The 130,000-nt window shown below is 42.0% G+C and overlaps 9 protein-coding genes across 10 annotated transcripts in view; 1 reads left to right on the forward strand and 8 right to left on the reverse strand.

Moving 5' to 3' along the window:
- Positions 1-20,763: 20,763 nt before the first annotated feature.
- Positions 20,764-23,772, reverse strand: slc25a6 (solute carrier family 25 member 6; the record flags this gene model as incomplete). The annotated part of the gene is made up of 4 exons (XM_080838822.1): positions 23,653-23,772; positions 22,350-22,836; positions 21,542-21,682; positions 20,764-20,921 (listed from the first exon to the last, which is right to left on the reverse strand). Exons 1-4 carry the CDS (start codon positions 23,761-23,763, stop codon positions 20,764-20,766), a joined length of 897 nt encoding a protein of 298 aa, XP_080694948.1. The 5' UTR covers positions 23,764-23,772.
- A 439-nt stretch (positions 23,773-24,211) lies between these two features.
- asmtl (acetylserotonin O-methyltransferase-like) lies at positions 24,212-33,472 on the reverse strand (the record flags this gene model as incomplete). Of its 2 annotated transcripts, none has more annotated exons than XM_080838819.1 (14): positions 33,438-33,472; positions 32,862-32,979; positions 32,633-32,764; positions 32,440-32,487; positions 32,272-32,336; positions 32,105-32,169; positions 31,748-31,856; positions 30,522-30,909; positions 29,599-29,776; positions 28,402-28,586; positions 27,966-28,098; positions 27,410-27,550; positions 26,380-26,502; positions 24,212-24,426 (listed from the first exon to the last, which is right to left on the reverse strand). In XM_080838819.1, exons 2-14 carry the CDS (start codon positions 32,952-32,954, stop codon positions 24,212-24,214), a joined length of 1,875 nt encoding a protein of 624 aa, XP_080694945.1. In that variant the 5' UTR covers positions 32,955-32,979; positions 33,438-33,472. The 2 variants fall into 2 exon arrangements, with proteins under 2 accessions (XP_080694945.1, XP_080694946.1); XM_080838820.1 differs by lacking the exon at positions 24,212-24,426 and adding an exon at positions 24,605-25,056.
- A 3,934-nt stretch (positions 33,473-37,406) lies between these two features.
- p2ry8 (P2Y receptor family member 8) lies at positions 37,407-38,441 on the reverse strand (the record flags this gene model as incomplete). The annotated part of the gene is made up of 1 exon (XM_080838821.1): positions 37,407-38,441. The coding sequence occupies one exon, from the start codon at positions 38,439-38,441 to the stop codon at positions 37,407-37,409; it is 1,035 nt and encodes a 344-aa protein (XP_080694947.1).
- A 9,240-nt stretch (positions 38,442-47,681) lies between these two features.
- On the reverse strand, positions 47,682-51,143 carry LOC308366055 (sacsin-like; the record flags this gene model as incomplete). The annotated part of the gene is made up of 1 exon (XM_080839690.1): positions 47,682-51,143. One exon carries the CDS (start codon positions 51,141-51,143, stop codon positions 47,682-47,684), a length of 3,462 nt encoding a protein of 1,153 aa, XP_080695816.1.
- Positions 51,144-51,291: 148 nt separating this feature from the next.
- Positions 51,292-57,554, reverse strand: LOC308366056 (sacsin-like; the record flags this gene model as incomplete). The annotated part of the gene is made up of 2 exons (XM_080839691.1): positions 51,292-51,306; positions 52,749-57,554. 2 exons carry the CDS (start codon positions 57,552-57,554, stop codon positions 51,292-51,294), a joined length of 4,821 nt encoding a protein of 1,606 aa, XP_080695817.1.
- A 1,413-nt stretch (positions 57,555-58,967) lies between these two features.
- Positions 58,968-66,577, reverse strand: LOC308366057 (sacsin-like; the record flags this gene model as incomplete). Its single annotated transcript, XM_080839692.1, has 5 exons — positions 58,968-60,409; positions 60,512-60,658; positions 65,224-65,335; positions 65,453-65,540; positions 66,570-66,577. The coding sequence occupies 5 exons, from the start codon at positions 66,575-66,577 to the stop codon at positions 58,968-58,970; spliced, it is 1,797 nt and encodes a 598-aa protein (XP_080695818.1).
- Positions 66,578-70,904: 4,327 nt separating this feature from the next.
- On the reverse strand, positions 70,905-75,011 carry upf3a (UPF3A regulator of nonsense mediated mRNA decay; the record flags this gene model as incomplete). Its single annotated transcript, XM_080838826.1, has 11 exons — positions 74,865-75,011; positions 74,202-74,308; positions 73,997-74,103; positions 73,730-73,828; positions 73,536-73,646; positions 73,338-73,393; positions 73,089-73,247; positions 72,852-72,985; positions 72,342-72,630; positions 71,628-71,705; positions 70,905-71,069 (listed from the first exon to the last, which is right to left on the reverse strand). The coding sequence occupies exons 1-11, from the start codon at positions 75,003-75,005 to the stop codon at positions 70,905-70,907; spliced, it is 1,446 nt and encodes a 481-aa protein (XP_080694952.1). The 5' UTR covers positions 75,006-75,011.
- Positions 75,012-76,496: 1,485 nt separating this feature from the next.
- On the reverse strand, positions 76,497-86,241 carry cdc16 (cell division cycle 16 homolog). Its single transcript, XM_080839451.1, has 18 exons — positions 86,060-86,241; positions 84,954-85,008; positions 84,679-84,776; positions 84,506-84,544; positions 84,192-84,332; positions 83,332-83,491; positions 82,998-83,092; positions 82,563-82,696; positions 82,341-82,420; positions 81,985-82,034; positions 81,747-81,820; positions 81,428-81,553; positions 80,815-80,967; positions 80,104-80,167; positions 79,928-79,989; positions 78,420-78,555; positions 77,628-77,718; positions 76,497-77,098 (listed from the first exon to the last, which is right to left on the reverse strand). Exons 1-18 carry the CDS (start codon positions 86,105-86,107, stop codon positions 76,845-76,847), a joined length of 1,860 nt encoding a protein of 619 aa, XP_080695577.1. The 5' UTR covers positions 86,108-86,241; the 3' UTR covers positions 76,497-76,844.
- A 25,441-nt stretch (positions 86,242-111,682) lies between these two features.
- The window catches only part of fgf14 (fibroblast growth factor 14), a gene marked incomplete at its 3' end in the record, with an annotated part of 128,188 nt that continues 109,870 nt past the window's right edge, over positions 111,683-130,000 (forward strand). The window contains exon 1 of the mRNA XM_080838653.1: positions 111,683-111,908. Coding sequence (XP_080694779.1) covers positions 111,701-111,908 — 208 coding nt within the window. The 5' untranslated portion in view covers positions 111,683-111,700. The remainder of the gene's footprint in view (positions 111,909-130,000) is intronic.

Below are 130,000 nucleotides of genomic sequence, written 5' to 3' on the forward strand. Positions count from 1 at the left end.
ACACACACACACACACACACACACACACACACACACACACACACACACACACTGATCCTAGGTACAACTAACGAAAAAAAGGGGAAGCCTGTGTTCTACAACCTCCCCTAAGTGCCCGCTTCAGGGACAGTTTACGTGGCGGAGACAAAGCCTCTTTGCCTGTCAGCTCCCCTCTCATCGGCAGAGCAGTGCTGAGGTACGAGTGAGCGTGTTGCAGCTGAAGACGCTTCTCCACCTGTGTGTTTCTGCAGGCACCTTGTAACGCACGCGAGTGTGACGTGTGACGTGCTCTTTGTACAGCATGTCTCCAGGCCTTTATGCTAATGTTATTCTTTTTTTTTTAAGACTCGGCATGGTCTTACCTGCCTCCCCTGTACGCTCAAACAGTTCCGATAAATAAAACATTCAACTCCGCAGAGGTTGAGCGACTCTGAAAGAGACTGGGAAGTGCGCACTGCCACTTTAATAGTAAAAAGAAGAGCTCTGACACAAGGCACACACACACACACACACACACACACACACACACACACACACACACACACACACACACACACACACACACACACACACACACATATGTTCACATACACACATACTGTATGTATGCACATGGATACACATGCACTCACAGGCACACACACTCATACACACACACACACACACACACACACACAAATATATGTGCAGGCGTACACACACACACACACACACAGGCACACACACACACAGGCACACACAGACACTCACAAAGTATCATAAATGCTTAAGAGAACAATTCACTAGGGACTGAAAAATCCTTCCCATTTGCTCTGCAAAAAAGTACAATGTATAATTAAAAGTGTAAAGTGTTGATTATCATTAAGTAGCGCTAAGGAAACATGACTGTAAGCCACATTTAGTGTACTTAATTTATTAATTGAGCAAGCTGTTGGTTGCTGCTTTGAGAAGAGCTCGAGGAGGTCTTACTGTGTGGGGGAACGGGACTACAATAAAGAAGCAGATGGAATTATGGGTAAGCACCTCACAACAATGGACACCCTTAAGAAATAATCACTGTTCTTCAAATTATTGCTATTCTGAGAATTGGAAGCCAACAAAATAAATACTGTCAGAACTAGATATCCTAGTAATATCTTTCTGTCTTTAAACAGGCCTGTTTCTATCGAGAGAAGAATAAACGGAAACTCAAAAACCCGGTAACTCCGTAGAAATTTCCATCCCGTCTCATAAGGATTACTATTCTCGGAATTTAGATTAATTAAAAAAAGAAATTCTAAGAAATATAAGTCACCTTGACACAAACTAGTTTCTATCAACAAAAAATAAAAAAACACATTGTAATTCGGGAAATAGACATGCCTGAGAAATAAGTCTTTTTATGACAACTATTCTGAAAATGAACAGCAAGCAAAGGTTATACAGTCAGCATGAAATGACTAGACAACTTCTATCATTCTCGAAACAGATTCGACGCTATCAACAGAAGACTGTGAAAACTACTCAACAAGTAGAGGGAAAGAAGATGGCATCAATGGGTAACGTTTTCAACACTTTCAGAGATAAGAGTTCTTCAATACCCGTAAGATGTGTGCATTTTTGTATGGTACACTCGCCTCTCCACCCCTGAACAAACCCACATAGACAAGCCTCATACAACCACAAACATTTACGCATGCACTTCACAAACATACAAACATACACACACAATCTACCTCTTCCTGTGTCTAACTCTCTCTCTCTCTCAAACTCACATACACACACACACACACACACACACACACACACACACACACACACACACACACACACACACACACACACACACACACACACACAAAAGCATGACTTTTCTCAATTTTGTACTGTTTTTCATTGTTGTGGTTAGGTTTTTTTTTAATGTGAGGTAGCTCCTGGTTTGCACTCAGGTGCTGGCGGTGTGGAAACACAGAGTTCTGCTGAAAGACCTCTCTCTGCTACCATTTCCGCCCCCAAGCTGTAGGTTTGTGCTTCAAAGGGAAAGATGGGGGAAAAAGATGAAGCATTGATTAAAAATATGGAGGGGGAGGAGGAAAGGAGGGGGTGACCCAGACGTTTATTTCCAGAAGCACAATAGAAATACTTTTTAAGAAGTTGCAAAACACAATTGCATTACACAGCTGGTAGACTGATAAAAAATAAAATAATAAGAGAAAGACGATAATATTCATATAGTGCTTAACACAAGAGAAAATGTCTCTGTTCACTACACTACTACTATTTATTTCAAGTCTACAGACAACCTCAGATATAGAACTGTTATTAATAGACCAGAGCCTCACTCATAGTAACATATATACATATCTAAAAGCTTTGTGTGGGTCAAAGACTTTTGAAGGTCAGGCAGTGACCACTTCCTTGAAAAGCACTGCCTTGATATCACGCCTGTCTGTGTCTTGGGGAAACGGGGCCCAGCGGGGTATGATGGTGGGGCTTCATTTAAGGTTAGCGATCGTGGGGAGAGAGCAGAGGCCTTTGGCCCTGGCTGCCACGACTCGGAGCGCTCTCCCAGCTGGACATCCAGGGCTTCAGTCAGCCCTGGCACCCTCATACAGGAGAGAGTGATTAGCTCAAATGAGCACCACGCTAATGACCTAGACACATGGGTGTGTGTGTGTGTGTATGTGTGTGTGCCTGTGTGAGTGTCTGTGTGTGTACGTGTGTGTGTGTGTGTAGCCTTAAGAGTCTGGCAGGTGATGGGTTGGCTGGAGTGTTTGACACAGGATTCTTTAGTTTATGTGAGCAGGGGTGTGTGTCCCTGTGTGTTCACAGGTGTGTGTGTGTATCTATGCATCTGTGTGCGTGTGTGTACCTGTGTTTACATCCGTCCACGTGCCAGTGGATCTTGTCCCATGCTGTGTGTGTGTGTGTGTGTGCGTGTGTGCACGTGTGTCTGTGTATACACAGTGCTCATAATGACTGTTTGAATATCCTTGCCAGGCCTTGTCTATTTTCCTTTAGTTGCCATTCATCAATCATGGAACGGAGAGAGAGAATGAGGGAGGGAGAGAGAGAATGAGGGAGGGAGAGAGAGAATGAGGGAGGGAGAGAGAGAATGAGGGAGGGAGAGAGACAGAGAAAACAAGCGAGGGAGAGAGAGCCAGGAATTCATCGCTGCCTTTGTGATGGCGTCACACTGAACCTTTGCATCTATTATGCACATGTGCATTAATCTTTCAAATCAGCCTTCAAATTAACCCCCATCCTCCTGTTTAAAGGACCAGTCCATGATGCTGAGAGAGTACAGCACGCGTCCCAGTCTAGCTTTGATGAGCCTCACCACTCCCACAGTCATCAGGGAAGCCAGAGTGCCCTCCTTTGTTCGTCAGTCGTACTGCAGTCGGTGCATTTGAACGGGTTGTTAAAAATGCTAAACTGCTAAACTGAGAGTTCTTGACGTTAGCCTTTAAAAGTTCTGATTTGTTAGATTTGTATGCTCTTTTGTTAGTTGTTCTGGCTATCAGTTCCTGGATGTTGTCAACTTGAAAGATTCTGAGTATGTTTTATTTGTGTGTAGGGGATTTAAAAGGATACATTTGGACACACATTAAGGTGTTTGTAACAGCAGGGAAATGGTTACCACCATCAGTAAGTATCCCCTCTGACGAGGGCTGCTTTTCAATTGCATGAGGGAGTATATACCTGATCAGTGTTTCATCAGCACTCTGTAGGGATGGCTTGACCAACACCAGTGTCAGAGGATTATGTTGAGGGTTTTTCCATTTCCACTCAGAATATCCAGAGCCCACAGTAACACTCTAGTCATCGAGTACAGAGAGAACATCTGCACAATTGTTTCCAACAGGTGTTTCTGACTGACAGACCTCTCCACAAGCAAAACAAGTGGGCGGCCAATGGCTTCAGCATTTACCACTGCTGCCAAAGCATGACTTTCTAATCTGATCATTTTTGGTAACCTTTACCCAAACCCTCCGTCATTACACTGACATTAGCTCCTCATGAATGTGTCACAGCAGAGTTACAGTCACTGCGTGGTCCTTGATCTCAAACTTTTATTGTGTATTTGCCAGGTGCTCACTCTCTTCTTTTGAACTCTGATTTCATTGCAGTCTTGTGTGTGGTTTACTACCTGGTTGCCATGTGCTCCCTTTGTTTACATAGCCATGTGCCTCTGTCGTTTCTCGGGTGTCGGTCTCCACCCCTCACCTGTTTCTGCCCTTGTTTATTAGCCCAGTTACCCCTTGTGTTCCCCCGGCCCCTCGCTGCGTTAACCCAACGTAGTTTCCTCTCGTTGGTGCCTCCCTGTGTATTTAAACCCTTGGTTTTCTTCAGCTATTATTCAGTGATTGTGTTTATATTTAGTTATTAAGTAAAGGTTCTTCTCAGTGTTTAATCTTGTCTAAGTGTCATGCATTTGATGTGCTCTGCATGGTGGTATAAAACCATGGTCCTCTTCATCTGAAACCATCCCTGACTGTCAATCCAATTCTGAGCCATTTTAGATAACTCATTATTGATTTATCAAAGATAATCATACTTAAGTTGGAGCAAACAAGCATACACAAATGCATTTTGTTCACTGTACAGTACACCACTTTGTTTATAATGAAAAGGCAGGATGAAAAAGAGACAAACAAAACAAAACACAGAAGTGACTAAATACAAAAGTCACAATAACGCATTTTAACCTTAAAAAAAAAAACTGAAACTTTTGAGTTTCTACTCTGTATACCTTTGATAAGTTGAAAAAAATGTTCTATGAAACCCACTCTATGTGTCTGCACTATGAAAATGAAACTGTATAGTATTTTCTTTTAGCCGTGAGTGAAAAAGCCATACGAATCTTTAACTTAAAGCAGCAGTATGCAGATAGTGTTTCTTTTTCAGGCATGTTTTGCTGTAAAGTTTTTGTGTTGACTTGTTGATTTTGATCGTATACGGTCATGTGAAGGAGAATTGAACACGATTGTCATACCCACTAGCCACCCAGGCCATTCCCTGTGCAGTTTAGTGATGCAGGTCTGCAGCATGGCAGCAAATGCACCAACAGTGCCATTAATGCTGTTTGCAAGGCAAGTCTTTGGCTTTTAGCTAGTAAGCTACTAGTCTTAGACAAAAACTCCAAACCGTTGCTTTCCAATTTAAAAAGGAGTTTGTTTTTCTACACTTGTGTGTGTCATCTCTCCTTATGTACGGTGAATCATCAGCCTCAACGGCCCTGCATGTTATTGAGGTGTTCAGGTCTGACTGGGCCATGCTTCGATTGCCGTGTGGATGTAGGCACCGCTGCAGCTGAAGCCAGGGTGAGCCTGTGGCAGCGCAGGGGAGCCCCCCTCCTCTCCGTGCATGTCCCCGTAATCCTCCTCAGTCATCATCTTCACCGTTTGCTCCGCCTCAACCTCTTTTTCTTCTTCCCTTTCCTCCTCTTCCTCTTCATTCTTTACTTCTCTGTTTATCTTGTCGTCGACCTCCTCCACCTCGATGGCCACACAGTCCCCTTTTAAGGAAGCCTGCCTGTCCCACCACTACAGCGGGATAAAGAAGGCAGAGAGACAAATAGAAAAGCTGAGTGACCGCTTAAGATCTGAGTGATGTTGGATCTTGATATTGATATTGGAATTAATATTGATTGATATGATGATTTCCTTACCGCAGAATGACTGACGTTCAACATATTCTGTTGCACATGCTTTGGGTCTGGAATGATTTGGAGAATATTATTCCTGATCCTGAAAAGACAAATTCTACGCATTGTTCCAATGCCTCAAAGCAGAGCACTACCATGGCATAATATTTGAATATCCTATTTTATAGCAATGAGTTATTATACTACTGCCACCCCACACCCCAACAAGAAGATGAAAAAGATACTTGCCATTTTTGTGTTAACAAGCAGAAAAGCAGGATGACTATCACAGAAGTTAAAGTCCATAAAACATGATAGAAGGCTGTACTCTGTGGCATGGGCACCGGGTGACAGGGGACTGGGGAGAACACAAGTCAGAGTGGATTTACCCTTCTGAATGGAAGCACACTGCAGAATCAGCCTTCTTCCTCCTGATCAAAGTTTCTCACAAACACTTTTAGATTTGTCATAAAGTGTCTTACAAACACTTTTAGATTTGTCGTAAAGTGTCTCACAAACACTTTTAGAATAGTCATAAAGTATCTCACAAACACTCTGCAATAATGCTGTGTAAGTATTAAAACTGATCAAAGCATAATCTCAGCTTCAAACGAGATCTCCGTAGAACAAGACAAAGGCAACTTAACCCTGCATGGAAATGAAGGTGTAGGCATTCACCTGGATTTGTTTCATTTTTCCACATCTCACGTGTCCAACCACTCCACTCTTTCCACTGGCACTCACATTTCATTCTCACTCTAAACCCGTAGCTTCTTGGCTTGGCATGGCTTGGAACACATAGAGTGAAGTCTTCTGTTTTTGTTTTAAAGGTATCCTATGTACAGAGGGCAGACACATAAATGCAGCTGAATTAAATCAGTCTTAGGTGCCTTACATTAAAGGTGAAAACAGACTGAAGGTGCATTACATTGAAGGGGAATGTTGGACATATTTGAATCTGTTGTGCTACGGTATGGAAAGTTTTAGCTTCTGTCTTCAGATAACTGAAACCTCAAAATGTAAACTTTACATCCAAAAATGTGTTTTAAGGAAATACTTTAATAAACACGACACTTACTGTCCAGTTTTCATGGCAACCGCCCCTGTGCTGTATGTGGGTGTCGTAGCATTGAGATGTAATTTTTTCATCTGGGTTACTCCACCTCAGAAGTGTACATTGGCCCGTCTCACTGATGTTGAGCTTGATCTTTCCTACATCAATATCTGGAGAAAAATGGAGGTACAGTTGGCCTCTGGAGAGATCCACTTTACAGGACAGGCAAGCACTTAACCAGTCGCACGCGCAAAGGTTTCAGCAGAGAAACTTCTGTGGTGATGGTGACTGAACTGGTTATTGAGAATATGAAGATCGCGACTAAGAGGTTTGCAGCAGCCGCATCTATGTTTTTTATCCACAAACTGATTTCTGAACATAAACACAAGCATTAAAATAATCTTGAATGGAGGGGTTAATGCAAATTGTTCTGATATTTTTTTCGACAAGGCATAGAGAGTGTCAATATAAAAAAAAAAAATCAATGTCTTAATTTTTAGTACACAGTCTTTTGTACAGGGTGGAACTGTTGTTTATTTAGACACGTGTTTTTGGGTGATGATCCATGGTTGGATCCATGGTTAGCTGTGTCCCCCCCGCTATCTGAGAGTTAAAGAGAGTTTCTAGTTGCTAATAGCTTCACAACATTGGTTTACCCAAATATGAAGATATATCTGAAAAGGGAAGCAACAGCCACACAACACCAAAATGCGAAATGCATCAGTGTGCGTTTGAGTTTGGGAACAGACTTGCCGTTATCCTCATAGAAACTAAATGTATGCTTATCCTGCTTGCATTTCCTCAGCTGTGGACTGTTTCTGAGAATCTACAGAGACCCTGTAACACTACTAGCTGCACAACTTTACTTAAAAATAAAGTTATATCTGAAAAAGAAGATAACACAAACACAAAAATGGCCAATTTAAAGTGCATCTGTCAGTGTTTGAGTTGAGACCAAAAAAAAGCCTCGGCATGGTGTTCAGTGTTCTCCTGGAGTGGTCACACTGACTGAATCTGCAGAAGCCAATCTATTCCTGATCACAGTATGTGACAGTTCCACTATTACCAGTGCCTCTGGACTGGTCACTAAGGGCAAAGCCACAGTCTGCCTCTCCCTTGTACCAGAGAGGTTAGTTATGCTATCATCTGCAGACTGTGGGATCAAAACCAGTGGATGAAAGGCTTTTCAAAAGTATGAGGGGACTGACTATAAAATGTTATATACAAAACCTTAAAAAGTGCATCATATTATTGCGTATTATAAATATATAGTTAATATAATGGACCTACAATAAGACCGGTTAACTTATGAATCTGAAAGCATAATGCTAAAATCCTTCAGTTTTGTATTTGCTGAGACTTCAACCAATTTAGAAATACCACACAACAATGGGCCTGATCATATCAAAGCAGCTGATGGTAACATTGGGTTTTTCAATGCAGTTCAACATGGCCTACCATAATACTGCCAAGCATCAAGCAGGTTTTCTGTAACATCCGTGCAGAGTTACTCCAACGAGGCTCAGGATGGCAGTGTGGTTTCCTCTTTCCTGCTCTCTTAACACCTGCCGCTTCACTCTGGTTTTGGATTATCTCACTCTCTCTTTCTCCCCGCTGCCCCCCTCTCTCTCTTTTTCTCTCTCTGATTCAACAAGCTGTGACCCCGCCAAGACGGTGGGTATTTTCTGCAATTTGGAAAACTTTTCAGTAGGTGTGTGAGTCAGTCATGCTGGATGGGGTGGTCTTGGTGGGGTGGGAGCGTATTGGTTTCAATAATGAGAGTCGACACTGTGTTGAGAATAAATAGGCAATGGCATAGCCCTTTTACTAAAGATCTCTTCTCAGCATTAAAGCAGGTTACATACAGCGCATCCAACCTAAGAGACGTTACAAACTAACTGACATAGAATGTTCTTTTAAATCAAACACATCAGTATTCTAACAGACTGATTGCCACACAGAATATATAACTGAAAATACACAGGCTTAATAATAACTCAGGGATTATTCATTCTACTTAAAGTGTCATGTTTTCCAACACTCCTTCTCACTAGCAGGTAGAATGTCCATTTAGACTAATGGTTTAAGTCCAGCCATTTCTCTCAACTTGGTGAACTTTGCCTGTGATAAGCCTTTGGTTAGCATATCAGCAATCATGTCTTCAGTTCTGCAGTACTTCAGTTCCACTGCTCCACTTGCAATTTGCTCTCGAACGAAATGATGCTTGATGTCAATGTGCTTTGCACGTCCATGAAACTGCGGATTCTTGGCCATGCAGATAGCTGACTGGTTGTCTTCAAAGATAACTGTTGCTCCAGCAGGACTGTTTTTCATATCTGACAGCAGTTGTCGCATCCAGACTGCCTCTTGTGCAGCACTGGCTAGTGCCATGTACTCAGACTCTGCTGTAGACAAAGCAACACATGGCTGCTTCTTACTCCTCCAGCTTACTGCTGCGCCACTCATCTTGAACATGTACCCAGACACGGATCTTCTGTCGTCGAGGTCTCCTGCCCAATCTGCATCAGAGTATCCAATGCACTCTTCCTCTCTTTCCTTACAATAGAGCAGACCAAGTGTTTGTGTTCCGTTCAGGTATCTCAAGATACGCTTCACAGCTGTCCAGTGTTGCTTAGTTGGATCAGAACAGAATCTTGCCACATTGCTGACAGCAAATGCAATATCTGGTCATGTTCTGGTCGATAGGTAGAGTAGGCTACCCACCGCACACTGATACAGCGCTTGCTCAACCTTCTCTGAGTCTTCAGATGCTTTGACAAGCTTTGTGCTCACATCAGCTGGGGTAGAGACAGCTTTGGCGGTCTCCATTCCAAACTTCTCCAGAACACTTTTTGTGTAAGACGTCTGGCCCATCCAGATGTTTCCGTTTGGACGCTGAATGATCTTCACTCCAAGGAAGTGTTTGAGCCCTCCCATGTCTTTCATGTCAAAGTATCTTGCAAGCTCCTTCTTAACCTCTGTTATACGGCTGTCACTCCTCCCTCCAAGAATTATGTCGTCCACATAAACAGCAACTAAAAACATCTCTCCATCAGCAGCTGTATATATGCAGGGGTCACTCTTTGTTTGCATGAATCCCATCTTCCTTAATTTCTCATCAAGAACGATGTTCCAGCATCTAGGAGACTGTTTCAGTCCATAAATGCTGCGTTTCAGTTTGCACACAAAGTTTTCCTTTCCTTTCACGACAAACCCTTCTGGCTGTTTCATGAAGACTTCTTCTTTAAGTTCTCCATTCAAGAAGGCCGTCTTTACATCCATTTGATGTAACTTCAGTCCATGTTGTGCTGCAAGTGCAACAACAGTGCGGACAGACTCAAATCTGACGACTGGACTGAATGTCTCATCATAGTCAAATCCAAATCTCTGAGAAAAACCTTGAGCCACCAGGCGAGCTTTGTGTCTTTCAACTGTCCCGTCGGCATCAACTTTGACCTTGAAGACCCACTTGCTTCCCACGGCTTTCTTGCTCTCAGGTAATTCTACTAGATCCCACACTTCATTCACATACAGAGACTGCATCTCCTTCTGCATTGCGTCTTTCCATTTTGACTTCTCAGGACTGGTCAGTGCATCACGCACGGTTTCAGGTTCATGCAGGTTACTGTTGGCAACAGTCACCCACTCTCCATAACAATCAGGTGGTCTTGTGGTTCTTCCTGATCTTCGGATCTCAGGCTCTGCTGTTTCAGTGACGACTTCACTGTCAAATTCTACCAGATTGTTCTCAATGTTCTCAATGTTCTGATTTCCTGAGTCTGACTTCTCAGCGCCACAGACAGCTTCATTGAACATCACATCTCTACTGTAGAACACTTTGCTTTGTTTTGTGTCATACAGTCTGTATCCTTTTGTTTCGGTTCCATATCCCAGCATAACACACTTTCTTGCCTTTGGGTCTAGCTTCTTTCTTTCATCCTTTGGTATGTGGGCAAAGGCATCACATCCAAACACACGCAGATGGTCCACTTTGGGTTTCTCTCCTGTCCAGGCTTCAAACGGTGTCATGCCAGCTACAGCTTTTGTTGGACTCCGATTTCTCAGGTAGACTGCTGTTGAGAGAGCTTCAGCCCAAAATCTCTGAGGCAGCTTTGCATCAGCGAGCATTGACCTCACTGTCTCAATCAGGGTTCTGTTCATCCTCTCTGCAACTCCATTCTGTTCGGGTGTCTTCGGAACAGTCAGTTCATGTCGCACTCCTGCTGTCTTCAGAAAGTCTTTGAACTCTGTTGAGGTGTATTCTCCTCCATTATCTGTGCGTAGAACTTTTAGTTTCCTTCCAGTAATTGTTTCCACTTCTGCTTTCCATTGAACAAACTTGTTGAAGACTTCATCTTTGCGTTTCAGGACATACATCCACACATAGTGAGTTTTGTCATCAATGAACGTGAGAAAATATTCTGCTCCACTCAGTGACTTCTCATTAATTTTTCCACATACATCACTGTGCACTAGACCAAGTGGTTCTTTGGCTCGTGTTCTGCCATCAGTTGGAAATTTACTACGATGATGTTTGCCTTCAGCACACGACTCACAGAATTCTGTGTCTTTAAGCACATCATAGTTTAATCCTTCCACTAACTGCTCTTTGGCTAGCATCTTTAGATTCTGCACTCCGAGGTGCCCGAAGCGACGATGCCAGACAGTTTCTTTCGTCTCCTTGTGCACGCTCTCAGTGGCAGCTGAATTTGCTTTCTCATGTTCTTTGCAACAAATGTAGTACAGACTCTCCACCTTTTTGCAACTGCAATCTGCTTTCCATTGTCTTCCATCAAACTACACTCATCTTCCTTGAACTTCACAATCTTCCCTGACTGTGTTGCCATGGATACACTCAACAAGTTGTATGATAAGCGTGGAACATACATGACATTGTTCAGCTTACACATTCGAGTTGTGTCAGCGAGAATCATCTCCAGCATTACAACACCTTGTCCTGTTGCTTGTACTGAGTATCCATCACCCAGTGTCACTTCTTGTGTTGACTGTAAGCTTCTAAATTCAACAAACATCTTCCTGTCATTGCACATGTGACAAGTAGCTCCAGAGTCCACTATCCAGCTCTTCAGTCTTTCACCAGACTTCACAGATAATGCTTGACTCACTACTAACCCAACACTTTCACTGTTTGAACTGTGATTTGTTTTTCTTTTCACTTCAGCTTTGTTCATTTTTTGCTTTGAGCCTTTTTGAACATGCCTGTCTCCATTTTGTTCATTTCTGACCAGATCTCTGCAATTTCGTTTAATGTGTCCAAACTTTCCACAATGATGACATTTCGGACCTGTCCCTTTAAATCTCTGCTTACTGGTCATGGCTTTGACATCACTGCTTGTATCAGCATCACGCTGCTTCATTTTGCGCTCTTCATGCAGCAATCGTTCTGTCACTACTTCCATTTTTGGAACATCAACACTTGCTTCTAATGCAGTAACTATCATATTAAATGACTCTGGCAGACTTGCTAGCAGATGAACTACGCGATCGTCGTCATCTATCGGATCTCCGATGATTGACAGCGCGTCAAATGTTTCTAACATAGTCTTAATATGATCTTGAACACACTCACCATCATTCAGACGAAGTGCATGAAGTTTGCGCCTTAGTGCCAGTCTGTTTGCCCATGTTCTTGCTTGAAACTGATTGGCCAGCTTTTGCCAAACAGCAGAGGGATCCGTAGGGTCTCCTATTAGGTAAAGCAAGGACGGTTCGATCGATAGCACAATTGTAGATAAAGCGCGATTCTTCCGTAACACATACTTCTCAAAATCCTCCGGCTTTGAGCGGCTAGGACTGCCCGTGGTGCCGTCAACAATTCCCCACAAGCCATCTCTCATTAACGCCATCCGACATTGCACTCTCCAGGTTGGATAGTTAGAGCCATTCAGTGGAACAATCGCAATCTTCAATTCCGACATCTTTCCTCTTCAAAGTTTTCCGAAAACTATCTCACGGCTCTATTCAGCTTAGTCTGGGCCCATAACCTATTGGTTTCAATAATGAGAGTCGACACTGTGTTGAGAATAAATAGGCAATGGCATAGCCCTTTTACTAAAGATCTCTTCTCAGCATTAAAGCAGGTTACATACAGCGCATCCAACCTAAGAGACGTTACAAACTAACTGACATAGAATGTTCTTTTAAATCAAACACATCAGTATTCTAACAGACTGATTGCCACACAGAATATATAACTGAAAATACACAGGCTTAATAATAACTCAGGGATTATTCATTCTACTTAAAGTGTCATGTTTTCCAACAGAGCGTTAATATGATAATCTGTTCTATGTACATAATCATTCAGTGTGTACAGACACAATACTATACACAGCTATTCAACACAGCCAACACATTAATTCAGTTTTGAGAAGAAAAGAAAACCTGAGGCCAAACTAGGACAACGGTTGTCACTGGATAGGATCCCAGTTTGGTGTGAGGAAGGTGCCTGGACTGGACCTGTCTGGGAAGCCTCAAAACACGGAATAATACACAAAAATTGGAGGCAAATATCCTGCTTAACCTGTCTCATCCTGTAAAGAAAGCCAAATAATGTATTTGTTTACATTTCTCATGTACTGCTACTGGTGTTCAGTTAGTTGAATTCAGACACTAATCTAATGTATTTATGAATTTAGACACTGATCTAATGTATTTATGAATTTTGTCATCACCTTTCAAAGTCCTTATTAAATATCCCCTGACCGGATGTTTACTGATAAGACCCTAATCCCACCTACCTGAGGTTTCATGTCCATTGCTCTTTATATTAACCTTCTGGACTAAATGTACATGGGCATCTTATGTAATGTCCATGTTAAGAAGAAGTCATGCAAACATTATTATCTTTATTATTATCATTACTATTATTATTGTTTTTTATTATTATTATAATTTTTAGTCGTAGTAGTTTTATATGTTTACGTTTTTGTTTGTCTGTCTGTCTGTCTGTTTGTCAGCAGGATAGCGCAAATACTACCAGGGCTGATTTTCATGAAACTTGGTGGTGGGTTGTAGCATAGGCCAAGGATGAACCCATCAAATTGAATGAAGCCGACGGGACAGATCAATTCATTATTTTTCGCTTTCGTGTGAGCGCTCTTTGAGTTATTACTGTTGTTGTTGTACAAATATAACTCGAAATGAATAATGATAAATTATGATTACTATGGAACTTATTTTAGTGTTTAGTTTGTTTTAATGTCTATTTTGTTCCCGCTAATGTAACACAATGTTTTTAAACCCTGTCTGTCTGTCTCTGTCAGAATATCTGTGTGTAAATGTGGACTTCTTACCTTGACAGCCAGCCCAGGCAGTGAGCCGGAGCAGCTGGAGTTGGAGCAGGAGGAGCAGGAGGAGGGAGCTGGTCTGGCCCATCTTGGCACCCTTGAGCAGAGACGGAGACAAACAGAGGCTTCCTTCCATGCAGGTAGGCGCCGAGGCACTGAGAGAGGAGCTGAGGTCTGCGGAGGACACCTTCACCACCTAGAGCCTTTCACTTCCTCTCTGAACGAAACACTTTCAGACTCAGGTTTTGGGGAGTGGGATGAAACACCTTTTATACGGTACCACGAACTATTGAAGTGAATGAGACTGGCACACTGACTAAAGTTTTTAAATATTTAAAATGTATTTTAAGTTTTATTTATTTTAAGTTTGACTGTAGTGGAGGTGTCATGCATAGACGTGTGTGCCATTGTCTGTGTTGTTATATTTTCTTCTACTCTTTTTGACAGAGTAGCCTGTTTGCCTTGCAAAGAAACTTCTGATTAAATATTTGACCGTTTGATGCCATTGTCTTTGCTAAGATAAGATGTGAAGAGTTGATCTTTACTGTTGCATTTACTGGTTTTGATGCACCTGTATAAACCCCAGTCATCTTCATATCAACATGAACTTAATAGACTAATACAAAAATATAATAGTATATAATATAATCAAAGAAATATAATAATAATAGTAATATAATAATAGGACTCTCCAGCTCTGGTAGGTGGAAAATATACCTTGTGGGGTAAAAACAATTACTCCCCTTCCCATTACTCATGCTGAAACCTCCCCCAGAGTTAATAAATTAGACACAGGAGCACATAGACACACACACACACACACACACACACACACACACACACACACACACACACACACACACACACACACACACACACAGCTGTATCAGGACCGGCCATCAGTGATTTCTCTGAATGTCAGATGAGACACGGTACTCAGAACTAACCACAAGCATCCAGAGGGGGGAACTCAAGAGTGAGCTGAAGACGTGAGAGGGCTTTGTGTGGGTGGTGTTGACAAAGTACAGGGGATTTATCAACAGGGTTGGTCCTTAAAGTTTATAGCTACTCCCTCTTTGCAATGGATTTGCATCCAATGTAGTATAGCTTACTTTTCTGGATCAACATGTTGACAGTCCCTTTACCCTTTCAAGTAGGACAAATGGCCTATAAAGAATGGCATTGTAACGGATTATGTACAAAGGATACAGAGTTTACATTTTTCTAAACACTAGACACTGAGAAACATGAATTGCAATCATCTTTCTCTCTTATTAGCATGGGATGGATATGCACACAGACACACACACATGGAGGGGGGAGGGAGAGAGAGAGAGAGAGAGAGAGAGAGAGAGAGAGAGAGAGAGAAATACAGTTATAATTGTATGATGCCATTTTCAGAGATCACGCTTAGTTTGCATCAGCAAAGAGCGAGCATGTCGGTGCCCACTTATAGCTCAGAGCAGAGGCAGGCGATCTGGGGGGAGAGGTCAAGAAGAATGGTAGAGACATGGAAGGCAGCGTCGAGGAGGTGGAAGAGAAGCCTTTGAATGCTGTTAAAAATCCTGTCTCCACCAGAGCGAGAGAGGAAGAGGAAGAGAGATAGAGAGAGAGGTGAGAGAGTGAGAGAAGGAGAGGGAGACAGTGAAGGAGAGATAGACAGTGAAGGAGCGGGAGACAGTGAAGGAGAGAGAGACAGTGAAGGAGAGGGAGACAGTGAAGGAGAGAGAGACAGTGAAGGAGAGAGAGGGGAGAGAAGGAGAGGGAGACAGTGAAGGAGAGAGAGACAGTGAAGGAGAGAGAGACAGTGAAGGAGAGAGAGACAGTGAAGGAGAGAGAGAGAGCGCTCCGTCCTCAGGGAGGAGCCTTGGAGTCTGTGGAGAAGTGAAGGTAAGACGAGGCCTGTCAGGAACAAAGACGGAAATTCCGATGATGTGTTTAGCTAAAAGGGCGAGAGAAAAGTGAATCAAAGCCGGCGCAGGATCAAAGAAACGCAACAATAAAGTCAACGCCGTTGCCATGGGACCAGCAGGAGATGCATATCATTTATAAGTTGCACCTCGGCTCCTCTCTGATGTTGGAGAATTGATTGCTATTGTTCCGCGTGCAGACGTGTGCCCAGGGCTGCGGGGTTAAGACGGAGAGGGAAGGTTTAACTTGACCTTCGAATGTTGGGTGACTTAGTGATGTGTGTCAGAAGGGCCCATTATGAAGTGGCATGTAGTCTGAAAACAGTTGACACACCACGATTGCACAGATTATAAAGGGGCACCTCAAAGGGTTTGTTATGAACATGACCCCCTCATTGTGTTTACGTGTTTGTTTGTGTGCATGAACTTACAAGCGGGTGAAAGGAAAAAAAGACAGGAAACAGAACAAAAGCATTAAAGATCATCTTTGTAGATTAATCAGGTAGAGAGAACACACCACATTAGGTCGCATTAGTGCTGACCTAATTACAGAGACCAAGGAAGTCTTTTAACACCTTAGAGCTGAATAGCAGCCGGTTTGACCACAAAGCCAGGCCTACCTGAGCAGGAAACACAGTGAATTATCATTGCCTGCCATCACAAAGAAACAAGACACTGAGCACGGCTTCACTCTGGCTTTTTTGTCTCATGGGAACATTTTTTCTTTCTGCTGGAGCCCACAAACTAACTGCAAGGTTTGATTTTTTATTTGGTGGCTAGGCTCTTCATCGTGGCCTAGGCTCCTACAGATGTCAACATTGGGCGTTTAAAACAAGTTGAGATCAAAGAAGCTGAGGCATTAGGATACCTGTTAAACCTCATTGTGTAACTGTCCAGAGAGTCCATCTGGATGAGGGTCTGCAGAACTTGTTTGTAATCAGTGAGGAGCATATAATAAAACATCTTAGACCAGGTGTGTAAAGGCACAATATCTGTGACTTCAAAGGTAAGAGACATGACGGATTGCAGGAGATGTGCAGCAGATATTTTTCTATTAAACTTCTTCAAGATTAGAAACGTTTTTGTTACTAAAGTTTTGGGACTGATGGAATAAGATTAGAGTTCAACTCAACTGTCAACTCATCACTCAACTCACACATTCCAATTTTCAAACACACACATTTTTTTTCAAAAAGTGAAAAACCCCCCAAAATAAATATTTGTTTACCATTTTGAGTGAAGACTAGATATCAAACAAGAAATGGCATCTACTTTACCCTCAACAGACAGTATTTCCCAATCAAGCCTTAAAAATCAAGCCTTAAACTTTGAAGACAACTAACATGAAAACAGATTGTTCCAAAATAAACCAAACGGGAGATTGACGGCACGCAGACGGACACGCCACATTCACAGCTTATTGTCTGATGAGAAGTACATGTGAGGCAATGACAAAACGTCTCTAGTCGGTGTAATTACTCCTCGAAGACGTCCCAAAATAACAGTAAAGGACAATCCATGGGCTATCTAAAGGAAGATCTATTTCAGCTTAAGGCCTGGAAAGACCACAGCTCTGTGACTCGCTCAAGGAGCGTCTGCATAGGGGAAAGATCTGTCCTACCACAGAAATCACACCTCAATTTGTAGGGTTTCACATGGTAATGTCTTTAGCAGATAGTTTTATGACACTTTAACATGAAGATAATCATTTTGTTTCGGGACCCAATCATGTAGAACTCCAGTTATTAGAGCAGTTCTTTAAGTAGAGTGCATAAACAAAACACACATTGGTGAAGTAACACATTAATCACTGAATCTGTCAATATTATTGTAAATTGATTGTTTTTGCTGTATATTACTATATTTGTTGCCAGTCTAGCTTGTATTATAATAATAATGATTATTATTATCATATTTATTTGTGTTGTTCTTGTGTTAAATCACCTAGTAAGTGCAGTGTATCATGTTCATGTTCCCTCAGTGTGATGAACGCTTTCTCTTTCATTTTCAAGTCATTAGCACCATCATGTGGTTAAAAAGATTCATGTCTTCATGCATTCAAAACATTCCTTTTCTCTCCTTAGTGCAGATACATTCTGCAAGGTACATTATTCACTCTACCTACTTTCATCAGCTCCATTTTATATAAATGATGTCTGACAAATATTCAGATAATATTAAGCATAATTTCAACAGGATTTTCCCCCTTAAAGATAGTGTCAGTATCTGTATGTACAGTAACAAGCCTGTTTTAACATCACAGAAATGTTGCTGAGTATTTGGATGTTTTGAAATATGAAAGTGATTTCTGATGTGTATTTGAGCATGAATCTTCCCTTTTGGTTATATATAGCCTAAACGTGGACTTTGTTCTTCTGTGTTCCATCCTAATTGATGCATTCCTGCTTAACATCTGGTACAGATGTGTCAAAATAAAACAATGTATGGGCTTGTCATATCATGTACCCTGTAATATACGGTAGGGAAAAAAAGAAGTTTTGGACACTCAGTGATGCCTTTATCTTGCTTCAAACCTCAGCTATGATTCATGCCACAGTATCAACACATGGAAGTGGTCATTGGTTTCCTGCCTAGAGCAGCAAATGGGTTTAAATCAGTCATTTTAATATCAAAGTACTTAACACTACTATTATAATTACTTACAGGTGGGGATTTAAAAATGCCTGTCAAAGCTGCATTTGAAGAAAAAGTACTTTCTATCTAACTGGCATGTACAGTACACTGGGAGTCTTTGAGAAGGGGATCACGTTACAGAAGAATGCTCCATATTATAGTAATTTCAGTAAATTACATTGGCCTTTGATCTCTGTTAACTTGATTGACTTGTCTGGGTTTCATTACAAAGACGTGCAGAGAGGCACTCTGTTGTTACTGGTAAACAAAACACCAGCGTGCACAGCTGTAATGACGCATGTGTGATCACTAGAACCCCTTCGTTCTGGCAAATTCCGTGTTTGACTCATCCATAAGTTTCGTTCTTGGGTCAAACTCAACTCATATACGCCCCTAAAGGTTTACCGCCATGAGAGGATTGAGTGGATTTATACATACCATGCCCCTGTGATATATGACTATATAAGCCCACGCCATTCATGGTTTTCTGGGTATATATAGGATCCAGAGGACTGACTACCCACATAGAAATAAGTACATGTGTGAGGGAGGATATTATTTTCTACTGTCAGATGTGTAGCATATGTAAGGTTTTTACAATCACAGTTTGCCAAGTAGGCCCACATACAAAAGTTATCGGAGTCAGACAACATGGGAAGGAAAACGAGTAGCTGTTGAAGAATGACTTCTGAATTATCTGCCTGATGAGATATTTGCTTTATTAAATAAATGCACACGGTCTTGATGTTTTGCCATAACACACACTATTTCACGAGCAGACTCACAAAGCTGAAATTACCCTTCCATGCAAAATGTGAATTACCATGACAAGCAGTCTAAAAATGTCCCCGGTTTGACTTGTGCGTTCTCCTCTCTGAGACTTGAGTCCACCTAATAAAAATCAGCTCGACGCCACCAAAGAGCCAGATTGACAAGAAAATAAGCGAGAAAACATGACTCCCCTCATTACGGCGAGAGGGAAAACACTTCAGAGCAGATCCACCCCACAAAAAATACTGGAAATATGGTGCTCATGTCACTAAGAATCTCCACACTAGTGCCGTTACCATGACTGCACATGAGTGCGTCCCCTGTTTAAGTCTATTTGCAATGCTGGTCTGGACAGACGTCAAGTTTTTGGGGGGCAGATGTTGGGCGAAGGGGGGTCTGTTGTGAATTAAAGAGTCATATTCAATACTTTTGTAAGCCTGCCTGACAGGCAGAACGCGCTCCCTAGCCAAACGCTCTTCACGTCACACTTTCTTCCAGATATATTTGCGATTGACTTAATGAGAATTTCCATCCCTTCTGTGACCACCGCATTCGCTTCTTGTCTAAGGGGTGATACTTTGTGCTCCTGTTATTGGAGCCCTTGTGAAAGAATAACTGCAGGAAAAACAGCCTGAGAACTATTAGTTTAAGATGGACGCTTTGTGCGCTCATGCGCCTCCACCTAGTGGACAAAAAGTGATACAACAGGAAGGAGGCATCTCAACGTAGGCCTACAGTTCTTCAGATCTGTGCCAGGAGCAGGTCACTAAGAGACATTCAAAATATGGTTTGACAGGAAAAACAAACAGTATAATGGTCAACTTAGGCAAACTTTTGGGATGCTTGGTGAAAAAGTAGCAAAAGTGTCAAAAATGTAAACCTGACTGACAGGATCAGATGTTTCAGACGATTTACGATTTTTCTAGTACTACAAATGTTTTTCAAAGACTCCTTGGTTCTACGCACCTCCAACTGAGAGCTACAATATGATTGTGACATGACAGTTAAAGAACCAACATGTCACGAGAAATAACAGGACAGAGACAATCTTTCACAACATTTTTTAATTATTATTTTGTCGGGTCATGTTCAGAAACAAAAATATATGCAATGCCTTTCCATTATCAGTGCAATAAGACAGATTAACAGACTAACAAATATTACAATAAAATGACACTGTGTTTAAAATGGTGAATACACAGGTAAATAACTGGAGGACCAGCTCAAACATCTGTCCTCTAGAACTACATAGAACTTGGACCCCACACATTCTTCATTGGGAGGATGGAGGTTTGGTCAAAGCTTTTAAACTTCCAACTTTTTAGTGGTTACAGCTACTCTACATACCGCTGTTGGTCATAGTGATTATTATTCATTTTCTCCCTCTCCTCCCGTCCTTACCAGGTGGGCTGGGATGGGTTGGAGTAGATTTGGGCGGGTCAGAGGGTCAGGTGAAGCTTAAGTATACTTCTTGATCTCGTCGTAGAGTACCAACACAAATGCGCCGCCCATGCCTCTCAGGACGTTGGACAGAGCACCCTTGAAGAAGGCCTTGCCGCCCTCATCGCGGGCGATCTTCTTCCAGCAGTCCATAGTTCCAGTGTACATAATGTCAGCTGTGTGGAGAGAGAACAAAGGCTTGAGCAGGGGCGGGGGGAAATAAAGACAGCCATTGTGAGGGACTTACTCAGAGAGAGGAAGGGTGTGTGTGTGTGTGTGTGTGTGTGTGAGAGTGTATGTGTGTGTGTGTGTGTGTGTGTGTGTGTGTGTGAGTGTGTGTGTTTGTTTTGTCTGTCTGTCTGTCTGTCTGTCTTTTGGGGTTGGCAAGACCAACAGGCCACAGCTTCAAAAGACACTCTCATTATGAAGAGGGCGACCTCAATGAGGATGTTTACAAAATGGACTGGAGTTGTGGATATCAGAGTGAAACACACATCCTTAGCATCTCTACTGAGCTCAATGACTATATGTTGTCTGTTTCTCTGAGTTTGTGTGTGTGTGTGTGTGTGTGAGTGTGTGAGTGTGTGTGTGTGTGTGTGTGTGTGTGTGTGTGTCCAAGTGTGCAAAGTTGGAGTGCAAGTTTTTTGTCAGTGCGTGCACGCATGCAGATTTTTGTGTGTTTGTGTGTGGTGGTTAAATGTGTATGGGTCTGTGTGTGTGAGTGTATGACAGGCAGACAAACAGAGTAAGTGTGTTAGAGAGGTGGGCAGTATAAATATGTGTGCAACAGCTTTACCTCCTTTACGTCCTGACTGCATCATCATACGACGCCTGACTGTGTCGAAGGGATAGGAGGTAAGACCAGCGACCGCAGTGACAGACTGGGCAATCATCCAACTTGTCAACATGCTGGCGTTCTTCGGGTCTGGAAGCATTCCTGAACACACAAAAAGGAACAGTTTCACTGAACAAGGAAAAACTGAGATAAACTTAAATTAGGGCAATATTTAGCTAGATGCCAAATTTGTAAGTATTAACTTTAAAAAAAAAAATGAATAAAAAAAGAACCTGATGACTATTAGAGACAGAAAGCTTTAGATGCACAACCAAAGGGATAATACATCTGGACACTCAATGAATTGGTTTCACATGTTATTGAGTCCTCATTCCCTGATGCCCATTAACTGATTTATTTTGAGGTTTAAGTTTGCTTAACAGATTATTGTTGCACTACGTCTGTCTATTTAGGGGCGGAAAAATGTTATTTCAAGCAGGCCCTTCACCATGGAGAGCAAAAAGTTCACTTTGTTTCAAAACCGATTGTGATTCTAACCACATTTTTATTTTGTATTTCTTAAAGAAAGCAAAACAGAAATACGCCAAAAAAACTATGCCACTGGGAACTGTTTCTTTTATCACAATATGTCAGAGGTACCACTAACTAAGTGTATTGCTTGTTTGTTTAGTCACTTTTGCTCGACAATAGAGTTGTAGAAGTCTTTTTCTACAATGTATTAGGTCCTTATTGGTGAAGGCCATTTCCTGTGTACATTTGAGATACAATGAAGACAATCTCTTGGGAGATACTCAATGTCCTATTTTACCTTTCGCTGTGTCATAGACGCCAAAGTAGGCCGCCCTGTAGATAATGATGCCCTGCACGGACACGCCGAATCCCTGGTACAGACCCTTTATGCCGTCTGACTTAGAGATCTTTACCAAGCAGTCACCCAAGCCTTTGAACTCCCTGGTGGCTCCGGCCTTGCCCACGTCGGCAGCCAAGCGTGTACGGGCAAAGTCAAGCGGGTAGACGAAGCAGAGGGAGGTCGCTCCGGCAGCTCCTCCGGACGCCAGGTTACCGGCGAAGTACCGCCAGAATTGTGTGTGTTTGTCTACGCCACCAAGGAAAACCATCTTGTACTTATCCTTGAAGGCGAAGTTGAGGGCCTGAGTAGGAAAGTAGCGTATGACATTGGCCATATTACCGCGCCAGAAAGATGCAAAGCCTTGCTCTTTGGGGATACGCACGATACAGTCCATAATTCCCTTGTATTGCATGTCAGCGGTGATTTGCTTGCTGGCATGTTGAACCTGCGAGAGAAGACAGCTGAGGTTAAAAATGCAAGGGCAAGAAGACCAACTGAGTCAACTCTGAAATGCACGAGTTCCATCTCCCACGGTTTCAGTAGGCCTAGGACTGGCGTATACTAATGTCAGACATTAACCTTAAATGTCCAGATACTTTTGCTTTTCACATTCTATCAACGGTAGGCCCTACTTGAACAAATGTGCGAAAACTGGCATCCACCACGACGTGTCCTCTAATTCTAACCTTGGGTCAAAAAAAAGTCAACGTCCGACGACCGTAGGCTATAGGAGACTTTTTGCCACGAATTGCATTGCAGATGATGACCGCAGAAAAGCAAGGTTGCAGATGTGCAAGCTAGATTAACATTAGCAGTCGCAGTTCATCTAGTGAATCACGCATTCGTTGTTGTTCAATCTACCAATTTAAAGTGATTGCAATTTTGTGTTTTGTCATACAAGCTATCGTGGGCTACGATACGTACTTTATCCATAAACCAATACACAACGCATTCTACATCAGGCTCGAGTAACTTAGTAGGCTAGGTATCACGCAGGGTGTGCAGGCAGACAGGCCTTGCAGCCAGCATCAGCAGCACACAGACGATGCTAAAGGGATGCAGGGATGATGCATGCAGAGGACTTCAATATGGTCTCCCAAGGAGAAATTCGGAACTTTAGTTACACCGACACACTCAATTAATCTGCACAAAATGAACCATGGAATAGGTCAAATCAGGTGATATTTAAATACATATGGCTAACAGAGTCATTAGACGTCAAAAATAAAACATATTGGTGTCGGGCACAGTATGTTCTCACCTGCAACAGCAATTTCACTCTCTCGATTGGTGCAACTGCAGTTTTAGAAACTGCAGCGGCGACTCCGCCGGCCAAAAAGTCCTTGGCAAAAGATATAGCTGCGTCCCCCATGGCGGCAGGTGTTCTACAATATAGTGAGCTTTAAGAATGCAGCAGCGTTGAAACTTAAACCGGCAAAGTGCAGGTGATGGGGCGCTGGGATGCAGATGTTGTTCTGCGCAGACTCAGCTCTCATCCGACAAAATGGGAGAAGTCGTGCTTGCGAAGCATCCCCCGATTATCGCGAGATGCGGAGAGATCAGGGGTTTCGCCCAGCCCATTGGTACATCTTATGATGAAAACTGCGTAGTCGTAGCATAGCATTTTCAATACCGAGGGTCACAAGAAATACCAGTTTGTGTAGTTATTTCTTTTTATGTTCCCATTCTTAATATTATTCATACATATTGTCAAATAGAACCTATGTTATCACATCTGAACTACCAATACATGCTCACCCACAAATGACATTGAAAGAAAAAAAGGAAATCATTAAAAAGTTTATGCTCCGCTGAAACCACTAAGTCTTTATACAAAACAAAGCATCTAGTAAGTTCCCTGTGAAATGGACTCTCAGCAGGTGGAATCCAGAGGAGCGCAGGATGTCTCTGTAGTGTTCTGAAGTCCTCTCTCTGCCTTCCGTCTGCACCAGCATGTTCAGACACTGCAGCTGGGCGCGGCTCACCTTGGGTTTGCCCTCATCCAGCAAGGTCTCAGCCAGGAGAACATGGCAGCCTGCCATTTAAAACACAGGGTGGTGTGGTCAAGGTCAAGTGCCGTAAGTTTGCACCCACACACACACACACACAGACACATGCAGACAATATGTAGGACGATCACACAAATACAAGATGGAAGGATGGGGGTTTCGTTCAACAGGACACAGTCACAAATGACTATGCGGACGCCAAAGTGGGATTAAAAATAAATGTTTTTAATTATTTGTTATAACAACAATCATTAAATTAGTGTGATTATTTACAATTCAATTACAAAAGCAAGAGAAATCTGCAGGTAGTGTTGTCACGCAGAGCTCAAAAACAACACGGATCAACTCATAACGAGATCATCGTTAGTCACTGGGCTCAGTAAAGGACGCTGAAGATAATCTGCTCTGAGTTTGTGAAAAAAGAGGGCCAGTTGATCATCGTCATTATCATCACTCCTTGAGGAAGAGCACGGCATCCAGGAGGTTGTTGGTGTGCTTGAGGTGGGTCTGGGTGAAGCCATGCTGGCCGAGGAGGAGGGTGTACTGGGAGGCGCTCCGCTGCGACCCCTCGGTCATGCTGAGGGCCTGCAGGAAGGCCCGGCTTGGACCCCTCTGCTCCTCGTCCAGGAGGATTTCACAAACCAGCACGCCGCTGCCTGGGGGGAGGGTGACAGGGGCCACCAGGTGGGTTAAGGGGCACATGTACGCCACACTCAATGCTTGGCCACCATTTTGTGTGTGTGTGTGTGTGTGTCTGTCGGAGTGTCTCAGAAAGCCATGAACAGAGAAAGTCAGACAGAGGGGAAAAGGTGTGTGTGTGTGTGTGTGTGTGTGTGTATTTGTGTCTGTGTGCGCTTTAGTTATTAAAAGATGTACAGTGGTAGTCAGTACCATTTTGTTATCTTTATCCATACTGAATACAACCATTTCATTTATTCCTTCCACTTTGAGGTTCAATATGATACAGCACAGTACCTGATAGAAATACCATTGCTTACGCTAAATAACGAGGAACAGTTCCACTCTCTACCCGTGGAAGATTTGTTTCTGGCAGGATGAGGAGACATGCAGGCTATGTAGCACCCCTGGGGCCCACAGAGAGAATCGTACTGTCGAGTTAAGCTAAGAGTTAAGCCACTAGTGCTTGACTATATGACTCAGATGCTTAAATGGATAAATAACCACACGTTCACCATGAGTCTCCACTCAAATGATAAACTGTATCAGCAGGTGGAAGAGTAAAACCGTTCATGTATTCAGTGAAACGTGCTTGTAATGCGTGATAACCCTGAGCGCTTCCAGCCCGGAGGAGTGGGACTGGGACACACACCAACCTCACAGTGCCTCTGACTTTCAGGGGATGAGCAGGCATTATGGAGTTGTAACTTATGATATGAAAAGCACAGTCTCACAATGGGCCTGTACCTTAAACCTTGGGCATGGAGGTAAGTGAGGCCTTAAAGCATTGGGTGCATAGGTTGACACACCGCATACCACTGCAGATTCTAGATTTCGATTGGCTCAACACTCACACTCAATTGACTTGTAATAGCATTCGGTCTGTGGGTGGTATCTTTACACTGTCCTTTTAGCGCAGTAGTTTCGAAAGTCCTTTTCGATCTACAGTAAAGCTTTGCTTTAAACAGTTCATTTTTTTCATTGGCTTGCATTATGAAAAAAAATGATGTTGTAGGTCTAGAGGTTCAGTTTGACAGAAATAAATGAAAATGACAGCTTTTAGCTGAAACTACGATGCCAAGGATGTTGAACACCTAAGGGAATTGCACACTTTTTATAATGGGAACATTTAAAAACATTTCTGTTTCATATTGTTAAATTACGTTATCGTAATATAGTTCTATATTGCAAGGCACATGCAGAAAACTTCTAGGAACATCCCTCTGTTGATATACCTGTAACCAAGTTTCATAAAAAGTCAAAAGGATAAGCAAAACATTGTTTTAAACTTGAAGTCTTACCTGGATTGCACTCTTTAGAAAGCTTGTCTAGTAGCTGGTGGACTTTATCAAGGGACCAGTCATGGAGAATTCTTGCTAGAATGTACAGCTCTGCCTTGGGCAGTGGGTCTTTAAAGAAATCCCCTGTTGAAGTAAAAGAAAGATAAAGTTTTCTATGGAAAAATAGTGTTTTTTGAGAAATTGCGTTCCTCTCCACTAGAGGGCAGTGTACACACAGATATGGATCATGTCTAAGGGGGGGGGCACTCATGTATGCCTTTTAAGATGATCAAAACATCCACAACGGCACTATCCATACCCAAAAGACTGTAAAATTCATGTTAACTTTCATGTACAGTAACCTAGAAACCCAATGTATGTTTTACATATGACCTGAACCTGCATGTTGAAAGGCATTTGCCATTTTAGGATGTAATGTTATTTATCATGCAAGGATTTTATACGAAAAGTGTGATTCCTATGTTTTTACAGGTCTGTGTACCTAATGATACTATTCTTAACTTGTTTTTGTAACGTGAGAATATGTTCCAAGCGGAATGCAAATGCTGACAGGTAAATCAGTACACGACTGGTATCTACTGCTATTATTATTATTTATGTACTACTACTAATATTATTATAATTGTTTGCAATGTATGCAAAGAAACTAGAAGCAAATTAAGGGCATAGAGGTCACACTACGTAGATGTTCCTCAATGTCCCAAGGGCAAAGTGCTACATTTGTTTTGAGGGTCCTCACCACCAGCAAAAACTGCTGAGATAAATGCTGAGAGCAGCCAAAAAAAACAGGCCACTTAGACCACAGTTCACCCTCTATGGGAGAGTGGGTAAACTGGCTAAAGGAAGTGAAGTAGAGTAAAAACGCAACATGCTACAAATTCACATTCGTCTTTCACACCTTTCTAGGGGTGCAATCATTTTAAGTCATCCATCTGAAGCCACATAGTTATTTCTAAGTCCAATTCTGGTAACACTCGGAAACAACAACATAAACGTTCACTTGCGATGTGAATAAAGAAAAGAAACTCACCAGCAACAAATGTCACTCTGTCAGTTTGGTCTTTTGGCTGGAAACGGCCACTCATGGCGATGACTTGTGGCAAGTCAAAGACAGTTACTGACATTTCTGGGTAGATCTGGGCAAACTCATACGCCATAGCCCCAGTGCATCCTGTGTAGTATTAAAAAAGGAGAATGATTTCTTTAATATGTGTGAGGGGGGGAATTAACAATACCAAATTAAAAAAAATGTAATGTGTTTACAAGCAACTCCAATGTCTTTTTACACAACGCATTCTTATTTTGTGACAGTGACATGAAATAGGGAAGGAATACTCTTGTAAAACCTACAACGAAAACATTTAATTGTCTTACGCTGGAAGACAAGTTCAAATCAAAATTAACTTATCTGCTAAGAACATTGGGGATTCAGAAGATACAGTATGGTGTTATGTACTGGGACTATTTTGGGCCAATTTGTCCCTTGAATGGATCTCTTTAAAAATCTTAATCTAGATTTCTTATTTTTCCCCCCAGTTATTTGTTAAATATCTATTATGTTTAATAAAAGCATTGGACAACAGTACCTCCAACATCACATACTGTTTTAAACATGGAGAGATCAAAAGCTGTGGCCAGGTCTTTAACAGTCACTTTAGCGATGCTGTGCATAGCGTTCATAAATCTCAACTTCACTTCCTCTTTCTTGTAGTATGCATCCTGCAGAAATATTAGCAAAAACAGAACAAACTTCAGCGTCGGAAAGCTAAAACTTGCAATCAAAGGGTGGGACAGAAATGAATACATTCACATTCTTAGTTATATTCATTTCCTCTTCAGAAATACTGCCAATACAACGGCAAAAACTAACCATGTTTTATACTAAATAAACAGATTTATTTTTTGTTCTTTAAACCTTTACATATATTGTATACATATATAATATGTATATATTGTGACTTTGCAGTGCCAAGACTTCTACAGTCACACATTTCGCTCATGCTAAGCTATGTGTAGGGCTACCTGAAACAGGTCCTCAGACTTCTTCCCAAAGGCTCTCTCATACTGATTGGTTCCCTCCCTGACAGCGGACTCCAGATGGGAGAAGAGGGGCCACACCAGGTCGTTGCAGTGGAGGATGTAGCCGTGGAGGGACAGCGGGCTATCCGCCACCAGGAACCGACTGGCCTCCTCTGTGTTACTGTACACTGGTGGAACCCACACAATGAGACATCAGAGACAACAGGGTCAACATGTGACAATACATTGAAAAAAAAAACACAGGCTTAGCAAAAGAAGCCAATCAGTTAAATGAGCTGAACAACTGATCTTATTCAGGCGCTATCTCCGTGAATTCTCCCTGAGACAAAAGGCAGCTGTCTGAGGTTTTTTTTAAGACCACTTAATTTAACTGGTTTCATGAAAATACATCCTCCGGAAAAACACAACTCTGTAACTCTGCTGGGCCTGATAAGCAAAAACTATACTATACTACAAGTGAACAACAACATAGGGGAGATGGGTATCCATTTATGGAGTTACCAAGTGATTTTACTTGACAGCTTCAACACAAGCTGATTCACTGATGCAACTTTCCATTCAATCTAATCAGCAAATGACTCATATTTCTGTTGGAGTAGTTGTTTTTAACTGTGACCTTTGGCCTGATGAAATCAGTTGCTGAAGTAAATCACACGCACAGACACAGGTCGGCACAGATTGAGGTTTTGAAAACGCTCTGCCAATGCCAAGAGATTGTGGACAAATTGATTTTAGACCACTGTTAAGGTCTTTCAGTGGCTCTGCACAAGCCAGTCCATAAAGGTGGGGGAAGGGGAAAGCTCTCTGGGGCTGTGAGTTGTGTGTGTGTGTGTGTGTGTGTGTGTGTATGTGTGTATGTGTGTATGTGTGTGTGTGTGTGTGTGTGTGTCTGTGTGTGTGTGTGTGTATGTGTGTGTGTATGTGTGTATGTGTGTGTGTCTGTGTGTGTGTGTGTGTGTGTGTGTGTGTGTTTGTGTGTGTGTGTGTGTACGCATGTGTGTGTGTGCGCATGTGCGCATGTGTGTGTGTGTGTGCGCGCATGTGTGTGTCATGTAGCCCCCTTCTCTTAGTGTCTCTCAGTCTACATGTTACATGAAGAGCAAGTGCGTGATATGAGTAAAGCAGAGTTGTGGAATACCAGCTCTTTCTTCACATGTCCGTGACGAGGGGGCTACTGACCGTGGTCTCCATCATCGCGCGTCCTCCTCTCCAGCAGACCCAGAGACACACAGGCGTCCAGTAGCCGGGCCGACCCTTCCTCAGAAGCCTTTATCCTCTCCGCCACCTCCTTCGGCGAGAGGTCCGCAGAGACACTCAAAACATCAAACACGTTCAGCTTGCATGCAGCAAACAGAGCCTGATTTAGAAAAAAAAAGAGAAAAAAGGAAATAGACCCACACCTCAGGTGAAGCTTATTTGCAACAAAAAGAAAAAGAGGAAAACCACAAAGGGGCCACTATCTAAGCGTGCAAAACAACACCGGCAGTGCTGTTAACTGGAGACTCTGCTAAAAGTTCATACAATGCGTGAGAACATCACGTATTTGCAAATCAAGAAACCAGAAAGAACACAGGTGGTTTCCGATTTCCTCCTACAAGTTCACTTCTGTTTACCAAGAGCTGTCAAGCCTTGCATTCTCATTCCTCTAAAAGTTCTCAAGAAACCCACAGCTGGGGAACTCCACCTGAATTTCGAGAACTACAGAAATACAGCTGTTTCTGCCCAGCACGAACAAGCACAATTTGATCATTTTGATCTCTGACTCCCATTGAGGTGAGATTAACATGCCCCACAGGGGAGAAATTACAACTAATAGCGATAACAACCAAAATGGAAATCTACCAGAGAAATGTTGCTTGTCAGTAGAGCACAAAAGTAGTAGGGTTGAGAACTTTTTGAGGGACCAGGGAGAACTGGTCAACTCATTCCAATAGAACAGAAAAGGAGTTGCGTTCAAGAATTAAACACATTTTGTTTCCTAACTCCTTTTGCGTTCCACTGAACAGGAAACTAGGGCTTTCCTGGCTGCTAATGAGAGTATTTTCATTTTTGGGCAAAAACTGAACAACTCTTTTAACCTAAGCCAGTTCTTCCAATGCTACCTTTGAGGCTTTGAACCCATCCATGAGGTCCACTATTTTGTGGGGGAATTCCTCCCAGTTGCAGCTGCATGTCGACTCAGGCCCAACCACGTTGGCGCTGGCTCCGCTGACAGAGGCCGCGTCGCTGGTGCCGCAGTTCCCCGAGTCCGACGGCTCCAGCTCGCCATTCTCGGCGCATTTGGACAGACTGTTGACCAGGGGCCAGATCTCGTCCAAGTCCTCCAATTGGCTCTTGTGGTCCGGGCTCGCGGGGGGGCTGTTGTAGATGGTGTCCAGCGTCTTGCAGAAGTGGTTGAGCGGGAACCCCACCACGTTGAGGAAGTCCCCATGGACATACTCCACCAGCATCCCTCCCAAGGCCTGGATGCCATAACCACCAGCCTTATCCCTGATGAGCAAAACATCCAAGCAGACCAGGAACAGTCACTTTTGCTGCAGGGTTATTCCAATGTTAATTCACCTAGTTATTCCGCAACTTCATATTAATTCCTCTATGGCGCTAATATTTGGGATTTCTCCATGACATTTTTTCACCAGAGAAAAAAAAATGGGAGGTGGGAACCCCTCGTTGATATGACCAGCATGAAAAACTTATTTTAAGAGGAGCATTAACACTCCCACAAAACATAGTCAAAGCAGCATTTGAATCCTTAAAGTAACATTATGTATGTCTTCAACATTTCTTGTGGTATGCTGTTGTGGGCAGCTAGTTTATACAACAAATTAATTTTGATGGTATATGGTCACGTTAAGAGAGATTAATACACCCCTTTTCAACTTGACCTAGACAATTCACTTAAAATATTGTGGCCGAATTTATTGCCAACATAAAATAGATACCAAGCAATCTAGCTTTTAAACAATGCCATTACCATTGTCGGTGTTGACAAGGCAACTCTGTTAGCGAGATGGCTCACTAGTTTAAGACTAAAACACCACACTTTAGAATTTTGATCCAATTTTCGATTCCTAAAAAAGTCTATGATTTCATACTCATTCGTACAGATTTAATGGCCTGAGTCCTTTATTCATTCTGTGTTCACCCCATTCCCAAACTCCGCTCATCAGAGTAAACATTGAAATGGATGATTATGCCAAAGTCCACGAGTCCAAAAAGTTCACATTCTGCTAAATGAGTGACTGACTGACAGATTGACAGATTACTACACAGGCTGAGACAGACATTACAGTATCCATGATGTGAACCAGTGACCAGTGACACTCACATGGGTTCTCCACTGTTGATGTACTCCCACAGCATGTCCTCTGACAAGTCGGCAAACTTCACCTTTGTCTCCTCATAAAAGTCAACCACCTTATAGTCAACCTCTTTGTCTTGAGAAAAGAGAGCACCAGAGCAACTTTACACAAACACAACCCAATAAACATGCACAAAGGCGATAAACACTGAAATGTTTCAAGAAATGATATTATAGCCACAGGTAAAAATCTAATTAACATCCATATAACCAAATTTTCACATTATATTACCTTGGATTGGGGTTCCAACAGAACATGTAAAATAATATGCACTTGTTTCAATATATTTCACTTATTAATGTACTTTCAACCTCTTTGCTGACCTTCTTGATCTTGACAGAGCACAATAGCCACTCCTGTGAACACACTGTGTTCTTTCCCACTCAGACTGTAAACAAAACACATACACAACCGTCAGTGGGGCCAAGAGTTTTATCACCCCATATACAATACACAGTGAATGTAGCATGGCGACTGGACATTACACAACCTGGACAACATCCTGTACGCATCCTGCTTATCAGACGGCTTCTCCAGAATTTGACCGTCCACCGCCTTGGGGGGCAGGAGGGGAGGGTGGAAGAGGACGCAGGATGAGAAGAATGAAGGATAAGCTAATCACTTATTTGAATCACTAATCACTGCTGGCTCAGCTTACCACAACAGTGTCTGCTCCGATGACAATGTCAGGTGTTTTCAGGTGTTTCTGAAGAGATGACACATGGCTTTAGTCTTTCTTGAAATGCTCTCAGAGACCAGTATTTTTAAAAGCACATGTGCACGAGGTGAAGTAGCCACCATAAAGTGCCAGACAAGAAAACAAAATAAATGTCCCTGAGGGATGCACTCACATATGGCATTCTTGTAGCCACCTCCATGGCTTTCTGTCTGGCTGTCTCCACAGCATAGTCCTGCGGGGTTTTAAATAAGGCTTTGTCCAGTGTCTCCTTAAACCATGATGGCACAACTTCAAAGCGTAGCCCCTGCAACAGCAATGTAGTGGAGAAGAAGAATACAATTCATTCAAATGAATGTGGTGTGCTTTGATCAATTATGCTGTATGCTAGAAAAAAGCCTTACCACATTAGTCAAAATCTCAAGCCTTCTTGGAGACGCACTGGCAAGAACCACAAGCTTCCCAGTCAACTTGCTGATGACTGGATTTAATACCATGGTTTATGACTTGCCTGTTGTCCTCCTGATTGACAATAAATGACAAGCAAATGTTACATTGAGTGGGAATCCTTTACCTACCATCATAAGTTCACTAATTATAAAAGTGTGACCCAGCAGAGTAATCGCCAGGTCACACCTGGCTGGCAGGGTCTGACCAACGCCTTTCAAAGATCTGCAGGAGGCTACTGTTACATGATGTAGCGTAACCAAATTTAGCAATAACAATCACTTAAGTAACATTCACGGAATGGTTATTTAATCTGCAAGTAAACCTCAATGCTTAATCCTGGAGAAATCTATGATTAGGCAACGTTCATTTAGCTAGATGAATCGCTTATTGCATTTCACTTTTGCTATCTAAACAGACTGTGCTCAGACGAGGCATTACTGTCAAAACATATGTTGTCTTGGAAGCTACTCAGACGGGTAATGCTTAAATCCCATAACTTTTAGCCGTTCTTACACATTTGTTTAACCTACCTTGAAGCAATATCGACCGGCTTGAACGGTTCCGAAGTTCCAACAATGTAGGCGGAGCACAGTAGCGCATGCGCACGCTTCTGAGGGGTGAATGAAATGGACGTGTTCGCGCGGCACTGCGTTCACGGCCAGCGCGGTCTCGAGCGCCGATTAGCGCGTGGTACTGCGCAGAACTAGGTTGCACATGCACAAACATTGTCTGAATTTCGAAAATGGTCCGTCTGACCTATCGTTGATATGTCTAGAAGAAGTCTACGGATTACACTCTTTGGCGACGAACGGAGTGAAGATTCTACCTACCGAAATCCTCTGCTTACAGCTGCTCCTTCCCACCAAACTATTATGCACAAATTCTACTTCGCTGACCGTAATATAAACACTGCCATCATCTGATTGCTCATCATTGCTCTGCCTATAAGCAGCCTTATGAGGACACTGTATACCAACTAAGCTGTTCTACAACCAATACTTTCTGGCTCTACCTTTATCGACTATTCATTCTGTATAGTTCATGTAGGTCTATACCTTCCTCTATGTTTCTTGGATTCATGTACGTATCAAGTTCAAATGCTGCATGCATGTGTTATATGTTATATACGTGTATGAATCCATCCTCTTGTCCTGACTCTCTCTTCTCATTCTCTCCTCCCATCCCTTCTGCCCCCCTCTCTTTTCATACTCTATCTCTGCCTGGTTGACCCCAATCAGATGGCTAAATGTGTTTCTTCATGTTAAAAGGGAGTTTCTCCAAGTAAGGAATTATCCATCTCACTCTGTGATTGGTCAGTAGCTGGAGTGGAGACTCATACTGGGCTCCCGGTAAGGTCGGGCAGACAATGCCCCGGTCAAAAATATCCTTGTCCTTGCCCACTAAACTCGGCTCCTTTGGCTACATGAGGCCTATTTCATTGGACCCCCCTAGTGCTGCACCTTTAGGTCACGTATATTTGCGCAGAGAACTGTAAATGCTCCACTAAACCCCACCAGTCGAATAAAACTGGTGGTGCACGACATTGTGATCACTTGATCATGAACAACAACATAGATCTCCCTAAAACCTAGCATTCATACTGGAATGACTGCAGAGAGAGAGAGAGAGAGCAGGAGGGAGAGAAAAGGGGTGGGGGTGGCTTTTAACGTTGGTCCGTTTGGGCCGGATATGTTGAATGATTGGCAAGTGACTATGGTTCACCTGTGCGTAGAGCAGTTTAGTCCCAGTCCAGCACTTTAACACAGTGCAGCAAAAAAATCAACCAGTCCAAAACAGCAATAGACAAAACATAGAGGCCACATTGGACTCTGGTTTGTACGTCAACGCACAGCTATACTGAACTTGAAATCGACGGTGGAAATGGAGGTCAATCACAAAACATTTATCAGTCGTACTGGTGTGAAAATGGCCTGCATGGGGGTGTGTAAATCGTAGCACTTTCCAGATGTATGGGAATTACCTTTTTTATGTAAAGCTGCACAGTTGTTTGCAGGTATAACTTAATGATGACATTAGAATGATGTTATTAAAGTAGGTGCTGTAGTATAAATGTCTAACATAGGCTGTATAATATTGAATTTACCTTGGTATTTATAATTATAACCTTTGACAACTTGATGTTGGTGTAGTAACAGTGTTTGCTCATTCGTCATTGGTCTGCTGAGTCGCTTGTGTCTCTTTTGGAGAGGCTAGCATAAAGGCCTACGTCGACAATAGGCCTACAATCTGAAAACGGTGTGCACCGTTCTGTTGCTGTTTTCTGGGTTCAGAGACATGCTTCCTCAAAAGGCACCGGCTACAGCTACGGAACCGGAACTTTATTTAGTGTACTATTGCTATGGAATTGGATTCTGTACCAATAGTTCAATATTCTCGATCTGGAAAGTTTTTTCCGTAGCATTAGGTAACATGGTGTTTGTTAATGGAGAGGGTCAAAAGAACGGTTGTCTCCCCCAGTGTGATTAATCCTACTGTGGCGCACAGCCGACACTGGGGCAATAGGGCACTGCTCGCCGCGGTCATTTCTGGTCGCTAGTGCGCCTCACGGGGGCCAATGGCCCCCTGGTGGCACACCTCCATGATGCAGCTCAGTCATTGTAGGCCGCATGTTTAGTCAGTAACTTTGTGACACTGTATTTGATTGATTGTCAAGAGGTGTCAGCAGTGATACGTATATACCTTGACGTATTTAAATGGATTCAGTTAAAGTCATTTACAAAGGCAAGATAAGAATACAAAGTAAAAAAAAAGAAGAATTTCCATAACAGGGGGTTCAATGCACACAATTTCTGCTTTGTCTTGACAGGGCTGGACACAGCCTAGGTTATTAAGGCCAGTTCACAGTTTATTTAATCTTTTATCTTGTGGAATGTGATTAAGTACTTGAATGTATAGATGGCTATCTTATCCCGTATTTGATAAGCATTTTAAAATGTTATGTTTTGGGCACAACCCCAGAGTTAAATAATATATATATGTATAACATAGCCCTGATAAATATTATTTAAAAGTACTCACTACTTGAGTAGTCATTTTATGAGATACATTTGTACTCTTACTCAAGTAATTATTTTTGATTACTTTTATTTCTACTTCAGTAATGATCGTATAGTTCAGCTTTGGCTCAACCCATCTCTGATTACTGACCAGTGGCAACACAAACTGTTTACATCCAGCGAAAGGGAACTCTTCTGAGAATATAGTTACATGGAAAAGGGTACAGACTATCTTCCTCTTTTGTAGAAGTAAACAATAATGAAAAAAAAAATTCCGCCTTATGTTACAAAAACCCATTCACATCAACAAACCAACAATACAATAATTTTCCCCAATATTATCTAACTCATACTGATCCTAGAACTCACAGAACTGATGGATTTTTTTTTTATTCACGGTTAAAAAATCTTGCTTCAAAAAGGAGCGCAATGCAGCTTACAATACAACCAAACACAATTGATACAAACAAAGCTTAAACAAATATATATATGTAGTATTGTGACAGACATATTAAAAAGTGACCCCTTGGGTTCCAACATTGTACTTGGGTATCATTGTTCTCAAAACACATTAGAATGAGAGTTCGGAGAATAGTCCATTCAATTCTTAGTTTGCTACTCCAAAAAAGTGTTGCCAAGTGCATAGCTTATTTGTTTGTTTGTAAACAGCAAATAAACAACCTTGTTGGCAAATACAGGTGTCTCCAATGAGTAATTAATTTATTCATTCATTCAGCTTCAATATTATGACAGAAAAAGTTCAGAACAGCAACACTGAATAAATAATTCTTCAAACAACCAAATGCAGAGACAAACAAATTATTTGGCCCTTCTGAATAGGCTATGTTGCCATGGAAATTACTCAGGAAATAACGTTTCTCTCGAGTCGTGGAAATAATTATTTCTTCACTGCTGGTTGGTTGCTAAAGCAATATGATGAAATTTTGATTTTGAAATCACACTGAACCTTTAATTCTACTGACGAAGATGTATGAATCCATATTTAACACTGTGGAATTGTAATGCCTATGCCACTGTTCTCCGTATTCCAACTGCTTAATTGCTAAATGACAGCTACGTACAAAATATTGCATTCTTACAGCAGAGTGTACACAGTAAAATTTACATTTTAAAATACACCTAATTCACATTTTAAATTGCTTTTCCATACCATGCTCTTTTTTCATCTTTGGTGTGGTCCTCCAATCCAAATCCAGAAACAAATCTTTTCTGACAAAAACTATATTTTTCAGGCCAATGACTGTAAAAAGCATGGACATCGTGAGCTCATTTCAGAAGTGGAGCAATAAGAAGAAACTACAGCACAGAGCAGACTTAACCCAGTATGGGTTGGTTCTGTATGAGCCAACCATGCTCTGGCTCCAAAAAGCACAATTTGAAGGCTCATTTGCCTGATTTTTGCCTCATTTCCACATAACAGAAATGGCCCGGCACCAGGTTTGTTTCAAACACTGCCATATGTTAAGTACCATTTTCAGAAAAGCTAAGGACCTCGTCCTCTGGCTGCGAGCGCATGGAGTACAGGTCCTCTTTGAGCGCCGCGTGAGTGTCCATGCTGCTCTGTGACGGCATATTAAGCATCCTCCTGAGCTTTCTGCGGAACTCTTTACATGCAAAATAGAAGATGAAAGGATCCAGGCAGCTGTTGATGCAGCTCAGTGAAAGTGAGAGTTTGTAGGCCATGTAGAAGGACTTCTTGTAAAAAAGCCTGCTGACTGCATGCACTATCAGCAAGATGTTGTTGGGGGCGAAGCACACCACAAACACAAACAGCACAATGATGGCGAGACGGATGATTCTCCCTTTTTGCTGGCTGCTGTAATCATTCTTGACCAGTTTGCAGATGATGCTGACGTAGCAGAAGATCGTGACGATGAGAGGGATGAGGAAGAGGAAGAGGAACATGACGGAAAAGAGCGCCGCCCAGTGGAATATGGACGGGAGCTGGTCCATGCGAATCACGTCGAAGCAGGTGTCAATGTCGAGCTCCTTCACCTTGAACAGGAGGTCAGCCGTCTCCAGTGGGTATAGAATACCCAAAACCACAGCCCACATGAGCGAGCACAAGACCACGGCGTACAAGGTTTTCTCCCTGATCTCCCTAAAGATCATGGGTTTCACAATGCCGAGGTAGCGGTCAATGCTGATGGCCGTCATGGTGAGGATGGAGCAGTACATGTTTGCGTAGAAGACGACAGTGAGGAGGGTACAGGACCACGAGCCCAATGTCCAGTGGTAGCCTGCCAACAGGTAGTGGATCTGGAAGGGTAAGACGGCGCTCAAGGCCAGGTCGGAGAGCGTGAGGTTGATCATGAATATGATTGTGGGTGTCTTGGGGGAGGTGCGAAACAGGAGCAGCCAAAGGGCCATGCCATTGCTAGTGAGGCTGACCACAGTGACAATGATGTATATGGAGGAAATCAAATAGATGGCTGTGGTGTTTTTGAAGAAAGCCAATGTGTCCTCATCCATTTCAATGGTTGAATTCCCAGGCATGGTGAGAGTAGGTTATCTGTAAGGAGAGGAGAGGAGAGGAGAGAGAGAGAGAGAGAGAGAGAGAGAGAGAGAGAGAGAGAGAGAGAGAGAGAGAGAGAGAGAGAGAGAGGGCAGAGAGAGGAAGAGAGGGGGATAAAGAGACAATGGGGGGTTTAATTCTTCCTACAACAAGACTGTTCACAACAAGGACATTGTTTGCTGTTGGTGTAATGTACAGTAAAAAGTTTCTTTATTGTGTAATATGGAATAATGATTTCCTGCAGCCAAGCCTTGTTTCAGTTGATAGACAGCTTTTTTCCAAATCTTCCAAAATGCGGCAGTAGATAGATGTCTAGATGATATTGTTGATCTTTGCATTATTTGCATGTATTGATTTACCAATGGCTAACACTGCAGTTCTTAAACTTCTTAAGCTTGTTGAAGATTGACTTTCTCAGTCACTTTCTCAGGCACTTTTTCCCCCTCTTTGTATTGTGAGTCTTACGCCACTGTGCTGTGTGACAAACAGGATGTTCTAGGGCGTGGGTACCAGTTGTCTCTCACATGTTTGGTAAGCCTCACCTTTAACACTCTAACACATGCAACCCTTGTTCTCAGAAACCCAAATCTCAGAGGATAGCAAACACATCGATTTGTCGGTTTGTTTTCACTTCCAGTCTGCGAAGGGGTTAATAACAAGGCTCTCAGATCTGGTGTTCCCGCCCACCTCCCCACAACTCACATTAGGTAGCACAAACCCACACACACACACACACACACACACACACACACACACACACACACACACACACACACACACACACACACACACACACACACACACACACACACACACACACACAACTACTTGTGTGTCGAAATGCTTCATGTTTGCAATGATAGAAGTAACACAAGTACATAAATGATGGCAGGGTTAAGGCAAATACAAGTCATTGTCAGGTCCTCCCTTGTGGTTTTGTTTTGAGCAAAACTACGTACGAATCGACGGAACACATCTGTGAAGAAATGAGCAGGCCAGATTCTCAGGCCAGTCAGGTTCAAAGTGTGCTAAGGATCAAGTGCAGTCTGTATGCACAACTCACAATTTCAGCATGACTAAACATGACTTGAGAACCAAGCCCATACTACTGTGTGTTGCGTAGTGCCTGATATGTTAAGACATCCCTGATGAGGGCAGATCTGACTTAGCTCACTGTTCCAGGGTCAGCCTTCATATTGTGGGCTGTCTATCTGCTCTCTGGTGCCTCTCTGTAGCCTTGAAGCATTAGCATGCGGTAGCAGAGAAAGAGAGAGAGAACAACACAGAAGAGGCTTGTTTCTCTCCCCCCACATGCTTCCATCATGCTGACCACACCAGAGCACGAGGCCCCCACTCAGAGAGATTTTATGAATTTCAGTTCAGTGAACAGTTCAGAGATCAGTCTTTGACGTAGTTTGATCTGAATTGTAGTTGTAGTTTGAAAGCCTCAATAGTTAAACATACAAATGCACACACATATACAGATAATGTGTTGTTATTGATTTGGCTTCTGTGGTCCGTAACCTGTAGGCATTTAAGGTGGAGATCTGGTGTCAAATAAAAACGAAAAGATCAAAGCTATGCTGCAGATTTCTGATTTCAGAGGTTGATTTATGGCTAGTTTGAAAAGACACTTCAGAGAAAAACAAAACATCCCCTGGGAGTTTCATGCTTTGTTCAGCTCAGACATGCAAAAGCCTACATTAAACAGGTGATACTTTGTTCATTTAAATGTAAACTGATAAAATGTAAACTCATCGGTCATTCAAAGTAACTAGTAACTAGTTACTAGCTGGTAACATGCACAAGTCACCCTAACAGTTTACGACACTTCTTCTGAATCAATTGCATTAAAAGGTTGAGGTGAAAACATAAATACAAGTGAATAAGTACGCATATATGTACAGGGTGGTTCAATTCTTAACAAAGGCAGCATTTCTGAGAAAACTGTGGAAATAAAAATGTATTTGTTTGGAGTCGAAAACATTGTGTACTTACCAGACTGGGCACATGTACCCTGACACGTGTAGTTTGGCAGTTGCGGTGTTCTGTGAGAGGTACAGTCAGGAAACTAGTTGCTTTATGCACTGGTCTGTTGGGTACGGGAAGTGCGTGTCTTCAGAGCGCGCTCATCTTCTGTGCATCAACACATAATTGAGAAACTTAAACAGAGCACTTTCATAGGTGGCGAAATCAGGGTCCTTTTTTATGTTGCATGCACCAGGCTAACATTACATCACCCGGAGGTGGCATACACTTGATCTTCTTTCCTCCTTGTTTCCTGTACGTTAAACGTTGGTGAACAGACTCGCAACATTTCTCAAATTGGCTTCCTGCTGTTCTTTCATACCTCAATGATGTGTTGTCATCCCAATAAGAATTTTCAGTCAGTTAGTGTTCATTTGCAAGTTAATAAAGACTTCCTCTTTTTAAACGTTTGAGGTACGACATACAATGACACAGCCTCACAACAAAAATATGCCAGAGATGAACCTAATATGGTGGTCAGGGGGAAATTGAAATTGATATGGTGTCTTCTCAAATTATTCCTGTCACAAAGTTGGAAATATAATGCTTGATGCTCGCTGTTATAATCACACACACTAGTTGATATTACACTGAAGGGGGCTACTCCCTCTAAGGTTCCCTAAAAAGTGTGTGCAGATGACAGGCACGTAACAGCATGTGTTGGGTGTACAGACAGAAATGCACGAGGCTGAAACTGTGATCTGTGGCTTGGAACCCGCCAATAACAAAACCAAAGGTGGTCGGTTGGTGGGTGGATATGTGGTGAAAAGGGCGTGTTCACACCCTCCAACACACACATGCACTCTTTATCGTTCTCTCTCTAACAAGCACACACACACACACACACACACACACACGTGCACGCACACACACACACACACACACACACTCACTATCTCACACACTCACGCACACAAACACTCACTCACTCTCTAACACACACACACATACACACTCTCTCTCTAACACACACACACAAACACACACACACAGACACACACAGACACACACCCACACCCACACCCACACCCACACCCACGCACACTTCCCACCCTTGCGTGAAGTTGTGTGAAGTTCTCAGGCAAGGTTTCCAACCAGCCTCCTTCCTCATGACGCCTCATGACGGCGTGGTCACTTCTTTAAGCCATCGTTTCTACATTCATTTTTGCTGAGCCATTTTTGCTGAGCCATTATTGCTAAGCGGGGAAGAGAAACACTCACAGAGGGGTCGTGTGAGGGGTTTATTTCAGGGACTCTTGGTAACACATGATCTGAAGTTGTTTTGTTCAACTTGCCTGTCACTTGTGCAAGTTCCTGTTAACCTCTATGTGATCAGCAACACAATGCAAAAACTGCTGTTAAAGTGCTTCCATTCCCCAGTAATCTGATGCAATATACAATGACCATGGAAATGGACAACTACTGACAGAAGAATATTTTTAAATATCAGGCAGCTCTGACACCCTTAGAAAAAACTTCTGTCCAAATGATATCAGGTTTATCTTTACAGAAAAAGGAATTTTACAGGAATTTTATAATGAACTACTATATAGGATTTTACTACTGTGCTCCACGGTGTTTCCTTACTGAACTAACAATTTCAGTACATTTAGGTTCTCGGGAGGAGAAGTACCGTACACTACACCATTTTTACCCCTTTGACTTGTGCCTGTGCATGAGATTCGCGTGATCTGCGCCAACAGCTTCCTGTTGATAGAATGGGTTCCTCTTTCGACTCTTAAAGGTAATAGGAAGTCGGATTAGGATATTGAGAGAACATATCTACATGACTTAGTTTCTTACAATATTTCAAAAGGATTTTAAATCAGTCACTCGTTCTGTGTCCTCCTGTGGACAGTCATTTGTAGCACTTTGGATTTGTAGATAGTATACTGAAGGGGGCTATAAGTTACACCCAACAGTTTCCTAATAAGGGCAGGCCCTTCTGAAAACAAAACAAATAAATAAATACGCATGGCAGAATGAGCTGAACAGACACAAATCAAAATGCACAAGGTCATTGCTGAAGATCTTTAATCTGTGGCTTCGAACCTGTCAGTAGCAAGACAAAGGGCAGTTGGTTTGTGGTGGGTGTGTGGTGAGCAGGGAAAGTACACACACACTTAATCTCTAACACACACACACACACACACACACACACTCTCCAACACATACACTCACTCTCTAACACACACACACACACTTAATCTCTAACACACACACACACACACACACACACACACACACACACACACACACACACACACACACACACACTTAATCTCTAACACACACACACACACACACACACACACACACACACACACACACACACACACACACTCTCCAACACACAAACACACTCACTCTCTATCACACACACTCACTCACTCTCTAACACAAATACTCACTCTCTAACACACACACTTAATCTCTAACACACACACACACACTTGCACTCTCCAACACAAACACACGCTCTCTCTCTCACACACACACACACACACACACACACACACACACACACCCTCTAACACATACACACACCCTCTAACACACACACACACACACACACACACACACACACACACACACACACACCCTCTAACACATACACACACCCTCTAACACACACACACACACACACACACACACACACACACACAGACACACAAACACACAAACACACACACACACACACACACACACACACCCTCTAACACATACACACACCCTCTAACACACACACTCACATTCACTCTCTAACACACACACACACACACTCACTCTCCAACACATACACACACACACACACTCACTCACTCTCTAACTAACACACACACATACTCTCTTACACAGTGGTCCCCAAACTTTTTAGGCCCAAGACCACCGACCTTTGCCTTGGTGAAGGCAAGATCTACCTATTGAGGCGTTGAGAGAAAAAGACTGTCCAGACACACACACACACACACACACACACACACACACACACACACACACACACACACACACACACACACACACACACACACACACTCACTCTAACACATACACACACCCCTTCCTGCCCTTTATCTGCCACCTCTTCATTGTACACGACCACATCATAGTTTCTTTCCACTGAACTAGTGCATGAGATTCACAAGGTCCGTCAAGGGGACTATGCATCTTTATATGGGCTATTTAAACACAGAAATCCAACATGAGGCTGTCACTAAGGCACTGTTGTTATGATAGAGTATTATGCTGTTGGAGTTGTATTATAACTCATGGAAAGGATGTATAAAATGGCCTAGTATCTTCCTGTGAACCTTTCACTTCACTCATAGCCTGCAATGTCAGATGTCAGTTTAAAAGCTTGGGCTTTAGAGCAGAATGTGGTTAGCTTACATAAGGTATACAAACCTAACTGAAAATCAGTCAGTTACTTATATTTGAATGCAGGCCTAAACATCTAAATGTTTTACATGTTTAACATCCAGTTAGCCAGATTATTTTCATTTTCATGTCCCAGCTGAGGCAAAGGCCTACAGACTACGATAGACAACCTGAAATCTGACTGGTTTAAAAAAAAAAAAGTTCCATTAGAACAAATTAGCAAAGTTCAGGGCATCAGGCTGTCCATCCCAGATCTGTTTTTGCTGCTCATATTTGTCGAGGACCTAGCATGGGAAATGCTCCTCAGTCTTGTCTCGGTACGATCTGTGAGAAAACATTCAAAGGTTTGCGCAACCTCCTTTTGACACATTTTTCTTTTTCTTTCTTACTTTTTGTCTTAATCTGCATAAGACGCAACATATATGCAACTGTTTTAAGCTGTTTACTTCACTTATTTATGTGCTTTTTTCACTAATTTTCAACTTAATTTAGCAAGTGCCTTGAGAACAGTTCTAACAATGGCCAAGAACAATTTAAAAATGCCAGTTTGAAGGGGTAAAGCAACATTTACAGCAACAGCCATGCATTATTCAAACCATCATAGCGGTGGATAAGGGTTTTTCTGTAAATTGTAGTCTTAACAGCGTCTGTTTCCAAAATGCCAGTGAGAAGGGTGTAAGGGTGTTTTCGCAGAAGTACTCTTGACACAACTAATTGTTATGCGTGTTACAATTGCCCCCAGCTGACCTCTCCTAGTTGATAAGATGATTGGAATATAACACATTGTATGCAGCTGATAATTATACTGGAAACCACTGATCACAAATCTGTTACTTATATTCCTGTCAAAACGCATCAGTTGCGCAGTCAAAATCTTGTGCAAACCTGAAATGTTTCACAATTACCCCTAAAACCAACTTCTTTTTAGGGGTTAGGCAGGAAAGGACCCAATCACAGACCAGATGCAAGGAGTTCAGGGTTTATTAAAAAAAAAAAAGTTTAACAAGCAAAACATCCGTACAAACTACAAATCCAAAAACACAGAAGACCCCAACTTAGGAATACAAAAACGGGCAGGGCAAAAAACACCAAAACATGGAAGCAAGGCAGAGAAGTAATACGGGCAAGAATACAGAAAAACAGGACACAGAATCCCTCACTTAGACTGACAAACACAAGACTGAACCTGGTTACAGAATTGGTGTAAACCATATTTAGAGAGGTATAACATGTCAGGAAAATAAAAGTGTACAGACCTGATTTTTCACAGTTTTACACAGTGTGTCACACGTATAGACACTTTAAGAAAAAAAATAGCATCTGGAATACATTTTATTTTTTTCACTTTAAAGGTATTTCAGAGTACTTCCAAACTAAAACGTTTGTGGAAATGTCATCTCAGAGTGTATTTGTTGAGCGAAACAATTATCAGCCAATTCTGAGATGGTGTAGTAGTGGATGCCCATAGTTCAGATGACATGGAATGACCCACTAGAGGGAGCCATACACACATGAAGATCTCCCTGAACTCAACTGTCTCAAATATACTGGGAAAGAGGCAGGCTTACCTGTGTTGGTATGTACTGGTATGCCCACACACGCACTATAAATACCTACTGAGTTGCCTATTTCAACCTATCCTGACATGGTCAAGACAGTGGCAACTGTAGCCGTTTCCTGTAGCATCTTGACCAACAATAACAGTAGAATCTCATGACGATCTTTGTGACTATTTTCTTTACTTGACTTTACAAATCTGTCCTCAATGAGAACGGATATAAATCAACTTGGTAGTGAACCTCACAAGAAATCAGTCAGTGAAACAATGCAGTGGGGTAATATTGTAATGCTATTTTATTTCATATATTTTCTAAAATATATCCTGCTTTGTCAATTTCCCCAAACCCCAAACTGGAAGGAGATAAACCAATACACAATAACAGACTTTCTGTCTGTTGAACCCTGTAATATATATTTAACAGTAATTGGTTTGATAATACCATGTGCAAAAATCATATCTAAGGCATGTTACATAAGGTACATTACATGTTTCACTGCAGAAAATTCCTCCACAAGTTAAGCCACTGATGTGGCACCTCATGAAATCTAAATCTACTATACCTCAGGCAACCTAATACCTAAGTCAGGCAACACAGTCTGACATCAACACTACAGCACCCCCAACAAACTACCTGTCCGGCCCCAGAATCTGTACACTCTTGGGTACACTGGGCGAGTTGATACCGCTACAGTAAGGCTAGAATAAGTAAAGTGGCATGATGATGGAATGAGTGCATGTGTGTGTGTGTGTGTGTGAGGAAGATGATGATGATGACCCACCATCATCGTCTGGAGATAACGGGCAAGGGCTGTTTACCTTGTGAGGTGAAGGCTCAACACTACATATACAACCAGGACACAGAAGCCAAAAGCTAGTCCTATTAAAACAAACGGTCATTAATAAAGTAAGTCAGACTTGTTCTGGCATGCTAAGTGTAGAATTCAGGATTATGCGTGACTGAGGTCAGTTAGTGTGATGGCATCACTTGATGGGTGAATTCATTGACCATTAATCTCTGTGTTCAGTATAGAAGTGGTCATGGCATCCCATGTTTTTTATGGGATGGATGACAAGCGGGAGATCCCACCGTCTCCGTTTCTGGGTGTACAGAAATGCTCAAGGATGTTACTGTGATCTGTGGCTTGGAACCTGCCACTAACAAAACCCAAGGTGGTCGGTTGGTTGGTGGATATGTGGTGAAAAGAGCGTGTTCACACACTCACTCTCTAACACACACACACACTCACTCTGGAACACACACATAAACAGACTCCCTCAACTACACAAGAAATGTTGGGGGTTTATTCTTTAACAGCCTGCCAGGATATGCATGACGGCTTCCTAATTGATCAGCTTGACCCTTTAACTAACATGTGGCCTTAGACAGGCAGGGACATCGTGGAGAGATGAGCAGTTTGCACACAATGGGATAAAGAAGAGACAGAAAGTGAATGGATCTTCATTGTGGCTCTCCCTCCTTTCGTTGACAGAGGAATTTTAATGGACTCAACCATTAATGCCATTAAGCACAGTGATGTTGGCCTACAAGAACTCCTAGTGATTTCCCCCACTGCCCTGGCTCACATGTCAACAGGAAGTGAGGTCTGAAGCACGGCACTTGAAGGATCATGAACAACAAACACATTTTAGCCGGATTTGGCTATTGTTTGAAATAGTTTTTTTCCTGATTTATGAATTGTGATTTATAAAATATGCCAATTAATAACGCTAATATCACTACCACCAAAATAGTATCTTTTGATTTTTTTTCTCCCTAAAAGTAGGTTCAGTTATTTCTAAATGGACAGGATCTGCTTTTAATCCATTCCTTGTCCATTTGTTTAAAAATCAGCCTTAATATCACTCAATGCACTCAGTTGCACATATTAACTGACAGACAAAAGTTTAATCTTCAATTAAACAATTTTTATTAAGAAGTTTAACTTCAGAATATGCATACACACATAAATCATATAACAAATTATATAGAACATCATACGAAATGACAATCATATCACCATTCCCTTAACTTTTCTTTGAGATTAACTATTTACTGACTCAGACCTTCTGAGCAACCATATTTTCAGAAAGAAATGCACACATACACAGATAATTCATGTCCGCAATAAATGATGAAGAAAGAAATTAATGAACATCAAAATAATATCACCATTAAGGTATTTCAAAGATGAAGAAAAAACATTAATGAATAATGCAAACATACAAGAGCTACAAACAGAACGCTACTTTTTAATCAGTTTGTTATAAATGTGTCCACTTTCTGCAGAAGTTCCGATGCAATATCTAGAACTTCTGTTTCGTTTTCAGGTTGGAATGTATTGTTAGGAATTTTAGGGGGAGTATGGTAACTGGGGTACTGAGTAGTTTTGGCGTTCACACCCAAATGTTTCAGTCGACTCACAAGGCCTGGCAAAGCACTCAGCTCTGGGCTGTAGCATGACACTTTCTGAGCAAGACTAGAGATGGAGCAGTTGGGAGAGCGTTTTCCACACCTTCTGTACTCTGCTGCCATCAGAGCCTTCTCCACAGCTTGGTGAACCTTGAACAAACACCACTCAGGGCTCCCTCCTCCTGTGTCATTGTGAGCAGCATCAAGGTCACACTGGGCTTGTGAATACCAGCGCTTAGCTTCCGCTCTGTCTGTTCTTGGCATGTCCTGGTGAAATGACGAAAAATTATAGTGGGGACCGCTGTTGTGTCTGTAGAACTTTTCTCGCCCTTGGCGGTGACGTGTCGCCTCAGAGTCCCACTCATCATAGAAGTCTTTAAAATTCCATGACCAACTGGACTGTCCACTCTTATTCTGCCCCCTGTAGTTCTTTGAAGATGATGATTGACCAGGTCCTCCATTTTGTTCAAACTCTTTAAATTTGTTTTTTAAGTACTTGAAGGCCTCATTAGCCAGCTCCTCTTGCTCTGGGTTTTTGTCTGGGTGCCACCTGAGATACAGGCGCCGGAGGGCTTTTTTCTGTTCATCTTTGGACAGGGTGCATATTTCTTTTAGGCAATCATCAATTTCCCTTTTGATTTCTTTAAAAGTCTTGGGGAAGTCTTTCTTAGGTGGTGGCACAGGTCCATCCACCAGCAGGATCTCTCTACCATGATTTTGCTTTGAAGCAGATGTTTTTTTACGTTTAAACTGGTAAAGATCAAGGGAGCTGACCTCAACAAACTCATTCGTGCCGATCTGAATTTTGTATTTACAACAATACTGGCCCTCACTTGATACATCTAAACGTTCAACAATCACTGCATAGTAATAAAGTTCATCCTCTGATATCTTTTTGAAGCCAACATATTCGCCTCCTTCATAATTGTTCATAAAGTTCATGTCAAGGGCATCATACCATTCCTCAGGTATGGGGCTGCCTGGGTCTAGATGATGATGCCCTTCCTCTTTGTTAGCACTGTAATGGATTCCATATTCTTCCAAAGTCTTCTCAATGTCTTCCTGTGTATCACACAACAGAAGCTGGCCCAAAGTGTTAAGATGATCTGGGCAGAGAATATTCCCCAGCAGGAAATTCATTTCTTTGGTTAATAATGTGGTCACTTTATGAATTACCTTTGAGGCGATATCATCGCTGTGTTTCAGGTAGAAAGTGAAGCCCTGTGTCTCTTTTTTCACATGCACTTGTGTTTCAGAAGCGGTGTTGGCCAGTGGCTCATCACCAAAGAAGAGTTCTGTCTCAAGGCTTTCACAGCAAGTGATCTTGAGTCTTCCAAAGGTGTTTTGGCACAATTCGACAGCATGATCGTGAGACATAGTGCCTTCACTTTGTTGTCGAATCAAACATGTAAGACCATGCAAAAATGGACCAAAGGACAATTTTTCCCTGAAAGAGCCACTGAACTCACAGCTTTCTCCGTATTCACAAGATTTCATACGAGATCTAGCAAGACGTTTAGTGGTCACATGGGACAACATTGTAGGACGAATAGGTTCAGGCAATAATTTTAGCAGCTTCTGATGTTTATACATGTCCCTCCCCAGATGACAATGACCCAGGTTCATAAGGAGACTGATTTTGTCTTTCAGAGAGTCTTCCAGTCTTTTTTTCTGGAAGACAGTGTCATTGAAGTAGAGGTCATTAGACTTGTACAGTTTGCCATCTGCTGATGGTAAATACAAGGTCTCCTGAAATTGTATTTGTTGTGGTTGGTCTTTCATCAGCTGGAACAGGTGCTGTACACTGCGTTTCATAGTTAACTGCTGATTTGCATTCAGAGTTTCTTTTCTTTTGGAGTCCATGAAAATATCCTTCAGGACTACGCTGTACTGCCTTATTGTGGGTCTCTCCTCCACACCTATCCTTTTGAAGAACTCAGCATATAGGGCATGCCGTGGACTGATTCTATACAGATAGGGCCTAAACTCTTTGTAATCATCAAGAATAAGAACTGCTTGACTTGCTTGCACAAGAGCAGCATCATTTTCAACAAGAACCACTGGCAGGTCTTGAAGCAGAGAGGCACTGAAATGCTTTGATTGTAAGTATGCATACGATTTGCAAAATGCAGTTTTTCGAATGTTTCTCAAATAATGGTTTGCGCATCCTGACTGACAAATGTTTTTCAGATTCTGGGCCACTAAATCACAGGGTGGCTGATGAAAGGCTCCTGCTTTTTTCAAATGTTCGAGATGAGATTGAGGAAGGCTGTCTGCGGGAAGTATTGGCATGGAAGACCAAATAAGATATTGATGATCAGAGTTTTCTTCAATCAAAGACCCTTTGATTCCAACCAGATCTCTTTCTCCAACAAGGGGTTGGTGGTAATCACACAAATCTTTCTGAATTCGCACTGGAAAAACAAACTTGATGGTTGCAATTCTGTTCAACAAGTTCGAATCAATATTAGTGACATTGTATTCCACAGCCTTCTTGAATAATGCTGAAGACTTCCTCCTGAGCTCCTCAACTGAGGTCTTGCCTTGTGCTTCTGACTGAATTGTAAGTGCAAACTCAATAATCTCTTCATCTGACACAGTGTGCTTCATTCCAAGGTCCTTCAGTAGCCGGCTCACAGCTGACTTTTTTTTTTGTTCAAATAGTTTCCAAAATGTTGGCGGTACAAATTTCACTAGCGGAAGCATGATCTTGTAAAGAGGTTCTTTTTCATCAAAAAAATAGGAGGTCAACTGAAGAGTACCACGGATGTCCCTAATGAACTTAACAGTTCTCAGTTTAGCTACAATCTTATCATGGTATTCCTTGTATGTTGGGTCTTTCCTTAAGACCAACAGCAGCCGAATAGAGTCAAGAACTTGTGCTTCTGTGAGTGTGTGCAATGAGGGCAACAGGAACTTCACATAGAAGCCCAGCTCAGTCAAAATGCTTATGTCCATGTTCTCTGACAGGTGTGTATTGACCAGGTTGTACTTAAGAAAAATATTCCCATCTGCATTAATGCTAAACAAGTCTGGGAATTTTCCAGAGCACTCTGTCTTCAGGATGAACACACTGTTGTGTCCTTCAATGCACTTTCTCTCACCCTGCACTGTTTGAAACAGAGGTAAGGACTTGAGCTGTCTCTGATATTGCTGGGGGTTTTCCTCAGTGCCAATTCCACTTTGGAGAAACTCCTGAAGCTTATCCAGGTCATCATTGGACAGGAGCTTGAATTTAGATGGGGGAATCTGGGAAACCTGGTCCAAAACAGCATTGCTGTTATCAGTCTTGAGGAGCTCAGGCATCAAATGATTAAAAAGCACTTCTCGTAAATTAACAAAAAAATTTGTGTTTAATGTCATGAATCCCATTTGGACTAAGATGGATGACATTGTCTCAGTTGGTTTCCAAACAACACTGGAAAGATCTCTCATTGTTTTCAGAAATTGTTTGTTATTTTGGCTTGGGCTGATGACGGGCAAAAGAGGAGAGTCAAAGAATGCTTTCTTGATTTCATTGAAATAATTTTTTGTTTCTCCATCTTTTATGACCTCTCGTTGGATTTGTTCGTCAAAGAATTCCCAAAGTTGCTTCAACCACGCAGGTGGGTTGCCTTCACTGTGAACAAGGTCTTTCAGCAAAGGTGTCAAGTATTTTGATGCAACTGGAATTGTCAATTCCTGAAGATAACCGCCTTTTTCAAGTGTTCCATAGTGATTGAAGTTGATGAGATAATCTGCAAAGACTACTTTCTGTCCCTGAAATAGTTCCCAAAATCTGGAATACTGCCTTGGAGAGTCCCTGTCAAAAACCCTTAGCATCCGATCTTGAGTTAGGAGAAGAGGAAGTCCATTGACAGAGGTAACATTGTTCTCATCAACATTCCTCATACAGAAGTTCAGTAGTAAGGAACATCGCTTTGTGTCTTTAATTAGGGTGTGATCCAATGGTAAGGGCAAGTCTGCTGAAGTTGTCATAGGATCATTCAGAGGTTTTTCCTTCAGAAAATCCCTTACTGTTTCAGGACATAGCATCATCACTTCCACACCTGCAGTCTTAAAACCTGTACATATCTTATCCATCTGGCAAGACCAAGGAACCACACTAATTCCAATGTCCTCTAAAATAGCAAAAAGGCTTTCAGGTAGCTCTTCACTAAAATTAGGAGAATCCATTGGTTTGTGTTTGCAAATATTTGACCAGCTGACTGTGTATTTTGTTGTTGCATATTCTTTGTTTTCCAGCTTCTGTTGTAAAACAGGTATTACAGAGAGGTCTCTTTCACTGATTGATTTGTACACATGATTGACCATTGTGTGCCATTCTTGCTTAACATCTTTTGAGATAGATGGGAAAAATTTCAGAAATGAGGAATCTAAATGTGATCCTAAAGTGGATACACTGAGGTGGTTTCCTGTTTTAATGGTCGCTTGTATGTGCTTTAAGAGATCAGCATACAGGGGTGAAATAACATCCAGTTTGAGTGACTCATTCCACATAGTCTTAAGACTTTCCCCATCCTCTTTCCATAGGTCCCTTCTAGAGGAGTCAACCTCAAAATTTCCATTGACATGAACAGGCAGTCCAGTTACCCCAGGCAAAGGGAGGGAGCAGAACAACCTTCCAATAAAGTCAGGCTCTTCAGGCTTTGCTCCCATACATGCTGCCACAGCTGCCTGTGGGGTCTTTGAAACATCTGACTGCCCTTTATCTCTGTCAGGAGTTGGTGCAAGAGAGCCAAACTGTTCTGCAACAACCCATTGACTTCGCCTTTTGTGTTTTGAATCTGATGAAGAGACATGCATATCATAGATGACCTGGCATGGAATCTGAGAAACATGAACTTCATTTTGAAAGTTTGCTCTACTAATGCTGCCTTTGTCAGAGAGTTCTTTTTCAATCAAATGCACAGTATGTAGTTTGTCTGAGTCAGGGCTGATTGTATGGAACTGTATTTTCTTGATATTTTTCAGGAAGAGGATCAAGCCATCAGGGTCTTCAGCAAGCACTTGCAAAAGTTCCTCCATATGATGGTCTCTGACATCTGCTTTGCAAATCTCAGATTGAGCCGTCATTTCCTCTGTTCTGAGAGGAAGCCTAAACATAGTTCCAGACTTGAGGCTGAAATCTGATGGCAGAAAGGTCTGATAGACATCCATGAATGAATCCTTAAATTGATCTCCCAATGAGTACTTGCATCCTGGTAACTGTCTTGTTGCCAACTCTGAATATTTCACGTGTGGGTCAGATATGCAAAGCCACTCGTCTCCTGTTAAAATGGCAGGGCAATCTGTGAGATGATAAACAGAATTGAATCCGAGACCATATTTTCCTGTCTTTCCACACTGTCCTTGTTTTCCACCTTCCCCCAGCTTTTGAATGCCTTTCAAGTCTGCATCAGTAAACACCTTGTTGTTGTAAACACATAGAGCTGGACCTTGAAGTGAATTCCAGTTCATCCCAAATGTTTTTTCAGTGCCATGTTTCCTTTTATCCCAGATGAAGTGTATTTCAGTTGCTTTTGCATCATCTGCATTCTGAATGAGCTCCTTAATGATGTCCTTCTTGGAAGGATATGCTTCTATGATGTTTTTGATTCGGACTGTTAGCTTCTCATGTTGTCCAAATTCTTGTGCATAAGGTGAAAAGCCATCAATGAAATGGTTTTGTAGTGTGTGGTGTCTTGTTGTTCTAACACCAAAGTGGCGTGCAGTTTCCCTTGCTATTAGTTGGTGACACAAAGTGACATCAGCTGACACTGGCATCCATGGGCTGTCGTTGTAATGAAGATCTGAGCTGGGTCTCAACACAGAGTTTTCATCAGGAACCAGACAGTTCTGTGAAATTTCGTCTTTAGTCTTTAAAAGTCCTTTTATAAGTATGTCCAGACAGATATTAAGATCAGTGTTGGAGAGAGGATTGGATCCATACTTACTTTCTATCTCATGCAGGACAGCAGCAAACTGCTGAGGTGTAAATTGATTTTGTATGCCAACACATTCCCAAAGTGTGCTGAACTTGGAGAGGACACTTGGAAGCACATAGAGATATGGTTTCACTTCAAACTCTTGACATTTTGCCACTGATTTCACATGTACAAAATTGTCTTCTACCAAGACAAAGGGAAATGACTTCACAAATTCAGCAATGAGAGTTGGGTCTTCTTGATCACTGAGCCACTTATTCAAGTATTCATAGCTCTCATTTGCTATTCTGGTTAATAGAGTCTGATCACGCACATCAAATTTGGAAGCTTCCTCCAATTGTCTTAGGACCGTCACAAGTGGTGGTGTTTGACGCACACCCAGTTTCTCAAGAAGGGCGTGATCAGCGTGTATCTTTAGGGTTCTATGATCAACTGTGAATTCTGTCATGTTAACCAAATAACGGCAACTGAAGTTGTAAACCTCATAGGGCTTTTTCAATGTAGGAATCACTTGATTGTCTGGTTGAGTGTTCACTGGTGAACAGGCAGGGATGAGTGGTGTGTTTTGAAGTGAGCACCAGAGATGAGATTTTTTGTCAACTGACGGCTCCTGCATCAAATCAAACAAGCATTCAAGACGCTTTGTTGCTTCAATTTTGTCTGTTTCCCAAACCTTTGATATGGTGCCTGCTCTCTCAATTATGTCCTCTAAGGGCAGATGATCACTTAGCATTCCTAATGCTGTGAGCCTTTGGATCCTTTTTGGGGAGCAGAAGTCATCTCTGGTACCATCAAGAAACCTGCCTTCCTCTTGATCATACAGACAGGCCACTTTGCCAGAAGGATTCACAACTGTTCTGATGTACTGCAGTTCCCCACTCCTCTGTGAAGGAATGCAGCGATGCCCTTTCAGTAGTTCATCAACTTCATCATCATTGAGGTCAATTGCACTGAGAATCATCGCATTTCTGTCTTGGGCTTCCAGGGAATCTAAATTTCTAAACACCACTTCCTGGAAAAAATCCGCCCAATTGAGTGTTCTCTCCTTAACAATATCTTTGAAGCCACTCTTCATCATGCTTTCCCTCACCCACGAAGGAAGTGGAACAGCACAAAATCCTGAGTTTTGCTGGCTCAGAAAAATCTTCTCTGCAAGTTGTCCAACATTCTTGTGCACTGCTATGTTTGGGTCCAGAAACCTCACATAATTAAGTGAGCACCACTTCTTCCCATCGCTGAAAAGCTTCAGATCTTCGTTACAAAATCCATGCACAATTTCTGAGTAGAAGGCATCAACCAGTGGTTGAAATGCTTTGCCTACTTTCTCTTTATCTGGCCAGAATGTGTAATAGGGATAATCTGAAAGGCTTCCATTTTCTGACAATTTCTTCAAGACGAGTAGTGTGGTAATGTAGGCATTTGCTACAGCGTCCTCCAGTAGTGCTTTGTTCCATTCTGCCTTCATCCCAGTCTCCCATAGACATTTTCGATTTGACATAACAGCAAATGAACCATTGATGTTCACCGGGAGGCCAGTTTGAATTGACAGAGGCAGGAAACTAAATGCTTGCCCAGTTATGCTGCTTTTATCGGCAGCCCATTTTCCTGTCTGAGATTCTTTTTGCAAAGGCACAGCTATTCCCCCAATTGGCAGAGAGACGTTCAGGTCATTGTCCTCTTGGACCATTCTCAGTGAACTGTGGGTGCCGAAACAAGAGTAAAGAAGCCAGTACTGAACATCACATCCATCAACATTGTTCTGAATTATTTCAGTAATACTTGCTGTAGAACTATCCATTACATCAGCACACTTGGTATAATGTTGCATCCAAGATGCAACAGAATCTTTTTGAGTGTCTTTACGAATTCCATCAGATATTTCAACAGTGTCCACAACTTTTCTTGTGATTTGAACAAGAGTCTTCATTTGTTCTTCTGTTGGAGGTGTGGAGGCATTCTCTGGCAAAGTCTGAAGTGAGAGATCCTCTATATTTTTCAGAAAAAGCAGATGAGTTTGAGCTTCATGAGTCAGGTGTTGTTGAAAAGCCGTAATACGATCTGTGTCATACACCTTTGTGCTGATTTCTGACATTGTTGATTCCTGTGGACTGCGAAAGGGCAACTTTATTAAGGTCCCCTCGTAAAATTTTCCAGTGTTTATCTCAGAGAGATTGCAATCAAAAATACCTTCATATGACCTGAATTGTCCTGGAAACCTTCGAAAAATTCGCTCATGGAATAAATTAAGTTTGATTCCAGGATTTCCCTTGCTTTGAATGAACTTTTTTAGATGTGTCACATTTGGATCGAAAATGAGGAGGCTCTTCCCACTCAACACAGAGGGAACATCAGTCACATGGTATACTGCATTAAATCCTATTCCGAATTTTCCAATTTTCTCCACTTTCTTTTCTTTTGAAGCAGATCCCACTCTGGTGATGTTCTTCCAGTCTTCATCTGAAAAGAGTTCATCATTGAATGCCCAAAGGCAAGGGCCGCTACACAGGGACATACCACTGTCAATGAGACTTTCAGGAGGGTCGCTGTGTTTCCTGAAATCCACCATAAATCTGCAAGTTCTTGCACCAGCATCTTCAGCATTTTGTAGGAGCTCTTTAAAAATGTCACTATCTTCGTCGTACTCCTTCAGAATGTTTTTAATTCTCAGAGTTATGGGTTCCGTCTGCCCACACTGCTCTGTGAACTCTGGGTTTAGAATGCGAGTGCTTAGCAGCGGGACTCTCAGCCACTCTGTCGTCACAGGAGGTACCTCTTCATGTATGACATGAAAAACTTCATGGTCTTCCTTCAAGTCTGCTAAACCCTCTTTGCTAATATCACAGACCACAGACTTTGAGGCAGGCTGCAAAGCAAATGTTTGGTTGTCTGCCATGACTGGTACTGGAGTATCATCCTTAGCAGATTTCTGCTCCTTACGCATCCAGTTCAGAATATTTAAGGACAATCTCAACTCAGAGGGCTCTCCAAAGGGTGGACTTCTTTTGTCAATTCTTTCTTTGACATCATGAAGTATTTCCTCAATCCCATCATCTGAAAGGTTTAATTTCACTCCAAACTCTGTCAGCAAGACTTCAAATGGTGAGTATTCTTCTGGCACCTTCTTAATGTAAGAACTCAGGTCTAATTCAGGGGGATAGGCTAAAACCACATCACAAGGTGAAACAAAGTGGTTGTCAATCCAGAGCCAAGGCACAGAGATCTTCCTCATTACTTCCCTAAAAAGCTCAATATGGTTCTGCATAAATCTGTATGTGTCATGCAACATTGTTTTAAATTGGATATCTTTGTCCAGGTCAGGTGTGGTTTGGGCCATTGAGTTTAGTACAGATAGATTCTCCATAACTTTCTCAGCTGGTGGTGGGAACAGCAGTCCCAGCTGTTTGCAAACTTTCTCATTTAGCTCAGCAACAAGTGGCATAACATGCCCAACAACAGTACAGTATTTCGAATGTCTGACCTCAGACGGCTTATAGAAACCTTTTTTTTCAGGTCTTTTGTTGAGGTCTTTGGTAACAGTGTGTGGATTCTGACAAGGAAACCATCGTATCTTCTGCAGTTGCTCTAGCTGGCTAGGAGAGAATTTCGAAATTATATCATTATCATTCAGCACTTTGAGAAGGACGTCTGCTTTCTTACAGGCTTCTTCCAGAGAATGTGTGTGAAGCTCTTCAAGATTTCTGACAACATCAAGCACGTTGTTAGGTGATATGTCCTCCTCCTTTGACTGCAGATCAAGTTGCTTTAAGCTCTGGAGCATTTGTGGAGTCATTACGTAGTCAGCAGAGGGAAATACATTTGGCTCAAAGAGGTTCTTGAAGGTGTCATTGCTGGGATCGAACACATCTGAAGCTTTGGTTTTTTGGCACTCTCCTTCTGTTTCAATGAAGGTCAGAGCTTTACATTTGTTGTGTAGCATCACATTTTGAGTGAAGAGAGAGCCGTGTTGTAATATCCAGATCATTGTTTTCTTTTCATTCTCTCGATTGAAAGATCCTGTTTCAATGCAATCTACCAGATGAAGGGCCAACTGTGCTGTGTCCAAAAGTTCAATCTTCATCATGGACAAAAGTCTGCGATCTGCTTCAGTAGCGCACTGGACCACAGAATTAGGAATGGGTAGGTCAGAGGGAATGGTTGGTGAGGAGTTCAAAACCACTGCACATTTTGATTCAGCACATACATAGTCGCCAGTCATCAACTGGAATAGAGGCATCTTAGAGACTATGCTTTGCTCTTCATTGGAAAGAGAATCCAAGGAGGAGAGGAAGAACTTAATTTCCTCTTTTTCAGTGCAAGATGCTGAGTGGATGCCCCTGATGACCTGATCCATGCTCAGGTTTAAGAAGATCTTTAGCAGGCTTTTTGGTGATGGTGGAAGTACAAAGGTTTCTATATCATGATGTTTGAGACACTCATCTCTTTTTATGACAGTTCCCCCAACCTTCTTCACCACATTCTGAATTTGTTCGGACAGGCTGCTATGTTTGCTTTGCTGAAACATCAGGATGGGCTTTTCCCGTAGCCTTGCCAACAACACAGATTTGGAATCACTTTCAGGATATTTCACAGGTATCAACGGCATGTTAATAAAGTGGCCTAACTCTTCCCAGTGGGAACTCAGATATTTCCAGAACTCTATCAACCAACCGCTTGGGGGATGCTCTGGATTACCTACGTCCCATATCACATGGTCATGTCCATTCTTCCATTCATGGGGAAAATGTTTCTTGGTTAAATCAGCCACATTTTGTACATCCAGGTTGATGATTTTGAATATTTCTACAATTTTTACAAAAGAAAAGATTTAGATGATTTTCTAAAAAAATACATGTTTTACACACTATGAAATCATTTACAATGATGCATCAAAGACTCCTTATGATTTTATTCTCATAAATGCACTGCATACCTTGACGGTATGCTGGTGGACTAGTACTGTTGTATGTGTTTATTTGTTTATGTTTGCTTATTAATAGTGAGAAATGAACAAACCTTCTGTGGCCAGAATCCTCAGGTGACAAAGCCTCTTGGGGCTCAATTCCTGAGATATAAACGCTTCTTTGCAAAATGGCAGCAATTCTCTGTAAAGTGGAAGCAAACAAAACTGAATTTTCTAGTACCTTTACAAAGAGAATATAAGGTTTATCTAAAGATAAATAATTCTAAAGTCAATGCTCCTTACTCACCTTGGAAATTCTTCGTTGTCAATCAAAGCAGTACATTCATCACTATCTGTGAACTCTTTGAAGATCCCGTTGTTAAGTGGAAGGAGCTGCAGACCCTCAAGCTCCTGGTAATTCCCATCACTGAGCACATACTCCAGAAGGGAAAGCTTGTCACTGTGTGAGACCTCCTCTAATCCACCTCTGTGGAGGACATCCCTGACCAAACGTGGTGTGATCCACTGTAGAGTGTCTGGCTCAGGAAAGACACATTTCACATCATTCACTACATGCTCAGGAATGTTGATAAGATTCTCATTCTCTGCCATCAAAACTCTGGCCACAGCAGATGTTAAGACTGGCTCCTCAATGTTATTGGCTGGAAATACAGCATCTAATGGGGTCACCCAGATTGTTTCATCTTTAGCAAGAGAGAACACAGCTTTTTCGTCCAGTAGACGTTCCAGAACATCCCTTGCTATTCCGTGCCATTTCTCCTTATGTTCAATTTGGACAATGTCTGGCCACAAGCGGTACACTGATGTTGCAGGAAGGATGGAGTTCCTGCAACACTGAATGGAATCAAAAATCATCTTCAAGTATGTGTGAGGAAGAACGTCAGTCATCAGAAGCTCGTTCCATTGTGCCGCTTCGTCGTTCTTCTGGTCCTCGTCTTGCCATTTTATATGCCGCCGGTTGTCAGTCAAGCCAAAAGATGCATTAATTTGAACTGGGAGCCCGGTCCTGTTTGACTCATTATTTGGAAGTGGAAGGAAACAACTCAGTCGTCCATCAGAAATTAAGTTCTCCGGATCACAAGGGAAAGCCAAGTCAACTTTAGGCTGGTAGCACAGCTTCTCAGCAAGTGTGTCAATCTTTGTCACTTCCCCCTCCTCCAAGCAGTATGATGTTACAAGCCACTGGGTATTTCTCTCTCCATCACTCAGTGAAGCAGAAGAAATGTTTTTAAACACGGTTGACCCCTCTGAGGGGTCTGTGTCTGTGTCACCTGAATCTGAACATGCTGGGGAGCTTGACAGGGACACTTTAAGTCTCACGACTACAGAGCCACAGGTATCAATGTGCATCAGGGAGACATTAGACACATGTCTCAAGAAAAGTAGGCTAATGTCTGCATCTGCAATGAAACTGTCAAAGAGCTGAACAACTTTGTCAGAGTCATATAAGTTGTCAGAAATCTCTGAGGAATCACAGCGCAAAGGAAACCTAAAAAGAGTCCCATTAAAATACTGATCCTCTTTTATGGTTTTCTCCCAGGTACTGTTACTGACTTGTTTAACAATGTCTCGAAGTGGTTGAAATTGATCCCTCAAGGTCAAAAGCTCTTTTCTCTCTTCATCATCCTCCAGAGACCATCTGAAACCTCCCTCTCCTTCTCCAAATATCTTCTCCTGTGGGTCCAGCAGCCCCAGGTATTTGGAACTGAATATGCATGGCACATCTATGGGTAATGATGATTCAATGGCATTAGATTTAACAGCTTTTTTAAACACATCATGATTATGTATGTATGTAGTAAGTGGAATTGCTATATAATTGTCACCTGTGATATGATAGACAGAATTGAATCCAATCCCAAACCTTCCCACTCTGTTTGGATCATCGCGCTTGACACTTCTTCCAGTGGCCTGAATGCCTTGCCAGTCTTCTTCAGTGAAGACAGCGTTGTTGAAAGCATAGAGGGCAGGACCTGCTCAAGGGTGAAATGTTCAGTTACATCTACTCAAAATGAGAGGTATTTTGCTTAAGGTGAGTTTGGTTACAAAAAGGTGAAAAAAAACCTGAATGTGAAAAAGCATGCAAGTGTCTTGATGGGGAAGTAAACATTGCACATTTCAAAATGAGGAAGGACCTATGAGCAGATTTTTTTTTTTCTGAACCTGCAAATGGAACCTGCATTTTACAGCATTGCAACAATTAAGATTAAAAAAGCCACCATGAATAAATGACTATCTGTGAGTTAAAGAGGCAAGGAAGAGAGAGCACTATAGCTTCTGTACTAGCTACGCTGCACTGGCTTCCTGTATCTTTTAACTTTAAAGTCATTGGGCCTCATTCTCGAATTCAGTTGAGAGGAATTTAAGAGGGAATACCTTCTGAACTCTTCCGGTGGTTTTAGGACAATATTTGCCATTCTCAACCATGTTCTCATCTGGGATTTCTTCTGAACTTCAGAAGACTTTTAGAACGCGAAATAGCAATAAATCGGGTAAATCGGGCCGTCTTGTGGTTTTTTGAGGTATTGCATTGAGGAAAGTGTTTTAGAAGTGTTAATACTGAATTTGTGAGAAATCGTTGGTGATTGCTTTCACATCAACTCTACAGTCATCCTCGGATTTAAATAATTTAAATAATAATAAATGAGACTATTTGTATCATTAACAATTACGGTCACATTTACAGTCATGATTCTACGAGGCATCTTGATGGCATAAAATAAATTAAAGGACTATACCAGGATGCTGCGCTAGTCTAGTGAGCGTAGTTTGGCACTGCCTTCAGTGCAAGGACAGCAATCCAGACTATTCTCATTTGCAGTGTTGAACACGTTCATTGAACGAAAGTTCATGAGCTCGTTCCAAATTTTGGTGAACGTGAACTGAACGTACTGTATTACTGCCTGATGAACGATACTGTGAAAGCCTTCATAATGGTGCCTGAGAACGGCACGTTCACTCTTTTAAATTTCGTTCAATAAGGTGCCAGATTTCTAGAGACTTCCAGGCGGAAAAAAACCCATTTACAGTCCTGTACCCAGTGTTGCATAACCAGTCAATCGCTACGTGTGCTTTTTTCTACTGTATGCCTGGCAAGATTGAGAGCACCGAATTGCGTAGGGGCCGAGAGCGGTATTGCAGACAGAAAGAGATTTTGAAAAAATTACTGAGCTGCTTTGCGTAGACTCGGTCGATTCCGACTAAACACGTTACTGCTGTTGTGTGCCCTTAGAAGGAGCTGGCGGGGCGTGTATGTATGCAAATCCAGGTGCACATGAACATGTGTTCAACTTAAAAAACCTCTCCCGGGGTAGCACAGCTCAGAAGACTTCTGCTGCTTATGAACACATTTTCAAGCGTGCATGAATGCGGCAGAGGTCTTTTCCTTACATTGTTTTTCCGAAGTCTGTAAGAAACATTTCAGAAGAAACTTCAGAAAATTATCGAGAATGAGGCCCCTTCTTCTAATATACAATGCGCATACATGACTGAGCCACTGGCATTTCATGTCCCTTCACAAACCCTTAGGTCCTCTACTACAAATTTGCTAAATATTTCAGACGTCCCCTAAATCAAAATCAATGAATCAGCCCTCTATGCTTCCAAATTGTGGGACATTGTACAAAAAAAAAAATATATTTTTTTTTTATGTAGCTTTTAATTTACAACATTGTATCCTTCTTTATATTTCTTTTATTCATTTATATGTATTTTTAGTTTGGATTGAGTGGTTTATCTTTGTTTTAATATTGTTTGGTTTACCCATTATTATTCTGTATTTTCTCTTTTTATTTCTCTTGTTGTTGTCTGCTGATACATTTTGAGCTGCAGTCCATGTATCAAAAGTGCCAAACAAATAAAGTATATTATTATTATATTATGATTCTAAACTAAGTGCCAACTTGGCTGGCTAAAGCCCTCTGAGTATCCAAAAGACCGTTTTGGTTAACAAGGGAAGGTGTGAGCTAGAAAGCCCACTGACCTTAGCAGATTGGCTACTCCAAATGCAGCTGAGGCGAACGGTTTATGATAGTTAGTATGTTAGACCTGTTTCAAATGTTGTCAACTTCCTTTTGTTATTATTTACAACGTGAGTAAGGGTTCCCTTTCGAATGTGATGCTGCACATTAAGAGCAATAGAGTACAAGCACTGTTAAATGATTCCTGACTACTAAAACAGATGATTGACCTGTAGGCTGGTCTGAACTTAAAGGGGCGTATTTTTCCATTTAACGCCTCCAGTTACACACATATCAGTTACAATGTAGCCAATTATAACATGCTACCCTATATAACATTGCAATGCAAATAAAACATAGGTTACATTTTTTTCAGTAATGTTGTTGCCAACTTCAAAAGCAATAAGGTGTTTCACCTTGTGGTGGCACTTGACTTACTCCAGCCTTCAGAAGTGTGTCTCTGAAAAGCGCATAAGGGTTTGCTCCCCCCGACAAGGGCGCACCCAAGGGGCCATCATGCTTAAACTACTGTCCCCCCAACTGACACGTTCCAGTCATTATAATGTCTTTGCAATGGCAAGCCCTTAAAAATCTACAACAACTGACGTCTGGCCATGGCATTTCAGAACACTTTTACAAGTGCACACCATTGTTTTTTGGGCCGGGAGACCCCAAAGATTTTATTCCCATTTAGTTTTTCGGCATGGGGTGAACAGACATTAAAATGAGCTCAACCTTAGAAAACATAGGAGACTATACTGTATATATGTGTTTGTTCACGAGAGAGAATTGGAGAATATGAGTACAGTATGTCTAATACAGGTTAGTATGGAAAATGACTGATAAATGCCTATTGTTCACTCTCTCATCTTAGACCTTTTTACCTCAAAGGCAGAGAGCCCAAAGCAGCAACACCTAGTTCTTCCCAGGACTCTCCAGGGGGGACACATATGGTACAACACCAACAAAGGGCTAGAATATTCACAAAGGAAGGACGCATTGTATTCTTTTGCCTGCCGACCTCCCTGCCTTTGGTGATTCACTATTTACATCTGATGAAGGCATCAAGAAGTGGGAAAAAGCCATTTAGTCAGTGATGGGGAGTTCGCCAGAAGGACAAATCATTGCAATGAATACATGGGCAGAATATGGAAAGGCCACGACAAAGAAGTCTTCACTTGCCTTTAATGAAGTGAAAGTAAATACCCAGTTTTAAAATAGTTGGTGAGGTGCTTCCTATCGCAGAAGGCAAACTTTAGCACAGATAGGCCACAGAGGGACACAGAGGATCGTGTGATTAACAGCCTTGGTTAGATTTTGGTTAGAGGTGGTGTTTGTAGAAGCCAATGGAAGTAGGTTATACAGTGGCTTACACATTTGAGTTGGATTTTTAAGAAAGCATTTTTTTTTTTACATGATTTTGAGATAGATCTTTGGAAATTGAAATGCATGTTTATTATTATTCAATTATAAAAATAATTAAAATTATAAAAGTAATAAAGAAATCAAGTAGGACATCTGTTTGTGGTGTTTGGTAATAGAATCAGGACAAGGCCAAACAATTCTGCATCCTTAATTTATTATTTTATTCTATACAAAGAAGAACATGATTTAATGAATTTAAGGTTCTTGTAAATAATATCAAATATGATCTGGTTTTACATTTGATTTTACCAGCTAATAAATAATATTGATGTTATTTATATGCAACCGACACCTTTGATTTAATGGTGATGATGCATTCAAATTGGAATTTGATGGGCTGATTAATGATTCCTTGGCTGATCTCATCTGAGTAACGTAAATCAAGGGCGGAGTTTGCGTAGCCTGAAAACTGCATAGCTGTACACTTATGTTTTCTACTTACATACATGACAGAATACAGCCCATTATGCACACTTCATCACTATACTATTGTCTTCTTTACTGAGAACAGCCTGGAGAAAGAATATTCTGCCCATGTATTCATTGCAATGATTTTATCTGATGGTATAATATCTGTGGTACGAACAGTCAAGTTTGCAATGGTAGGCTGAACATATAATTCTAGGCTGATAGTCCATTCAGAGTATATAGATAGACATTGATGTTACAGGGCCTTACTGAAAATGTTCCTTACAGCACATAAGACATAATTCTGCACTGCCATTCAGAGATTAATGCCAAACCAAAAAAACAGGTGTGTTTTTCTGCCTTTAACATATTTTAGAGACGTCGATTACAGAGACTACTCTGGATCAAGGACCTCTAAATAATAAGAGCACTCTAGCCCAAGATCAGTGACATCAGCTGGTTTCAGCAAACTGATATTGACATGAAACAAACTGTAACATGATTCCTAACGGAGACACCTTAATACCCCAGTCATACAGTCTTATGCACACTACAAAGCAACCTGAACTGCAGTACTGGGGGAAGGTGAAGTCATACTTGACAGTTACAGCTTGTTATATCAATAATGACTGGTGGTTTCAATGGCTCATATCAGACAAGGGAAAACTGATGGAGCTGCTGGTGTTCCATTATAATAATATTTGTAGTGTATATTTTCATGTGTGAACTGTGGCATGTATGGTTACCTTGGTACTTTCCAAGGTCTTCACTCCACAGGCTGTCTTTCTCATAGGCCCTCTCATCATGAATGAACACCACCTCTGAAGCTCCAGCATCATCTGCATTCTGTATCAGCTCCTGTTCAAAGACCAGGCAGACCAGTCAGAGAACACCGTTACAGATTACACTGCCATTCATCATCGATACTGCCATTCACCATCAATACTGCCTTATGCAAAACAATTCAGACCATACCTTTAATATTTGTCCTCCATCTGGATATCTCCTGAGGATATCTTTCAAGTAGTCTATAAAAGGTGGAGATGTTGCACCAAATGTGTTTCTGAAAACAAAATTAAAAACAAAAACAAAAAACAATTATGAGTGAATAAGAGCTCTGCATATCAACAACTTTGCACTCACTGCAGACATACTATACTTAATAATTAAAAACATCAACTACATATCTTATTATTGTACTTCTATCAGAAGTTGAAAAAATTGACCTCTTATTAAAATGTACTGTTAAATTAAAAAATGCTATTAAAAATTTGCATTGTAGATCAGACAGAGATGCTATGCACAAGGCCTGATTACTAAAAGGTTATCCTGGAACCTCATTGGCACTTACACTATAACACTAAGCTCAAAAGCATTATTACATTTATGATGCCTTCATCCAAAGACACATGCCATGTCGCCTAGGTATTGTGGAGGGAAAACATGTTTGGCATTTTTTACCAACTTTATGTTGATTAAATAGGTTTATTAAGACTTAAATAGATAGACCAGCACAAGAGCCTCACCTTTACAATATGAAAAACATTTTTCAAAGGCATGGAGTCAGCAGTTGGAGAAATTGCTGAACATTCCAGTAAAACTAAAGTCAGATAATCAACTGTCTTATGGCACGGTGAACAATAACAAAACATAACAAGATGCTGACAATAGCCCAGGGCCTTACAGGCTTAACCAGTCCACCTTCAAACGCTTGCCAAAAATAATGCGCTTAACACGATATGAAATATGAATGCTTCCTGCTCAGCTAGCTCTGTTGTATATTCTCTAACATATCAAATGTTTCCCAATCAGAAACCTGGCCATTTACATTTTACACTTTATTTTATAATTAGTTGAAGAAATGATCCACAACACATCCTATCAACTATGTTGATTTCCTGTTCAGCAGCAACAAAAATAATTCTAATTAGACATGTTACATTTGACAGCAGGAAATAAAATCAAGTGGAGGCTGATGAATTCCTGAGACTGCAAGAGTTTTCATGCCGTCATCTGAAACATTTGCAAAAGAACTGTGCGTTAGGCAAGGTCCTTTTTTATTGTAAGATGCATGATTTTTCTTTTAAGGTACTGTGCCATCTTGGGATCACTTAGAGGCAGAGGGCCTACTGGATTTCCAGCAGTTAGAGGTCTCCAAGACAGTGGAAGAACTGACAGCACAGAAAGTTATGGATTGGCTGTCATGTCACTTAGTCACTTAAAAATGTACACCAGAAGAATGTTTCCAGTTACATAATTGTATAATAATAATTGTCAGACTTTAACCGCACAAGCGCAGGGCACACACACACACAGGCTTGAGGTCGTTTGTGAATTTATCTCCTGCATTTATCCTATCCCCGTCCTTCCTCCAGTACCCTAGGAGCAGTGGGCAGCCTTTAGGCGCCTGGGGACCAGGTGAGGTGAATTGTCTGTCTTGGTCAGGGACCGACGAAGAGTGTTCTGTTGCATGTTTTTTCTGTTGGGGTTCTAAGTGGAGGAAACCCCTTGTGAACACAGGGAGAACATGCAAACTCCACACAGAAATGCCCGGGAGATAGCCCACTGAAGGTCCGGGGAGGACCTGCCCCTCAGAGCAAACAGCACCCCATGCGGGAATCGAACCCATGACCTTTTTGCTGTGAGGCGGCAGTGCAAGCACCAGAGCACTTGTGACATAACAAGATGCTGACAATTACCCAGGGCCTTACAGGCTTAACCAGTCCACCTTCAAACACTTGCCAAAAATGCCAATAATGAGCTTAAGACGATATCAAATGTGAATGAACACTTCCTGCTCAGCTAGCTCTGTTGTATATTCTTTCACATATCAAATGTGTTTCCAAATCAGGAACCTGGTCATTTGCATTTTACACTTCAAAGCAGACCTTTGTATGCAAAAATCTGTATCTACAGACATTTTGTGCTGTGTCCACATGATAAAATCATGGACATATTTTCATTTCAGTTGGAAGGGGTCACGTAGTTAGCACAAGTGTATACAGATTAGTAAGTGAATGCATTTTTATGTAGTTCAATAATGTGTAGTTCAACATGTAGTTCAACATGAAGATGATTCACTAATACGTTTTAGGTAAGCCACCTTTTTCTTGCCATCTACCACACCCAGGGTGCTATGTCATAACATGATACTGCATGGTCTACTCACCATATTACTTTACAGCACTCTGCACTCCCAACATGCTTTATGCAGAATACTGTACACTATTATATCCAAACTGGTCCTATAACTACATCCCTAAAACCAGAGATGATTACCTTGAAAAAGGTGTTTCTACTTACTTTTTCTTTTGCCTTCCTTTTCTGACAGGATCACTCATTTTTCAGCAGCTAATTGATTGGACCCTGCAACTGAAATGAATAGCTACATTTATACATAGTTGGACAATAGACCGACAAATGCAAACTTTCGTTAAACCTCCGCTACAGTGAATATAGTGAACACAGATGACATCTTACATACCATATAAGCAATCCATGGAGTTCAGTGCGTTCCACGCAAACAAATGGGACCGCATGTACTTGGCGATCTGGATTTATATCATTGATTTACACCCCGCCTACACCTGCAGTCTTCAGAGGCAAGGTGTTTCTATTTACTCAGAAAACATGCTGCATCACAGGAAGCGAAACTCAAAGTTAACTAATAGTTCGAGTACAGATAACCACAAACACATTAGCCTCATACATTTCGCCTCGGTTATTGGCATTGCGGGTTGAGGGCCTTAACTTGATTGGTTGCTTGAGTGCGAGACAAGATGATTGACATCAATTGACAAAAATACTGAAGCAACTGATTGACAAATCCGGAAAGTGGTTATTGAGTTTCGTTTTTCATGACAGTGGATGCTGTTGCATTTGAGAAACGAAACCACAGAAGTCCTCACTCCTAATAGCCCTCAGGTAGGCCTACAAAACACCCACACAAGCACATTAGCGTCATACATTCCACCTTGGTTATTGCAGGGCGAGATGAGAGGATTAACTCAACCAGACAGACAGCGCTTCTCTTCCCTTATTTTTCTCTCCATACACATTCACCAAAGCAGAGAGCAGGTAGATTTCCTGCCACCCTGAAATGCAATCATGTCGTATTTCAGGGTGGCACAAAATCCTCTCTGCAAAAAGAGGGGCAATGGGATGTATAGATGTTGGGGGCGTAGCAATAACTAGCTATGAGGCCACAGAGGTCTGGACCTCCGTAATTTTTCTGATTAAAAAAATAATGTAGAAGCTATACCGATGATTGAAAAATTCAGCGGGTGACCTTTGACACCCTGTGTCTGCATTTAGGCTTTTTTTTTTTAGTGGCGGTATTTAGTAGGCTACTCGTGAAGTAAGGAAGCATTTTTTCTGTCAGACATACCTCTGATCTTTGGAGCGTAATAACTTGGCCATAAATAAGACCAGATTTGGTTTGTTTCTGGATGGAATGGCTGAATAGAATAGAGGCTCAGACCTGGTAACAGAATTGGTATGAACCATATTTAGAGGTATAACATGTCAGGAAAATAAGTGTACAGACCTGATTTTTTTTTTTTTTTTAAGTTTTACACACATGTATAGACACTTAATGCTTACTTTAAAGTTCGTTTTCTAAATACTAAATAGTTTTCCAAACAGAAAAGTTTGGGGAAATATCATCTTGGATTTGTATTTATTGAGGGGAAAAAATTATCAGCCAATTATGAGATGGTGTGGTGGATGCCCATAGTCCAGATGACATGGAATGACCCATATACCAATATTTCTTTAAATAACATCTCTTCACGATTGCAGTCGAGGATATGGGATTCAAAACATATAACCTTTTGCTTGATTAAACATGACAGACGTCATGTAGTGTCAACACCCACTAGAGGGAGCCATACACATATGATGATCTCCCTGAACTCAACCGTCTCAAATATACAGGGAAAGAGGCAGGCTTACCTGTGTTGGTGTGTACTGGTATGCCCACACACTCACTATAAATACCTACTGAGTTGCCTATTTCAACCTATCCTGACCGGATCAAGACAGGGCCAACTGTAGCCGTTTCCTGTAGCATCTTGACAAACAATAACAGTGGCACCGCATGACGATCTTTGTGACTCCTTTTTACCTGACTTTACAAATCTGTCCTCAATGAGTCAACTTGGCAGTGAACCTCACAAGAAATCAGTCAGTGAAACAATGCAGTGGGGTAATATTGTAATTCTATTTTATTTCATGTTTTCTAAAAGATATCCTGCTTTGTCAATTTCCCCAAACCCCAAACTGGAAGGAGATAAACCAATACACAATAACAGACTTTCTGTCTGTTGAACCCTGTAATATATATTTAACAGTAATTGATTTGATAATACCATGTGCAAAAATCATATCTAAGGCATGTTACACAAGGTACATTACATGTTTCACTGCTTTGTAGAAATCGAAACAATTTTGATACCTAAAACATTATCATCTTCAATATATTTTGAAATCCAACATGTCTTCATGAATAAACAAAAAAAGTTTTGTTCTTCTTGGCTCGCAGAACAAATACTTTGGTCAAATCTCGCACTGCATACATACACCTGGAGTCACTATGTGTTTAGTCTTCTTTTAAATAAAGATACTTTTACAGCAGGCCACTTTAGAGCATCACAAATTATAATTAACAAAGGGTTACATGCGTCAAATTATAATCAAAGAGAATCCTATCATATTTACAGAGACATAATCTAGTGAATTTTACACACAGAGACGGAGGTCTTCCTTTTCATCCTCTCACATTCATTCTCTCAATCAGACAGGCACACACAAGTATGTGTGTGTCGAAAAAACAATATTATTAAACCCACTGGTACATATATTTCCATAAATTTGTCATTTTTAAATATATTTTTTTTTCCAAATATTACTTTCTCTCTGATAAAATCATCATTTTTTTTTACAAAGTCTACAATTTCATGGAATCCACTGCAGTTGACTACAAAAGGCCTATAAATAATTCCTCTGCTATATTTACGATGATGTATTCCATCTCAGGTGAAAGTAAATTGACATTTTAATATGTGCTACCTCAGAGAATTCCTCCACAAGTTTAGCCACTGATGTGGCACTTCATGGAATCTAAATCTACTATACCTCAAGTCAGGCAACACCGTCTGACATCAACACTACAGCACCCCCAACAAACTACCTATCCGGCCCCAGAATCTGTACACTCTTGGCTACACTGGGCGAGTTGATACAGCTACAGTAAGGGAGTTTCATTATTGTGCTATACACAAACAGTTACAGTGGAAAACCAGACAAACAAACAAACAAAAACAACAACATCGAAAATCAGGCAATAATGGACAAAGAGGTCTTTCACCGAGGGGGCTAAGACCGTCGTCGCTCTTCACTACTTAGGTCCGCTCCTCGCCCCAATTAACTACTCGTCTCCGCTCTTTTCGGAGCCTGTGCCCAGGGTGACGTCGTAGCAGTGATCGCCACAGTGCTCGGGCGACTGGGCGGGGCAGTCGAAGGCCTTGCCAGCGGAGCCCAGGCGCTTACGGTTCCGAGCGCCAGGCTGATAGAGCTGCATGGCCGGGCGGTCCTGTTCAAAGACAAGGGGCAGACCACAGGAGAGAAGAGCAACACACTCTGTCATAACAACACAGCCTCACTGGCCACACTGTAATAACTTAATCAGGTTCAGCGCTCTATATCTCTGCAAGAGGAGGTGGAAGTTTACCACAACCAAATCAACATGGGAAAAAAAACATTACATTTTTTAAGTAGCTGATTTTTGTTTGATTAAGTGAAATATTTTGACAACAAGATCGACATTACCATAACTTTAGGAAATGATAAACTATTTTGTACTGCATAACTTTTCAAAATCTCTTAGATGAAAGCATTTGAAAGTTCCTATAAGCTATTTACTGTGTGCATTACTCATTTTATTATCAAGGCACTGACTATCAGAAAAAGAAACCCCAAACACGCTCACAGTAACATTAACAATCTTTTTTAAAAGTCACCCACAGTGAGGCTTGGCGTGTTGTGGAGCCTCCCAGTGTATTGCAGGCTAGAGTAAGAAAAGTGGCACCCCCCCTCCCCCACCCTCTCCCCCTCTTCCCTGGATTAGGAAAGGCTCAAAGGCTAGCTGTACCTTCTCTGGCAGAGCCCCTCTTATCTGGTCCAGCCCCTCAGACTGGGAGGTCCTTTTCTCCTGAAGCGCTAACACAGACTGAGAGACACGTGACTTGCGTCAATAGGCAGCCCATCCACCACACGCCCGCCACAACAGCCAGAGCAACAGCTACACTGCCTCTACACACATCCACATCAGTGTGTGCGGGGTGGAGCGTAGCATGGCTCACAACACAAAGCAAATGGATTGCAATACAAGCACCCAGCCAAGCACCCGCCACCACCCCCATTCAGGGAAGGGACCTGGAGGGGATTTGTATTGCAATCTGTGACAGTGATGATGGAATGTGTATATGTATTTGTGTGTGTGCATGTATGTTTGTTTGTGCGGATGATGATGATGATGATGATGACCTACCAACATGGTCTGGAGATAATGGGCATGGACAGTTAATCAACACTACATACACAACCAAAACACGATAGCTGAAAGCTAGTCCTATCAAAACAAACTGTCATTAATAATGTATCAAAGACTTGTTCTGGCATGGTAAGTGTAAAATTCAGGATTATGTGTGAATGGGGTGAGTTAGTGTGATGGTATCACTTGATGAGTGAATTAATTGACCATAAACTTCTGTGTCCAGTATAGAGGTGATCATGGCAACCCATGATTTTTATGGGATCGATGACAAGCGGAAGATCCCACTGACACCGTCGGCATTTCGCTCACCTTGTTCCGGATCCGTTCCTTCCGGCTAGCCATGTCATCCCTGTCCTGGTTGCCCAGTTTGTCTGCGGTGTCGGGGCAGTAGGTGTACGCGTGGTGCCCGTGCCCATCTTTCTTGGCCCGCTCCTGGCAGTAGCCCTTTCCCCACTTCGTCTCGTCCTTGCGGCGCGTGAACTTGTCAAAGTCGTGGTGGCGCTGGCGCTTGCGCTCATCGTCCCGGGCCCGGTGCTCTCTGTCCCGCTGTCGCCTCCCGTGACCCTCGCGCTGTTCCTTATCGCTCTCTGCCTGACCTCTGCACCATCAAGAGAAGATACACACAATATGGACCATGGAAGAGGATGTACTGCAGTGTGACTGATGTGTATTGTACAGGCAGGTGTGAATATTCAAAGAATGGCACAAACTGACAGGGATGTTTTGATACATAACTGAACAAAATGTTCAGCTAGTCTCTTCTATTTCATTTCAGGGTGCATGAATTACTGTGGTGTACATTTGCCCAGGTGTTCTTACTTTTCCTTGTGCTCTTTGGGTTTCACGTGAGTGGCTGGCTTTTCCCATTTACTCCTGTCTATCTCTCCACTGTCTCCTTTCTCCTTGAGTCTGTCTGAGTCGAGATCTTCCTCTCTGTCACACTTCTTCAGAAGCTATATATGTATATAAGGAATATTATTTATATTGCTATAACTGCTCATAACAAGTGTGTGTAGGGTGTTTCAAATCACAGATTTCTGGAATATTTGTATTCACCTTGATCTTGATTTCTTTCTCAGAAAGTTTCTTTTGCTTCTCAACCTCCTTGCGTTTTCGCCTCTCCTCCTCCCTGCGTTTCCTCTTTTCCTCCTCCCTCTGTCGCTTCTTCTCCAGCTCTCTGCGCCTCCTCTCCTCTCGCTTCTCCTCCCTGATTCTCTGTGCATTGGTGATCAACCTGTTGGTTAACTCTGCTAGGCTATATAACAGTAAAGGTATATATTCTGGATGTAGAAATGTAATTCTTACCTGTTTTTCCAGTTTCTTATTTTTGATGTACTCTAACAGAGGTGTCGTTCTTTTAGCTTCAATCACACGCATTCAAACACACACACACACACACACACAAATATTAAGGGCCTTTAAGTGCTACACAGCCAATTACATTTGAAACAAGCACAGAAGGTAGGTTTTGATCAAATGTGTGAAAAGCATAGCCTCAAATACCTATGAGTTCTCTGGTCTTTGCCTCGATTTCTCCCAGCAATGTTTCTGGATTGGCCATAGATTTCTCCTCATCACAAGAGTAGGTCTCCAAAAATCGCTTGTACTCTGGGTCTGAGTATATGACAAAAGAGGTTGGTTTTCCCATGTACAGACAAGCTGACTAGATAAAACCAGAGCTCTGAACACTGGTATACCTTCTTCAATGCTCCCAGTTTTGGCATCCTTCTTCTTCAGCTTCTTTTTGGATATTTTTTGAAAAGGTGCAAATTCTACCACTGCTGGATATTCCTGGCCTGCATTAATAATGGCATTAATGTAATCAATAATGGCTCACAGACAAAATTATGTAAAGAACTAAGACTGATACTTTTACAAATCTCTTTTGGGACAACAGATGAATGGTTCATCTCGTGAGTTGCCCACTCAGAGTGCAAAGAATAGCAAATAATACAAATTGTTACCTTTGTTGTCTATGAAAACATAACCGTCGAAACGGTCCCTGAAGTTAACTATGTCCTCGAGGTTTTTGAAGTTTATGTACGCTCTGGAGAAAAGATGTGGATAAAGGCTGCAAAGGAAATGTACGACAACGCAGTCTGTTGTTGTTTTTTGTATTAATAAAGGTTAATTAAGATTTGTATTAACTTAGCCCCAACTACATCTTACCTATGATCAGCCGGAAAGAACTCAAAATAGTCATATGACGGCAACGGACTAAGTTGTTCCTCCAACTGGTCTTTGGACAGACTCGGTGGCAATCGGCGTATGACAACCTGTTACGGGAAATATGGCATATGAAATGCATTGTCAAGCACCATTACGCATTCATTTAAAGAGGAAATAACCTGTGCAGCCGCATATTCGGTCGAAAGGTAGCCTCATACAAATCAAGGTCGCGCGTGGGCAAACTGTCTTTACAAAGCAACAAGGCATTATTGTATCTGTCACACTATTGTAAATGGTTACGTAATGCCTTCACTGCAGTGTATGATATTAACATGTTCTCGGTTCTGCATTCATCGGTGATTTAGCCGCTACACTAGCCAACGTGGGTTATCGCACTTTAGCTTGAGAAGTGCAGAGGCTAGCATGTAATGAAACTGCAAGAAAAGGAAGCATACAGAGTATTGCATGTATTCTTTGCAAAGACATCAATAGCTAGGTTGAATGACAACTAAATATGTTTCTATAAAACGCTAACAGTTATTGCGCATGTGAAATGTCTCGGCCACTATTTCGCTGTCTATGGTGCTGATCGGCGCCACCATATCCGTCAACACTTGGTTCGATGCATTCTAAGGATGAAGAATAGCATTGTTTTCGCCATACCTTCGTAAATACTTCTTTTTTTTCTTCCTTGACTTTTGGACTTGCAGTAACGTTCTCTTGGTCCCGCTGTATATCTCTGAACTGTATCTCTACGATACTTCTCTCCCTGCTCTCTGTCATTTGCTCCTTTTCAGACTTCATCTCTCCATTTCTCTCCTCCGCTGTCGGGGTCTTTCAGTCTCGCGAGAACTTCAAGCCAAAACACCGCGAGTTTGGATAAGATCATTTTGACGTTCTAATGGACTGCTGTTACTGTTCCGTTTTATTTGGATTTTCATATATGAATATTACATGGAATATTTTCACACCTTTATGGCTTAGCCTAAGGAAAACAAAGAAAGTCCCATTTATACAGGCATAATAGAGTTTAACAAAGGCTTAAGATAGACTGGGCTTAGTGTATACAACTGATTATGTCAAAGACATGCTTAGGCTACAGCCTAACCTTACGCCAAAGGAAAAAGTTTTAAAAAAAAGTCTAAATAACAATGTAATTGCTGGGGCCAGCCAGGAAGAGAGGATAGCATATGCAAAGGTTAAATCCAGAAATCTAAGTATAAGATAAGTAACAAATATCCTCGGCTAAATGAGAATATACAGAAATTGCCATTATTTAGCCCAACAACTCAGATCCACTCAAGTCCACACTCACATTAGAATAAAGACGTATTCCTTTTTCTGAGAAAAAAAGGTCCTGCGTGAGCGCTTGTAGAAGGAATCATCGTTTGTACGACGGGTTCTCCAATTCCTCGTTGTCACTGTCACTGGCAGAGGGATGGACTCTTCCTCTGGGTTGGTGTAGAGGGGTAACCGTACTGGCGGTGCTGAAAGTGCTCCATGCGTCTGGGCTGCTCGGTTGGCTCAGCGACCGACCGAAGCTGTCACGTCCAGGGACTAAGCACACGTTATTGACACATTGAATTACGGAAAGATTAAGCATAAAAGCGTTTTCGTGGTCCCTGTACCAATCACTTCATTTTTGAAGCACTTACCACTGAGAAAAGTTTGCTTTCCACTGCTAGTCTCCACGCAAAGTCTGGGCGACGGTCTTTCGGGAGTGGACACTGAGCTCTTCAGACTGGGTACGAAAGTGGAGCAGGTATCAAAATCCTTACATACCCGTTCGTGTGTGTACGAAACTGTAGACTTAGATGGAGTGCAGCCCATGGCTCTCCATAGGTGGGAGAAATATCCGAGTGCTAGCTGAATGCTGATGAGTAAAACGCTCGTGTCACCGTCCCCGATACCCGTTCCCCATGCCACCCACCTCTGGCTCACCTCGCCAGTTGGCAAACATTTAGAGCGTGACGTTGGTTAGACCACGCACCCACAGACCCCAAGGGACCACTGAAAATACACATCTCTCGCGCCCATTACTAAGAGAGCGTGAAGAGGAAATGCCATAAACAAAAAAGAGCGAATCACCGCCTCGTCGCCACTGAGGGGCTTGGAAAAATACTAGTACCTTTCTATCGGCAGGGTTAATTACATTCACGAAGTTTTTTTGTGGATTCACTTAATTTAATAGCAACAAAACCTACACAGTTCATACACACTTATTTGAAATTGTGTACCAATAAGAACACAAGGAAGAGAAGAGATACAATGTAAAAATATGGATGCAGGGTTTATTGTATGAATCATTCTTTTCATTAAACCCCTCTGGCATTCAGCCTCACATTTATTCAATGTAAAAATCCACAGGTGAGCAACACACAAGTGCCCGTTAGGGGCGAGGAGTTGGAGAGGGAAGGGAGTGTGTGTGTGTGTGTCTGGGGATGAGTGAGGGAAAGGGAAGGGGGAAGAGGGATGGTTGGTTGCTCAGAGTAATTCGCAGCATAGCTTTCTCCTTTTTCAGTCAAGTCACTTATTTCACTAGGACGTGCTTAGTTTCCACCTTTCTTGTGTCCCTCTCCTCATCCACCCACTACTCTCAGAGTGTGTGTCCATCTGTCCGATAAGCTCCATCTGTCCACTCAGTCACGTGCTGGTGTCGGACATGGACGTCTCTAACATCATGTCGCTCTCGTACAGGTCACACTCGAGCGGGAGCGAGCGTAGGAAAGCGGACTCTCCCAACTTGTCCGAGTTTGGCGGGGGCGTTTCCAAGGCCATAATGCCACTTTCCTCCAGCGGCTGCACCCGGCTGTCGCTGGCGTCTGCTGACGTGTTCAGCATCTTCATCAGCGCCGGCGTGCTGAGCGTGGTTCGGACCTTGTCCTTGATGTCTGTCCCTGCGATGGGGGGGGGGGGGGGGGGGGGGGTCACACGTGTCAGGTCTCACATTCTTAGCCCACAAGTGTTCAGTATAAAAGTGCAGAAATCCCAACCACTTCATAGCTTCTAACTCAGTCTAACTCGCTAAAAAACATGTATCCCCACTGACAACCCCAGGCAACAGTACATCAGAGATCACATCACTAGTTATGCCCTGGGTTAAAAGGTCAACATCTCCATCCCTATGATTAAGAAAAGGGTCTAGGCATAGGACCACAAATCAATGGAAGTAGGTCTACAGACACGGCAATCTTTCTTTATTCAGTAATGCCAGACCAGAAGGTATATTCAAAGTATCTTCCACTGTGAAGGCCTATTTATTTTTGCGTAATTAATGAAATAAATAAATAAATTACAGAACTGGAACTAAATCACCCTGTCATACATTTTAACAGAGCAACATGATACAAACAACTCAGCCTTACACAATATACACATCCTTGAACGAAACAAGCCAGAAGATCGATAGGAGTAAGTGTACTGTACCTATGTATGCTTCTGTATCACCGATGTACATCTCTATGCAGTGGCCGAGCATGGTGACTGAAAATGTGTCATCTCTCTTCAAACCAAGTGCCTGTCAGAAGAGAGAAAAATAAAAAACAGTTTAGATTCCGGCATGTCGTATTAATACATTTTTCAAGTTCAAACTTGAGGTACTGAATCTAAAAACATTAGTCTCAATTTAGTTGATTGGCTTTTTTTTGCCGATAAGCTATGTGTTCAGACACTTTTTACAGTGAAGAACACAAATAGGCTTAAGTTCAATGTTTAGTCAGGTTAGAGCACAGATTTGTGTAAGGTGAGGGTTAGAATCAGGACATCGTCAGGACGATTAGCTAGGTAATGTCATAGGGCCAGACATACTGTAAAGTCTCTTGTTACCTCAAGGTAAATTTGGCTGAAATGTGGGTGAAGATGATTAGTGGTTTAGTTCACTTTGCACTGATGCTCAGGAAAACGGTACTTGCAGTAGTTGGTTTTGATTCAAACAGAAAACCCTAAACAATCTTTCTGTTCTGAACTGTGGGCTGGATTTTAGATACTAAGTTTCTAACCAAGGGTTGATCACAACCTTCTGGCCCCATGAGACTAAATGACTGGCAATGGAGAATTAGATCTACTTGTCTTTTGATTTCCTCTAAATGATGTACTGACTTTGTTGTAGAGTGTCTGAAATGGGCTACCCTTATAAATTGTTACTTGAACATGCATCTTAAAGACCCCAAAATATGACCGATTTGATAAAAATGGTGTAAGATCACTCAACGGACTTACAGTGTGAAAGTAGTCAATGGCACTTTCAAAATCTCCCATGAGACTGTGCACATAACCAATGGCCGAGTAGGTAGATGCATTCTGGGGGATGAGCACTAGAGCTTGTCGATGGTACTCTAATGCCTGGTCATACTTCCTGTTAAAGAGGGATGATGAAAGGTCATGTAACTGAGAACAGACCAGATTACAAAGGATGCCACAATCAATGATGAATGCATTCTAGTCTAATTTGTAGGGGTGAGCGATTTTTTGGTATTACATAAGGCCACTGCATGAATTTGGCAATACCGGGATATTTTTTAAAGGCATGAAATAAAGCACCTGAATATCACATCAGTTACTGTTAGTCTGCCTTAAATCACTTGCCTACAATTACCCAATCAGATAGCTAAGTAACCAGGAAGTTGAAATGTTTTAAAAATCTGAAAAACAATCTCCAATTTTGAAATGCAACAGATGTAGTATATTTTTGGCCACTGGTGGAAATTTTGGCGCTGTTCCGAGTTTGCTATTGTAAATGATGGAAAGCTCAATAAAATACCTAGCGCCAGGTGACACACACCTAAACAGTAGCCTAACTATGCTTGTTTCTCAGTCAGGAAAGGATCGTTGACGGCTGCGTTTCAAGGACGCTACGTCCTTATATAAAATAATAGAACGTGTATGAACTTTAGATGATGCATACTGTGATATAATACTGTTACGGTCCATACAGTTGAAAAAAGAAAACTGAAAACATTTTGTCCATATCGCCCATGCCTACTTATAGTCAAGAACATACAGAGGTAATAATAATAATAAACACTGTGAACTAAAGTGAACAAAAAAACAACCTTTAGAGAGGCAATGATAAAGAGGTCAGCACAGAATACAACACACACCATCGTGCTTGACTGCATCTATGGATACCCAATTCAACTTTGCACACAAAATGTAATCTAAGGTCTACCTACACATACCACATCAGACCACCTTCAGTATGAAACACACACACACACACACTCACGCACGCACGCACGCACGCACGCACAATACAAAGAAAAACAACCACTTGAAGGGGTAAATAAAGACCAATAGCATCTTGAACTTCTCTTTGATATATGCTGAGTGGGCATGAATAATTAATGGAGGAACATAATGCGAGCACTGAACACTGAACACAAAGGTAATGGTCACTGGCCTGCACTCTGCAAGGCAAGTAGAGCACCAAGCTCAGTCCTCTAATGCTGGCTCTTAATGTAAAATAAGCACACTTGGGAGGTGAACTCAGACGTGAGTCCGATCCCAGCTGCTAATGAATGAGGGCAGCAATACATTGCAAATCAATGCGTGAGTGAAGGACTCAAAGAAAAAACAGAAATGCAGAGGATTTGTAAAGCATTTCAATTTGGTTTGAACAACCGTCTCCCTTGCTGATTGTTGACTGGTGTCAATCAAGACTATCCTTAATAAGAAGATCGAAAACACAAAAAATCTTTTTTAATTTAACATAAAAGGAACCCACTTACTTTAGTTTTCGACAGACATGTCCCAAGTTGTTCAGTAATGGCTCCCACTTATCCACGGTTACCTGGAATGTCAAACACACGAGTAAGAAAATCAACAAGTGGCCTTGACTTTAATCCATTTACAAACATATTTACCACATTGACATGAGGACTCTTTATTGGAAAAACACACATACCTCATTCCCAATTGCCTTGATCTTATCCATGGCATCCAGAAACAATTTCTCTGCCGTCTTAAAACTGAAACACCACATGACCATTTAATGTCATTTTTGAGACACACACACAATCCAACTATTAAGATAGACACAGAAAACAGTCTTAATCTCTGAGTTTCAGATCTTAAGTCTCAAATGTAGACCAGGAAATACAATGAAGTGCATGTACTTGATCTAGTAACTACAGATTGTATCTCTTAGTGCATTGGAAACATAACCTACCACTTGCCCTTTTAAAGGCTATTCCCATCTCCTCGCCTTGGTTTCAAACCTTAACCTTTACCTTAGCCTTACAACACTGCTGCTACTGCAGTACACTTTAACCAGCCTTTCAGCTATTTTCATCTCTTGTTTCTGTCTTGTAATCTCCACCGCAGTACATCCCAATCTTTCACCCTCATCCCGTCTCTTTTCTCCTCCTACTGAGCTCAGCCTTGAGACCCCAACACTAGTTTGGTATTGTGCAATTAACAAAAAGTTATTTAATCTCTTCTCTCTGAGGAAACGTTACTGAAGTCTTTTCAAAAAAACATATTTTAATCGTGTCAAATAAATGCTGTACTATTTGTAGGGATGGGTACCGGAACCCGGTAATATTTGACGTGGAGTATCTATACTTTGACTCAAGCAATGAAGTTGTGTACTCTGTCCACCTCATACACAACTCACTCTCCATTCTGGAAGGCTACCACAGCCACCTCATGGATGACGAAAGGGTCCTCCGGTGCTATGCTGAGGGCTTGGCTGAAGAAGCGCTCGGCCAGCTTGGAGTTGTTGGTGAGGCCGTACTCCAGGCCGATGTAGAGCATGGGGAGATGACACCTGATGGAGAGAGGAGACTTCATCAGTCAGTCAGAGGGCTGCAGAAGATCTACCTGCCACGTGCATTAACTTTGTTATTCTGAGCGTTTAAGGTCCTCTATGCCTGAGGCCATGTCCATCAATGTTTAAGGCATTACGTTTTCAAAGCATAATGTAATGCTCTTGGCCATCCATTCTTCCGAAATTGGCTAAGGAATATGTGACGGTACTAGCACTTTGTGAATCATTCCAGTTGATGAAGATTCAGATTTGTTAATTCAATGTTCCTCAACAATTTGGCAAACACATGAAGCTCAGCCAGAGTGAAATGTTTCAAAAGTGTTTTCACATGGCTGACCTGGACCACTTTGGGCATTTACAATTCAAAGTGAACTCCATCTGTGCAGTACTGTATAGTCTAAGGTCTAACACACCCTTTCATCAGCTGTATAGGACAGTACAGTACTAGGGTCTTACACACCCTTTCATCAGCTGTGCAGCGGTGAAGTAAGCAGCCATGGCCTGGTCGTGCTCACTCTCCACAGCAAACGAGTGTCCGTACGCAATCCAGGCCGGCCCATAAGTCCTCTCCAATGTTGTGGCTTTACTGAAAAGAGGAGGAAAGGAATAATAGTGGAAGATACAAAAGATGAAAAAACAAAAGATGACAATAAAAAAAAAGAAGATCAAAAATCACCATTTCCATTCAACATAATGAGTTATTATAAGTATTCATGATTCTGATGTGGACGAAAAATGATATCTGGAAATCTTTCTAACCCTATTGTCCAGGGTCTTACCTTAGATATCTACGGGCATGCTCATTTTTGTGGCCAACCATTAGATAGTAACAACCAACAGCAAACCAGGACACCTGTTGATTTAAAGCAGGCATATGGTTTAATGCTTCAAGAAAGAAAACAGGACATTAATAACAAATGTGATCTGTACTGAAGTTTACTGTTAAAAAACACTCTCAGAACTGACACTATTAATGAGATTCGGAAAAACCTCATCTCAAAAGAACACTGTATTTACCGGGTTATTGGGATACAAATCCACCAACTTGTGTGAGAGATAAAACAGTTCTGAAATGATAGAACAAAACATGCAATTAACCATAGAGGATTGGCAACAAAAGACAACCGTCTTTGACAGAACATCTGATAATGCCTTATTCAAATCCATCTATTTGGCTATGGTAAAGTCACAAGAATAACCAGCGCATATGTACATCACGCAAGGGAGCATTATTAAATGGCTATAAAACAAATACACCTAGTACATCAGCATCAAAGTGGCTCAATCTGACGCAGACCAAATTACTTAAATAACAAGACCTAGAAAACGAGAATGTGCATTCCACACGCTTGTGTTCCAAGCTCCTCTCTTACCATTTGCTTTGCTGAGTTCTACTAAAGTTCCTATGTGCACGGGTAAACAGTTGGCATGGAATGGGTCTTTCACCATTACCCTGTAAAAACAAATGCACTCATCAGAAGAGTCGATCTGCTTAATGGATCAATACAAAAAGCAATAAATAATTGTTTGAGTTAATTAATAAACGCTTTTTTACACTACTTTACAATGTGTGTATTAGGACTCATTAAACGTACATGGAAGTGAGCTTGTAGCACATTTTGAAGTCACAGTTGTAGTAGTGTCGCTCTGCTAAAGAGACGACTACATCCAAGTTGTCCTGGAGACCATTGGCCAAATCAGGAATAACCATTTCACTGGGTTTGTTGTACTGCAAAAATAAACAGAGGAGGTGAAGAGCCTTCGGTGAGTATGTGGGCCAACTAACAATGTCATTAGCATCTCAACTAGCCCTGAGATGCTAATGATTTACGTCAAACCCGTGAAGGACCATGTCCTTCAACACATAGAAATGTCAACGGACTTAATGCAGTTGTTTGTAACTGAAAATGGTCGCCTACCCCATCCACCCACCTACCCACCCACATAAACACGCACACACAAACACCCTGATATAGACACAGAGATTCCTAATTGGACAGAGTGGTGATCTGCTGCACCGTTTCACCCACCTTTTTCAACTTATTCTCAAACAAAAACTGGAGCAGTTCCTCCTCCTCCTCTGTGCACTGTTGGCTTAGGGGAAGGGAATCCAAAAATTCTTTCTCTACAAAAACGCCGCAAACAAACCATAGCCATCAGTGAGACACAATCCTTGTGTAACCGTGCTACAGCCACTGGTTAATTTCTCAACGAGCAACCATATACAACTTATACTGTTCATTTATTCCAGTAAAGCTATATAAAAGGTGTAAACCAAATTTAAGTAAATGTTAAATAAGCTAAAATAAAGATGTATGTCCAACAATCAATTCTGTTTCCATGCAGTCAATGTCCCAGCCTTACCTTCTTGGGCGGTCAACATGTGATGGGACGTTAAAAGGTCAAAGGCTTCAAAGCAGTAGACGTCAAGTTTCAAGGCCTCTTTGTAGCTGGACGTGGCCAGTGGTCTGTTGTCCATGGCATCATAGATCTTTCCCCGCAGGAGACAAATGGAGCTGCTGATCTGAGAGAGCAGCAAAGCGGTTTCACACACACAGACCCATCCACACTGGCCTTCAAAACCGAAGAGTCACAAAACTGCTGCTGCCAAAAGGCAAGGGCACACCAGTGTCACGGCACTTCAAAGACAAATCAAACAACAATCCTGACCAGCCTGCTGCAGGTCTTACTGTTGTAGCCTCAATGACCTCTGGGCAATGCCTCTGGTCAGTTTTTTTAGTTGCCAAAGTTTTATTGATATAATTTACAATTTATTAAGTTATTTAAAGTAGACTTGGGGGGGGGGGGGGGGGAACTGAAATGCACTTGATATGATTCTCTGACCCTTCGTTGTCAAGATAAACCGATTTAGTCAGGAGCAAACAATGAACCTCTGTAGACTGTTACAGCAAGACGGATAGAAGATGGACATGACCAAAAAAGTGACATGTCCGGCCCCATTATTTATAAGGGCTTACTCTTTCTTTATTACACTACTGAATCAAGAACACTGCTGCAATGCCACCTTGAGCAAAGCAATAGCAAGATACATCAGATGCTGTTTCACGTCCCTGTTTCATTTGGAAGTATTGACGTTATTTATTTGCCACTTTGAAGGCTCCATAATGGCCTTTACAAAGTGTTGTGCTGAGTCTCCTGGCTGGCAACATGGAATCACCTCACAGGGTATTAAGCCAATACAAGGCAGACTGGGTGTGACTTACTGAAGCTGGGGACATTTCCCATTCCTTTGCGCTGTCCTTTATCCCATTGTCCTCCTTTATAGGCTTGTCAAGTAATTTCTTACTGGCAGGTTCCTCCATGTCCAGAATGTCCAGGGCCTGCTGGTACTCTTTGGCAGCATACTGGGGAAAACAGAACACCACAAATAAAAATAAATGTTTCTGACAGCAATACAGTTGTGATTGAGCAATTCTGATACAAACTGATGAATAATACATTACACATACATTTTCAGCATTGTTTACAGGTCAGATATATAATAATAACAAATGTAATGATCATGTTTAATACTCACATGGCATCTAGCAGCGAGGTATTGACAAGCTCCATACAACTATATGGAAAAACAAGAATGCATAAGTATTACACAGAATAACCAGTGTGCCACTGGAAATGATATGGAGATGCATATAGACGTGGAAGCCTGACGTGGAAGTATGTCCTGCACTGGATGAGTTTGAACCATACCTTATCAAGTTTCCGTGATCTGAGGGCATGAGAGGCTCGGTGATATTGATTTGTAAGATAAAGGCACTGTGCTAACCAGTAGATGTCTTGAGGGTCCTCTGTGAATAGAAGAAATGGTACATCATAAATGGTACATTTATTTGAAAACAAAATAAGTTGGGCCTCACCTCTGCGATGTGTTTAATACATCTGTGTGATACCTGATTATTCATTTGATCTATGCCCTTTAGTGGACTGGAAAAAAGTGAACACTGAAAGTATAAGGTGGCTCTTACCATGTGAAAGAGATGCTATTTTGTCTGCCCAAAAGAGGGCACTTTGATACTGTTGCTGTAAAAAAAAGATAAGAAAGTCAGGCGAAATGTGTGAAAACAGTTATAACCACTTATTAGACGTGCTTGTCAAATGGTCACTGGTACTGCATGTACAAAGAGACAGAGCTCAGCGTGCAAATTAGCAAGCTACATATTTCACCACCATATAATTCATAAGTAATCATTTGTAAATCTACCAGATGAAGAAGTTAACATCCTTGCACATAATCACGGTGCAACAGCTGACGGTGTCGTAAGAACATCTAACCCAGTGGTTCTTAACCTTTTTGGAGGTACTGAACCCTGCAAGCTTCATCAGTGCATTCGCTGAACCCTTCGTAATTTGAAAAATAAAATATGATTTCTTCAAAACGACATTGCTAGTGTGAACCGGGCTATACTGTGTGCGTCTTGACCCCTGCCGAACCCCTGAGAGTGGCTCAACGAACCCCTGGGGTTCGATCGAACACAGGTTAAGAACCACTGATCTAACCTATCGCTAACACAATTCACTTTAATGTACGTAAATTCAGTTGACAGTGTGTATGAAGACATTAAAAGCGCATTCGGCTTGCCTCATAAACGCGGATTCTAAACTGAACGTGAGATGACCTCACTTGCCAGGTGACTATTGACTTTAAGGGAATATGTCTAGTCTGCCTGTTAGTATCGGAAAAATAATCCAGACAGGACCCCAATGTGCAGCGGAGGTTTGCCAAGTTTCGTGCTGTTGGGTTTCACTGCCACCAACTGTGCTAGCTAGCTACCCAGTTGGCTAAGGTTAACTATAATTCCCCACATAGAATAACTAGCTTGCCTAGATGAATACACAGGACCTGAGACACGGCCTGCAAACGGTTCATTTGGGATTCATCAAACTTGCTGGATTGACAAAACAAGTCGTATGACAATAATAAGATATTAAGCCAACTATCTAGATGACGTGGTGCCAAGCTAGCGAGGATAGCTAGCGTAGCATTAGCTATATAAAGGCTGATCAGCTATATTGCGAATATCATGGCTAGATTGGCTAACAGCAGCAACTCAAGAGCACACTGATTTCTTACCTGATCTATATAGTGTCGAACACGCTTTCGAAGTCTGTCAAGATTCATCGTGATTGTCCAAAATTATTCTACAAGATTGGCTAGAATACCATACTAAGACAATGCAAAGGAAATTGTGTCTAGACGATCAAAGTTGGCTCCTCAAATGCAGAACGCAGTTCAATTCCGCGGTTACTTCTGCACCGGTAGTGTAACTGTGATTACGGACCGTGTGGGAAACCTCCAGCTACGGGTTCTTTCAACAGAGGTAGGTTAATGCCCTTTGCCGCTTTACAAATAATAAACTTCAAGGCTTGAAGGAAGTGTGAAAAGTATTCAACTCGAATTTGTAAAAGGAATTAAAAGTATTTAGTGTTTAGTATTAGTTTAGTAGTTATTTATTACACATCATTTACATTCATAAAACTTCTTTAGATAATATAGATCTTGCTTTGGCTCACACTTTCTTAAAAAATTTTAATATTACATTTTATACATTCTTACCATTGTGTTAATAATTTTATTTTAGTATGCTGCCCCATGTTAAAGTTAGGCTGTTAACTTTAACTTGAATACCAAACAGTTTATCTACTAGCATGTGAAATAGAACGTGTAGCCATACAGGTAAGATTGTGTCATAGGTTACAAGTTAAAAGAATATATTCTAAACATTGCCCCAGATTTAGACAAGCGCCAAAAACTCAAGGGGGTACTTTTTTTCTTAGAAAGCATTTGATATGTCAAGCTGAAATTTTTATAACTTCGACGGTCACTCAATGTGGTGGAACTTTCAAGACAATCTGAGATGCTCGAGCAGTTCGCCATTTGTTGATTTGAGGTGGAACCACAATACATATCGCTGTGAAAATTATACCTGGTTTATTTGAGTTAGTGTTGAATTGCAGTATTTATTTGTTAATAACACACACCCCCCCCCCCCCCCCCCCTGGTTTATTTGAGTTAGTGTTGAATTGCAGTATTTATTTGTTAATAACACCCCCCCCCCCCCCAAAAAAAAACACACACACATTTCTTTGCATCAGTATGTACCATGCACTTTTCTTTTTTTTTTACCGCAGCTCACACATAGGTAGTAGAGCAACATGTCAAGTGAAAGTATTTATGTTTTTGTTTTTATTGCTCAGTTCTGATTCCCTGCTCAGGAATACCAGCATTCCCCTGGTCCTGGTGGTCGGTTTCCTTTTCTTCTAGTGAACCGCTGTCATCATCTACAACACAGAGTTCTGTATGGTCATAATTCTTCACTGCAGTATTGTCACTGTTTCGTTCTGGTCCAGGTTGAGTGTGTTTGGGGCCTCTGATCCCTCTCTTGGCAGACCATGCATCACCCTTCAGAGACTGGAATGAAAAATAGCTGATTAAGAACAAATTAAAGTACCAAATTAGGGCAGGTTTCTTGGCATGAGGAAAATAGGCCTGTGTTGTATAAGCCACACATTGTGCACCTGTACTGAATTTCCACAAGGATATCTTCTGATGCTGTCCAATAGTGTGGTAGTCTTGAGCCAGTCATCGTGCCACAGTTGAACACTGTAGTTGGGCCCACACTGGGACAAGCGGTGAAGTATTCTCAGATTCTCCTCAGTGATTCGCAGGAGGTTCTGTTGCCTTTGCCCACTACAGAGTCTGACAAATTACAGGCAAAAAGTAAGGAATCGAAGAAAATTCAAGGGCTTTTATTTTGATTGCTAAAGTGTTTTTTTTTTTTTTTTTTGTATAAAGGGAAACTTCTGGATTTTTTAACCTGGGTCCTATTTTCCCAGAAAAAGTATTTTTTCTACAGTTATATAGTTATTGGGGTAAACAGACCCATGCCTATATCTGAAGGTATCCTTTTCATGTTGTCAGACACTTATAATTACATTATGAACTTGTCAGTGGCGGAAAAAGACTGTTTACTTTGACGTGGATGCATGTCCCATATGTAGCTTCTTTGCGGGTGCATGTTATAGCGTTCTAACTCAATATTGGACCGATTTTGATCGTTTTTGTCCCTAGTGAAAATTTGGACCCATAAAGATAGGAAAATGGGAGCCAGGTTAAAAATCCCAAAGGTTCTCTTAAATAGGCTACTACCTTCTACTTATGTAGTCATTTTTATTGTCAACTCTTCCAGTCGTCCTCATGATGTTGGAGATTTTTTCAAGGAGCAAGTGGTTATCTCTCTCAATTATGGACATGCGGTCTTCCTCAAGCTGGAGGGAAACAAAGATTTGTATTAGTGCTTAGGCATCCATGTATTCCTGATGGAAACGTTGGCTTGGATTACCTGCTGAATAAGTATACTACTGCCATCTTGTGGTAAAATACCAGAATAGCCTAGCCCAGAATATACCTCCTATCTTTCTCTCTGCCTACCTTCTTTTTCTTCGTTTTGTTGATCAGGTGGTCATATGTTTTAGGTGGAGTTCCATTGATCGTTGCTTTTGCAGAAGACACCTGAAAAGGAAAAAAAATTATTCATACCAATCCGTCATACCAATTTTGCGTTGTCATAGTTATGCCTAACAGCCAAGTCAGCTTGATCTTGTGTTTTAGTAACTGTATGCCATCATAGAAAAACAATATTTAATATACCTAAAATGTTCTCAAAGTAAATTTGTATTAATGACAAGTGCATATTTGCTGATACTATAACATGCTGCAGAAGCTTTGTATCTCAATACCATATTCAATCTTGCCATTAGGAATATTTCAGTCATACCTTTTTCCTGTGCATGTCATAGTTGCTCTGATCCCATTTGTATTGCAGGTACCTGCTTACACAAGGAAGCACTGGTTGGTAAGCTTGGTGTGCCATAGGCTCAAAGGAAAGCAAAACAAGCCGATGAAAATCACTTCTAAAATCCCTCAGCACAATGATCAGCCCTGCACAACTTCTCCAGGAGTCACTGACAAGAGGACCTACAGCAGCAGCAGTACGTTTGCCTCCTGTCATGTGATGGTTGCTATGACAACCAGTTGCGCAAGGAATGAATGAACGATTCTGTATAGTCCCAGGTTTTATTTGTTTGTTTAAGATATAAATGTCTCTTTGAGTACTATTTGAAGTATGCTACATTTTAAAGTGTGAGAGTGAGAACTCATGATTTTACAGCAAACTCGGACATGGCTTGGACATGATGACAGCAGAATTTGTATTACTAACCACCTTATTTTACGTTTCTCTTCAGATTGTGGAAGGTGTTTTGTTGTCACCAATTTGCTGTCTGGGGGGACCTGTGGTGTTTATGGTTTTAAATCTGCAGTTTGCAGTGATTTATCTTAGCACAAGAGCTGCTCTTACTGGAACAGGTGGCACCTTAGACAACTTTTGAAAAAGCGTGTCCTCCCTCAGCCACAGGGAAATTGTCCTACTTGGAGTGTTCTTGGCCAATTACAGGTTTGAGTCCTGTTGAGAAACTGCCAGTAAATGGGAGTAGGGGCCAAACTGAGAGTGATCTGAAACTCTGTATGCTGGTTTGCTTTTGTGACCTGGTTATACTAGTATGAAAGCTACGTCACTCAGTCAGGAACCATACCAGTTCTGCTCTGTTTCTAGGCACAATAATGAAGCCCATCTGCATGCACACAGTCCCTGGCTGAAAATGGCACCAAACAACACCATTATCTTTTCAGTTTAAGGACAGAGAGACAAATGCAGAATTCACCAGTCCTGCTCACCTCATTGATAGACTGACCTGTCAATCTGGATGGCACATGAGGAAGAGGATGTAGCTCATGGTAAGACAAATATTCTTCTGTTTTATTCATTCATTTATGGAAAGAACTGCTGTGGGCATAATGCTGTTTAATGTAAAATACATTGCGTTCTTAGATACAATTTGAACTGCAATTAACAAAATATTGTGAAACTTATTATGAAGAAAATATGGATGAATGTGTTTTTTTCTATGTTAATGTTCAATGACAGTCAGTGCATTGAAATGACTGACCTACATTTAGAACATTAAAATAGGTCTGTAACATGCAACTGTAAACGTGACCTCTTACCAGTCCCTTATCTTGTGTCAATAGACAGTGTCTTGATTTGATTGAACTGTGCAGAAGTCATTAGTAAAGGCTTCACCGCTTAATGCTTGATCTGTTGCACCTCATTGTGCTCCTGTCAAAAAGGAACTTTGAGTTGTTCTTAGTTTTGTGCTGGCTGCACTGCTGTCAGCACCCATAGGAACTGTTACCTGGAAACAGAGTGTGGCACCAACATGCTGTTCAGGAACAGAGCCATTGAATAAACAAAGGGTTGTGACCTTGGACACAAGAAATCTGGATTTTGTAAACAGGAGTCTAATATTTCACTAGAAGGTAAAAGTGATAGTGCCCTGCTAGCTCAGATTTATGTTGGTAAATATTATAATTTTTCCCTGTGATATTAAAATGGGGACATGCTGAAAGACATTTTCTGAATTTGAAAAGTGATTAGTGGTCCAGTACTTGACAGACTAGATAAAACCTTTAAAAGGAAAACCGTCTGAGAACAGAAGTAACATTACAAGGTGCAAGGCTGCCACCTCAAGGCTGGGACTGGGTATAACATGTCAGACTAAAAAGACATACTGCAGTTGTTTTTGTGAAAGAAACAGACTTGATGGATAGACATTGAGCCTGAGTGCTGATTGCTTGAAAGGGATGACTTTACGAATGTACCTGCTTGTTGGCATAACATGGGTGTTGCATTTCAGTCAGTGTAAGAACAGATTTAACATTATAGTTTTACAATGTAGTTTCTCACCGCCTTGCATTGAGCACATAACACTGACAACATATTATCTGAGACATATTCTATCCTTTTCGGTTTTGTTAGTGCAAGACTATTTACTGTGTTGGATAGCCATTTGTACTCGATGGATGATTCATAACGTGTAACGGTGCTTGGTATGTGTGTGTTTAAGTGGGTCCGCATATGTATTTGAACGTGTGTGTTTGTGTGTGTGTATGTGTCTGTGTGTGTGTATGAGTGTGTGTGCGTGCGTGCGTGCGTGCACTTTCATGTGCTAATGAGTCAAGTCTCCAACAACAATCTGCAAGAATGGCAGCCCTCTCAGGGAGCCTTCCTGACTCCTCCCCATGGACCCCCTGAGCACCAATTAATTATTCTCCTCCGTAGTCAGGTTTTATTGCACGGCTTAAAAAAAAAGACTTAGTGAATGAATTATAGGCCGTAAAATGTTTCCAGACTTAATTTGTTGCCTGGTTGTAAGGGGAATGGCATTCACAGATGGCAGTTACTGCAGTGATGAGACAGCACTATGGTGCTTGCTGTCGTTTCTTGTTTCTTTTTCTGTTCCTTTTTTTTTTAAATGTCTGCCACTTTCAAAGCCTTTCAACTCTGTAAAAGAACACAAAAAATAACCCAGGGAAGAAAAAAAGGAGGTAGAAACAGTCGAGAGCTCCTCTGTGTCTCTCTTTGCAGTTTGGCTATTCTAGAGCTCATGATTAATTTTGAGCAACCTTCAAACCCTTCCTCAATCTAATCCTTCAAACTATGCTGAGAAGAATTATAAGGGGGGGAAAGAAAATGAAACGCACGCTGAAAGGTGTTGAAGCATGTTTATAAAGAGAAGCAATTTGTTGGATAAGCTTTAACAATAAATCAGACACCATGGTCTTTGTTGGAGTTTTAGTCTTTTTTCATGTTCAGAGAGCAGAGGTGCCCAGACCTTTTCTTTGGAGGGCCAGCTCACTCTGCCCCGGCTCTTTGGGAGGTCTGGAGTAATAGTACTGTTGGCAACAAAGGGTCTACCTTAGTTTAATGTCAGCACATTACACCTAATTATATGTTTCAGTCTGTTTATATAGCATTGTTAGCTGGGTTTACTTTACATTGCCATGACACATCGTGAGAGTTGTGTATAAATCATAATAGGGAAGTAAAACAATATATAAAACTAATTATTAAGCATTCCAACCATTATTATCATTTTATTCAACCATTTAAGTGCAAGTAGTCTGATGCATAAGGTTTGATAGAGTGATGAACATTCTGAAAAAGTAGGGAAAAAGCCAAATGTGCATATTTAACAGCTCGTATCTTAAACAGGTTACAAATCTGCTTAACTGGAAAATTTGGCATCATGAATGCATATAAAAAAAAATACATTTTTAAAAAGCACTCATAATTATTAATTATTATTGTTATTATTAAATCTAAAACAATCCAACAATTGAAATCATTGGATTACTGGTTTAGGTAAATATTCAGGAGTAAATAACAATAGTTCATATACCCACACATAGCAAGCTAGAAATGAGCGAAGTACTAAGGCTATCGAATATATATCATACTTAGACATATAGTAGTAGTATCTAACTAGCTAACGTTAACTTTTTTAGTTAATATAAGTTAACTAAGTGGTGTCCCCTCTCTGTTTGGTAAGTGCTTGTCTACCTTTTATTGGAAGGCAAATTCGGAACAATGCCAAAACTACCACCAGTGGGCAAAAAATATATTATATCTAGGCTGTTAAGAACTAGCCTGGTGACACCAGCCTACGTATTTCCGCCTGAATTGATTTCAAGCTCATACTCAGTCTGGCCCAACCCCATTGACAATCGTCTCCAGAACTCAAAATTTTGCAGGACCAATCAGCGAACAGTTCAGGGCCTCGTTTCCCGATAACGATGTATCTTAACGGCCTACGTGGATTTCCGCGACATCGTACACTAAGTAGCACTTTGTATTTACGTGCGTTTCCCAACCATCAACTTAAAGTCAGGTGCACGAGCGCAACGTGCACGAGTTCTTAAGTAGCTCTTAGGAGCTGTTTACGTCAGGTTAACCTGTTTACGTTAATTGCTGTGAAATTAGCTAGCCTATGCGTGCATCGAACGTGCAATGTGCACTAAATTCGGGGCGGGGATAGTAACGCCATCTCCAGCAGAGAAGCCTATTTAAACTGTGTTCCCATTGTAAGGACATTTATTACGATCTGTCTGAGAGTGGGCTGTCAAAGCTAGCATCATCAAAGTCATACAGTACAGTAGGCTACATACATTCAATAAAATTAACCTACATTTGAGTCCAACTGCATGACCATTCTTGCCCTACACTTACCCTTACAATAAAGAAGTGATCCTATTTCAACCATAACTTCATTTTAAATAATGTCTTTCTTTATGACATTTAGTTTATAGTTTAGACAGCAACGTTGACATCTACAGTATATTCAACTGCATCCACTACATAATCTCAAACTTTATTTGTTGGTAACTCTCCAAAAAGGCTACCATTAACACATTTCTTAATGAAAAGGAAACATGCATCACAATAATACTTCAGTGTAACTGTACCTATGTGGAGTGCAAATATGTCTTGCCATTACACTACCCAACAGCCCTACGTCTGCTAACACTACAGAATGCATAATTCCTACGGGCAATGCACTAGTTTTGTATAGCCTAATCTTTATTTTCAAATACTCAATATTCTTTATTTCTATTTTGATGGGAATAGGCAGGTGAAACAATGACATTCTCATGATGTGCTATACACAGAAACATCGTTTGGATTTCTTCTACATAATATACAACCATCTAGCTAGAAGCTACCATATAAGCCAATGGAGTGGTGGCATAAGCGCTAAATGTGCCATCAAACTACTGTTTGAAAGCTTCAGTCAAGACCTAAATACTCTGCATTGGTCGCGTAGCACATTTCCGATCAAACCGAGTCATTATAAACATATAAAAAGTTGTGTAGATAGCTTTATTCATGTAAAATATTCCTCGCTTCAAGTAGCCATGTTTTTTTTTTTTAATTCCCGTTTCTTCCGAACGACGGTCGAACGACGCCCCTGGTGGATTACATCGCTAAGTGTGAAGTTACTACTGGTCCTGACCACACGTAGAATTCCTCTCAATGAAAGATACACTTAAGCTAAGTGTGGCGTTGGGAAACCCGTCTGCAACGTAGGAATCCTCTTACGAGCGATTTCAAGTGCTTTTTAGGCTAAGTGCGCGTTCGGGAAACGAGGCCCAGAGCTGTGACGCAAAACTCGCCTTGGAGGAAAAGACACGAAAAGCTATCGGAAAAGTTGTCTCAACTCTCGAGAACATCAGAAAATTAAAAGGAGAACAAGAGTATTTTCTTGTAAGTTTTATGATTGGAAAGGACGTCGTAGCTCTTCTCCCAACTGGCTTTGGGAAGAGTTTAATCTACCGAATGCTTACTAAACGTTGCTGATTGGTTAAGGGAACTCCAATGATTTTAAACCTCAAGATAAGCACCCGCCCATCTCGGAAACCAAAATGCATTGGGTTGGCCCAGACTGAAAGACGGAATGAAATGGAGTCACAGGCTGGTAATGGCCAGGCTAGTTAAGAACTACCATAGACAATGAATGGAAAGTGGAAGTATTTCTGCAACACATCACATTAATTGTTAAGTTCTGTATTCGGCCCAGCCCAGGGGCCATAGATTGGGGATTACTATCATACAGGTTTCTTGAAACTCAACTGATTTAAACTCTCACTTTTCCACAGGGTTATATGTTGTTCCTTGTCAGTTCACTTTGACAGTGCTACATTTGCTACACATGTTTATTTAGTTGGTATGTGTTTAATTAGTTCATATATGCTTAATCCACTCAATGGGAATGTGTTCCATGTTAAATCCTTCAAGAAACACGCCTCCTTATCAGGCGTCATTTAATGATAACCTGTTTGACCTTTCAATTATATGTGCACAACCACAAAATGGAGGAAAAAAACCGCATCAGATTTGATCTTATCAACAGTTAAGTTCATAAAGAGTGTCTCTTTAACATAGCAGTACAGCCAAAGGTTATATTAAAATGTAGATTCTGCCCTTTGAGTGTTGGACCTGTATATGATACAGTATATGATGGTTTTGAAAGGTACTGAGCAATCTTCAGAACAAATCATGAGGCTAATGTTCATTTTCTTGGCCACGGAAGAGACGGTTGCCCGTGCCAAGTGACTTAACAATGCCCCCATTAAGATCTGATTACAAGCAAGGACCGCTGTATTGGATATTTGAGTTATGGCCTACAACAAAATGGCTGAGCAAGGTTATGATTTATTTATGCCGTACGAGGCACTGTACTCGACAAATAAGACACTCATGAGTTATTTTTTTTACTCCCACTGGCTTCCAGAAGAGAGACAGAAGTTAATGTTGGTTTGTCTGGGAGCAATCCAGCCATCTCTTTTCATGCCTAAAGTTAAAGTGCAACTTCACCCACTGCATGATTTTGAAAAAGAAACAAAGTGACTGTTGGCACGGAATTCTGTGGTGATAAGATTGACACTATCACCACGGATCAGAAGTGTCAGAAGTGGCTTAATAGTCCACGCCCCCCTGGTATTCAAGTGCATAGGTTGCCCAGTTGTTAACTTTGCTGCTTTCCCAGCAATTGACGCAGGTTCAGTTCTTGTAAAGTCCAATTTCAGACAATCGATTATGGCTCTGTTTATGGTCAAAAGCCTTAATCAATTCATGATAAAAAATCACAAAGTTACTGACTAAATGTACAGGCTACACTGACTATGATGCGTCACGCTGACAGGGGGCCATTGGGCCCTGGGAGCCACACCCGAAGGGTTATTTTGATCTGTACAGCACGTTATTCAGTAATGTCATCCACCTCCTTGATACAGTTTCTATTTTAAATTACAGCTAATTACAACTAATGGCTGTCTTGGTTGTCTGCGTCATAGATTGTTGTTGACATTTTGTTTTTTGGAAAAATGTTTTCCTCTTAACATTTCCAAATCCTCAATGGGGTGGGGTGGGGGGGTTGGGGGCTGTATTCCAGGAATCAGAATCGACTGGGGAGTGCATCTCTGATTCATCTTTGGAGGTTTAGAGCCATGGTCTCCTCACCCGTCTCCCTCAAGATGCCGCCTGTGCACTGAAAGCCCCTTTGTGCAATTTGACCTGTTGATGTCCAATTATCCAGCCGTGTGTTGTCTATTCCGGGCCCTGAGTGAATCAGCCCATGCCAAATGAGCATCAGCAACATGGCCAGTCACCAGTAATGATATCTGCTTTAGGTTTTGGTACAGTGCAGATATCTCTCGGTGTGTTCCAGTTTAACACTAAAATTCCCTCACAGATTTATGTGTGAATGCAACCGATTTCAATACACATTTAGGGCTGCCTAATGTTTTAAAGGAATTGTGCAATGAAAGCTCCTTATTTGTTACATGGGAAATCAATTCTTCGTTATACTGTAATTACCCTGCAGTTTCCTTTCCGTGAAAGTGCAAAGAGATGAGTCAGTTTCCAGCAAGGCAGGTCTCACACCGGCAAAGCTGCTCATCATCACTGACGAAACAAATACCCAGCACTCCCTCTTGTTTTGCTTGGGAGCGTCGGTCTCTACTGAGCGGGAAGGCCAGGGACGCTCCCACCAGGGCGGGATCTGTTTTGCAGCGCTGTGATGGAAAATGACCAAGGTAACAGCCCTCTGGGACTGGCGCTGAAATGTCTGGAGATCTGCAGCATGTTGAGGTGGCCACAGCAGAACATGTCTGCTGCTTAGCAGCATCCTTAGTTGAGGAAATGTCTCCTCCAATCTCATCAGACATTATTAACTGTTTGAATCAGTTTGGTTCATGATATAATGGCAGATTTCATCATCTTTCTGTTTCTGTTATCCTCTGGCCTTCTGTTAACCGTCGATCTGTTGTATCCGTTCTGGTTGATGTTGTTCCAAGTCCTTCCCTGCATCATCAGAACCTCTTTTCACGACGCCACACATCTGTTCGGTGTTGACTAGATTTATGGGCAGAGAATGGGGGCACGTGGCTTTGGAAAGTTCTGAAAGGGAATGGTAGCCAAAGATATCCTCCGGAAGATTCTGCCGCTGTCTTCCCATCTGTCTTCCTCCACGCGTTTTATACCAACACGACACACAAGTATGTTTACTTACAGATTGGAACAAAGTAATTTAGGAGAAGAAACATTAACATGTCAAACCAGATTCTTTATAGATGACTTTATGCAGCTGCTTACATGACTGGATGTACAACGTATCTGCAATGCCTTTTAAGCAAACCTATTGTCTTATGACTGATGCCCTTCTTCTGACAACCTATGATAATAAAGGTGGTCTCTGTCCATCCTTGAATAACATTAACGGACATATGGTGTCTTTTTGTTATTGAATAAATATTTATAAAATGCTAATTTATTCACTTGTGTAGATCAGAGTAAGGTACCCTGCCAACAAACTGACATAGACTTCAATTTTGTCATTGAGAAGGGAACATACACTGCAAGATGACTTTGTATGTCCAACAACATTAATGTGTTCTTGCAATGACGCCGTTCTTGACTGGTGCTTTGGCTAGTGACTCACTGTAAAGGGTAATGGTACACTGTGTAAACTAACAGTAAATGATAAAGACCAGAGGTAACTTTGCCATCACTACCACTTATGTGGAGTTTCATGTCTGTTCCTCCTTTGCTTCTGGCTCTACATAAGGCTTATCACCCTGGGAGATCTCAGCCGAGAGCAGACACAAATAACACCAGGTCTGACTCCACACACACACACACGCACACGCAAACACACACTGACACACGCACATGCACACGCAAATGCACACACACACGCACACGTGCACACACACACACACACACACACACACACACACACACACACGCACACACACACATGCACACACAAATGCACACACACACGCGCATGTACACACACACACACACACACACACACAGAGAGAGTCCAGCTGTAGGGTGCCAGGCCACAACTCACCTTTTTAAGCTTGTGTTTCTCGAAACTGGAAAAAAAATGTATAAACTGCATGTGAATGAATCACCACCGCTTGGCTGCAGTTTTCTCCTCGCTCGCACCTGACTCCCCTTCCCCAAGGCTTGACTTGCAGCAGCTACCCACGGCGTCCTTGAGAAAAAGATCCGTGAGACAGATACATTTTAACCCTTTGAGGTGCAACCACAATTAGGACCATGCTCTAACTGAGAGGCATGCTTCAGAAGAGTGTCTTCCTCTTGATTGTTGTACAGAAGAGGGTCTGTCTTTGGATTGCAGCACCACAGGATTTAATTAATATCACAGTGGTTTTGTTATTATTACATCTTAATTAAGAAAACAACAATGCTGTATAGTGTGATTTGTTCAGGGGGGAATATAATTCCGGGTGTATAACCTTGTAATATACTTAGGCATTGTGTATGAGGATGTCCCCTCCCAGGCGTGGTCTGTATGAAGACCTAACAGAAATCTTATTGCCTTCATAACAGAACCAGGCTATTAAGATGGAACCACCCATGCCCGTTGGCAATGGCCATTTGTCATCAACATCCTGTTTCACTGAGGCTTGCCTGAAACAGTAAATAGATTTGGATAACATTGATAACATTACCATAATGATTTGATTTGGAATAACAGATACTAGTTGAATTGTCTTTGTAGGGAATCAAGATGTTTCAAAGGTCATATTAACTGAGTAACAGAATTGTTGTTTCCCTTGTTTGATTGCAACAGGGGTGCTGCTGTTTGCTTACACAAAATATTTTCCAGCTTCATATTACACAATGGATGAACATCTACATGTATACCTACATGAAGAAATTTAAACTGAGATGTTTATGTGACAAAATATTTAGTGTTTATGATTAATTAAGAGTTTTATCTTTATTCGTTTTTCTTCACATCCTTGCTGCCAGTGTGTTGACTGCAGAGATGCTGAGCTTCAGGTTGCTGTACAGACTAATAGTATGTACTCCTTCTCTTTCACACACACAAACACACACACACACACACACACACACACACACACACACACACACACACACACACACAAACACACACACACACTCATTCTCTCTCTCTCTGCATTGTGTGCAAAATTAGAATAGCTTTGACTCTGGATAGTGAGCAGTGCAGTACGGCTATTGAAGTGTGGAGGTCATTAGTCACAGTTCTGTAAATCTGGAGTTTGTATGGTTCAACAAACCTGTCCAACCAGTCTTAAACCCCACCATTGTGCAGAACTGCCTTGGAGACGGCCATCCTAAACATTTAGCTGACACTTTTTTTGTGTTTTCACATTTGCTGCTTAACTTACACAATAAGCATAGATATCACATTTGTAATTTTTCAATTAAATATTTTGGTACATGGTATATCTCATGTTTTGGCTATATGCATTCTGTCCAATGCATTTGAGATTGGCACTGGAGTACATGTAACTTCAGGAAACAAAAACATTTCCTGTTACATCATTTGTCAAAATCAGTTTTATGATCTGTGATAGGCCTGTAGTACTATTATGAAGGGAATTACTTTAAATCACAATTGCACTTGGCAAAAATGTAACTTACTCAGTGGGAATGTTGAGGATATGCACCAATAATGAACCCTGTCAAAGGGTAACCGTGTTGAGAAGTGAAAGTTTTGTCTGGCACTTCACAAGTCTACCGAATGAATAAAAAAAAAAATGCTATCCAACTATTTTCTTTTGTTAACATCTTGAGTGTGAAGGCTTGTTTTTTTTTTTGTATTTCAATTCATGAGAAGATATTCGATAACACTCAACACGACATTCTATAGCAGGTAGCCCTGCAACAGGTAGGGTAGTTGATTAAGCAGCGTGCTAGCAGCACTGAAGTTATGGGTTTGATTGCTGAGACGCATAATGATAAGGACTGTATGCTGTTTGTACTTTCACTTTGTTAAATGAAATAGACGGCTAAAAATGGAAATGTGAACACTGTAACTTCCTTGGTGGGTAAATTCAAAACACACCAGCACCTGACCTCCTTTATCTTTTCATGTACTGTGCCTAAATATATAAGCCAATTTAAGTATATGTGGCATTCGCAAACACCTATACTTCACCATAGACAGACATACAGCTTAATATGCATTGTGCATCCGTTTATTTTGTCACCCTTTTCAGTGCTATGCCGCTAACACCTTTCTACATGGGTCATGGGGTACCTGATTCATTAACTGAAATAGCTTAATTGTATTTTTAGCCCTATCCTGCTTTTCAATTTCAAATCAGTTGCAATTGTTTATATAGTGCCATTCAAAATTGACACTGTCTAATGCACTTTATAGAGGCCTGAACCCCTAGACTCTAGCCTAGAGCAAGCTTTTCACAGTTGAAGGTTGTGTTTTTCCACAGTGCAATTATGCAAGATATCAGTTGTTCAGTAAGATACTGTTTTATTTATCTACAATTTCACACAATGCATTTGTGAATTACTGTAGGGCACTGCAAAGCAGTTCTGCAATAATATACTTTAGTTGTTATTTCAGTGACACATCAGTGTGTCCATATAGTTTAATTAGTCATGAATGACTAAAATAGTAAAAATAACCATGTCATTACACGTAAGCCTCCTTAAACGTTGCCTCATCCTAACAGATAACAATACTCAAATAATAAAATGCATTCTATAGTAGTAAAGAACATTCAGAGAGCTCCAATATATCCCATCACAAGTGCCCATAATAAAAAAAAAAAAAAAAATGGCCAATGTGTTCATGGGGTGTTCATATACATCAGTTGTTTGAAGGAAATGTAAGGTCAAGTCAAACTATCTACAGAGAGTTTTGAGAGCCCTGGACAGACACGACTGACAGCACTGACAGTGTGACATACTGTAGCTGCAGTATTGATTATTTTTTGGCACGGCAGAGGACCAATCAATTTCATCACTCCATGTTTACTGGGCCCTGTTCACTGATGGCATTGAGACCGTTACCGCTAGCATTAGCGCAGACAAACATGAGAGTGTGTGTGACTGTGTGTGCTGTGTAAGCCTGGCTGAACCTCTCCCCATATCGTCTCTACCTCCTACACCATCTGCTTTATCCAGCAGGGTGGGGGGTTACCATATTGTCAGAAAGAACAGTGTTTTTCAGTATCTTACTAACTGATGGAGGAGAATAACCTGCTAGCCTCTGTAGAAAAGAATACAGCATTATCTTGTGTGGAAACTCTGTGACACCAATTGAGAGACAATGGGCTTGGAGAATTTGAGATTATGTGGTTTAGTGTAAATCAGTTACAACATTTAGGATCCCAGACGTCCTTTTCTTTGTTAACATGTATTAATGGCAGTATCTGTGTCTGCAACCAGTGCATGACAACCATTTGACTGTTTGGGGGCTTAACCAATGCAAACTATTTCCTTTTGGTGACTTGCACTCCTTACATCACGGGACCTTGTTTTGTCACTATGACACCATTTATATCTTTAACACTGTTTTCAAGTTACTTTTTCTCTGTAGTCAGCCTTTCTATTTTTATACACTGGGTTGTCTTTTTGGCAAAGCAGGAATAAACAACTGTGGTGTCTTTGCCGCGTTCTTCTGTTGAATGGCCAAGACTCTTGTCCAACAGTGTGTGTCAGGGGGGAGCTGTTTTGCGAGACGGGGTTTATCTTTGTGTTAAATTAGAGATCAAGAGATTCATTAAAACGTGAAATCAATGCAAAGTTTGTTATGTCTCAGACTGCTCCTAACTTCATTTAGGTTCGATAGAATTTATTGACTGGTCACATAATTGATTCTGAAAGTTGGCAAGGAGGCGGACCCTGGGCCCTGGCTGATCCTGAAGAAGTGGGGAATGTCTGGAACTTTGTCTTTTTTGTCTCCTGTCATCCACACTCTCATACTGTTGGTTTGAATATTTTTCTTAGCAGTTGTCAGGGTGTCTTTCAGAGGCCAGACTAATTGATGCAAAATGACTCAGCACGTCATTCTATAGCAGGTAGCCCTGCAACAGGTAGGGCAGTTGATAAAGCAGCGTGCATTTTCATTAACTGAAATAGCCTAATTTTATTTAAACCCTATCCTGCTTTTCAATTTCAATTCAATTCAGTTGCATTTGTTTATATAGTGCCATTAAAAATGTACACTGTCTAATGCACTTTATAGAGGCCTGAACCCCTACACTCTAGGGCCTAGACTCTGAGCAAGCTTTTCACAGTTGAACATTGTGTTTTTCCACAGTGCAATTATGCAGTACTATCTTTTTTGTCTCCTGTCATCCACACTCTCATACTGTTGGTTTGAATATTTTTCTTAGCAGTTGTCAGGGTGTCTTTCAGAGGCCAGACTAATTCATGCAAAATGACATAACAATATGATGTCAGGAATGAAATAACCTCTAATACAACAGTACGTTGTTTTGGTCAGCCCCCATCTCCGTTCACAGTCTTTAATGACAACTTGTTAGCATGTAGCAGTGTAGTGACGGGAGACTCGAACCCGGGTCTACAGGGTGCCAATCCTGCGCTCTGACTGCCACACCAAAGAGCCGGCTCCATGGCATGGCAGCCAGAGAGCATATTCACCTGTAGGGATGACCACATCGTCACACTGCCCTCACCTTCGGGAAGTGCACCCATGCGCTTCACGCACACACTGTAAGCCTGAACAAGTTCAGAGTACTTAAAACTTTTTATGTAACCGATAACATAATACAATTTGAGTACATATACTGTTTTTTTTTAAGTAACCTTAACTTAAAAATTAAACATCGGCTGTACTGATTTATTTTGTTACCATTTTCATAATTTTAAAGTTCTCTGAACTCATATTATTCCAAGATTGTCTAGGATTTTGCCTCGTCCGATATTTGTGTTTCTCTGGGTCTTTCACAAACTAGTTATTATGCTCTTACAAGTTTTTGAAAGGGTACCCCCCTTATGTTCCAACTTCTTGCGCAAGCTCTTACTCTAGAGAGAACTGTCATTGGTCGACAGCCAGTGTTGCCAGATGTACATTTACATTTGTGATTTAGCAGACGCTTTTATCCAAAGTGATTTAAAAGGAATTTTGCATTTATAGATCAGGAGCAGTTTAGGTGTAGCCTGGCCATTACCAGCCTGTGACTCCATTTCTTTCCATCAGTCAGTCTGGCAAAACCCCATGCATTTTCGTTTCCGAGATGTGCGGGTGCTTAGCTTGAGGTTTAAAATCATTGGAGTTCCCTTAACCAATCAGCAACGTTTGGTAAGCATTCGGTCTCCCGTCTCTCCATTACTAACGGGGCCATCTGGTAGATTAAACCCTTCCCAAAGCCAGTTGGGAGAAGAGCTACGACGTCCTTTCCAATCATAAAACTTACAAGACAATCCTCTTGTTCTCCTTTTAATTTTCTGATGTTCTCGAGAGTTGAGACAATGCTGGTAAACTACAAACTCCGCTGTACTACATGCACCTCGGCAAGGCGAGTTTTGCGTCACAGCTCTGGGCCTCGTTTCCCGAACGCGCACTTAGCCTAAAAAGCACTTGAAATCGCTCGTAAGAGGATTCCTACGTTGCAGACGGGTTTCCCAACGCCACACTTAGCTTAAGTGTATCTTTCATTGAGAGGAATTCTACGTGTGGTCAGGACCAGTAGTAACTTCACACTTAGCGATGTAATCCACCAGGGGCGTCGTTCGACCGTCGTTCGGAAGAAACGGGAATTAAAAAAAAAAAAACATGGCTACTTGAAGCGAGGAATATTTTACATGAATAAAGCTATCTACACAACTTTTTATATGTTTATAATGACTCGGTTTGATCGGAAATGTGCTACGCGACCAATGCAGAGTATTTAGGTCTTGACTGAAGCTTTCAAACAGTAGTTTGATAGCACATTTAGCGCTTATGCCACCACTCCATTGGCTTATATGGTAGCTTCTAGCTAGATGGTTGTATATTATGTAGAAGAAATCCAAACGATGTTTCTGTGTATAGCACATCATGAAAATGTCATTGTTTCACCTGCCTATTCCCATCAAAATAGAAATAAAGAATATTGAGTATTTGAAAATAAAGATTAGGCTATACAAAACTAGTGCATTGCCCGTAGGAATTATGCATTCTGTAGTGTTAGCAGACGTAGGGCTGTTGGGTAGTGTAATGGCAAGACATATTTGCACTCCACATAGGTACAGGTTACACTGAAGTATTATTGTGATGCATGTTTCCTTTTCATTAAGAAATGTGTTAATGGTAGCCTTTTTGGAGAGTTACCAACAAATAAAGTTTGAGATTATGTAGTGGATGCAGTTGAATATACTGTAGATGTCAACGTTGCTGTCTAAACTATAAACTAAATGTCATAAAGAAAGACATTATTTAAAATGAAGTTATGGTTGAAATAGGATCACTTCTTTATTGTAAGGGTAAGTGTAGGGCAAGAATGGTCATGCAGTTGGACTCAAATGTAGGTTAATTTTATTGAATGTATGTAGCCTACTGTACTGTATGACTTTGATGATGCTAGCTTTGACAGCCCACTCTCAGACAGATCGTAATAAATGTCCTTACAATGGGAACACAGTTTAAATAGGCTTCTCTGCTGGAGATGGCGTTACTATCCCCGCCCCGAATTTAGTGCACATTGCACGTTCGATGCACGCATAGGCTAGCTAATTTCACAGCAATTAACGTAAACAGGTTAACCTGACGTAAACAGCTCCTAAGAGCTACTTAAGAACTCGTGCACGTTGCGCTCGTGCACCTGACTTTAAGTTGATGGTTGGGAAACGCACGTAAATACAAAGTGCTACTTAGTGTACGATGTCGCGAAAATCCACGTAGGCCGTTAAGATACATCGTTATCGGGAAACGAGGCTCTGAACTGTTCGCTGATTGGTGCGGTTGTAGGGTGAAATCTGGAAACGATGTTAGGTGGGGTTGGGCCAGACTGAGTATGTGCTTGAAATCAATTCAGGCGGAAATACGTAGGCTGGTGTCACCAGGCTAGTTTAGGGGTTCACACTTATACACTTAGTAAGGAGGAGTGGGGAATCGAAATGTGAGTTATCAGGCAATGTTTGCTCAAACAAATACATTCCAATACAATTAAAATGTCTTCACTTGCTCAGAAAACTTATACATTTAAAATTGGGTCAACTAAATACCAGGTTTTAAGTACTGAATACATAATGTTAATAAGTTAGTAGAACTGTTTGGGTTTACAGTGCACAGACATCCCTCACGCATTCACCAATCATGCTTCTTCCATTCAGAGCACCCCACACACAAGTGCTTCACCCAACCATGGGGTCCTTCACACATGGTCAACATTCCTGGGGGTTCCTCACACAACGTTCATGGGTGCGCCTCTGATGACCTGACAGCAGGGCATCCCACTTCTGACACCATTTGTAGCGAAGGGAGAGGGTGGTCACCCCACCCGAACTCGAACCCGGGTCTCGGGGTGCCAAACATGCACTCTGACCGCCACACCAAAGAGCTCGGCTCCATGGCATGACAGCCAGAGAGCATATTCACCTCGAGGAACGATCACGTCATCACAAGCAGTAACACTAAGGTTGTGGATTACCATCACTACGTTCATGATGCATCCTGTAGTTCACATCACCCTAAAGGTTTCATCTGAACGTTAAATCAAATTAATTTATGGTAGACCATTAACATCAACAGGTTCATATCTTAATCATACCCCCTTCTACCACACACACGCACGCATGCACACACGCACACTTGTCTCACACACACACACACACACACACACACAAAGGACTGCATCCCTATTCAATGTTCTCTTATTAAAGCATCCCCATGTTCATTTCGGATGTGCCAATGAAAGATGCACGCCGTGCTTACCATGTGTAACATGTGTTTGTGTCTGGCCCAGATGGAGGCTCCCCCTGTGGGGTGGTTTAACATGCACATTACTCTCTTTTACTCTCTCTCTCTCTCTCTCTCTCTCGCTCTCTCTCACACACACACACATACTCACTCTCTCGCTCATGGGCCACTCATCCCTGAGAGGTGAAGCCCCGTGAACGCTCGCTGAGCAGAAGCCTGTGCCCTCTGCCTGTGGAATAATGACCATTATGAACTGAAAAGGCACTGAGTAGAGCGTACGGGCCGCCAAGGCCCAATAGTCCCCTTTAATGCTGCATCTTGCACCGTTAGCGAAAGCAAAACTAATGGCAGGTCTTGCGACATTAATGAAAGCAACACTAGATTTCTGCAGCAGCCCCGTGAGTTGGATCTGCTCCGAAATGTAATGGGTTCTTCCTTGGCCCGTGCTAACCCTTTCCACCGGGTTTCATGGGAATCGGGCCTGTAGTGTTTGCGTAATCCTGCTAACAAACAAATTGACCAGCACACAAACGGATCAGGGTGAAAACAAACTCCTGGGCGGAGCTGATTTGTTCAGATTTCAAGAAAAGAAGCTTGATGTACGCAGATAGGGGAGTTATTCGTCACTGTCACTCTGTTTTCTTGCCAAATTACGTACTGTGTGCCCAGAGGCTGTTGTGTTTTGGGGGTTTGAATAACGGTGATGTTTGTTTTAAATGCCTGAGAGCTTAATGAGCAGTGTCAGCAATAAGAACTGTGTTAGGAAGCACAGTCATCCATTACAGGAAAGTGACACATTTTTGTTAACAGTGTGGTTATGGCTCCTTAACGCCATGTACTTCTTGTAATAATGCTCTAACAGAAGAAGTACACTGTACATATCAATAATTAACAACTATAATACTGAAATACATCTCTCCCCTAGTAGTGCATACATCTTACATATGAACACTCAATAGAAAGCATAACATTATTTTTTTTATACAATATCCATGAACTTCCTCAGATAAACACTGAAAAGCAAAATGCCAAGTCAAGGTTGTTAGTAATTTCCACAGAGGTCATTTATAGCCTCTGTGTGGGCATCAAGATGTAACTTCATCAGTGCTGTTTGGGGATGATGTGAGTCTTGCAGACTGGCCGCTGCTCTGTTTGTCCATCTAGGCAGCCCGTAGCAGAAGTGGTCAGGACAACCTGCAGGTTGGTGCAGGGCTGGCGCACTGCCTCCGGAACAGGGTGGGAGGATGTTGGCCACGGGGGCTCCGGACTCCATTACACATGAGTGACTCGCGTTAGCACTTCCGCAGGGCCACTCTCGGGGCAGTGCCAGCACTATTACCTCCTCCCATTGAACTACTGCACTTCCTGAGACTCGTCTCATTGGAGGATTAGAGTGGCTGAGATGGGTGCCATTGGAGGATTGCCTGGCCAGGGGGCATCGTTGGGTCACAGGGGTGAGATGGGGGGATGTGGGTGTCTCTCGTGTGGGGAGTCCTGAGGGACATGGTCCCAAGTGATCTCTGAGCTGCTATGTGGAGCGTAGGGGGCAGCACCTTGGGAACAACCATCATGCTTCAGTTAAGCTCCCGGCCCTCTCACACTTGAATATAACACAGTAATAACAGAGTTTGGACTTCAGCCCTAATTAGAGACACTAGAGTTTTACTGTGGGATATGCTGAAACCTTTCCGCATGACAACTTGTCATTGCAGTTATTTACCTAAGATAATCACAAGCTATAGCAGAGAGTAGATTTTATAATGCCAAATTATGAAGTAAACCACCACTCTTATTGCATTTATGATTGCATTAAAAATAGCTCTCCGATCAAACTTACACACAACTTAGGTAGTTACATTTTTCAGCGCTGATTTATTTGTAAAATCCATCATGAAATACCTAGCTGTTCGCTTGCACATTCAAAAAGAGGTATTTTAACAAGGTCGGACAATATTGTCAGCCGATACCCTCAAGGGTGCCATGATACTTTACATTACATGAAACAGATCAATACTGAGGCCTGACCTCCAGCTGCAGGGGATCTCTTCATCCTGCTTCTGCTTCACACCACACTGTCTCCAACAGAGGACATGTCAGGCCATTCAGCGGGTGCTTCTGTGCAAAGCACAACAGGAAAAGATTCTGCATAGATTCTGATAGTAGTTAAGAGCCTGTATCAAGCCCTGAAAGAACTCCAGTTTCCACTATTCGACCTTTAAAGGTGGAATAGTGGAAATTGGTGTTATTTCAGGCTTGATACAGGCTCTTAAAGGTGGAATAGTGGAAATTGGTGTTCTTTCAGGCTTGAAACAGGCCCTTCAGAATTGAGAGCGTATCTGAGAACTTCTACAGAGAAGAAACAAACACAAAAGGTTTCACAAAGAGTTATTTGTTGAATTCAGTTGAGTGTGCCAAACTTTACTCTATAGGCTTCTGCTTTTAGTAGCTTTATTTTTGTACATCGAGGAATATCAGAAAGGTGAAATCTTTTGAAATGATTGTAGTTCGCTCCATTATGCGTTTAAGAGGCTTTGGCCTTTTCGTTGAAGTGGGCCAATGTTGGGGAGATGGCCACTGATAGGTCACGAGGCATTAAGGCCTTTTGTTTCTCTCACTTTTCCTCATCACATGAAGCTGGTGCTGAATGCTGGTATCCATGCTTTAGAGAGGGATCACTTGAGTCTGTCTGAATGATCTTCGCTAATGGTATTGTAAAGTATATCAAGAGAGCATGATACCACTTCAGCAAAACTCAGTGTTTTTTTCCCCCCAGACTTCACATTTTCGTATTTCAAGTATGACAATAGTGATGATTAAAATGAGAGTATTACCCAATGTCTAAATCTTCATACGGTGCCACTTCTGCTTTTTAAGTTTATTTTGTTGCATTGCTCTTGGAGGACTAACTGTTAAAAATGTTAATCAGGAAACATTTTGTTCCAAACTGGCCCACCTCCCTGTGGACGCCGCTACCACAGACAGATGACGAGACCTGGGCTTGACAAAAGTAGGTCATTAAAGTAGATTAATGCTGTGATTCTAAGAGCAAAGCACAAGCCTTTAATCAAATCCCATGGCTTTTCCACCACAGTTGTTTAGATCTCTGTTATTTTTTACTTTTTTGGTTTTGACCCAGAGTGAACCAAACAATTCAAAGAGCAACGTAAGGGGGGTCGGGGGATGTAATCAACTAAATTGCATCTGGTTTGTTCCTGAAACAAAATCTGAACATTAAGGCAAGGATTACGGAATCGGATTATGGATCAGTAATGTACAGTCATCTTCATTTACTGAGAAAGGGATATCTTCCATTGTGCAATTTTATACATACTATAAATTGGAAATAATAAACTTTTATAGAGGCAATCCCTATTCGCAGTATACTGTATATACATTCAGAGAAAGGGGAATGCTGATGTGTTTGTGTAAAAAATAAACCTGTTAACCAGTTTACTGTCCTATGGCAGTGCCATATGTCTACACAGGCCAAAATGTTTGACACTTCATCATTTTGATTTTTATTCCACACTCCTAATATAACTCATTTGACTTTTTACAAAGTTAAAGCTGCTAGGCACTATAGTGTCTTTATATGCAAACCTCTCATGACTTATTACTCAAGATTACGCAGTCACCACAAAACTAATCACAGTGATACGGATTGATCATTGTACATCGAATCACTTCAAGGTGACTGAGGGTGGCGCGCAGGCCATTTGATTTGGATGATGCATGAGCTGAAGTCATTGACTTAGAGCCCTAATCTCTCACTGAGTACCGACTATGACAAACATTCATCTTCCTGTGGCCCAAGTTCAAGATGACTCACCAAATACATCTACGTGGCCATTCAGTTGATGGACTGATACATTATCTGTACTAACTTCACTGTAGAGTCTGCAGGTATATAAGGGCCTATTATTCTTTTCCGTTTTTTCCCCTCTTCTTTTGTGTGTTTAGTAGCTTTTCTGTGCGTGTAAAAGGTCTGCAAAGTTACAAAGCTCAAAGTACACACCAGAGGGAGTAACTCTCTCCCACAGAAACCACTTTTTTGCAGCTGCCTGAAAGGCCTTGTTGGAATACCTGCTCTTTTCCGACGTTATACGACGATGTATAATATCTCGTAACAGAATCCTCATTGCCCGTCAGAGCAATACACCTCAAGGGATATAGAGGTGTTATTGCTTGATTAAGCCATGGGGAGAAATAAGAATAGTATAGTTTCTGTTCACATCCTCTGCACTCCCCTCAAACGATCACTATGCCATTATGTGAAATTTTAGGTGTATAATATTTTGTTAGATGATTGGTTAAAGTGAATTGAAAGATTGTGTGTATTGATGAGTAACAGCTCACTAAAGCAGTGTGCATACATGAAGCCAGAGTTACAGACACTGGTAAGGCTTTGCACAGTGTAATGAGTTCTGAGTAGTATAAAGTTTTACCGTTAAGAGAATTTATGATGATGGACTGACGTAAGAAAATGAATACTGAACTCTAACACAAAGTTCTGTCATGTCTACATCAACATGCAGGAATCAGCATGAAGAGAAGAATCAATTTATGTAGCAATTTAGTGAAACGGTCCAGAATGCCTAAAACCTACTTAAAAGTTTTATTATTTTTTAGAAGATGAAAATCCTTTATACAGTTTTTATCACTAGGAGAATAAGGAGCGTTACTTATTGTGTAGTAGTTTCGTAAAGTTCACAAGAAAAAAATATTTAAACGTTACAATTGTGAGTCTTTCAAGTGAAATATGAGATATTACAATTGAGAAGGGTGTACCAATACACCTACATCACTTTAATCTAAGCCACTGTAATACATTCAAATTAAAAAATAAACTGAATAAAAGTAGAAACAAATAAAATAAAATAAACATGTATGCCTTAGAAGGTGTAAAACAATGTTGTAAACAACCAGGATCAGTTCTGGGCACTTGCACTGTCTCCTGCTGTCACTGGTAGGTAATGCCTACATCCTACTGAAACGCCCTTGAGCAAGTGATTTTCAGCAACTTAAACTGTATCACTGAAATATTAACGAGCAAAGACGGGGTTATAGCATCAAGGAAGGAAGAAACCGGCTCACATTAACTTGTTGAATATTTATTGTGAGAAAAGATACAGCAGCTGTCAACGCGGTTATGGAATAGGCCTACAGTATCACTTCCTACCTCTGATGGCTTGCTGTTATGAGTTCAGAGACGAGCGCAATGCGCTACGCTTTACACGTTCACACGCATGTCCAACATAGACAAAAAATAGTTTTTGAGTGAGCTCATAGTGTTTCTTCTGGTCTGTCTCCCCACTACACGCGCGTTAGTGACTATTAGACAATCACTCGGGTCATAAACCGAAATGCCACGAGCCCCCGTGATATGACGGTGCTCAAACCACGTGTTTACGTAATGGAAAGCCAATCTTTCAATTCAACCCCTCCTCCTCGTACATTTACAGCACTGAGATCTAAGGCGAAGTGGAATACGTGCAAATATTTTGCGGACGCACAATACTTTTTTTGGAGGAGCGGGATGTCAGTGATGCATTCGTAAAACACTTAAAGATAACAAATCTGACAAAAGAGGACACAAAATACATTTGGTTTGTCGATCAGGGCTTTCAAAAAAGAAAATGAAAACTGTGGTGATTGGAAACTGACCTCGGCAAACAGCTGGTTTCAAGAAGACCACCAAGTGAACTGAGTATTTGGCAATGTGTTGTTTTGTTGGGGCTATCATTGCAGTATTTGCATAGGATGCATCCTCTCCTGGCTTTGGATGCTGTGCAGATCCACCCTTCCTCTGAGTGCTGAACTAATAGGCAATGGTTTTGGGCTCGGAAATCCTCCGTGTTTGACTGTTTTCACGTTAGTGCTGTTTGTTTACGGACTGCAAGTCTTGTCCTGTACTACACATGCAATTTATAGAGTCTATTTTTATTACTGACTACTTGAGGTGGCATTCTTTGTACTTGCAAATAGTAACCTTTATTGCGAAGAACAAGAATTATTTTACCACGTTAATGAAAACGAAGAAGACTTGGATAACACGTATTTTTCTATGATACTATTGGTTGCCCTGTCCTGGAAAACCGATCCATTTGTGTTATTATGCAACCGCAAGGATCTCTTCTATATCAGGGTGTCTAAGCTGCTGGATTGCTCTTCGCCCAAATCAATGTGGTTTCTTTGGAACATTTTCAGCAAAGGAACGCATATGCTGCAGTGTCTTTGTGGCAAGAGTCTTAAGAAAAACAAGAACCCAAGTGGTAAGTCAATATCTGCTTGAGTATTTCTCAGTAACTGCGCTGTTTGGCATTGTTTGCGGTGATAGTGATAGATCTGCAATCATATTTGTGCAGCAAGTAAATGACGGAGTGCGGGGGAATAACTTATCCTATACTAGGCTACCGCTATCAGCAAGCCAGCCTGGGCAAAGCTTTGAACGTCAAAGCCGAAATATTCGGGCTTATGGTAACATAGGACCTACAACTTTTAAACTCATTTGTTGACCCTTATGTTTCAGGTTCTATTAATGGTTAATTCTAGCAACAGTGAGATACTGTTGCTTTTCAGCCCGTCACACGTTTCCCCTTACCTCTCTCTGTGTCATTTGAAGTGCTCCTCGTTTAACTGGTTTTATACCAGGGTTGCTGCTGCAGCAGCATTTTCCCCTGCAACACTTGTCGATTTAATAAGCGGGTCGGTATATGTTTCTGTGATATTTCTCCTGGACCAGTTCAGTCTCATGTAAAATATATTCACAGTTTGGTAAACCAACGTCTCGACGCTTTATTCTTTGCTAAGTGGGGTTACGCTTTTGGGGAAAAGGGACCGGCGATGCTGAAACGTAACGCCGTATTGTTGATTTGAAGCCCACTTTCAAAATATCTGCAGAGTATCAAATATGGAGCAATTGTGCACCATTGTCTCGCTTGCACTACAGTTGCAGACTCACGTTTCTTGCAATAATTCCCAGCTAGCAAGGAAGTGTCTGCGTAGTGAGAATGTAGGTTATTATTTTATAAAGATCCCGTACGAGTCCAATTGACACTGCTTCACGTTTTTTTTCAACAGGCTGTCAGTTGATAATTAAAGGAAGCATTGGGACCATGTTTTGATACATTTAATGAGTAGACGAACGCTTTGAGTGTCACAAGTTGATGTGGTCCTCGGCGACGCTTCTGTCTTCATTGGCACTGCAGTGTAGTAGATCATGGCACATTTGCCTTGCTGACACCCCACGAAACACAACGAAACATAATTTCGTTGTGACTCCCCTCATAACTCACGTTCCACTCTGTATCATCACCAAATGAAGACAGCGTGGGTAAGGTCGGCCTCGTCGTTGGTAGGGTGTCTCGCCAGGACGTGTTTGTTGTGTCAGCACTAATCTAGACAGGACCTCGTGGAAATAAATGAGCTGCAGCAGGAACCCAACTTCCAGAAGTAGCACTCCAGGGGCAATACAGTCAAATCCTGACTACACTAACAATCCGTTCAGATGCGTCTTTTCCTAATTGCCATGCTTTATCCTCATTCTCCTGTGTTCTAATGAATATACATCATAACTTCAGTTGGAAAGTTTTAAAGGACTGATGCAGAGATATATTTTGCTAGCTGCTACACATTCAAATTGAGCCAGATCACCATGGGGTCATTGTTGGAGTTCCAAGGGCTAAGAAATTACGATGTGTATACTTTTGACACACACACACACACACACACCAGCACACACACACACACACATCAGCACACACACACACACACACACACACACACACACACACACACACACACACACACACACACACACAGATGCCCTATATTTTAGTCGTTATGGCCATTAAAATGACTGGAAGAAGAAGGTGAAAAGTCCTGATCGTCTGTGACTTGCCCGCAGGGCTGGTGACTGCCACGTCAAAAGCAGCACTTTTTCACCCACTTTAAGGACACCATCATCTCCCCCATTCTTTGTGTGATTAGAGGTAGCAAAGCATGAGGTTCCTGATTACTTTCCCACCGCAATTACCGCCTTAGCTGCACGGCACTAATGAAGTCACAGGACTGTTACCTCCGCGGCCTTCTGGATGGAAGTCTTACCGTTCAGTTCCTGGGCCCGTATTTTTTGAAACATAACGGAAAGGCAGAGAGAGGGGGGTGCGGCGTGTCAGATACAGTAGTGCACAGGGAAAGTGTTAGTGTCTACCATTAGTGCTATTGAATAGTGTTCTCCAGTCAAATTCTTGTCTCAGTGTTCTGTAAATGTGCTGTTGATCCTATAGCTTACAGATCTAATCTTGTTTGCTGACTTGTCTCTGGAAACTGTTTCTATTTCAAATCTGCTTGCACCTTCTAATTGAATGATATCTGAATTTATTTCATGATTATATTCCACAATATTGTAAAAACAATATATGTTTACTTCCTTGTTGTCAAGTTGTCTTTAGGAACGGAATTTTTTGGCTTATTTGAAACAGTTGATTTTTTGCAGTGTAATGTGTCATATGAGATCCTTCGTACAATAAATACACTTATAACTTGATGGTAGCTAAATATTGACAGAATCTGTTAGATGGCTTAGCACGGATGACAACAGCGTGACATGACCCTTTCAGAGTTCAGACAAACACTGCCATTGGAGGTTTATTCTATTACCGTGATTGGTGTATATTGATCAGTCTCCTGCTTATGTTTCCCCCAAAGACTCCCCACCCAGATGTTGTCTACAGGAGAGTAAAGACAAGGCGTTACCCTTTGCGTAATGAGCAAATAAATGATGCCATGGATTCAGATTAAGTGATATTAAAGTGTTGAGATCCGGACTAGTCCGGAAATGATCCACCTGAGCCAGTTGCAAATGGTACATTGAATAGTTGCTGATAATGGTGTTGTTGTCTGTCTAGTTTTGAATTAGTCGTGGACAGGTAACAAAGCCTGATGCAGTCAGCTGAAAAACCATCTGCCACTGTGTCTGCCTGTTTATCTTCTTCATTGTCAGATACTGTCTTTTTTATGGAACATTATTTACAGAGGCTTTGTCAGAGAAGGACGCTGACATTCGTTCCAAATATTTGCTTCCCCTGCCATATCAACCGCAACTTACAGCTGAGAGGCTCAGGATGATTTTCAATCTTTCTCTCACATTTGTCGCACTTACTCTCGCAGTTCTCATTGCCTTGAAGGTTATCGTCTCGGTTGATTGATATCACCCCACCCAAGTGTAAGTTTGCCGCCCCCTCTGTGAGAAAGTTAGCCTCAGCTGTGTGCCAGTTCTTTCTCCTGCACCACTTTGCTACAACAGCCTCATCTACTGGACACCATTAGGGTTGTTGCTGTGACCCAGGGCCCAGCATGGGGCGCTTCCTTGCTGTGTTCCTTCAGATAAACCCCTGAACTCCACAGAGTAAGTAAGTAAGTAAGTGAAGCCGGAGTCTGAGCGAGCACATAATTAATTCAATTAGATAATTAAGGAGCGGGTTGGAATGAAACCAGGCAACCCCTTACAGCCGCGCTGAGGGTACAGCTTGATTGGGCATGACGGCAAACGCTCTGCAGAGTGGGGGCGTAGAGGCGGACAACAAGACGCTCGCTTAGAATCCTTAAAACACACAGTTCCCCATGACATATACTAATGACAAATAAACATGTGTACTGTGCACGTCCACACGTGCCACACAGACACACAACAATATATGAGCTCACAGACACACACACAGACACACACACACACACACATGCACACACACACAGGCTGACACACAAGTTCTGACTGTCACACACACAAAGGACGAAGAGAGAGGAAGAGTGTGTGTGTGTGTGTGTGTGTATGTGTATGAGGTCTCCTGCTGTCTGTGCTGACGAGACCCAGGTGGAGAGTTGCCGTGGCGTCCCGTTGCAGATGCAGAGGCTGCTGTGGCCTGTGAAGCTCTGGGGGGAACGAGCCTCTACAGAGGACTGAGGGTTGTGGCCTCCTCCTGCAGCGGCTCCCCACTGCAACACAGCAATTCAGTTCAATTCAATTTTATTTATACAGCGCCAATAACAATTGAAATTGTCTCTAGGCACTTTACAGAGCCCAGAGCCTGAACCCCCTAGAGCAAGCACTGAGGCAACTGGGGCTACGAAAAACTCCCTTTTAACAGGAAGGAATCTTGAGCAGACCCCATCTCTGCTGACCCACTGAGAGCAGGGGGGCATACAGAGAGCTATCCATGTGTGGTCCACTGGAATGGAAGGTAAAACAGAGTGCACACACACAGAGAATAGAGAATACTGGGTTGGATTAGAATATAGTAATTTAGTTCAGAAAATAATAGAACAGAATGGAACACACACACACACACACACACACACACACACCCAAACACCTACATTATCTATTAGAGTGTTATACATTCATGCAGCATCGTTATTCTGTGTAAGCATTCTTACCATGTTCGTAGTCAGGTTGCGGTACCCAGGGTTAACTCTACGCTGCTGCAGCACTTTGTGTGTTTGTGTGCATGTGTGTGTGTGTGTTTGCTTGCACTAGTGCCATTGTCAGCATTTTTATTATTCACTCAAATTGTTGATTAAGTGCAGGGACATACATTTTATGTATAAGCCATGCCTTACTCCTGCTCTGACGATGTTTATATGTTCCTCATAAATGCTTAATACGTGCTCTATCTACTCATGTTCTTACAACCCATGTGGGCCATGTGTGTGTGTGAGTGTATGTGTGTGTGTCTGTGTTTGTGTGTGTTTGTCGGCATGTCGATAGCTGTGTGAGCACATGTGTGTGAATGTGTGTGTGTGTACTCATATGAAGAGAATTGTGTAATTACAAGTGTGTTTATGTGTGTGTCTGTGTGTGTGTTTGTGTATGGGTCTTCATGTAATATCAGTGCATTGTACAGTGTACTATATGTATGTGTTTGTGTGTGTGCATTCATGTGGTGAGAGTGTATGTGTATGTCTGAGCATGTGTGTGTGTGTGAGCGTGTGTGTGTGTGTGTGTGTGTGTGTGTGTGTGTGTGTGTGTGTGTGTGTGTGTGTGTGTGTGTGTGTGTGTGTGTGTGTGTATGTCTGAGCATGTGTGTGTGTGTGTGTGTGTGTGTGTGTGTGTGTGTGTGTGTTTGTGTCTGTGTGTGTTTCTTTTCCAGAGCACTGATTTGAAGCCTCAGGCAATGTGTAGTAACCTGTGAAGGACCCCTGACAGGTCGAAATGAGGGGTTGGGTCAGCGCAGATCAGCCAATGGGTGCTGCATTCACACACACACACGCACACACACACACACACACACACACACACACACACATGTGCGTGCGCAGCTGAGGCTGGCTGTTCATTAGAATCCTCACAAGCTGTCTGGAGAGAGGGAGAGAGAGGAGGGGAGAGGGGGGGAGAGATTGGGCAGAGGAAGACAGAAGTGGAAGAAAGAAAGGAATAGAAGACAAAGAGTCCGACTTGGTAAGGAAGTGGATAAAGAGGTAAGAAGAGAGAGAGAGAGAGAGGAAATGAGAAAGAGTGAGGAGGAGAGAGAAAGAGGGAGGGCAAAAGACAGTGACAAGGAGAAAGAGAGAAAGAGAGAGAGAAAAAAGAGATATAAATATTGTGCCACAGAGAGAATGATGAACTCTCCCTCTCTCTCTCCCTCTCTCTCTCCCTCTCTCCCTCCCTCCCTCCCTCTCTCTCTCTCTCTCTCTCTCTCTCTCTCTCTGTCTCTCTGTGATGAGGGCCGTTGGCATGTGTGAGTTTGAAAACCATGAAATGTCTATCGGGCTGTGAGCACATCAGGCCTGATGTGGCAGTCCCCAGTCCCCCTCTTCCCACTTCCCACAATGCATTGGGCCAGAGGGCCATGGCCTCATCTGTGGAGTGGCCTCATTCCCCCCACACACTGGCAATGGACCGGGCTCTTTCTCTCTATCTCTGTTTCTCTCTTTCCTCTCTCTTTTAATGGAAACTTTCTTTTCCTCTCTGCAATGTTTGTCCACTTTAAGTGTTTTTTGTTGCTTGCTTGGTAGTTCTACATTGTGGCACTGCACCTCTCAAGAGAGATATTAAGACATATATAGTTGTGTATGTAATGTATGTATTCAGTGAAGTCAATTGACTCTCATAGCTCCTTCAAACAAAGGGTTTTCTGATGGCCACCTTATGCAGGTGTAGTCCCATCCAAGAGTACATGGACACACATTGTTTGGTGATTTGGGGCATCCTTCTTGTAAATTCTTCCATGATTCGGAGGCACAGCAGAAAGCGCATTTTCCCCGCCCTGTTGAGATAACACCGTGAGAAAAAGTAGAATTACATGTGCATTTTAATAACCGAGTCTTGCTGATGCGGGAGATTTTTCTCGCTGAATGTAATTCTCACCTTCGAGCAAGTGTCAGTGCGTTTGCCGGAGTTATATATATCCAAAACCCCCCTACTTTGCAAATCATACCCTGGTAGATAAAAGAGGAACTGAGAGTTATTATAATGTAGCAGTGCGTTTAATTCAGACAGAGCATGAGCTCGTTTCTGGAAGAATTGAATCTGACTCGGAGAGGCGAGGGGAGCAGACTACCACCAGGATAATGAAAGGGGTTTGTGGTGGGCCTAATGAGAACAACAGGACACAGTGTCTCTCCAGCAGACGAACTGCGCTGATGCAGGCCTGTCGAGTCACAAACATGCAATTACTGTCAATTTCATAAAAAAACCCTCCACTGATGGAGTTATGTACATTTGTGTGGCTGGGACTGGTTTTAACCTGAGAGTGAGCCTGTAGGCGCTCATATTAGAGCCCTGCATTGTGACCTCACTGAGCAGTGTGTGTGTGTGTGTATGTGTATATGTGTGTGTGTATGTGTATATGTGTGTGTATGTGGGGGGTGGGCGGGGCGTTCAGGTCAGGTGTAGGTTGGCAAGCTGTTGCCCACGACGGCCGATTGTATTTATACTGCGCTTTTCCTCTCAGGGTTAATTGAGTTATGACACCTTCCTGTTTACTGATCTCGCCCTTGAAAAGCCCCAACCCCTTTGGCAGTGACATGTGGGCAGAGGTGGTCACAGTGGTGGCAGTGGTGACGAGATGGGGAGGGTTTGAAAGTCATAGGGCCATCTCAAATTTCCCTTCTCCCGCTCCACGTCGGCATAAGGCAGCATTTAAGGCGGCATAATTAATACAGAGGGTAAGGGAGGTCCGTGACGCTTGGCCGCAGTGAATTTCCATAAAGATGCCATCAGGTGTGTGTGTGTTTGTGATGTGTGGTGCTGAGGCTGAGGGGCCGGGACGCCTGGAGGCTGAGCGGCGCTGGCAGGGTGCCCCGTGTTTGGCGGCCCTGGCCTTGACTCCACATGGAGGACGCGCCGGGGTCAGTTAACTCGATTAAGTCCCATGGATTTCAAGTACTTCAGACGTTGAGTTGTGTACGTGTGTGCGTGTGCATATGTTTTTTTTTGTGTTTTAAGTGTGTATGTGCAAGCTATACCTTTTGTGTATTTGACTAAATTGTGACTGAAATTGTGAATGGCTATAACCCCTCATGCTGTGTAGATCTGTGCATGTGTATTGATCTGTATTGTACATGTTGCAGTTGAGGTGTTATTCTTGGGGTTAGCGTGGCGATGGACGTAAAAAGACCCTGTTCCTCCTGTGTTTAGGCTTCTTTTAGGGCTGTTGTTATGACCATTATCTTTGTCTCTCACAACCAGTAATTTCACATCTAGTGATTCAGTGGCACAAGTATTTCTCATCTGCAACTGAAGAAAAATGCCATCAATACTTCATATAAATGCAAAGTAGACAACCATTTTCTTCTTTAGGCAGTTTCAATATTTAAAACCAAAAGCCAAAAATATTGTTCTAGAATATTTTATACTAGTTATTACTTCAGGACTCCTTCATATTAAAAACTAAATTACGTGAATATTTCAAACTGATCGCCGCTGTGAAGTGTTTCCATAGAAACTTTTCTTGACGTGCGTCTCGGTGAAATCCCGAGTACATGGCACACTATGAGCTGGCTTCAGCACTGTGCTGGGTGACTGACATTTTACTGCAGTATTGTGTATCCCAGAGTTTTGTGTGTCATACATGCATTCGACGCCTTTTTTGTTTGCGAGACAATGTGCTTCAATTAATACCCATCGCCCCATGTGCTGACTACACAGGGTCCTTTCTTGTTTTGACATTTCCCAAGCTGGCAGCATGATTAATTGGCCGCAGAGAGAGAATTGCTTCATCCTTTGTCTCGTAAGTGGTGGTGTGTCTCTGTGTCATCCGCCTGTGATGCTAGCCCGGGAAGCTTTTTAGCAGCACTGAGTTATGGCACGAGGAGGAATGTGCTGTCCTGCCTGATGTAGCACAGTGGAAAGGAGTCTTTTTTAACTCTACGCTGATTTTGTTTTCATCCAGAAAATCAAGGAGGAATAGATGATGTAACCATGTAACTGTGATGGAATATTTCACAATGGTAGTGCACTGTGGCCTTTTAGTGAGTAAACTTAACTTGTATGTATTTCACTTTGTTTTTGGCATATTTGTGGTATTTGGCAACACTGTGGACAGTAAGTACTCTCAGCCATTCTGTTGGGTGTTTTGTTGTCATACAAACCTCTTGATGACAGTAGCCAATATGAGTTCAGGTTCTAAAATCGAATTACCAGCAACCTCGTGATTCTGTGGGCTGGTGCTTAGTCCTTTTTAAGCCACTAAGGTTTGTGGAAGGTCAATCCTTAATGTAGTGCTGCAAGTTATTGTAGTGGAGCCCATTTTGAAGCGCACCATTATGGGGAGCAGTTTAAACTCAGACGCTTTAATAGAGAGGCTTTAAAGAGGTTAGGCTTTGCAGATTAAATATAAGTATCTATTACAAATGCCTTTTACAGACTCTCCACTGTCCAGAATCTTTTTTGACAGCACAAGATGATAATTTGATTAAAGTATAATACTAACACTTGCTGTATCCCCTATTATAGACAAAGTCTATCATTACCATGCAAGACACTAATTAATAGTGTGTAATAGTATTTTATACTCTGTCTTTGTATATCCCCAACCCTAAGCCTATCCCTTGTTTCGAATATCAATAGCTGCTAGTCTTTCTTGAGTATTTCTATTAAACTTTACTTAACGCTACTGAGTCCCTCTGGACCCTCTGTTGCAAAGGCTATGGACTACAACGTGTGCCCTAACTTTGCATTCAAAATGGCTCATCACTGCTGAAATTCATGCTTCTCAGCTGAAAAGTGATGTTTGCCAAACTGTGTCAAATGGGGTTTTAAATGGCAGTGTTATTCATCACAGACTTGGCCAGCGTAGATGTTCCTCATGAAGCCACCTTTAAAATGGGTATGTCCGTACTGCACAGCATGGCACAGATCACCTTTAAAATGGGCATGTCCGTACTGTATAGCATGGCACAGATGGATATGGACCGAGCCCTCCGTGGTGTCAACCTCTCTCTCACTCTTTCTCCTTATCTCTTTGGTCTCTCTTTCTGACTCACATGCTAATTTTCTCTCTTTCTTTCTCTGTTTTTCTCAATCATTCTCTCTTTCTCTCCTTCCCTCGGCGCTCTCTCTCTCTCTTTCTCTCTCCTCCCTGCAGAGCTCCACTCAGGCTCCAATAAATCATTGGGTGTTATGAAACATCCCGTGTTCCCAATAATAGCCCGTTGTGATGCCCCCAGTCCCCCTTCTGTTGTGGGACAGGGGTGTGTGATGTTGCCTAACGAGGCTCGTCTCCTCTCCTTTGACACACGGCTCCTCTCCTCTTCTCTCCTCTCTCCTTTCCTGTCAGTAGGCTCAGAAGTGCTGGTCACGTGACCACAGAGGGAGGCTGCAGCAGTCGTCTACTGAAGCGGCACAGGTGGAGCTGCCTTGATTTACCACCAAACAAGCCCCCGGGGCAATGGGGGGGTGGGTGGGTGGTGGTACTTGAGGGTATTACTGTGTTGTGCTCTTGTGTGTCCTCATGAACTGTCTTGTATGAATTAATCATTGCAATAAAAGCAAGTTCCATGACCCTCCTGCGCCGGAAGCCCCTTTGGATAGAAGCGTCTGCTAACTGCCACTTCGTTTCAGTTTGTCATCGTCAGACAAAACATTGTGTTTCAGAAAAACAAGAACTCAAACTGTTTAATTGAAAAACACACATAGTCAAACTGTTTTGGAAATGATGATTTAAAGAAGACAGACACTTGGCACTGTCACTCTAAGATAGGTAAGCCATCCCCAGATGAATCGTGAGCTTTTAAGACTTCAGCCTTTCAAAAGAGTGTTTGTGGACGCCAGGGCCCTTCTGAAGTTTGACTTTGATTTGAAGAGAATGGCACTCTGTTTGATTGCAAGGTCTGTCCATCCAGTGAAGTTTTTTACAAAGTCTTTTTAAGTCTTTCGTTTGACTTTAGAGCTTTCAGAAGTGGTCTTGTGAACAGTGGTATTAACCCTGGGTGACACACTCACTTTGCTGAGCTGATTTTGCGTGCGTTATTGGAGGCACTTTGAGTTGGTGAAGTCCTTGAGTGTCTTTGTTAGTATTGGATCTGTACTTTATACATTGGTATTCTTTACATGGCTTTTATTTGAAGTAATTGACTTTATTTTATAAACACACCTGTGATGTCTTTACTATGCTGTAAATACAGATAAAGGATATGTCTTTAAGCAAATGGAAAATTCAGTAGTCCTTGAGTGTGAAACTCTGGTAAGAATAACACAGCAGACAGGGCGCACAAGTGGTGTGTGTGAGTGTGTGTGTTTGTGTATGTGAAATGGTGGGTCGTGTGCCTTAGTTTAACCTCTCCTCTCCCCTCGCCGGTTCGCAACGTCGGCAGCACGCCGTGTGCATTGAGCGCGCTGGTTTCTGCCTTTCATCTGTCAGATGTGTTTATCTAGCTTCCTCCTCCTCTTCATCCTCCTCCTCCTCCTCCTCGACCTGCCTGAGTTTCCTGTGTGGAGTCAGCAACACACACACACACACACACACACAATGCCCCAAGGCAAGGAGCTGTGGATGGCAAACTACAGGCTCTCTCTCTCCCTCTCTCTCTCTCCCTCTCCCTGTCCACACAGTCTGAATCCATTCCCTTACTCTTCTCTGTTCGCTCTACAAAGATGCCTTGCGCGTGGATGCTGGAACGAGACCAGCTGTTCTGTTTGGCCTTTGTTTGTTTGTCTGTTTGTTTGTTTGTTTGTTTGAGAGTGTCTATCTTTCTGTTTGATAAACATGTTTTTCCCCACTGTGCAGCAGTTATTTTAGAGAGCTGTTTGTTATTTATCCAGGAGGTGTGTTTGCATTATAACTATGCCTCTACTGCATGAATGAGAGAGTATGGTTGCAAGCTGCTAATATAGTACCTCCTGTTTGCATACTACTAGACACAGAGGCTACCTCTAAACCATACTAAAAAAACAACCCACTGTGTTGAACATCCTAGAATGGTCTTCAGTAGTTCCAGAAAAGCAAAGGGAATTGTGTTGAATTACATTTTTCCTTTGTTAACGACAGGACCCAAAATCGTAACGACATATACATGTGAAGTCAAGTCAAAATAACTGCTACAAACATTGAAATATAGTGTTAGATGTCAAGCTTTCTCTGAAAGTACTGGTTCCTTCCACAAGTGGTTTGTTTTATGCAACAAAGGGTAAAAAAATGCCACTGCTTGAAGCATGTAGTCAGTGTAATGTATGTCAGCACAGACCTTTTAGATGGGTGGCAAAACCATGCTGTTTTGAGAAATAGGGGCACGTTTAGAACGCTGTTCAGCCAATCAGGCTGCATATAGTTGAGGACCAGATTTGTTCCAGAGTCTGCTGTTTTCTGGGTTGTTTATTGTCCAATCAGAACTCCTTTCACCAAAACCATAAATAGGCCATCTCCTATCTCCTGATCCCCTCTTGAAGACCAGCTTCTTTTACACACCAGCTTATGTGCCTGTCACTTTAACACTCAGATGTAAGTGTCCCCCCCGCCCCTATACACACACCCCTCCCTTCCCCAAAACAGCATCCATCCATCCATCCATCCATCCATCCGTCCTACACTGTGAGCTGAGCTGATACAATCTCATTAAGACAGTGCCCCTGTCCCTGCCATGTGGTTCTCAGTCATATCCCCGGCAGCTTAGTGAAGCCAGGAGAGGGAGAGGGCTTGCCGTGGCTATCATAAAAAAAGAAATAAAAACACGGTTGGGTTATGCTGGTGGACTTGTAAACCTGGAGGCAGTGGTCTGACTCTGAGGTGGCTGGAGGCGTCTTTTCCCTCTGGCTGCTGTTCAGTCCTGAACACTGATCTCACGTCAGTGAGTGAGCCTGAGCAGAGGCTGGCAGAAGTGATGTGATGGGGGGGGGGGGGGCTTTCAGAGCCGGGGATTTTTTTTGGAGCTCCCTGGCACGCCATAGAGGCTGCAGTAAGTGGAGACTATTTACAGTGTAAACGGTATGAATAACCCGCATGTGTGAATGGTTGTCTCTCAGCTTGCCTGCCTCAGTGTGAGTGTGTGTGTTTGGGGCGTGTGTGTGTGTGTGTGTGTGTGTGTGTGTGTGTGTGTTTGTGTGTACGCAGTAGTGGCAGCAACAGTGGCTGCCATCTCTCTCTTCCTCCCTCTCGCCATCTCTCTGCTTCCCGGTAGCTGAGGGATCTGAACAGGAGGTTGTGCGGTACACTGTGTAAATTTTTGGTGCAGTGCAGTAGGCAGTATAACATCACCTCTCTCTCTCTCTTTCCCCCTCTCTCTCTTTCTCTCTCCATCCCTCTCTCTTTCTCTCTCCATCTCTCTCTCTTTTTCCCTCTCCATCTCTCTCTCTCTCAGTGTGTGTTTGTTGTTTTTTCATCACTCTTATAGAGCCATGGAGCAATTCCAGACAGTTTTGCCCCCCCCCCCCAACAAAAAAAAAATGCATTAGTCCCAGAGTTTCCAATTCATCCATCATAGTTGGCACCCTCTGCTCTCTATCGCCTTCCATTTTTACCCCGCTACATAGATATCTTTGTCAACGCTTTGTGCTGACCCCTCTGGAGGCTCTCTGTTCTCTCCCAATTAAAATCAGTCCCCATCTCTTGCACCGTCCCCAGACTCTAACTCCTCACCTCCACTGGTAATGAGACTGCAGCTCGTGCTCCAGTCCAGTCCTGGTAGGGGTAATTGCGGGTACATTCTTAATTACTGTATTCATTCTCTTTTTCTATTGCTATTTACAGTGTATGCTCCGAACTAATGGTATGTGTTTGCCAGTGCGTTTATTTCTCCTAGTGCGCTAATGAAAAGGAACGAGAAGGATTTCTCTCTCTCCATGTCTCTCTCTTTCTTTCTTTCTCTCTCTCTCTCTCTCTACTATGAAAGCAGAGAGATAAATGTTGCGGGAACGATCTGACCTTGACTTTCTCTCATTCTTGTGGGTGAAAAGCAAACAAGGTGGATTTCTGAGGCACTGCTTGGATTCTAGAGATGCACAACATGACCAGCCCCGTTCACACACTGCAAGGCCTCAGACAGATGCACTGTTGGGAGATGCAGATGCACTCTTCTTCTTACCCACACACACACACACACACCTGGCTCTATTTAAAAGAGTCATAGGGAACAATCACCAGATGTCCCTTGAAAAAAAGAGAAAAGCTCTCCGATTTCCATGGAGACAATTGTTGCTATTTCTGTCGTAAGTCATGTTCACCAACAGTCCAGTTCCACCTCGCTGTGCAAACATCTTCTAAAGAAGAAGTGTTTGGCTTGTCCTTAGAGAAGAGTGTTTGAAGGTACTGCTTTGAACCACATCTCAGGTAGATGTCTATTGAAGTTCAGCTTGTTGGCATGCTTGTCAGCAAAAGTTTTTTCATCTAGAAACAATTGTAAAGCTTGTAGTGTTGGCACTTTTGTTTTGTAACGGTTTATCAGATAATTCACCCAGAAAGGTTCTGCATGTGTTATTTGATATAAAGAAGATATTGCTGGCTCAGACAGGGCTGAACTAACATTCCATCTGTTGGGTAGAATCCTTATACTGACTGATGTTTGCACAAACAGCTTTGGCAAGAGATAACTCTAGCTTTGTAACTGTTAGAGTTGTGTTTTTGTAAGAACAATTGCTTCAATGTAGGATTTAAGTCTTGTTTCCGAAACTGCCTCAGAATTTGCTCTAATCCAGCAAAGTAAACAGACACTGTTTTGAGATCAGTTTTGTGTCGTAGGTTATGCTACTCAACTATGATAAAGGCTTCTCACAGCTGATCCCTCATCATCTGTCCGTGTGACTTGAGTATGTTTACACATACTGGCCAGCAATTAGTCACATACTGTTTCACCGAAGCTTCAGTTGCATGTAAGCGACCCAGCAGCAGCAGTACTTAAGGTGCTTGACATTTTTCCAGAGGTAACCATCAGCCTCAATCCGGCAGCAGATAAGGCTGAGCGGCAGCGTGACTCTGGCACATCGGCCGAGGGCCGAGGGTGTTAGAGAGGGTGTGAGAATCCATAAAGGCCACTGACAGACATGCAAAAATCACATTCAAGCTCCAAGCGCCACACACGTAGGGTCCAGTCGAAATGTCTTATGCTGACTTTGTGGAGATTGTGGAGAAGCGTGTGCGCAAAGCTATCAAACACGAGGAGGAAAAAGGTGAGTGAGGGTGGTGTGAAATAGGATGTGTGGGAACTACCTGACCACCCATACTAACCCCTGAGAGTCCATACTTACCCCTGAGAGTCCATACTTACCCCTGAGAGTCCATACTAACCCCTGAGAGTCCATACTAACCCCTTAGAGTCCATACTAACCCCTTGGAGTCCATACTAACCCCTTAGAGTCCATACTAACCCCTTGGAGTCCATACTAACCCCTGAGAGTCCATACTAACCCCTGAGAGTCCATACTTACCCCTGAGAGTCCATACTTACCCCTGAGAGTCCATACTAACCCCTGAGAGTCCATACTTACCCCTGAGAGTCCATACTAACTCATTAGAGTCCATACTAACCGCTTAGAGTCCATAGTAACCCCTGACCACCCATACTAACCCCTGACCACCTGTACAAACCCATGACAGTCCATACTAACCCTCACCACCCATACTAACCCCTGACCATCCATACTAACCCCTGACCTCCCATACTAACCCCTGAGCATCTGTACTATCCCCTGACCACCCATACTAACCCCTGAGAGCCCATACTCTAGTGCACTGCAACCTGAAGTTCTCTGATGGCATCTCACAACTAAAGGCATTGACAAACGCATGAACAAAGAAGATTTGAAAAAAAAATGTCAGCATCCCCAACAGTGTGTGTGAGGCTCATTTGGCTACTTTGGGTTACTTTTGGACCCTTATTATTGAACAATATACTATGCAAAAATAAACTATAGAAGTATAATTGAAATAACAGTGCAGTGTGCTCTTGTGGCGAGAGCAAAACCACTCAGACTTTGTTTTTGTCTCCTAAGTCAGCATTAGACATTTGAAACTTGGAGAAAAACCTTTAAAAAAAAAAACGATTCTATGTTGAACTGAACGGGTGATCAGTTTGTCACTTCTGTGGAACCTCATCTGAATGTCAGTTTCAGATTCATTCTTCCCCTACAGATTTTTGTCTAGATGGCCAGGGTGGTTGTAGTCAAACCTTATGGCATCTATAAAAGTTCAGTCTGAAGGTATGAGCACAGTACATGGGTTTGGTGCAGACAAAAACAACAACAAAGATAAAAAACGGATGACTGCAGTGCAGATGACGAGTCTTGCAGCTCTTGCTTCTGAAAAGTATCTGCTTTTACTGCCATGGAAGAGAAAGAGGGAGAAAAGGAGAGAGAGAGTGTCAGAGAGAGGGAGAGAGAGAATATAATTTCATTATGCATGCACTGCATTCAGATCACCCTCCCTGCTCTTTCTCTCTCTTCATCTCTCTCTTTCTATCTATCTATCTATCTCTCTGTCTCTGTCTCTCTCTCCTTTCCTGTCCTGAGTAAAAAATGAAGAGGTGGAGGTTTGGTAATTAAGTGTAGTGGTGGCATTCGGGGAACAGGACTGGAGCAGGAGCACGTACCGCAGGGCTACATGACTGCCAACTCTCTCTCAGCCCTTTGCTGGACTAGTCTCCCCAATCCAACCCCCCCAGAAACGCATCCAGCAATGCAGTCGGGGGCTGTGGTCTGGATGCTAGCTGTGCTGGTGGTTGTGGAGATGAGGAGAGGGGTGGTGAGGGTGCACTGGAGCCTGTATGTGTGATGCCTCTTCTCTGGGCTCCTGGTGTCTGTCTACCCACTGCCTGCTCGCCTGCCTGGCTTCCACGGAGCAATGATTAGACTAGAGGCTCCACAGGGCGGGCTGATGACGGCAACGCCAGTCACTACACATCACGCACGGTTGGCTCCCACTTAAACCTCTCAGCACTCCTGTTATCTCTCGGCGTGTGGTTATGTGCGCATACACACAAATACACACACACAAACTCACACACACACATGCTCACACACACACTCCTACAGCACTCTCATCACATGTTGTCACACACACACACACCATCACACTCTCGCACACTTTCACAGCACTGGCATTGCATGGACATACACACAAACATGCTGGACTGTTCCAAGTAGCAGGGAGCAATCTGAGGGCCCCTTGTCCACCAGGCCCTGCTGGGAGGTCCATGAAGTGTGATCTGCATCCAGTGCCCTGCCTGTTTTCATGAGCGGAACAGAGCCTGGCTTTACAAACACAGCCTGATGCCATGCTAGGCAGCCATTAAGACTAACAGGCACCAACAGAGAGAGAGAGAGAGAGAGATAGAAAGAGAGATAGAGACTGAGGGGGAGAGACAGACTCAGAGAGAGGGACAGAATATGAGACTGAGAGAGATATGTTGATATAGGATATATGCACACCAGCTAAAAAAGAAAAGTAAAGAGAAAGAGACCTAAACATGAAGAGTGAGCGTCCATTATCAAGTACTTAGCGTATTAAGACCATATTCCGTCAGGAAGAGCGAAGAAACACAGAAAGCCAGACACGGGAGTAGCAGAGCGAGGACAAACATAACACACACGTATTACACTGTCCATCTCCTCCATCTCCCCCAGTGCTGTTTACATTTCCTAGCCATTAGCGCTCTTTAGTTGTCCAAACACATCCCACGCCAAGTTTCATCTAACCTTCTAGCCCCTTGGTTGGAGCACAAGCACTGGCTCAAAAGATGGGCACAGAGATTTCAGACACTGTGGAACCTCTGAGATGATTTAAGGAGATTGTCCATTTCCCTTGGCAACCGGGTAGGAATGAACAGCCAGCGTGCCAATCTCAGGGCATCTAGAGTGCAGCTGTAGTCTTTATGCTTATGTGTTTGAATTCAATTATGAAAAGCAGAAACAGTGATCCATGAATCCTTTGTTTATGTAGGGAAACACTGAACCAGTATGGCCCTTCTTCTGCAGTGCCTGTTTGCTAGTGTTGTGTATACATTTTTGAGGCTGCAGACCTGATGGAGAGAGAAGCATGGCTGTCATTCGCACAGATGAAAGGGAAAATGTGAATGAGTCATTTCTGAGATTTATTCATCTCTGCTCTCCTGGATTTTAGGAGGCTTCGGGAGATGAGTGCATTCATACTGAGCTCTTTCAAGCTCGCCTGTGCTTCAATCACACGCACTCATTGAGTTTTGAAACAGCTGCTTGTCATCAACAACCCTCCCTGGATTTGACCGTTCTCCCTACACTGTAACATGATTTAGGGACTATGTGAAAGTAATGTTTTCTTTTTTTTTCGGAATTCAGTGTATTAACATTAGATCTAAATCACAGGAACTATTCATTAAGATGGGGAAGCAAGATTATATGATAGTGTGTATTCTTTATATATTCCTACATGTTGTTAAGCTACGTTTTACATTAAAGCAGTTCTCTTAATTTTCTGCTTTATGCACTTTAAGCTGATTGGTCCACTGGCTTGAAGGTGTTATTTAAAGTTTTCAGCCGATTTAGGCTAGACTTTTTTGAGTGTGTTTGGCCTCTTTTGAAAAAGATCTTTAAAATTCACTATTCTGTGTGAAGGTTGTACTCAACAGTGAAATCAGGGAAATCCTTCCATTCCACATATGAATAAGAATGTGTGTTCGCTCTGTGTGTATTTGAGTGTGTGTGTGTGTGTGTGTGTGTGTGTGTATGTGTGTGTGTGTGTGTGTGTGTGTGTGCGCGTGTCTGCTTTGAGTTGAAAGGGTGGCGTCTGTCTCTGATTAGGGGTCGCTAGTGTTTGTCTGCTCCCGACTGACAGACACAAAAGGACACACAGCCGATAGGTGGCCTGCCTCCATGCCCCTGTCGCTTGCATCTCTCTCTCTCTCTCTCTCTGGTGGGAGGTGTGAATGCTGCCACAATACCCACTATCTAAATATAGTCCCT

The sequence above is a fragment of the Sprattus sprattus genome (genome assembly GCF_963457725.1).
Source record: "Sprattus sprattus genome assembly, chromosome: 5".
Taxonomy (NCBI): domain Eukaryota; kingdom Metazoa; phylum Chordata; class Actinopteri; order Clupeiformes; family Clupeidae; genus Sprattus; species Sprattus sprattus.

Excerpts from the sequence above, each read along its gene's own strand:
- cdc16 (XM_080839451.1), bottom strand. The coding sequence starts at position 86,107 with ATGAATCTTGACAGACTTCGAAAGCGTGTTCGACACTATATAGATCAG. Across the intron at positions 81,554-81,746 it reads CATGCCCGTAGATATCTAAG|TAAAGCCACAACATTGGAGA; the intron begins GTAAGACCCTGG and ends TCCTCTTTTCAG. Across the intron at positions 80,968-81,427 it reads GCTGCACAGCTGATGAAAGG|GTGTCATCTCCCCATGCTCT; the intron begins GTGTGTAAGACC and ends TCTCTCCATCAG.